Source organism: Pteronotus mesoamericanus, unplaced genomic scaffold (genome assembly GCF_021234165.1).
Source record: "Pteronotus mesoamericanus isolate MK-2021 breed Mesoamerican mustached bat unplaced genomic scaffold, CSHL_Meso_final contig_1193, whole genome shotgun sequence".
Classification (NCBI taxonomy): domain Eukaryota; kingdom Metazoa; phylum Chordata; class Mammalia; order Chiroptera; family Mormoopidae; genus Pteronotus; species Pteronotus mesoamericanus.
In genome coordinates, this window is record NW_026555039.1 from 274868 (window position 1) to 409244 (window position 134377).

A 134377-nucleotide genomic window follows, 5' to 3' on the forward strand; every position below is an offset into this window, starting at 1 on the left:
AGATATCTCTTTGAGATAATGGTTTGTTTCCTTCAGAAGTGGGACTGATGAGTCATATGAGTTATGCGGAACCTCCATACTATGTTCTGTAGCAGCTGTTGGTAGGAATATAGCATTTACATTCCTACCAACAGCACACAAGGCTTCCCTTTCTTCCACATCCTCGCCAGCGTTCCCTCTCTTCGTCTTTTTGGTAATGGTGCAAAAGGTGCATTGGACCTTTGGTGCATGCTTCCGTGCTGTCTCCTGGATCTTCTTTTCCTCAACACTGTGAACCTTCCTTGTTGTGTGTAACTGAATTCGCTCGATTTGGCCGTTGGGCCCTCCACGGATGAGTGCCCGAGAGTGGACTGGGCCGGGCTGCTGTTGGTGGGCACTGGAGTTGTTACCTCCAGCCGGGGTTGTCCTGGTGTTGCTACGGACCCCTCTGAAGCACCTCGGGATGCACTCACGCCCAGTAGACAGGACATATGCCCGGAAGTGGAATTGCTGGGTAAAGGGTATGGCTGCTTTCAACTTTAGTAACCATTTTTAGCTATTTTCCAAAGAGGTGTAATGACGGTTAGTGCTGCCATTGCTTCCTATCTGATACTCCATGGCGACATGAAGGGATACTAGGTCAGAGGTCGCGGCGCAAAATCCTACGAACGCAGAGGAGGGGCCTCGCCTTTTTGTCCTTCTCCCCAAAGCTTAACCGGCGTCAACGGTTTCTTCAGTATTTTTCCATACATATTAGAAGTTATTTAAATGATATATTTATGTTTTTAAAGTGATGATTTATGGATAATATTTCTAAGTCTAAAGAGAGTGTGCAAATATCTACTGTTGTTGAATATATTGCTATTGGTCAACCTCTACTGGTCCAATCATTTGTGAAATATTTATTGAGCACCAGTTATGTGCTAAGCACCCTTCTAGGACCTTTGGGATGCAGCAATGAACAAAATAGTAAAAAAATCATGCCCACGCGGAATACACATTCTCATTGGGAGAGATACAATAAAGAGATGAGTAAACGGCATGTTCAATGGTGTTAAGTGCTAAGGAGGAAAATAAACCAGGGAGGAGGATGAGGGGGTGCTGGGGAATCGTGGATTTTAGAGTAAAGAACCGAGGGGGTGAGGGGGTGAGACACGGGGTCCCTGGGGACCAGCAGTCCCGTGTACTCAGGGCTGCCAGGGAGGTCAGAGGGGCTGCGGCTCAGGGACCAAGGGGGACGGCAGCAGGCGAGGCCAGGCATGGGGAGCCAGGAGGGCAGATTCCCGATGCCACAGGGAGACATCATCCCATTCCAGGCTTCCATGGCACGCAGAGCCAGCGGGGTCTGCTGGTGGCTGCATGAGGGTGTGAGAGAGAGGGGCGCAAGGGTGACTGCCAGGTCAGCCTGCGCTCCCGGAAGGAAGGGGTTGTAACTTTCTGAGCAGGGAAGGCTGGGAGCAGAACACGTTCTGGGGAGCAGCAGGACTCGGGGAGCGTGCGATGCCTACACGTGCCCCAGGCGAGCTGTGGCCCCGGCGGCAGCACATGGGTCTGCAGTTTAGGGGGGCGGCCTCGGCCGCGGATACGTGGCAGTTACTGAATTGGTGGGATTTAAAGTCTTGGGACAGGGCGGGACCCCGACCCCAAGCCCTGCCACTTCTCTCAAGTCCCCAGAGGCACCAGCAGGGATGGGTGAGCAGAGTGGCCAGAAAAATAGGCGCGTGTGTGGCAGCTTGGGAGGCAAAAGATACACGTTCCCAGAAGAGAGGTCAAGGAAGATGGCTTCTGACATGCACTGTTGGAAGACTTAGCAACTTGGAAGGAATTAGTGACCTTGATAACTGAACAGCAGAGACAAACCCAGAGGGAAAAGGGTTCCCAAGGGCGTGGGAGGAGGGAAGAGGAGAGAGGGTGTCTGTACAAACAGCTCTGTTTGAGGAGTTTTTGCTGAGACGGGTAGAGAAGGCCCAGTGGTTTGAGAAAGCAGAAAAAGCTAAAACGGGAAGGTGAGTGACTGTAAGGAGAGAAATGACGGAAACCTATCAACACGTCAGTAAAAATAACTCATGATGTTTTTCCTAACAGACCGGGCCCCCCATTTCGGTCCTCCTTGGATAGAGGGCAACCTCGTAAACAGGTGACAGTCATACACAAGTGATTAATTCTGCGGCACCATGTTCTCGTTACAGAATCCAGGATGCAATAACATCCGGACCCAGCTGAGCTGGTACGGTCTGTGGCGGGTTGGCAACGGGCCGTGCAGACTGACCCCAGTCCTGCTTCTCCCCAGCGCCAATTCCGCAGCTTTGTGCAGTGGCCGCTGCTGCAGAGGCACTTGGGGGGCCTGACGGATCTGGGCTTTCCCTTTTGTGCACCCACGTGCCTCCCTGCAGAACCCACACAGCAGCTCGGCCCTGCACGCTCATTTTACAGGAAACCGCCTGCAACTTCCTCTCCTGCTGGATTTCAGACAGCGAGACCGCGACACGCACTCCCGCACGCCTTTCTGCGGCACAACAGCCACCGGGACTCGGCGTCGGCCTCGCCCTCCGAGTTGGCCCGCTGTGAGTCTGAGCTGTGCTGTGGGGGGCGGGCCAGGCCCCACCCCACCGGCGCCGCCTAACAGTTGCAGAACCTTCTGGAAGCGATGCCCGGCAGCGAGAACCGATCGCTAGAGAAGCCTGGGGCGTGGGGCGCGCGGGGCGGGACTTGCGCAGGAGAACGCCTCTGATTCGCTACCAGCACGCAAGCCCCTCTTCACGGACGCCATGGCTCCGCCTCCTCCCTCCCCCTCCATGGAGCCGCCTGGGCTCATTCATTCCTCGCCGGGTCTGCCAGACACCTGCCCTCTCCTTCAGCCGCCCGCCGCCAACGCCGCCGCTGCCGCCAGCATGTCGGACCCCGCCGTGGATACCCCTTCCGCCATCCAGATCTGCCGGTAAGAGGGATGCACGGTGCGGCGAGCGGCCGATGTGCCGAGGCACCGCCCTGGGCCTGCCCGGAGCAGCCTCTGCGCTCTCCCCGCCCGTGTCCCAGGTCCCTGACCTCCGGCTCGCCACCCGCCGCCGGACTGTGCCTACCCCACCCCGGGACCCCCACCGCTGGGTGCGACTCGGGTGTGAAGAACCGGCGGCCTCCCAGCGCGCCTCCCCGCGGGCCTCTGGCGCATTCCGGGGGCGGCGCTGCGGTCACGCAGGCCGTTTGCGCGATCGGCGCGACGCCTTTGCCGGGCGGGGGTCGGAGTGAAGCCCCCGCGCCCCGCCCCGCCCCGCCCCGGTGCCCGAACACGCTGCAGCCCCAGCTCAGGTCCCACTGAACCCCCTAGTTCATGCTCCTTCTCTGGGCGGAGGTGCAAAGCCAAGCGGATCTCCCGAGAAGTGAGGCGCAGGTAACCAGCTCGCTGGTCGGCGTCCGGAGCTCCGCGAGCCCTTCGATGGGTGCCCTATTGGGCGGGGGCTGCAGCTGTCCAGTCCCACTGCGGGCACAGACTCTGGTTTTGAGGGGAGCCAGAACTAATAGGAAGGACAGAAAATGCCCCTCCTCTCTAAGAGTTGACTACTAAGAAGGAGGAATGGTCCACTGAGCCTGGAAGCGTCTTACACAATGGGGGCAAACGGTTGTTATCAGCGGACCACCCCTGCCTTCCTCCAGGGGACCTGGGTAGAGGGGGAGGCCCGCAGAGGAAGTGCGAGATGGGGAGCTGGCTGTTCGCGCACAGGAGGATGGAGGGCAGCCTCAAGGTTACTCTCCGTTCCCTTGGGCGGAATCGAAAGCAGGCACGCGGGTATTTGGTAGTGGGCTAAGTAAGGGGATGGGCTCGGGACGGTAGCGCGTAGGCAGTGGGGCCAGGAGCCCCTCCTGCATCAGGCGCCACCGAGAGTGAGAGCGGCTTCAGGTTCCTGTTTTGCCGAGTGGGGTGGGGGGTTGGACTTTGCGTGTTATACTGCCCTTTGGGTCCAAGCCAGATTAGTTTCCTGGGGATGTCTGCAGCCCTCTGAAGAGTAAGTGCTGGAGCAGTGGGGCGACCCGTCCGCACCCCGTCTCCTGGGCTAGTCCAGGTCTTTGCTGACCTTGAGGTCAGTTTTGGCTTTTCCAGGGAGGGGGAATCTGTGGGGGAAGCCTTGCTCCACTTGCTTTGTTATGGGCTGTGGGGCTGTCTTGGCCCCACCCACTCCAACCAAGTTCCTGCGCAAAAAGAATAGCACGTAACTGATATTTGGAGACAGATAGGCCTGGAATCAGGTCCTAGGATCAGGCTCTGTCTCCTGCTGGCTGGGTGACCTTCAGTTCACCCTCCCCAAAGGGCTTGTGCGTATTTCTCACCTGACTGGGTTTGCCCACCTTCCTGCGGAAGGAGGCAGGGATCTGCCCTGCCCTGCTGCGTGTGGAAGAGGAAACGGCTGGGGAGACCCAGTGACTCGGTAAGCCACCTGGCCATGAGAGCCGGAGGGGCAGGCCCCCCAAGTCTTCTGTCCCCAGCCTCCTGTTCTTTTCCCTGCGTTCCCCCCGCCCCCAAGAGAGGATACTGATTTCAGCCTACTCGTGGAAGGCTGGGCTTTTATTTACTTCATTAGGATGATGGATAGCAGGTCTGTATGTACAGTCTTTTTTAAAACCAGCTTCTCACCTGAAGTTTACATAAAGTTATTAACCAGTGTCACCCCACTAAATTTCATTTAAAAATAATAAATATCAAACATAAAAGGAAAAAAAAACACTTGAAATTCATACGATGTTACTAACCGACGTTACTTCGGTAAGTTTAAAAAATCGTTATAAAATCCCGTCCCCCTTGTCGCAGGCGGTAGGTCTGTGGGAAGCGTTCGACCCTTGCGTGTGCACAGCAGCCTGCCTGCCCATGTGCTTTCCAGCTGCCACCGTTCACGGCTATGTGTTGTCCTGCGTGGCCGCCGGCTGTGGGGTGCTTGGGCAGGATACCTGGCTGGGGTGAGCCTCAGGTGTCCGGCACGGCTGCCAGAGTGGGGAGGGCTGTGATGAGGGCTGTGGTCACAGGGACTTGGCCCAGAGTAACCCCAGGATGTGGGGAGAGTGGGGTCATCAGGGTGGGGAGCCCTTTAAGGACACCAGAGCCGACACCCTGGGTTGAAAGAGGAGCCTCCTGGCCCAGCACAGCCAAGCCCATGAATTTATCAAGTTTCACTGGACACCTCCAGGGAGCAAAGTGCAGCATCCGAGGAGGGGACAGGGACCTGGAACGTTTGGCTCCTGCCTTAGGCCGTTACACAGTTCAGCAGGGGAGGGCGCCCAACCCCCCAGCCAGCATCCTAGGAGGTTAAGAGTGGTCACATGCTTAGGGTTTGGAGGAGGTGCAAAGGGGAAGGGGCTCTGAGGGCTGGCCAGGGCAGGGGTGAGAGCCCGCCCGGCAGGTCCCCAGCCTGTGTGTGGGTTCCCCCTCAGCCCCTCGGCTGCCTGACCCTTCTGTGCCCCCGTTTTCTCGTGGGGCGTCTTGAAGGTTGAAGAAAAGAAAGTGCATTGGTGCCTGGCAGGGTGACTGGTACTTTGTAAGTAAAAGGAAGCTCTTTTTGTCTCATAAGTAGGACACAGGCTCAGGAGGCCGATGGCCTGGGTTCGAATCCCAGCTCTGCCTCTTGGAGGTGCCTAGCTTCAGGCACGTCCTTGAGGGAGGCTCTGTCCCTGAGGGAGGCTCTGTCCCTCAGCGTCTTCGCAGCTGCCGGGATGAAGAAAGCACTTGTACCAGACACGATTTGTCTGTCAGGAAAAAGAGGTGGTGAGCCCCTCTGGTGGAGAACGCCCCGAGCCCTCCCTGAAGTGGCTTCTATTGAGAATGATAGCACAGGGGTGTACAGCAGGCAGGCAGGGCTTATCAGCCCGCATCAAAAGGCCACGGCTGTTTAGATGAGGGTCTGTCGGACGTGCCGGCGCCGGATGGGGCTCAGGGACTTTCTCCCCGCTGCGGAGTCAGACACCTGGTCTTTCCTTATCAGGGCAGTGCGGGACTGAGCAAGCCTCAGTGGTTCTGTCGCATTCTTCAGGCCAGATCTCCCCGGGGGCCCTCGGCGTCAGCATCGGGTTATGCCTGCCCCCGGCCTTCCTAGTTTTCTAGTCGAGGCTCACAGGCCCTTTTCAAGGCCTGGCCCGTGTGGGGCTGCCGTTCCTGATACCACGCAGGTGGTCCCCAACACGTCCCTCAACCTTGCTTGGCCTCAGTTTTCTCATCTGTGAATGGGAGGCGATAAGAGTGCCCTTCTCGCAGTTGCGGTGGGGGTTAACGCCGGGGCATGGTGCCCAGCAACTCTAAACGTGAGCTCACAAAGGGAACCCTTTGTCTCTGAGAGCCCGAACTTCGGAGGGCCAGGCCGCCGCATGGCGCTCTTCCCTCCTTCTGGTCCAGCCCTACAGATGCAGGTTTTGGGACAGCCTTTAACGTCTCAGAAGAGCACTTTTCCTTTGGTTTATTTGAAGTCCTATTAATTAACATTTCGTTAGTGAATTACATTTTTCCTAGTTGAACTCAGAATGTCAGACCCAGAAGGACCCGTAGAGGCCCCAGTCCAGCTCTGTCCTTCTGCAGTGGGGACAGTGGGGCTCTCAGAGGTTGAAGACTTGGCTGAGGAGACTTTGATCGAAGGCGGCGGGAGGATTGTTCCCACCAGGGGACTTGGTGTCCAGCCTTCCCGCTGTCACGCAAGCATACGCTCACACCCTGTCATGCGGCTGAGGCGCAGCCTGTGTGCGGACCGCACTAGGAGCCCCCTGAGTGTGTGTCAGGATGAAGGCGAGGGGGTGGCAGGTCGCGGGCGGCCGGCGGGCGCGCGGAGCAGCGCACTCCTCGTCCGTGCTGCCCTCGGGCAGCTGTGAGCCGCACGGAGCCTGCGAGGGCTTGAAATGGGGCCGCACTTGGAGAAGCTGAATTCTTTACCGCATTTGTTTGAATTTATCTAAGTGTAAACGTAGCTAGCTAGCCTCCTGTGCCCGGGGGCTCCCTTATGGGGCCGTGCGGCATGGAGAAGAACTTAAAAACCAGAATTTCTGGTAGGTCTCTGGGGCAAAGGTTCCCTAAGAGCCTTTGGGGACCGTGGTCAGCTCTCAGACAGCTGAGCTGGCGGAGGCAGGCCTGGCCGTGGCCCGTGGCGGGCAACCCGGGACCTTTTATTTGTAGGCAGGTGCGCAAAGTCTGCAAGTTCTCTTTGGCTTGCGGTGCTTTTAGATGCAGACCTGCTAGGACGTGGCTTGGGGTGAGGGACAGATGCACCACGAGTGGCTGGCAAAGCACCTCGTGTCCAGCAGGTGGGCCGGTGAACCTCAGCGTGACGGGGTGAATTTTAGTACGTTCCCGGGTGGGAATTTTTTCCCCTGGGGGCTCTGTCTTTGGGTTTACAGTGGAATTAATGACAACACAGAACCTGATTTACAGAAACACACTGAGAGCTAGTATTCTGGAACATTCCATAAAACGGTGCGCAGTGCCGGCTCCCTTCCTGCAGAGATATGGGGGCCCTGGGGGAGGCCCCGTCTTAGTAGCCCAGCGGGCCTGTGGTTGGGAGGCTGTGTTTATCCACCGTTTATCCACACCAGTCAGGACGGGCAGTTTTACAGTGTCTTTTATGAATTTGAAATTAAGGAGGGAATGGAAAGACGATTACATGGAGGTGGTAGACTGCAAGGCAGGGATTAGATTACAAGATAATTAACGAGGTTATGTGCTCTCTTGAGGGTTAATACCCCCTCCCAGGGGCATTACTTCTGACATTTCAAAGGTGTGTCAGCCTAGGCCTCGCTCAGTTGGTTAGTGTCCTACCAACATGCCAGGGTCTCAAGTCAATCCCTGGTCAGGGCACAAACAGTCATTAACCAATGATTGTATCTTAAGTACAACAACACACTGATGTTCTTTTCTCTCGTTCTTCCTCTCTCTCTAAAAACAATAAGTTAAAAAATTCATGGCCTGGCTGGTGCGGCTCAGCAGACTGAGCGCTGGCCTGCATGCTGAAAGGTCCAGTTCGATTCCCAGTCTGGGCACACACCTGGGCTGCGGGCCAGGTCCCCGCCTGGGGGCGTGCGCGGGGCAACAGATCGATGTGTCTCTCCCTCCCTTCCCCTCTCTCTAAAAGGAAATGAATAAGATCTTTAAAAATTTTCCAAAAATCAAATCTAGGTTTTGTTAACCTAGATGCTCGGGAACGTGGGACGGGGCGAGCCTAGAACCGTTTGCTCACGAAGCCTCAGGCCTGAGGCTGACTCCCCACCGTGACCGGCCCAGGCAGACGTCTTTATGGTCCGACCGCCCTGAGAGGCTCCCTTCCAGAGAGCCCTGTTTCTCTCGTCCACGTCCCTGCTTAGCCTTCTGAGGAGATGCCAGGCCGTTTTCTGAGGTGGCTGCGCCCCCGCCCCGCGTCGCCCCAGCGGCCCCAGGGCCTTCCGTCGTCTGCATGTTCTCACCAGCGCTTGTTGTGGTCTTCTTTTTGATTCCCCCACCGTGCTGGGTGGGGAGAGGCGCCTCCTTGCGGTTTGGGTTTGTGTTTCCCTCGTGACCAATGATGCTGAGCATCTGTTCCTGAGCTCAGGGGCCATCTGTGCACCTTTGGGAAGATGTCTCTTCAGACCTTTCGCTCGTTTTCCACATGGCGTATTTGTCCTTTCATCTTTGAGTTGGACGTTCCTTCCGTACAGTCTGCCACATGCGAGTTTCTTCTCCGGTGTATGAGTTGTAAAGGTTGTCTCCCATTCAGTGGGTTATCTTTTCACCCTTTACAAAATTGAGGCGTGCTTGACGTGTAACACCGTATCAGTGTCAGGTGTACAATGTAATGATTCACCGTCTGTGTGCCGCACAATGAGCACCGCTTCACGTCTTCATCGCACGTCGTTCCACGTTTTCCCTTTGGTGAGGACGGCTGTCTTCCTTCCAGCTTCCAGGTATGCACTGTTGTGTTACCGACTGTCGTCACCACGCTGTCGTTTACGTCCTCACGGTTTACTTATTTTAGACCCGGAAGCTTGCAAGCCTTGGCGCCTTCCTCCCTCTTCCCTCACCCCCGCCCCCCACCTCTGGCAACCTCCAGTCTCTTCTCGATGAGCTTGTTAGTTTTGTTTTTATTTGTTTAAGATGTCACGTGTGAGATCATAGATTGTCTTTTGTGACTGAACATGATGCCCTCAAGTTGCATCCGTGTGGTAGCAAATGGCAAGATGTCCTTCTTTTTAGGGCTGCACCATATTCCATTGCATGTGCACATACATGCCACGTCTTCTCTGCCCACGAACCGGTGGCCGGACACCTAGGGCGTCCTGTGTCTTTGCTGCTGAGGATAACACTGCAGTGAACGTGGGGGCCATATGCCCTTTTGAGTTAGTGCTTTTCCTTCAGACAGGTGCTCAGAAGTGGGGTTGCTGCGTCCTATTGTCACCAGAAAGGGACTGGGCCTGGAGCCGTCGGCCTCGGGCCGGCCAGTAGTGTGTGGGCTCCTGGCTTCTCGCAGGGAAGACTTCACAACAGGAGTCCAGGTACGAGCACTGGGGACAGAAGAACCAGGAGGAGAGAGCCAGGCGGGGCTCTGCTTTGGCTCCGGAAACGTTCTAGGAAGAGTGAGCCACAGTGGGCGGGGCTGCTGTCACTCACTGGGGCGTCCGAGAGGGGGGCCTGGGGGCGGGATCAGGGGGGGAGCCCGGGATGAGCCTGGCTCCCGCAGCTGCAAGTCTGCCTGCTCCCCTGGTTGCAAGTCTGTGGGGACCCTAAGAGTTTCCCAGAGAGAAGTGGACAGGCGCGCCTGAGCGGAGAAAGGTGCGCGCTCCAGAGCGAGCGGGCTGGGGCTTTGTCTCGCAGGTTTTTATCTGTTTCCTAAAGGTGGGAATTTTAGGGGAGGTCTCAGGGAAGGATCTCAATAGCATATTCATCAGCTTTATGCTGATTTCAAATGAGAGTTACCATACTTTGCCGTGTGTCATGCACACTCTTTTGCCCAAATTTTTTAGAGAAAAATAAGGATGCGCAGTCTATGTGGGTAGCACTGACTCTGTATTTATATAAATGTCTTAAATTCTTGTATTTGTGCTTATGCATTAAACGTGTAACTCCAGAAAGCAATAATGATACCTGTATGCAAAGTAATACCCTGGAATATGGTAATTGGTTTTGTTTCTATATGTAAATAAATAACTGAATTAAAAAATGAAAGATTTGATCCAAAAACATGGGTGTGTATTATATGTGAGAGTGCATTATACCTCGGATGTGGCTGGCACACTTGGCGCCAACTGGCTCCCGCTTCGCTCTGCACCTCAGTGCGTGCCCCGCCCCAGGATGGGTGGGAGGCGGCTCCAGCCAGCAGGTGCCCTGGAGGCGACCTGCCCCTCACTTGGGTTCCGGAAGGGTGGGCTAAAAGCCTAGGGTGTGACGTGCTTCCCAAACGTGGCAGGGGGCTGCGTGCTCCTCTGAGCTGCAGGTGCCCAGCTCCTGCTGCGGTGGCCCCCTCGAACTTGGAACATCCGCTGTGTGCGTGTGCTTTGCTGTCACCCTAGGAAAAGGGGCTGGAGAATGGATGGGGGTGGTTTCTGGTTCCTCCACCTCTGTCCTGGGCTGTCCTGGCACAGGCCAGCCACTGGCCAGGGACATGCTGGGGACACACCTGCTGAACAGCCCCCAGGCTTCGCGTGGCAGCCTCCTCCTGAGGCAGCCCAGTGTCCTGTTACCTTCTGGGCCCCGAGCAGGTAGACGCCATAGCCTTGTAACTGAGCGGGGTGTGCGAGGGCATGTGACCTGTCTTCAGTCAACGACACACTTTTTTCTGTGTGCGTTTCTTTGCTGTTCTGGTGCTGTGTTCACTCAGGTGTGGGCATTTTGAAGATTTTTTAATTTAGTTTTAGAAAGAGGGGAAGGGAGAGAGAAAGAAAGCGAGAGAAACATTGATGTGAGAGAGAAACAGTTGGTTGCCTCTCGCGTGCCCACAGCCGGGGACCTGGCCCGCAACCCAGGCCTGTGCCCTGGCTGGGAATTGAGCCAGCGACCTTCTGGCTCGCAGGCCGGCGCTCAGTCCACTGAGCCACACGGCTGGGGCTGGCGTGGGCATTTTGGAATTCAGAGCTGTGACAGCTTAATGGCTCTCTGGTGCCCTCGGTGCCTTGTTTCTCAGGAAACTAGAGCTGTTTGATTGACATCCTGGGCTTCCTTTCTTGGCAGGCTGGCCCCCCTTTCCTTGGGCCTCGTGCAGCCAGGCCTTCAGGGGCGGTGACAGGAGCCAGCCTGCGGTCGCCGGCTTGGCCCTGGTCTCTGAGGCGCATCCGGCTGTTCTTCTTTCAGCCACTCCCAATGATGATTGTTTTTTCTTGAGAGGGTGGGACTTTGGTTAATAATTTTTTTCACTTCTTTTTGCTTTAATTGCTTCCATGAACCTACCAAGATTTTTACATTTGTTTTGTTATGATGATGGGAATATAGAGTACGAAAAAGTAACTAAGGGGAGGTGTAGTTTTGTAGGAAGTTACCAGACCGCCTTCCAAAGTGGCCGCACCGCCGTGGCGCCCTGGCAGTGCGTGATGCTCCTGCTGCTCCGCGTCCCCGCCCCGCCCCGCGTCCCGGGCCACGCCGCCCCGCCCGGGCCCTGGGACCCGGCCTCTCTGAAGGGCCTGCTGTGGTTGGAACCCACAGTTCTCTGGCGACCATGTGACGCTGAGCATCTCATGTGCTTATTTGCCATCGGAGTGTCTTCTTTTTTGTTCTTTTAAAAAAAGATTTAAACTTCCTTTATTATCAAGACAGAATATACAGACTAATTTTCAAGGGGAATTTTTTTTTGTTCCAAAATATATTCATATTAACAAAATTTTAATTTTTTCTTTTATTTTTTAATTTTTATCAATTTGAGAGAGAGAGAGGGAAAGAGAGAAACATCGGTCTGTCACACTCACGCATTCATGGGTGATTCTCGTGTGTGCCCTGGCCGGGGATCAAGCCTGGAACCTTGGCGCGTCAGGACGACACTCTGCCCTACTGAGCTCCTCAGCCAGGGCGGCGAACTTTGATTTTTACAGATAAGTTAGCAGATGTGCCATTTCTGAAAACATTTTTAGTGTATTTTTTCCATCACAATTTACCTCCCCATGCCCTCTTCCACCTCCCCTCCTCCCCCCAGATAAGCCATTTTATATCTTTTTATTTACCAAGTATGGGCTTCTAGTGTCATTGAAGCCATTACGAGCTTCTTTACTGAGCCCTGGGCCCGGTGGCTTGTCAGAGCTCGTGATACCGCAGTGCCTTGTGGTGCCGGGCCGGCCTAGCAGCCGGGCTGTGGCAGGGAGCGTATGTTTATGCCCGCAGATAGAATGGTGACACTGTCTGATAAGCTTTTAAGAGATATTTGTCCTATCGCATGATTTTAAAAGATGGGAAGACAATGGTATTAAGAGAATAATATTTTAAAAGAACCGTACTTTCATTTCTTGTATTTTAACATTATACCTTTTAATTTTTCATCACAAAAGTAAGAAATTTTAAACTACTAGAAATAAGATATACTAATTATAAATACAGTGCCTCATTAAAGTGAGTTTGAGCCCTGACTGGTGTGGCTCAGTGGGTTGGAGTGTTGTCCTGTAACCGAAAGGTCGCTAGTTTGATTCTCAGCCAGGGCACATGCCTAGGTTGTGGGTTCGATCCCCAGTCCAGGCAGGTGCGGGAGGCAACCAACTGATGCTTGTCTCTCACATCAATGTTTTCTCTCTCTACCTTCCCCTCTCTTCAAAAAGGGGGGTGGGCGGGCAATGAAAAGTGTCCTTGGGTGAGGTTTAAAACAGAAAAAAAGGTGAGTTTGAGTCTAAGTGGGAAGAAATCCCACATTTATCTGCTTTTTAATATTTAAATCCTTGAAAAAGCTTATGCTTTATAGCAGAATGACCCCTTAAAAATACTAACAGTAATAACAAACTCAAAATGTATACAGAGAGCAGCTATGTAATTTGTACGTTGAACAAGTTAAATATATACATTTCTCAGTTTACGCTCCCGGTGAACTACCTCCAATACCAACATTAAAGGCCCCTTTAATCTTATCATATAACATGAACACTAAAGCAAGCCCTGTACCACGGACAGTGGAGAAGGCACCACAAAAATACGCATGGGTCCCCCGGTGGCGGCACCTCTTCACAAAGCGGCCGGAGCCTCTTCCTGCGGGTCAGCCTCAGCCCCCTGCGCTGACAGCCGACTGCGTCCCTGGCGCGAGAGAGTATTTATTCCAGAGCAAGGAAACAGGAGGCGAGACAGGGAGTTTCCCTCGCCTTGGGTTACAAGCCCTTAACTGTGTCTTAAGCTCCAAAACAAGAGGCTTGGAACGCAACGGTGCCCCGTACCGGAACGTCGGATCCTTGGCGTGTACCCGCAGTCCCATCTGATTTTGCTATTTTCATAACACAGCCCCCGTACCCCTTGAATGGCTCTTCAGGGCCTTTCCCAGCGGCGGCAGCTTACCAGGTTTGGGCGACTCCAGCGGATATACGACACCTAAGGGTGATGCCCCAGTCATGCCACCAGAAGCCAGGTTTGCCAAAAATCACTCCGGAACGGTCTCGAGGTGGCTTCTTCTGTAAATTCTTGGTTGTGAGACCCCCCTGTTCAGCCAGTCTTCAGGTGGGTGTTCAGGGTGATGGTTCTGTGTTCTAGTCGTAGTCGCCGTTTGGTCGCGGGAGGAGGTGAGCATAACTTTGACCCAGTCCACCGCCGCCTTGGTCCCTTCCCCAAGTGTCTTCTCCGAGCGGTGTCTGTTCAGACCTTTGGCCCATTTTCTTTCTTTTTCCGACATTCCCTGTGGGCCTCCAGCATGCCGTGAGGGGTGCCCTCGGGCACCTCCGCCAAGACGCTAAGGCTGCCTGAGGTCCGAGCTGGGCGGGGGAAGTGCCCCTGACCTTCGGAGCCAGACGAGTTCAGACTCTCATTTGCCCAGCAAAAGGTGACATTCAGACTCTAAGAAAGCAATTCCACCGGAAAAGGCAAAGTTAAAAACAAGGTACCCATTTTTTTCCTCCTCTCCTTAGTTACCGCTACTCTAGTTTCTCTTAACCCATAACCTTTAGCTTTACCCTGAGGGTTTTTTAAAAATTATATTTGATTGATTATGCTGTTACAGTTGTCCTGATTTTCCCCCTTTGCCCCCCTCCCCCCAGCACCCCCACTCCCTCAGGCGATCCCCCGCCCATTGTTCACGTCCATGGGTCATGCTATAAGTTCTTTGGCTGCTCCATTTCCTATGCGGCACTTTACATCCCCATTGCTATTCTGTAACTACCTGTTTGCACCTCTTAATGCCCTCACCTCCTCACCGCTCCCCCACTTCCCCCTCCAAGCTGGCAACCCTCAAAACTCTCTGTACCCATGGTTCTGTCTCTGTTCGTCTTGTTGCTTAGTTTGTTTTTTAGATTCAGTTGTTGATAGATATGTATTTTTTGCATTTTCTTGTTCATAGTTTTGATCTTCTAATTTTTCTTAAATAAGTCCCTTTAACATTTCATATAATAATGGTTTGATGATAAACTCCTTTAGTTTTTTCTTGTCTGGGAAGCTCTTTATTTGCCCTTCGAATCCAAGTGATAGTTTGCTGGACAGAGCGATCTTGGCTTAGGTCCCTGCTTTTCATGACTGAATTCTTTCCAATCCCCTCTACCCTGCAAAGTTTCCTTTGAGAAATCAGCTGACAGTCTTATGGGAACGCCCCTGTAAGTAACTAACTTTTCTCTTGCTGCTTTTAAGATTCTCTCTTTATCTTTAGTCTTTGGCATTTTAATGATGATGTGCCTTGGAGTGGGCCTCTCTGCATCTATCATGTTTGGGACTTTGTGCTTCCTGGACTTGCATGTCTATTTTCTTCACCAATTTAGGGAAATTTTCTTTCATTGTTTTTTTAAGTAGACTTCCAATTTCTTGCTCTTTCTCTCCTCCTTCTGGCACCCCTATGATGTGAATTTTTGACCTCTGGAAGTTGTCCCAGAGGCTGCTTATACTATCCTCATTTTTTAAAATTATTTTTTCTTTTTGTTGTTGTGTGTGTGTGTGTGTTTGTGTTTTGCTTCCTTATTTTCCATATCATTGATTTGAATCTCAGCTTCATCCGATATACTTTTGTTTCCTTGTAAATTGTTCTTTATTTCAGTTAGTGTAGACATCATTTCTGATTGGATCTGGATTTGGGCCCTGTTTCTTTGCCTCCTCATTTTGGCAGCCTCCCTGTGTTTATTTCTATGTATTAGGTAGAGCTTCTTTGATTCCATGTCTTGGTCGTGTGACTAACGTAGTAGGTGTCCTGAAAGGTCCAGTGGCACAGCTGCCCCTTTTACGCAAGCTGGGTGCTCAAGGTGCGCCCTTTGTGTGGGCTGAGTAGACCTCTTCTTGTAGTTGAGCCTTGATTGCTGTTCGCAAGTCAATGGGAGGGATTTACCCAGGCCAGTCAGCTGCAAATATTGGCCGTGACCACTGACCATTAACCTCCATCCTCCGTGGAGGATCAGCTGTGCGGGGGCGGGGTGGTGGCGTGACCACTGACCATTAACCTCCATCCTCCGTGGAGGATCAGCTGTGCGGGGGCGGGGTGGTGGCGTGACCACTGACCATTAACCTCCATCCTCCGTGGAGGATCAGCTGTGCGGGGGCGGGGTGGTGGCGCTCTGACACAGTCTGTAGCTGTCCACCGGGTGCGCTGGCCCTGGCGTTGCCTGGGTGATGCAGGCCAAGGTCAGCCCCCACCTGTGTTTTGCCTGGGGCTGCCCTGCCTGAGCTATAAAGCAGTGTGAGATGGCTGCTCCTTGTGCTGGGCTTGGAATTTGCCAGGCGATGCCCAGCTGTGAATCTAGGCTGCCTGCTGCTAGTGCTGGGCCTGGGGCTCCCTGAGGCCAGCTGTTGCTTGTTTGAGAGGATTTAGAAAGTTGTGAAGCATGAGCCAAAAACAGCCATTCATGTGGGAAAACCAGCTCGGGTGGGGCTGTAAGTTGGATGGGCTGGAGTCTCTGGTGGGCTGGAGTCTCTGGGGATCTCCAAGGCACGTCAAAAATTAGCCTGATTGATAGAGTCTCAGATATGGCCCCATCTTGCTGGCTCCTTTGGGGGGGAGTTTAGAAAAGGGACAATGGCCTCTGCTTGCCTTGATGCCAGTCACTTCTGTTTCTCACCACTGGTGCCTTTCAAGCTGCTACCCCGCCGCTGGAGCTCAGACAGAGTCTGAATAGGTGAGTCTGTGTGTGGGCTCTTTAAAGGGAACTACCTGGGGCTCCAGAAGTTTCTTCCACTGACTCAATCCCTGCTGGTTTTTGCAGCCAGAAGTTGTGGGTACTCATCATCCTGGCACTGGAACCCTGGACTGGGGGGCCTTGGGTGGGGCTGGGACTCCTTGTTCCCGAGATATCCCTCCCGAATTTTTATCCACCACATGTGGGTGAGGGACAAGCCTTATCAGGATCTGTGTCCCTCTTACCAGTCTGGATGGATGTGGTTTCTTTAATTCCATAGTTGTTAGATTTCCATTCAACTTGATTTCTGATGGTTCTGAGTGATGGTTCTGTCTTTAGTTGTAATTTTGATGTGGTTGTGCAAAGAGGTGGACCATGTCTGCCTACACCGCCATCTTGACTGGAAGTCTTTGAGGGTTTAAAAAAACGAAAACCTCAGACAAAGCTGGCCATTTACGTTAAAACAGGGAGGGCTGGATTTCCAAGGAACACTCACCCTCCTCTACCTGATACAGAGGGAGGTGCTGGTGGGGGGCCGTGGGCCCCTGCTGGTACCTCACTCAGTAACGGGTCTGGGTCTCCTGGGTGGCCTCAGGTGGGCCTCCTTGGAACCCCACCGCACAATGGCCACGGTAAGACAATCCAGGTGATGGCACCGTTGTGTTAGTGGCAGAGGAGCACCAGAATGTCAGGCCTTGGCTCAGCAACCTCGGTACTTGAGTTTGGCAAAGAAAGAATTCAGGGTCAATGCTGAAATACAAGCAAAAGTTTATTTAGAGTGTCACAGAGATAGAAGTGAGCCATGGAAGAAGTGAGCCAGCTGGGCTGCGTGGGCTCAGGAAGCGAGTCACAGAGGCAAAGGGCCCTTGGAGCTTGGGAAGCAGAACAGCAGAGAGAGCGCCCCTGGGGGCGGGAGAGCGCCCCTGAAGATCCTATAGCTGCTTATATTTAAGGTGAGTAATTTGGTCATTTTGACCTACGTATACACCTGTGCAGCCATCACCATCGTCAAAGCAACAAGTACCCCCCGCCTGTAAGAGTTCCTTCCTGTCCCCTAGTCACCCCTCCCTCCTGTCTCCTCAGTCCAGGCAGCGTGGAGCCGCTTTCTGTCCCTGTAGGTGAGGTCACATTTGTAGAATTTTATGAAAACAGAAACTCCTTGCTGTCCAGCCTCTTCTTGTCACTCAGCACGATCCTTCTTCCGAGGCCCGTTCACGCTGCTGCGTGAGCTGTTAGTCCATTCCTTTTTGTTGCCGAGTGTTGCTCTACCGTCTGGATAGACCTCCGTCTGTCCATACACTTGTGTGCAGGCACCGGCGGTGGTTCCAGTTTGGCCTGTGGCAGGGGCCGGTGCTCTGAACCTCTGCCCAGTGCTTTCAGTCTGCGGTTGGGCCGACTATACTGTACCTGGGTCGTCAACTGCAGGGCAGGCCAGCATTGTTCAACAGCCAGCCGTGCAAGTCCTTGTGGGGACGTGGGCTCGTATTGGTACGTACAGGCAGGTGCTAGGGGGACAGTGTCGGAGGCCGCGGTCAGTGCAGGTCGTTACATGTAAACGAGCGCGTCCCCCGCTGCAGCGGGGAGAGTCCCAGTGCCGCCTCTTCCCTGCCAGCCCTCGGTGCCGACCGTCTTTTCAGTCCCAGTCGTTCTCAGGTGCATAGAGGGATGTCTTGTGACTTTCCCTTGTATACCCCCAGTCTAATGATGCCGACCGTTTTGTCACATGTGCACTTGCCCTCTCTTGTTTGGTGAAGTATCCGCGCAAGCCACGTGCCCATTTAAAAAAATCGGGTCACTTGTTTTCTTACCTGAGGGGGTTCTTACGTGGTCTGCCTATGTCTCTGCCCGGTCTGGCTCCCCCCAGCATGCGAGGGGCACTGCTGTGGGAGCAAAGTGGCCCCCGGTCCTAGGGAAAGTGAGTCCCAGCCCCCTCTGTTCTGTCTCCCAGTGCCCACCAATCAGCTTGGCTGATTGATCTTTTGGGCTCTAGGTCCCTGTCTGTCTACTTCCTGCCCTTCCACTAGACCAGAGTCCTTGGCAGCCCAGCGTGGTCCCCCTGCTCCCCTGCCATGTGTGGGACACATGGAGGGAGGAAGCGTCCTGACCTCTTTTGGGTCCCTGATGCCTTTGACAGCCTGTCATTGCACGATCAGCTAAAATTGGGACAGTGTCTGCCTCTCCCGATGCTTCCTTTGCAGCTGTCCTCACCAGGGCACCTGGGAATGAGACAACTCCCATCTAGCGGCGACCTTGTTCCTATGGATGTTCTGGGCCGTGTGCTTTGGCCTGCAGCAGAACCAAAACCGCGAAGCCGTTGGTTGGGCAATGAGACTGAGGCACAGAATGCTGGTGGAGGTGTGTGGCTGTGAGCGCTGTGCGCAGTCAGCCGATAGCCAGGTCAGGAAGTGGAGTGAGACAGTCCTCAGTGGCACCCCAGCGGGTGGGGCTCAGTGGACTGAGCGCCGGCCTGCAAACCAAAGGGTCCCCGGTTCGATTCCCAGTCAGGGCTCAGGCCTGGGTTGTGGGCCAGGTCCCCAGGAGGGGGCGCGTGAGAGGCAACCACACATGGATGTCCCTCTCCCTCTCTTTCTCCCTCCCTTCCCCTCTCTAAAAATAAATAAATAAAATCTTTTTTAAAAAATTAAAAAAAAAATCTCCAGTATCTAGTTTCTGTAATGGTTGTGATTTTAAGGGATTTTAAAAGGTCACGGCAGTCCCGGCTGGGTAGCTCTGTCGGTGGGAGTGTTGTCCTGTAACACCAAAAAAACAAGTTGCGGGTTTGATCCTTTTGTGCCCTGACGGGGGCACATCCAGGAGGCAACCTGTTGATGTTGCTCTCTCTCTCTCTCCCCCCACCTCTCTTCCTCTCTACCTAAAATCAACATATCTCAGGTGAGTTTTAAAAACAACCAACCAAAGGCTGGGCAGCATCAGGAATGGAGGTGCGCCCGCACTTTTCCTGGCGTGCAGGCGTGCCCGGCGCGCCGCGGGGGAGGGAAGCCAGGGTTGCTCAGGCCCGGGGTCCACATGCTGGGAGGGGCTGGGTCCGAAAAGCGCTGCCACAGGCCCGAGACCCCTGTCCATGTGGCCGCAGCTTTGGAGGCACCAGGGAGACCTTGCTCAGGCTCCTGCGAGCCCTGACCCAGAGGACGTTCCAGACGTGAGCCCGTGAGGCCTGCCCTGGGCTGGGTCCAGCTGTGAGGAGGCTCCGGGAGGGCCAGGGTGGGGGTCGGAGCAGGGGACTGTGGGGGGGTCTGACCAGTGCCCGGGGTGGGGAGAGCCGAGGTGTCCAGGCACTTGGCTCTGGGCTGCCTGTGGCCCTGGTGGCCTTTTCTCTCCCTGAAGGTGCTGGCTGGACTTGACCAGACCTGGCGTGCGGTCTTCGTGGGGGCACCAGAGCCCAGTGAGACAGTCTGTGTCCGGCCTGGCCCGTGGAAGCGGCACTCAGGGTGGGGGGCCAGCTGACCTGAGGGGGCCCGGGGCGTGGGATGGCCTCTGCCCACGTACCCTCCAGTGTGACGCACGCAGAGGGCCGGCGTCGCGTGCACGCGGGATCAAGCGCCCTGGGGGCGGCTGAGGGAGCTCTGCCTTCCTGGCCAGGACAGGACTCCAGGCAGGCTGCAGGTGGGGGGCGGCGGGGGGAGGCTTTTGGGAAAGTTTTCAGTCCTCAGGTGCTCCATGGAGACATGTGGGGTGTGGGCAGCAGCCCCCCAGCCCCCTGTAGCGCCCGTGCCCCGGCCTGGCTTCGAGGCCCCAAGCGCCCCAGGCTGGCAGGGCCCAGGGCAGCCCTGCAGGGCAGGTCCGAGCCTGGGCCTGTGTGGGGCGGCCCCAGCCTCCCTGCTGCACTCAGTGCGGTGGTGTCGCTCGGCCTGGGGGCCCCTCGTCTTGTTGGGGGCCGGTGGGAGGGCTCGCGCCAGGGCGCCGTGCCTTCAGTAATAACTGACCCACGTTGAAGGAAGTCCTCCGACTGGTGGCCTTTGAAAGAGGCAGAACCGTGCTCGCCTGTGGTAAGGAGCCTGTTGGGCCAAGAGGGATGACATCTGTCAAGCTTAGTTAGCGCTCTGCCCTGACATTACCTCTTGACGGCTCCTGCCAGACTCACCTCTCCTACCACCTGGGCCCGAGCCAGGAGCCAAGCCATTGTGGCTGGTTTTGGAAGGACCTGCATGGCCCCCAGGCTGGTTCAGGCCTGTCTGCGGGCCCCAGCCTTCCCTGCGGGATAAGGCCGTTCAGTGACCCGTGGCACCGGCTGGGGACACTCAGTCCCTTTGCCGGTGGCAGGCCTCCCAGGCAAGGGGCCCAGTTGCGGTGGTGCTGGGGCACAGCTGAGGGCGAGGCGCCCAGCCGCCTCTCACCTGCCCCAGGGCCACCTCGTCGTTGGACTGCGTTCTCCCTGACACCTGTGGCCGTGGAGGTGGAGGCAGGAGGGAGATACACAGGTCTCCCCTGGGTGGGGGGTGCAGGGTGCCTGGGAGGGGCCCTGGGGCTCTCCTGGCAGCCCGCACACCTGAGCGTGGCTGCGGGGGCGGGGGTGCCGGCCAGAGGAGGGCTGGTGCTGGCGGAGCCGGCGAGTGGGGGCCACCGTCTGCCCACTTCCCGCCTAGAGCTCGGGGAGCTGGGCCGGGGTGGGCAGCCTCGGCTGTCAGCTCCCCTGAGCAGGAAGCAGGGGCTGAGCAGCTGAGGGGACCTCTCACTGTGAGTCTCACTTTGGCCAGTGACCCTCCAACCGCCTGCCTTTCTGGAGGCTGGGGACACTTGCAGCGCAGGTCCAGGCGCGGGGCCCAGCCTGGGCTGAGAACCGGCGGAGACTGCGAGGGCAGGGCCCTGTGTCCCCCGGGCTCGCCGGGGCTCAGAGGCGGCCGCCGGACCCTGGGACTTCCTACTCTCAGGGCAGGGGCAGCGGAAGGGCTTATACATTTACTTCCTGTAATTATTTACAAAATGAGGTTTCTGTGACAACTGCCTTCTGGTCGACCCTCAGGTGGGAAAGGCAGCCTCTCCTGGTTAGAGCAGATGGCCCCGGAGGCCAGGGTCCTCCTCCCCACTAGCTCGGGCACGGCAGGGCGTTGTGGTGGTGTTTGTGGTGGGGAGGGTGGCTGCCTGCCTCGCCGCTCTGGACCCGGGCTCTTGGGCCTCCGTGGCTCCCCAGCCTCGCGCGGACCTCCAGTCACAGGCCCCTTGTGTGGGGCCACTGCGGCAGGTCTGTGTGGGGGCATGTTGAAGGGGCCGGTAGTAGAGGGGAGGCGGTCCTGTGTCCAGCCAGGTGGCTGGCTTCACGAGGCCAGGGGCGCCCATGCCTGGCCCGGCTCTGGCTGACCCTGGTGTTTGGCGTTTAGCCGAAGCCAGGGCAGAAAGCCCAGCCTTGGGAGACCACCACAGCCCCTGGCAGGGTCAGGTCGCAGGCACTCAGAAGGGCAGGCAGTGCTCGCTTCGGCAGCACGTGTACTAAAATTGGAACGATACCGAGAAGATTAGCATGGCCCCTGTGCAAGGATGACACGCAAATTCGTGAAGTGTTCCACATTTAAAAAGAAAAAGAAAAAGAAAAAGGAAGAAAGAAGGGCAGTCAGGAGATTGGCACTCTCCCACCTCTGAGCCCTGGGACGGTGGCAGCTGCTCTTCTTCTGGTCTTGCTGTGCTGGCACCTCCCGTCGTCATGCCGGCCGGCCGTCTGTGGTTGTGCCGGGCGGGCGGGCGCTGCAGAGCTTCCTGCCTCAGCCCAGAGCCCTGCGTGCCTGGGAGCAGAGGGCGCTGCTCTGTGGTGGGCTGCCAGGTGAGCGGGGGCTTTGTCCCAGCCCAGCCACTCCTCACACCCCTGCCTGTTCTGGGATGAGCGGCAGGGTCCGGGGGTTCGAGGGACTCTCCTGGAACCTCCGTGCACAGGCTGTGGGAGGGAGAGGAAGGGCAGCACTCCTCCCCAGCGTCCCGGCTGAGACGGGCGTTGTGCTTGCCCGGCCCTGGCCTTCCGGAGCCCGGTCAAGGCTGTCTGATGGGGACCCCTCGGTCCTGCAGGTCCTTTCCGGCCAGGAATGGCAGCCCCTGCCCTCCTCCCCCCTGAACTTCAGAGCCAAGCTCAGGCCCTGCCTCCTGGGCACCGCTGCCCAGGCCCCGCTCCCTGCACGAGACCCCCTGCAGCTGCCCAGGGAGAGAGGAAGGGCCTGTGGTTGCCTCTCTGCCGTGAACCCACTCCATAGGGAGAGGACTCGCGGGCGTCCCGCGCCACCCGGGAGGCCCCGTTGGGGCTGCTGCCCGCGGGGCCCGCCTGGACCTCGGCAGTGGGCGCAGCGCTCCTGCCCGGCTTTGGGTGCAGGTGGGAGCCCGAGGAAGGCTCGCCTGTCACGGAGACCCGGCTGTGCTCACTGCTGCTGCCTTCCACCTCCGAAGGGTGCTTTACATTCCACTGTCACATAAACAAGCCCCCCACCCCACCCCAGTTACCACGGACCTCGTGCGGCAGTGTTTTCGTTTTGACGCTGACGTTCCTGTGTCAGGAGCCAGAGGTGCTGGCCCGGCTGCCACCATGCCCATCGGACCCTGCGGGGCTTGCAGGTGCTGCTCACCGCCGCCTCCTGGGGGAGGAGGGAAGCCCCCTGGGGCAGGGAGGGGCTGCGCAGGGCACCGCCCGGATGAATTTTGGGGGCACCACAACAAATGACCACACGCTGGGCGGCTTAAACAGCAGAAATGTGCGCTCCCAGCCTGCGGTGTGGCAGGGCTGCGCTGCCCCCAAAGGCCCCGGCCTCGCCTCTCCCAGCTCAGGTGGCCGCTGGCCCCCCTTGAGCTCCCTGTGCCAGGGACCTGTCACTCCCAGCTCCGCCTGTCGCCAGGGGGCCTTCTCCCTGTGTCCGCGTTTCCCTCTTCTGAGGACGCCTGTCACCTGGGAAGGGGGTCCGCCCTCACGACCTCACCGCAGATTGATCACACCTGCAAAGACCCTATTTCCGAAGAAGGTCACGTTCACAGGGGCCAGAGGTTAGGGCTGGGACATCTCGGTACAAAGGCTCAGTGTGGGGCCTCTGCCGGCTTGGCCTGAGGAGGGCCCTGAGGAACAGGGGCAGGGGACAGGGCTGGCCCTCGGGGGTCAGCCGTGAGGCCGGCCCACGGAGCCCACTGCACGGAATGGGCGGCCCCCCCCAGGCTCCCCCGTGCCGGCCCCGTCTCTCCTGCGCCCCAGAGCCGCGAGGGGCTGTGTCACGCAGGGAGGACGGGCAGGCGGCCCAGGGGCGGAGTGCCGGCCAGTCCTGGGGACGGTGGCCGTGACGAGGTCAGGCCAGGGATGCCCTTGTTGGGGGCTGGAGCTGTGCTTTGGAGAAATTGTAAAGGTCGTTGGTTTGCTTGAACAGGTGGACATGGTTTTAAGACGCCTCCGCGAGGTTCCCTGCCCCGCCCTGCGCTAGTTCCCTTCAAAGGGCCAGCAGAAGCTTCCAGTTCTCAGGTCTCCCTCCGGGGACAGCCTGCACTGGCCCTGGGTGTGGCCACCTGCCCCATGGTCTGGTGCTTTTTTTTGTTTCGTTTCGTTTCGTTTTTAATATTTTACTTATTTTTAGAGAGAGAGAAGGGAGGGAGAAAGAGAGGGACAGAAACATCGATATGAAAGAGAAACGTCAATTGGTTGCCTCTCCTTCGTGCCCCGGCTGGTTTGTATTCTGACGGAATAGAACCAGTGTGGTCTATTGCTCTGCGGGACAGGCCCGACCACCTGGGCCAAGCCAGTCAGGGCTTGGCTCTGCCGTCCTCCCGCCGGACCTCCCGCTGGCCCTCCCTCGCGCTCAAGGCTGCGTGTCGTCGCAGGTGTGCGTGTAACCGACGCTAACTCGTCCCTTCTTGGCGCACACGGATGACCAGGCCTGCTGACCAGGTAGGGTAGGGGTGCAGGACGGCCTCCCTGAAGAGGGGGTGTCTCTTTCAGACAGTGATTTCATTTCCTTAGGGTAAATGACCAGAAGGGGCATTGGTCCCTCAGTTCTTTGAGGGACCTTCACCGGGGTCCACAGCGGCTGCCCTGGTTTGTTTACCTTCCCAACGGCAGTGCCCCAGGGTTCCCTTCGCCCCACACTCGCTACCTCTTGTCTCTTCAGCGGAGGCCCTCCTGACAGGTGGGAGGGGCTACCTCCTTGTGGTTTTGATTTGCGTTTCGCTGATGAGTGACTGCAGCCCGGCCGTGTACTGGGTGGCCATTTGCATGTGGTTTTTGGAGAAACGTCTATGTAGTTTCTCTGTCCATCTTTAAATTGGACTGTTTGGGTGGGGTTTTTTGGGGTTTTTTTTTTTAGTTCTTTCTACGTTTTGGACATGAACCGTTTATCGGAGGCGTGATTTGCAGATGAGCGCGCCCACTCTGTGGGTCGCCCTCTCATATGGCTGATGTTTTCCTCTGCTCTGCTGAAGCTTCTCCGTTCCAGGTGGTTTCCACCCGTTCATTTTTGCTCCTGTTGTCTTTGTTTCTTGGTGTTAGATCCAAAATAATCATCGCCAAGGCCGCTGTCCAGGAGCTCACCACCCACGGTTTCTTTCTCGGAGCTTTACGGTTTTAGGTCTCCCGCTCGAGTCCTTATTAGTCCATGGATTCAACAGTATTTGTGAGTGAACGTCAGAGGGACTGAGCGAAGCCCCTCTTGGGTGCCCTGGGGCCCCCGCCACTGCTGCCCGAGCCGGTGCGCAGGGCGGGGGGCCGGGCGCCTGCGCAGGCTGCGGCCTTCGCAGCCAGATCTCGCCCAGGGCGCGGGGGTGGCGGGTGGGCATGGGAGCCGCCTGGATGCTGCCGCTTGTTTTCTGAGAAAGGCGCGTCTCCTGACCCCTTCGTGCAGTTGGCTGGCTATATCCTTAGGAAAGAGGGAAGGGTAGGGCTGGAGAACAGGTATCTGTTTACTGGCTGTGTGCCAGGCCTGCCCTTGAGCGCGTCAGGTGGCCGAGGTGGCTAAAGAAGGACTGGGAGCCAAGGAGGTTCAGTGAAGGGCTCTCACTCGAGGCGGGACACCGTGATCAGGTGGACTGGGTCCGGGCAGACCGGAGCCACAAGGGAAAGGGTAGGAGGGTTTTAAGGGTGCGTGGCAGACCCCCAGGACGGTGGGTCACCCTGTTGATCTGCCCCAGGTGTCTGCAAGACAGTGTCCTCTGATCAGGGATGGCCGATCTGGGCCTTATTTCTGGGAAAAGCCTGAGGGAGGGGGAGGGGCCGTGAGGCTTCAGTGGTTCCCAGCGGGAGGCCGGGCGGCTGTGCCTCAGGTGCTGCCAGTGACGGGAGCCTTGCGGTCAGGCATCCAGCCGGTGACACATACCTCCCGTGTTCCACACAGGCAGTGCCTTAGGTCCTCGTGTCCCAGTGCACGCTAACATGGGTGCCCTCATGGGGTTCTGCCCCCCACCCTCCCAAGAGCAAACAGGCCTCTCTTTTGGGCCTATTTGTGGGCAGGGAAGTGGAGGGATGAGTTTGGGCAGCCTGCCCAGTCACTCACCGTGTGAACCAGAGCCTGGGCCGGCCTCCCGGGCTGCGTGCCTCTCAGCTACCAAATGGAGCAGGGCCACACCACGCGGGTGCCAGAGGCTGCTGTCCTGGAGCCAGAGCAGGATGGGCTGCCTGAAGGTGGCTGCTCAGCGTGTGCTCACTGCCTGTGCCCTGCATGGAAGGTCCCCACAGTGGCCCGTTGGGGTTCCGGGGGTTCCATGGAGCCTCCCCACCGCTGGCCGCCCACACAAAGGCATGGTTTTTCCTCTGGGGAAATGAGGTGGCAGTTCAGTTCTCCTTGACCCAGAGAGCCCCGGCAGTCAGACCCAGGGAACTGGCCCCCTTGGGCGCCCATGAGGAGCTCGGCACGGCCACCCCTCTGGAGCTCCCGACGGGGTGCCAGTCCCGGGGTTGGCTCCCCTCGCAAAGGGCTGCACACAGCCCTTGTCCTTGTGCTCACTCGCCTCTGCCGGTTGTTGGGAGTATGGAGGGGCAGGCGTGCTGGGGACCCTGCAGCCGTGCCAGCATCTCGCTGCCTTTGCCAGAGGTCCCCGCTGCCTCCTCTTCCAAGTCAGGGACCCGGGGAAGGAGCTCCTCTCTCCCGTGGGAACAGGATCCTGCAGCCCCCGGTCAGAGCAGCACCCTGCCCTGACCAAACATGTGTAAAGTTCTTTTCCTTCTCTGGGAGCCATCAGTCCCTTTGGAGGACCTTGTCCTCCCCCCAGGTTGTTCCTGTTCACGAGCGACATCCTTTCCAGAAGCTTCATCCTGCTTCTTGTCTCTCTTCCACCCAGGATCATGCGGCCAGACGACGCCAACCTGGCCGGCAACGTGCATGGAGGGACCATCCTGAAGATGATTGAGGAGGCGGGAGCCATCATCAGCACGCGGCACTGCAACAGCCAGAACGGGGTAGGCCCGGGGGCCCCGGGAGGCCTGGGGTCCTCGGGCGCGCAGGGCGCAGAACTGTCAGTTCGGGAAGGGGGTTTGAGGGGAGGGGCGCCCTCTCCCCGACTCCTGGGCCTTGGGGGCTTCCGGAAGCTTCAGCACAGTTAGTTAGACCTGGGCAGGACCCCTTGCAGTGCTGTTCGGTTTGGGGCTCAGTGTGCGGGGCGGGGGAACCAACAGAGACTAAGCTGAGAGTCCACCAAGAGTGCCTTTAAGCACCTCTCTCTCTTTTCTGGAAGAACCTTGATTTCTAGAATCTTCCGGGAGTTGGACTTCACAGAGCCACACCTGTGTGGGTGGCAGTTTGTTGTGGACATCAGATCGCCCTGGGCCTGATGCCCCCCGCCCCCTGACTGATCCTTAGGGGCCTGTGAAGCCACCCCCCGCTGGGGACGAGGACGGGGCTCTGGGTTTAGGACTTGAGGGCGGCTCAGGGCATGCCTATCACCTGCCATGCCCCAGTCCTGCGGGACCTGACCTTTTCACCCTTGGGTGCTGGGGGAGGGGCCTGTCTTGCACCTCTGCTGCCAGCGTGGGGCCAGCAGGAAGCCTGGGGCTCTGTGGACCTGAGGCCTCGGGCAGCCACCAGCTATGCCAGGAAGAGGGAGGTCCGGCGCTGCTGGGGTGTGCGCGTGAGGTGTGCACACGCACGTGCCTGTAGGAGGAGAGTGTGTGGGTGGCTGTGGCTGGGGCATCTCAGCTCAGGCAGGGGTGGGGGTGAGCGGGGCCGGGCTGGCTCCCCTGCCTGGGTTGAGGTTTGCACTTACCTTGTGCCCTTCGAAGTCTGGGGCGGGCTGGGTCACGTGCAGAGCATGCCCCCTGGTGGCCACAGGCAGGATGGACCTGAGTCTGAGGGGTGGGGGCGGGGGTGGGGCCAGGGGGTGGCTGGCCTGGCCAGAAGGGCTGGGCATTAGGAGGGAAAAGCGCCAGGCCTGGGAGTGAGGGTGGAGGAGGCCCGTGGGAGGTGCTGGAGGGCTGTCGTGTGGTCCCCGCGACACTCCTGAGAGGCACAGGTTAGTTTTACTGTCCCCAGCACAGATGAGAAAGCTGAGGCACAGAGGGGTTGGATACTTTCTTGAAGCCACACAGGGAGGCAGGTGGTTGGTCTGGGCAGGGAACCAGGTCTCGAACCCGTGCTTTGAGCCCTGGCTTCTGCTCACTTCGTCCCTGGAATGAGCCTGGGGGTGTAAGAGGGATAGTTTTTGACGTGTTGCCTTGGTGATGCCTCTGGGCTACGGGTCCCGGGACAGTAATCCATAAGCGCCATGCGCAGGGGAGCTCTGGGTGGCTGGACGCTGGCCTCCCAGGGGCTTCGCTGGGCTTTCCCATCCATACTGCCCTGGGGCTTTAACACTGAGTTTAGGTGTGAGGTTCTGTCTCCAGGCCTGACTTCACCTGGATGCTTAATCGGCCCGTGACCTTGGTGGGCCCAGAAGACCCTCGGGGCCCTCCCCCCAGCGGCTTTGCCTGCAGCCCCCGCTCTCCTGGTGAACCGCCTGTGCGGCTGCCAGTTTCTCAGGCTTCAAACGTCAGCCTCTGTGGACCCTGCTCCTCCTCTCACTGTGGACACCGGCAGCCAACCCCGTCGGCTCTACCTGCTGGATATTTCGAGATCAGAGCACTGTGCACCAGCTGTTGCACAGCTGGCCCAAGCTACCAGCCAGCCTCCTCCCAGGCCTCCTCGCCCGTCCCTGCCCGCCTGTCTCTTCCCCAGCAGTCACGAGAGAGAGCCTGGGCTGTGAGGTCAGGGCCGTCACTCTGAGAGCGGCTTCTATGCTGCAGAGTCAAACCAGGGTCCACATGCATCCCAGTCCCCACCTGGGGCCACGCCGGCTCTCCCGCCCCGGGGCCTTTGCACCGGCTCTTTCTTCTGCTTGGGCGGCTTTTCCAGGCCCAGGCACCCTCATGCCTCCCCCTCACCCCCTTCCAGTCTCTGAACAAAGACAACGTCCCTCGGCCTTGCTGGCGCCCCACACGCGGAGCCTTTGGCTCGTTTATCTTTGGGCTGCACCCTCCGCCCCCCTGCCCCCCGCTAGAGGGCAAGCCCACGAAGGCAGCGGCCCCTGCCCGTCAGCTCCCCGCTGGGTGCCCAGCATCTGGATCCAGGCCTGCCCCCACCCCCACCCCGCCCCCTGCTCCGTAGCCATCTGCTCATTGCCGGGAGTGTGGTCTCGAACCACCACCCGATGCAGAGCTTCCAGCGACTGCCCTGAGTGCTGTCCTCCCTTTCCCGGGGGTGGTTTTCCAAAGGAGCTGCCTCCTCTGGGCTGGCCTTGGCCAGGGCGGCCTGGGTGGGAATCACAGCAGTGAGAGCTGGCCGCTCCTGGACTCGTTCAGCCACTCGCCACCCTGATCCCCACACAGCTGTGAGAGGGGAGACCCACCCTCTCCTGTCCACGCTGGGGCCCCCTATTATCTGCATTTTGCAAAGGGACCGAGGCGTAGAGCAGGGAAGTCTCTGCCCGAGGTCAGGAGCTACCAAGCAGAAGACTCAGGATCTGAGCCCAGGGCCCAGTGCTGCTCTTTCTGGTTTTGCTTCTAAAACGGCTGTCCAGGCTCAGAGGCCCGAGGTTTACGAGCCCCTCCGCTCCATGACCGTGGGGTTTGCAACGCTGGTCACCTTTGGGAGCAGGGAAGAGGTTGCTTCTTAGGGTAGAAGCCAATCAGACTGCTCGTGGCCGCTTCCCAGGGTGGGGGCCGCCCCTCCCGCTTTAGGCCCGGGAAGCAGAGTCGCAGGGCACACCGGGGGCTAGGGGACCAGAGACGCTGGCAGAGCCTCACAGCAGGTGCGCACACAGGCAATTGCTTTATTGCACTTCACAAATGTGCTTTTTGCAAATTGAAGGCAAGACCGGCAAAAGGATTAGTACTCGCTTTATCGCGGTGGCCTGGAACCGAACCCAGAGTGTCTTCCCGGTGTGCCTGTGTCTACCCGTCCACAGTGTGAATTTTTGGATGATACTGGTCTTCATGGAATGCACCGGGGGCAGGCCCTGCGCCCTGCCAGGTCCTGGGGAGCAGCAGCTCACAGTCAAGTCAGAGCTGCCCTGGGTCCCAGCCTGTGCCGTCCGCACTTCAGCCGGATGTGGGGTCGCCAGGAGCCCGGCCACCTCTGAGGCCTCCTCACCTGCAGAAGAGCGAGCACCCTGTGACAGGGTCGTGCAGTGATGACCTGGGAGTGTGGTCAGACTCCTGAGTGGCTGCCCACGGAACGGCAGGGCTCGCCGCCAGTGTCTGAAGCCGGAAGAGGACCAGACTTAACATTCACAAGTGGCCTTCCCAGCCGGGGAGGGCAGGCGCCAGGCTGTCCCAGGTGGCCCTGGGGCCGCCTGAGTGCTCTGAACAGGGCTGTGTTAGGAGTGTCGCCGGGGCAGCGCCGAGAGCCATCCGTGTCCCCCACCTCGAGCCGTTGCCTGTGTTCTGGCTTATGGGAGGGACCCTGGTGCCCTTCGTTGCGAATTCACGCTGCTCTGAAACCTGCGCGCTAAAGAGCGCGCCACCCTGCCCTGAGCCTGCCTGACGCCCCCGGCAGGCCCCCGGCCGGGCCCTCTGCCCCGAGCCCGGCCTCCAGCTCCCGCCGGCGTCTGCCGCTCTCCCCTCTGCGCGGGGTGCCCTCAGCTCCATCGCGCCCTCTCTAAAAAGACCGCCAGCCCCCATCTGAAGCCCCCCCACTCCACCCCCTCAGAGCGCCCAACAATACTGTATGGCATTGCCCTGGTATTTGTCATCCGTGCCCTCCAGCCAGGACCCAGGCCCAGGACAGCCGCGCCAACCTACTCCTTCTTGCCGGTGCCGAGCGCAGCGCCTGGCGCGAGTGAAGGGTGATGCCTTTGTCGCCATGAAAAAGCTCAGGCCCACCCAAGGCTCAGATGTGTAGAGACGCGAGAGACCAGCCGTTTCCATTAAAGATATTGCTGCCTCTGTTCCCTGTGGGGGGGCGTGTCCATTCCCCAGTGTAACCACTGGAGTAAGACACCGGGTTTAACGCTGCTCTTGGTCCTGTCCGCAGAGCTTGGAGAATGGAGAAGCAGCCTGGAGGCTGGTCCCTTCTTCCTGCCCGCTCTGCTGCCTTTCCCACTTTCTGCCAGTAGGTGGCACTGTAGCCACGCAAATTCACTTCAAATAGCGGCCCCCACCCCATCCCACACCCAGGGGGCTGTGGGTAGGCGACTTGTGTTTGCGTTGTGTGCTGGGGCAGGGGAAGGCACAGTCACCCTGACCTCCATGTCCTGAGACCTGGCTCCGGGCCATCTGTAGGAGCAGAGATCGCTGCAGAGCCCATGACCCTGTGTGCTTGAGAATCTCCTGGGAGCTCCTGTGGGGCTTGGGGTGGACCAGGGGCCTGGCCTGTTTGCCAGGTTCCGGGGGAGTTCTCGTGCAGGTGGGAGAGCTGTGTGCCGTTCGTTGGTGCCCTGGTGGCAGCAGGCAGCTGCCCGCAGAGCTTGAAGTGACAGTCACCTACTGGTCTCACACCTCCAGCCCGTGCAGAGGCGCAGGGCTTGACGGGCCGCCTCCGGCTCCCTGCTCCCCCCCGCCCCCAGGCAGACCTGTGCTGCTGGCCAGTGTCCTGAAAGAGACGTTTGCTTTCCACGAAAGCCCCGAGAGGGCCGAGCGCCCTGCCTGGCCGTGCAGACCTGGGCCTCTGCGCGAACACAGGCCGTCTCGCTCCCCCTCAGTCGGCACGGACAGAAAGGCGGCTCGGCTCTGGCCGGCCCTGCGGCCACGGCGGGCGCTGCTGGCCCGCTGGGACGTGCTCTGGGAACAGGTCGAGGTCTTTGTCTTGCCCACCCGGAAACGGGCCCCGGAACTGATCCCAACGTAAGTGGAAGGGTGGCCATCACGGAATTCCTTGTAATTGACAGCTGGGCTTGAGCCACATCTCTGACAACGGGATATTCTGTTCTGTTTGGCCATTAAAATGGTTTGGGTTTCTGGTTTTTTTTTTCAATTGTGTCATCCACTCATGAAAAAGCATGAGCAAGTCCTTCACGTTCCAACACAGGGTGGGTGGGCCCCTTCCCCGTGGCTCGTAGAGGCCCTGCAGCCGCGACCCCAGGGTCCCGTCCCCCTGGCTGTGTCCCTCGGTTACCCAGCCTGTCTTGGGTGGCTGGACCTGGGTAGCTAGGGACGAGTGACCAGAAGCCTTCTGAGTTTTTTTTAAAGATGGTATTTGTTTATTTTTAAAGAGGGGAAGGGAGAGAAACGTCCATGTGTGGTTGCCCTCGTGCGCCCCCTGCTGGGGGCCTGGCTGGCACCGCAGGCCTGTGCCCCGACTGGGAGTCCATCGGCGGCCTCGGGGTCTCGGACCAGCGCACGGCCCCCGGCGCGCCCCCGCTGGGGCTGCCCGCTTTGAGCGCCGAGTCAGGCGACGGGCTGCCTGCCCTAACGAGAAGGGGAGTTTCAGCCACAGAGCAGCAGTTGCGCAGAGCTTGTCCTCACACGGGCAGGTTACTTTCCTTCCTATCGAGTGAAAAAAGCAGACTGACAGTACAAATGTAGCTCTTACACGGCTGTTTAAGGACTAAGACTGCAAAACAGGGACCAAGGCAAAGGGACAAATGACCCAGTGAATCGCCCTCCCTCGGGGAAAAGCCTGGAAAGGAAGACCTCAAAATAGAAACCACGTTCGCCTGTGGGCCAGGTGGGGCGGTTTTCCCTCCTCTGTCTATTTTTCTGTACCTTCTGTGGTACCCAGTTCAGGAATGTGTGGAAAAAATCGAGATGGTTTTGGGGGGCGTCTGCAAGGTGGGGGCTTGGGGCCCGGCTGACCATGCCGGTCTTTGCAGGAGCGCTGCGTGGCCGCCCTGGCCCGGGTCGAGCGCACCGACTTCCTGTCGCCCATGTGCATCGGCGAGGTGGCGCACGTCAGCGCGGAGATCACCTACACCTCCAAGCACTCGGTGGAAGTCCAGGTCAACGTGATGTCCGAAAACATCCTCACAGGTACCGCACGCGCCCTCCCCAGCTGGGTCGGGAGCAACAGGGACGGCAGCCGTGCCGACACGGCAGGGGCCACCTCCCACACCGCCCGGGGGCAACTCTGCCCTGGCGGTGGCTCTGGCGCTGCCCATGGGCCTCCCTTGGCTCCCGCCTCCGCCTGTGAGCGGGGCCCTGCACACTGGGACAGGCACAGCTGGCCGAAGCAGCGAGCCCAAGACAGGTGCCCAGGACTCTGGCCGCCGGCTCTGGCCCTGAGAGCGCGAGCCCTGCCTGCCCGGCTTGCGGCAGCTCCTCGGGGCAGAGGGGTGGAGTGGCGGGTGGGGCACAGATGCCCTCCGGGCCCTCTGCTGCCTCCGCCGGTGCTGCTCCCCGTTCCCTGCTCCCCGTTCCCTGCTCCCCTGCCTGAAGGCCAGGTTTAGGCTGAAGCTCACTGGGCAAACCTTTGACTCTGGTTTGATCCGAATATTCTCTTCCTTGGCCTGGTAACCATGGAAACCCCTTATCCTCCCCGTGGGCGCCGCAGGGGAGTGTGGCTTTGGTTGCAGTTTGCACTGTCACTGGCTGCTTTTTATAACGTGGCTGCCGCTGAGGAAGGCAGGCCCCGGCCGACCCCCCCCAGTCCCCTTGCTGCCCCCCCCAACCTGGGCTGCCCACCCCGGGCTGCCCACCCCAGGCGCAAGGGCCTCTGCCAGGGCTCTGCAGGAGCTGCCTGGGCCCCGCGCCCCCTGCCCACGCCCCTCCTGGCTGAGTCGGCTGCGGGGCGCTGTGCTGAGCCCCGGGCCCCTCCCCCGTGCGCCCGGAGCCGCTGGTGGCCTCAGCAGGCGTGGCTGCAGTGAACGCAGCCGACCCCATAGCCAGCGACCCCATAGCCGAGCCAGGGCCTGGGTGGGGGAGCGGCCAGCGTGCCTGCGCCTGGGCCTGTGGCCCAAGCCCTGCGTGCGACATGTGGCTCTGGCATCAGGGGGACCTTTTGATGCGGGTCTTAGGCTGCTGCACCGAAATGAGTGCCTGGTCACTGTCACCACACGTGGCGGCTTGGGGTCCCCGTCCCACCCCCCGAGAGGGAAGGGGCTGCGTGCCCTCCCCGCGGACCTGCAGGCTCGCTCGTGCGCAGCCACCTCAGCGGTGTTGCTTCGCCACCGTGCTTCTCCTGCGTCAGGGAGTCAGTGGCTGCACAAAAGGGCAGGGCCTGCTTCACAGACTTCGCCCCCCCACCACCACTGCCCCCGCTTTCTGTCACGTAGGAGGAGCCTCCGTGAGAGGAGCAGAGCACAGGTGGGAGGAGAGTGGGGGGCCAGAGCGGCCTCGCCGCCCGTCCTCTGTCCACGTCCTATCAGGCCCTTGGGAAATGGGAAAAAGGGGATGTGCCTCACTGGGCACCTGGGGTCGGAGGGGGCCGCCCCTCAGTGGGAAGAGGAGGCAGGTGGCTTTAGCTTCAGGGAACGAGTGGGTCTGTCGTTGCCTCACCAGCTGGGAGCTGCCTCCTTGAAGAGAAGGTGCCCGATGCAGGGGACAGGTGGGGGACCATCGGGGAGGCCCCTGTGCTGAGGTCCCTGCTCCCAGGACCAGGGCTCCCCATGGCCTCACACGCCTGCTCCTTCGAGGACACGGCCGCGTTTCCGGGGGCAGCGTCTTGGCTCACGGACGCGCCCCGTCGGGGCCCCTCTGCCCGGCTCCTGTGTGCCTGGGCTGGGCTCACCCCCGCGCGCGTCCCGGGGGGCGTGCTCAGGCTGCATCCTAGGGGCGCCTGGGCCCTGGCCGACCCCCAGCACGGTGGTTCTCCAGGGGGCGTTCTCGTGGTCCCAGCTGGGGCAGGGCTCCTCGCCCCCAGCGGGCGGAGACCAGGGGCGCGCTGCGGGCCCCGCAGAGCACGGGACGCCCCGCCCCGGCGAATGGGCCGGCCCCGAGGTCCGGCCGCCCTGCCGAGGCGGGGAAGCCCCAGCCAGGGTCGTGCACTTCTGAGAGAAAGGGCCGGTCTTCCTCTCCCTGGCGGCCTGGCCTGTACCAGACGCCGACTCGGGTGACCGATGAGCGGACGAGCGACGGGAGGGGGTCGGGGGGGTGGGCCTCCTGTGCTGAGAATGGCAGGAGGCGGCAGGAGGAGTTGTGGAGAGTGAAGTACACGTTTTCTAAAGGGCCCCGCCGGCGGTGGGCCGGAGCGGACAGAGGCAGGAGGCACTTGTCCGGGGCCTGAGCTGCCGTGAGGGCGGACCCCGCGAGGCGGCGCTCTGCCCCTGCCTGCACACCCCGGCCCCCGTGCAGCATGGGGACCCTGCTCCTTCCCGGCAGTTGGGCCCCCAGGGCCTGGGGCCGCCCAGAGGAGGGAAGGCCGGGAGGGCAGGCAGTGCCCACGTCCCCGTCGCCTCGCCCCGACGCGCCCTGTCTTGCCCCCCCCCGGGCCTCCCTGTCTCGCCACCCCCTGCGCGTCTCTGTCTCTGTCATCCTCTTGCTGCCGCCGCGTGTTTCGACCCGTTTGCATCTCTTATTCTGGCACCCTGGGTTTCTCAAGCTCTGCCCCCATCCCAGTGCATCTCCTTCTGCCCACGTGTCCCCGGGATGGGAGCTCTCTGAGGGCGGGGCTTGTGGCTGCCTTGTCCACTGCGGTCCCCCCTCGCCTAGAACAGTGCCTGGCCCGGCAGCCCCCAGTGAACCCAGGCCGAGGGGCGGGCGGGGTGGGCGGGGCGGGCGGGCGCTCGGCCCGAGGAGGCCGATGCCGGACGCTGTTTGCGCGCCTTCTCCGTGTCCTCGGCCCCCGAGGCCGGGGCCTCCGACCTGCGTGTCCCCATCCACCGGGCCATGGCGCCTGCCGGGAGGTGGTTGAGCGAGCGCACGCCCAGGCAGGCACCAGCAAACCTGCGCCTCCCAGACGGCCCGTTCATTCATCTCCGGCAGCTGTCAAAATATTAGGCAAACTGGGATGTGATTGCTGTGGATTGCTCCGGAAAATAGCTGGGAGCGCCTCAGGTTTTAAAATAGATGTTTCTAATGCCGCCGTTGCCTTTTGAAGGTTTTATTAAATGATGGAGAAAGTATAATTAGTATGTTTTGCCTCATTTGCTTCGTGGCGCTCATTTAGGTCTAGAGGAGGGCCGCTCGGGGTTTCCATGGAAACCAGCCTGTCAGGCTGCTCTGGCTGAGTCAGACGGAAACCTTTATTCCCAAAAGCAGGTTGTCACATTCGCTTTCAGTCAAAGTGCAGTGAAAGTATTTCCCATATTTGCCTCTGGGTCCCGAGCTTGGGAGCGTGTTGCCCCCGCAGGGCGGGAGCGTGTTGCCCCCGCAGGGCTGTCCGAGCGGAGCTGCCCCTGTCCTTGCTGCCCCTCTTTTGGCCTCAGGCGTGGCCTGGCCGCTGGGGCTACATTTAGGGGAGGGCGCTGCAGCCGAGCCCCCCCGGGACGGCAGGTCGGAAGGAGCTGCCGGGAAGTGGGCCCCCGAGGGCCTTCTGGGGCCTCTGGGCTGCTCCCCACCTTCCCTGCTTCCTCTCCGTTCCCCCGGATGCACTGTGCTCCTCTACTTTAGGGCCCTTCCATGTCGAAGAGGGACTTTTTAAAAGACATCTCGCGGATACTTCCCTGAAATGACTGGGACCCAGGAGGCCAGGGTCTGTCCTCAGAGTGGCACCGAGTTGCTGTGTGACCCTGGATAACCCCGTTGACCTCTCTGGGCATCAGGCTCCTCCTGCACAAGTGAGGGGTACAGGTCAACTGATTTCTTTGGGCCCATGTTTCTCCGCAGACGGGGCAGGCCCCCTCTGCCCCGAAGTCAGATCGGTGCCCCAAGGAGGGCTCTGTGTCTTGCCGTTCTGCCCAGAGTGGGAGTCAGCAGCCCACAGTCTGTCTCTCCACACTCTGTCTGGAAGCTTCTGGATTGGAGACTGAGTCAGCCAGGCAGTGAATCCAGTCTCCCGGTGGCACCTCCCACCTTTAGGGGGAGAGTGCTGGGGTCGCAAAGATGACCCTTGATGGCTGACGGCCCAGCTGTGCTCGGACGGCGACCCCGCAGCACGCCCTTCCCGGGCTGCTCAGGGCTGGTTGCCCGAGCTCTGCCCCCACAACCCCCCAGCCTCACCGACGCCCCCGCCCCCAGCCGCACCGCCCTGTGCCGCTGCTTTGCCAGCCCTGTCTGGCAGGAACTCTCCCCCGCAGCATTAGACGGGTGGGCGGATCTGGCAGTGCGGTGACCTCGCGTTTCTCCGCGGGGTGTCCTCGAGGTCGGCGTCAGTGTCTGCTGCGTCTGTGGGTGGAGACCTGGGCTCAGCCTGGCATGGCCCTGGCCTTGTCCCCTCTCCTCTGGCTTGTCCCCGCCTTCCTGGGAGGCGGCCGAACACGGGTGTTCCCCAGGCTGGTCTGCCCCCTCCCCACAGAACTCAGTGTGTTCTTCTGGTGTGTGTTAGCGACCAAACTTCCCTTCTGTCCTGACACCCGTGAGGGCGGCCATGCCCGGCTCCGGGGCCTCCAGGTGCGGGGCCTCCTCGTCGGCCGGTGCTGGGACACCTGCAGCTCTGGGGCACCTGCCCCCCGGGCTCCAGCCAGGTGACGGGAAGTCTCTCCAGCAGCCTCTGGAGAGCGGCAGCGCTGTGGGAGGTCCCCTGGGGGGGGTCAGAGGCAGCGGGGTACCCCGCCGGGTGCCCGGTGCCCCGCCCTCTTTCCCTGGGCCTTCACCCCTGTGCTTTTCTTCTCCGAAGGAACCAAAAAGCTGACCAATAAGGCCACCCTGTGGTACGTGCCCTTGTCACTGAAGAACGTGGACAAGGTCCTGGAGGTGCCTCCGGTTGTGGTAAGGGGGCCCCCTTCCACTGCTCGCTGGGGGCAGGTGGTCGGCGCGGAGCCACTCCTGTGATGGGGGCGGCGTCCCAGGAGAGTAGCAGCGGGGGGCCGGGGGAGGGGTGTCCCTGTGTGGGGTCTCAGCGCAGGGGTAACTCCAGCGAGGACGTGAGGGGGTGCTGCCCCAGACGCCACGGCCACCGTGCCCGGAGGGCCCTTTGTCGCTCTGACCCGGGAAGAGGCAGGCAGCGAGCCCTGTCTGTTGGTCGTGAACAGACAGCCAGACGTTTCTCCAGCAAATGGGTTTATTAGGAACAACAAAGAATTGAAATCTGCAGGTCGGAGGGCAAACCACCCACAAGTCCCAAGAACAGACGAGAGGCAGGCTCTTTTACAGAGGGAGGGGGGCGGTGCAGAGAAGCTGTTGCAAACAGAGTCCGTGGGAGGAAACGGGGGTCCAAAGCGTCATGGCCGCTCATTCACTGGCTGAGTGGCTGCCGGGGGGAAGGTCCTCCTCCTCCCTAGAAAAGCCCTCCCGGCCGGGCGTGGAGGGCACTGCTTCCTTCCGGGGGTAACGGGGGTGAGCAGTAGGCCCGAGAGCCCTCCGACTTTGATTTAAAGGAGGTTTCTGTTCGTGACTGTTCCCTGCTGAGAGCCGGGCGGCCCGGGCAGCCGCTGCCCCGCCGGCCCCTCCGGGCCCCGGAGCGAGTGGGTGTCCAGACAGCTCTGGTCCAGCCTCTTTCCCTGGTTTCTCTCGGTCTTTTTGTTGGTTTGTTTGTCTCACTTTTCCATCACCATCTCAGTTTGTTTTGCTGTTGACAGACATACCTTTGCATGGGGAGCTTTCGGGGGGGCTGTCTTAGCTTTGGCTGCACATTCCTTGAGAACGTGCAGCCCGTTCCGCTGGCTGCGGGTTGGGGGGCCTCTGGGAACCTGCTGTCTCGGGAGACCTCTGTGCGTGCGGCCTGGACTCTGAGTTCTGGGTCCAGGAACGAGTCCTAGGAAGAGATGGGCAGCTGTGGAATGATGAGTCCCTGAAATTGCCAGAATGGTGTCGTGTGACCTGGGAAAGAACGGGGAGCAAGCTCCATGCCCCTTAGAACGGATCTGTCACCTAAAATGTGTGATGTTGGTATGGCAAGAGTGGGGAACACTGTTACCTTTCACCTTCACAAACAGCTCGATGGGACTTTTATATACACGTGGGTACACACACAATTCCAGGAGGGACATTGCCTTGGGCAGGGGTCGGGGGCTACCTGAGAGCTTCGCCCTCTCTGTGTTTCTGTTACTCACGTGCACTCTGTGTTCTCGGAAGAAGGGCAGGCCCAGGGACAGAGAGGGCCCTGGAGCCTGGCAGGCCGGCCGACCCCCTGTCTGCCCCCACAGTACGCCCGGCAGGAGCAGGAGGAGGAGGGCCGCAGGCGGTATGAGGCCCAGAAGCTGGAGCGCATGGAGACCAAGTGGCGGAACGGGGACATCGTCCAGCCTGTCCCGAACCCAGGTAGGAGCCAGGGTGCCTGCGGGGGTCGGTGGCCGGTTCGTGAGTGTCCCCCGGGGCTACTGTGCCACACAGACCGCGTCCCAGTATCACAGCCAGCTGGGGGCACAGGGGGCTCGGGGGTCCCAGTAGGAACATGCTTCAAGCCGAGCGCTGGCCAGGGGGCCTGCGTGCCGCGTGCTGGGCCTCCACTGCTGGCCAGAGGGACACCTGGTCCCGGAGGCCGGCCTCGGTTCGCTCCCCCACCCCGCCCCACAGCTCAGGAGCGTGCCTGTGGCGGGAGCTCTGCCTCACATAAAACAGACACTGTGATGGTGGCTCTTTTCTCCTTGGCAAAGAAGCCCCGCGGGCGCACAGCCTTCCTTTCTGGGCACCATCCTTCGAGTCCAGGGAGGTCCGGCTTCAGCCAAATGTCTGCCCACAATCCAAGCAGCAGGTCGAAGGATGTTTCTCCCCCAGAAAGGCCTTTCCCTCACCCCGCCCCCGCCCCCCAGTCCTGAACGGAGAAGCCCTGGTGGCCAGACACCCTCAGGGCAGGGTCTCGGGGGGCACAAGGAAGGACCAGTGCGAGCGCCGCCCCTCCGCCACACGGCGGCACGTTTTGTGTGCGCGGAAAGGATCCTGGAGAGGGAGCCCCATGCCTCTGCCTCTTGTGACAGCGGCTTCTGCCAGGGTGTCCCTGTTCCCTGCCAGGCTCCGCAAGGTGACCCCCCAGGGCCTTTCCTGCCCCCTCCACCCAAAAGTCCCCCTGCTTCTGCAGCCCCTGGTTCCTTCTAAAACCAGACCCAGATTTCCGCCAGACGTGGCTGTTGCCTAGCAACCCCGGTGGGGTTGACCTCATCCTTCCGGTGTCTCTTCTGCGAGCCGGGGAGTTCCTTAAAACGCAGTGTCCTTCCCTGTTTTCTTCATCTGACGAGTGGAAATACGGTTCCCGGGAACTCCCCAGTCCACAGCCATCGGTTGCCTAGCCTTAACTGCGTCGGGGTTATGCGTGGCTATTATTTGGCCACATGGCTGACCATCCATTTTGGGGGCCATTGCATTTGTAACAAAATCAGCCATGCCTTACCCCAGCCCTTGGGTTTGCAACAGCGTTCACCTCCCCGCCTGGTCCCCGGCCTGTGTAGTCAGGGTCGTGACAAGTTAGCCCGGCCCTGGTCCCTGAGCCGGGACTGGGCTCTGCCTCCCTGCGATCAGCCGGGGCCTGCCACCCCACCGGCCACTGGCCGCCGGCCGGTGGGCTCAGGGCTCGCCCAGGCCCCATGAGAGCCTCCTGCTGCTCTCGTCCTGGGGAGGGAGCGAGCGGTGGGGGGAGCTGGGGACAGGGAGGAAAGGAGGTTCTGGAGTCAGAATCCCCGCTCCACCTTTTGAGTGAGGATTCAGCCTCTCTGTGCCTCAGTGTCCGCAGCTGGACACATACAAAGGGGAGCTTTTTGCTTGTTACGGCCCTGCTGAACTTCCTGTGTTGCTGCCCAAGGACCTGACTCGGGTCCTCGACATCATCTTGAAGGGGCGGGTTCAAGGTCAAGCACGGGCGCTTGTCAAGGTCACGGCTCACGGCAGCTGCCGAGAATCCTCATCGCAGGCTCCGTAGGCATTTACGGTGAAGTCCAAAGTGGGCGTGTCTAGGGGGCCGGGGTCTCTTCCAGTGGTGGGGATTGGGGTCCTCTCGGTGCGTGGCCCCCCACCTGTGGTAGGTAGCTTTGAGGGTGACTTCGGGAGGAGAAGGAGCTGGAAGGCTCCCGCATCTGGGCCTCCACGGGGAGCCCCCCCGCCTGTGGCGTGCGAGGTAACAGCCGAGGCAGGCGCGTGGCTGTGGTGGTTTCCCATCAGAAGGTTGGTGTTTCGCTTCTGAGAAGCTCGTCAGTTCACGTCCCAGGAATATTAAATTATTAGCCGTGGCTTCTTTGACACCGTAAGACGTTACTACAGGACAGTGACGGTGTCTTTTTGACTAGGTCATTGCAGTTACTTCAATTTGCTTGTCATTTGAATAAGTTGCCATTTGACGTAACAAAGACCTTCATGTGCAGCTTCCCACTGTTTGAAATTTAAAAGTCTCCTGTCCTTGTCCACAAGCCCATCTCCTAGCTGTCGGAGCCGTTCCTGAGTTCGGGCCAAATTTCAGGCTCTTAGTTCCCACTCAGGCTATAAAACAGTTGCTTTCCTGTCTCTTAACAGTGGGTCACAAAGCCACGTGGTGGAGCCCTGGTCCTCGGGCCCCCGTCGCTACGCGGGCCAGGGGACAGGCTGGGGGGACAGCCTGAGATCGGGGCGTTCAGGGCCGGCAGCACTGGCGGGGGGCTCTCTGACGGTTGGGGTGTCTGTCACGGCTCCTCGAGCTGCGTCCCTCCACCCGCTCTCCCAGGCAGGGTCTGGGCGCCTGATGCCCCTGGGGCTGGCCGTAGGCATGGCCCTGCGTGCGCCCTGACCAGCCGGGACTGTCAGCCGCTCTCCCGTAGCACAAGGGTGTCGGCGTCTTTTCTGCTCCTGGTAACATCAGGAAATGGGGGGCCCCTTGTCCCGTGCAGCGAGTCAGGGCGCGTGGCGCCCAGAGTGGTTTCAGGCAGTGCAGGCTGCCCTGGACACGCCAGGTCAAGGCTGCAGGTCATCTGTGCTGACCGCAGTCCCAGTGGACAGCAGGGGACACCTGGATCACCTTTCGTGGGAGCCTTTGGTGCCCCCCTCCGACCCCTTGGCACAGAGTTGTTGGCGCACGCGGACCATTCCCCTGGCCCACATGCCGACGGGCAGGCTGGAGAGGACGCCCCAGGACGTGGCCGCTCGGGAGGGGGTTCTCCCTCTGCTCCTGCCTGCCGACCCGACTCGATGACACTGCAGGCGCCCGAGTCCCGGGGGCAGCCCGAGGGACCGCATGTGGCACCAGGGCCCGCCTCCGGCGGTCTGCACGGTGGGCCGGCAAAGGCGGGGAGCAGGCTGGCGGCCAGATCCCCCGCCCCGAGAGGGGAACTGAGTGCGGATGGAAGTGAGGCCCCCCCTCCAGAGCCTGAGCCCCCCGTGGCCCCAATGGCGCTAGAGCAGCTCAGGGCTCTCGGGTGTGGTCTGGCTTCCCCTCTCCACACAGACCCGCAGAGCAAGTGGCACTTCACACGCCAGCTCGTGACTTGAGTCCAAGTCAGTCAGCTCTGTGAGGCTGGAGAACAACCCGAAAGTGCCCGCCTTGGGAATTAAATACCTACAGCCTCGCCCACCTGTGCTCCAGCCGTCCTGCTTCCTGCCCGCGCCGGCGTCCGCACGGCGCACATCCCCCGGGGAGGAGCTGCAGCGGCTCTGAGGTGGCCGTGGATGCTTAGGGGACCCCAGGGAGCACCCTTCTGCCACCAGCCCCGGGGTGCTCAGCGGCCTCCCTTCTCGCAGACTCTCTGTCTCTGGCCAAACGTAGGGAGGACCTTGCTCCACCCGAGACATGGCCCAGTGGTGGCCCAGGGGGCTGGCTGGGTCAGCAGCGCGGCACTGCCGGCGTGGGGACAGGCCGCCCTCTCTGAGGATGCTGTCCGGGCAGGAAACAAGTGAGTGCTGTCACTCCCCAGAGGCTGTGGGAAGGCAGGGGCGTGTGCGGCGCAGGGTCGCAGCGGGGTCAGTGCGGAGTCTGCTTGGAGGCCCTGCTGGACAGGCTGCCCGCGCCTGCTGCAGGAGTTGGGCTTGAGGCGGGAGGCCGCCTGCGGGAGGCTGGGCTTTGGCTCTGCCTCTTGGTGGGTCAGCTGCAGCACCAAGCGAGGGAGGGATTCGCTGCTCGGAATGGGAAGAGGGCAGAGGCCTGGGCCCCGGGGGACAGGCCGTGCAGCGCCATTGGGTACTGTGCCTCCCTGGGGGGCCAGGGACTGAGGGTGGGCAGGAGGGGGTGGGTCCAGGGAGGCTGGATCTGCGACGGCTCCGGTTCCGCCTTTCTGCCTGCCACTGCGTGTGGGGAAGCACAAGTCGAAAGTTCTGGGAGGTTGCACAAAAAATTCCTGAAGCTCTGTTGGTGCCTGTTAACAAAGCTGGGAGTAAAAGTCGCACGGAATTCTCCTAACAGGGAGTCACTGGAAACCCTGGGAGCTCAGGGCCCCCAGGTGTTTAGTGGCTGCCCATGGTTTGGGGCAGGGTCTGCTGGGGACTGGTGTCCCCCGGGGGTAACATCATGACTAACTGAGTGGTCATCCTCAAAAGCCTTCTGCTTCGCTGCCTGCAGCCCGTTTTGCAACCGCAGTTTTCCTTCGAGATCCCAGATCTAAGCCGACGGTCAGCCCTTGGCGACCGTGGCAACGCCAGGTGTGTTGGCCTCATCACACCGTTTTGCCATGGGGCTCGGTCTGCCCCCAGGCCTTACCTGTCTCCTTTGTAATTGCAGAGCCAAACACGGTCAGCTACAGCCAGTCCAGCTTGATCCACTTGGTGGGGCCTTCGGACTGCACGCTGCACGGCTTTGTGCACGGAGGTAAGGAGCGGCTCCCCCTGCCCTCTTCCCACTCGCCGGGGTCGGGCTCCTGTGTGTAACGCGGGATACCGTTGACCCTTTCGGAGGCTGCAGAATGAATATGAAATACTGTTGACTCCTGTTTTTAAAAATGGGCACGAAAGTCAGGTGGACAACTATTTTAACAGAGGGTCACACGCCACCCTGGGGAGAAGTCCTCACTCTGAGCGCTGTCTTCTGTCCTCACGAGCTGAGGCTGTGGTGCAGGCAGGGAGAGCCGTGGGGGCCCTTGGGGGCCCTTGCGGCCGGGCCGCTCGGCCCTGCCCTTCCCTCAGGGAGCCGGAGCTGCTTTGTTCGGCACAGGCCCGTATTTTAATGTGTGTTTAAGAAGTGTGTACAATGCCAATTTTAGTAGGGATTTTTGTGCCCCCAATTTAAAAGAAAAGCCTAACAATTTTAACAAGCCCCGGGACCTCTCCCGGTGGCCGGAATTCAGCAGGAGTGAAGGGCGAAGCAGCCACCGTGCTGGAACTGACCGCGTGGCTTCCTGTGGAAGGAGTACTATCGCCAGGAATGGGATGGGAGATCGTTTGGATGAAGGTCTTCTCTAAACTAACCTGTAGATGCCAGTCGCAGGAGAACACAGCGAGCTGAGGTGTATGCTAATTTGGCTTTTATTCAGTAATTTTGTGCTGGATGTGTGGCTTCAGTGCACTGCTTCCGTGCCCCGTTTTCTGTGGTTTTCACACAGTGGATAGTCTGGATCCTGAGGTCTAGCGCCTCCTCTGCCCTGGCGCCGCCGCCCCCTCCCCCGCCTCCGCCACACGCACACACAGACCTCGGCCTGGCTCTTGGCTTCTGCTTCCCTGGGTCCTGCGGGAACTGGGCAGAGTCCTCCTTCCTGCTCCCAAAAGCACTGGGGTCCAGCCCATAGGGCGGCTTTTGCCACGTGCCCTCCTCCCCGTGGTTGGCTGCACACCTGAAGGGCAGCCCAGGCCCGTGTGCGGGGGCGCTTAGGCGCGTGCGGCCATTGAGACCTTATGAATCCCTGGGCGCCCGTCCTTGATGAGAACACGCAGCGGGAGCTGGGATGACGGGCTCCTTGAACAGGGAGTTGTGGGGGGCGTCGTGGGGGGCTTGGGGGGTCTGCCCCTTCGCTCAGAAATGAGGCGGGGTGCCCGCTCTCCCCGCCCCAATGACGTTTTTGGGGAGGTTTTAGCCACGGCAGTTAAACAAGAAGAAACATTGGGAGGCACAGGAACTGGCAGAAAAGAAGGGAGCGGCCTGTCTTCGCAGGGGGCATGGTGACGTCCCTGGAGAAGGAGACCCGGTGACAAAAATGACGCAGACAGTGAAAGGAGTCAGTGGGGGGCCCGCGTAACCATGAATAGCACTTTAAAAACCCACCTGCAATAGGGAAACGCGTTCTCGTCGTTTGCGGGTATGTTCTGTTTTCAAAGGCGGTGTTTATGGCTTGCGTTTTAACTATCTTAGGAAACGTTCCTTTTTGGTAACTTGGTAAAAAGGTGGGGTTTGTTTCTGTGTGTGTTAGTTTGACTCATTTTCTTAAAGGTCCTGTTCTTGTCCTGTGGGTTCCTGAGATTCTCGTTCTGCTGGCCCTTTGCTCTGATTCCTCTCCCCGGCGCTCTCCTCGTGCCCCCCCCCTCCCCCCCCGCCATCGGCTTGCGCCACCTGGGCTGGGTCTGGCCCTGCTCACCGCCAGCCCAACCATGGAAGGGGCCACGCTCCCCAAGCCCAGGCGGCGGCGGCCAGGTCCTGGGAGAGGGAGGCTTCGGGCCTCAGCCTGGGGTGGACGCCCAGCGTCCTCAGCAGGAATTGCTCACTTCTGAACTCCCAGCAGCCTCAGATTTTTCTTTGCCACTTCATTTTTTTGAAATTGTTTAAACCAAAGTAGTCTGTGGAGACGGTGCAGATGGTTTTAGACAGAACACAGCTGCCCTGCGTCCTCCCTCTGCTCCCACTTCGCAGCCGTAGCTGCTGCTGCTGCTGCTGCTTCGTGGCGCCCGGGTTCGGCGTTTCTGGGCACCTGCTCGTGAGCCCTGCCCGTGCTGGGCCAGGCGGCGCGCCAGGACCGCGGGCTGGGCCACGCTGCTGCTGCCGCGTTCCCGCCCTCGGGGGCCACGACTGCCTCCCCCAGCGGCTCTGCAGATGCCTCTCCTGCGGCCGCGTCTGCCGGGGAGTTGTGGGTGCCAGCGCTTCCCCGGAGAGACCCGCCTCCGCCCTCCCTCCCGGTTGCTCTGCCTGCACCTGCCCTCTCTGCACCGTTCTCCCGCGACGGCCTTGGCCTCCCCTGGGCCGCCTGCCCTTTTTCAGGTCCTCACGTGGCTTCCTGCGAAAGGCAGTGTGTTCTCCAGGACAGAGGCTCAGCTGCTGGGCTGGAGGCCCTGGTCAGCAGCAGCTTCAACAGGAGTGGCAGAGGTCCAGGGCTGATGGGGCAGCTCTGCGGTGTTGGGGACCCAGGCTCCCGCCGCCCTCTTCTGCCTTCCCTGGGGGCTGCCCCCCATGTGGCGCAGGACGACCCGTCACTGCGTTAGGGTTCCAGGCCGGGAAGCGGCCGAGACCCCCCGGCAAACCACAGCCACACCAGCGCTCTCACCCGGGTGGGCTGGCAGAGCCTCGCGGCCGCAGCTCCTGAGGGAGGGCGGCTCCAGCCGGGCAGCGTGTGTCTGTCGGGCCCTGGAGCTCCTGCGGCAGAACAGAGGGGCTAATGAGCTGTGCTCCATCAGGGCGCAGGGCGTTTCTCCGAACAAGCGTGTGTGAGATGTGTCTCGGCTGGTCTGGCATTTCCCCAGGGACGCGGGCGCTGTGGCGTCCCCTGCCGTGCCCGAGGCTCTGAGTGGTCCTGGGCCCTCCGAAACGCACAGCTAGAGCGTGCATCTGTCTCAGCAAATGCGGGGACCACGCCCTCGCACCCCGCTCCCTCGGCCTGTGGAGAGCACTGGACACCGCCGACAGCCACCCCTGAGACCCCCTGGTGTCCTGTCACCCCCCCCACCGAAACCTTGAGCAGGGAGGGTCTGGCCCAGCCAGCTTGGACCCTGTCCGCACCCTGCCCGGGGGTCACATCGGGGCAGTGGGCCACCGCACACGGCCCGCTGAGCCCGAGCACCGACAGCCGTCTCTTCCGAAAGTGGGAGCCCAGGGCGAGCGGTTTTCTGTCCTGAGCTGTCGGGAGCCTAGTATCGCTCCGTCGGTCAGGAACCCCGGCTCTGCGGGCTGGGGGAGGTGGAGGACGACGGGACAGTGACGGCCAGGCGGGCCGCGGGGCTCCATCGTCCTGGATGTCTCGGCAGACACCGCCCGAGGGGCAGCCGCGGCCTGTCCTGCCCTGGCCCCGGCACCTCCGCTCCCTTGTGGCCCAGCACCTCGGACAACTGCCTGCCCGTCGGGTGTCCCCTCTCCCACGTCCTGTTCCAAATGCTCCCTCCTTTCCCCGTCGCCTCTGAAGTGGCTGAAGCCAGTGGGTGACGGCCCCTCCTTCCCACCTCCTTCCTGAGTCCTGGGGGTCGCTCCTCCCAGCTTTTGCTGCCCTTCCATCCTGCATTGGGTGCCTGGGCCCCGTCTTGACGCCTCATGGCTCACTGGGGCTCCCCCTGCCTCAGGCCAGGGGCTCGATCCATCGTCGGTGGCTCCGGCTGCTCCCTCAGGGCCGCCCTGGGCGTGGCCGACCGCCTCCCCAGCGCGGCTCCTGGCGCGAGCGCCTCCGGTCCCCGAGCCCGCGCCGCCCAGCGATCCCCCTGCAGACCCTCCACCTCATCAGCCAAGTCTGTGGCCTCTCCCTTCAACACACCCCGGAGTCCTGGTTCTCACCTGCCCCGTCGCCCCGGGTCTGCCCGTTACAGCGATGGCCTCTCACCCGGCCCCCCGGCCTCCCTGCAGGTGACAGTGCGCAGTCCCGCGGTCCTGCCGGAGCAGGGGTCAGGCCAGGGCGGGCCGGCCCGCGGCCCTGCAGCGGCTCCTGGCTCCCAGCTCCCGTCTGTGCCGTTTCTTCCCACACTGGGCTCTCCATGACTACAGCTTCCCTGGTGCCTCCCGCCTGCACCGTGTCACCTCCACCGCCCTCTCGCTCTGTTCCCGGGACCCCGGGGGCCCTTAGACCAGCGGGCTTTGCACCTGCCGTTCCCCCTCCGCGGGCTGCGGTCCCCCAGGTCCCCTTCTGTCTGGGTTTGTAGCTGTGCTCTGTGCAGAATGAATGGCTGGGAAGAGTGACGGCGGTCCCTGTGCGGGAAGGAGGGCCTAGGGCCCTGAGGGGACGCGGCGGGTAAGCCACCGCCCGCAGCAGTGTGTGCCGGGGCCCGGGGGCGACGCGCCCTGAGCGGAGCACGACGGGCACGGCCGGTTGCCCGGGGGGCCCAGGCCAGGGGACCGGCCAGCTCTGCCAGGGCCTGTGGGCAGGGGCAGCAGGAAGAAGGAGCAGGCCCTGGAGGGGGGCAGGTGGCACAAGGACACCTGGGAGGCGCGGTGCAGGGCAAGGCCTCCCGACAGCGGCTCGTGGTTTGGTTTCATGGGTTGAGGGGGGGTGCGGGGTGGAGCAGCATTTGCACTTGCGGGAGGAATTAACTTCACCAAAAACTACAGAATGGGGCATAGACTCTCCCTGTCAGTTTGGCGACCTCATTCAGCGGCGCTCTGGCGTGTAGACAGTGTGGCCAGCCCTTGGTTGGGAGAAGGAAGAAAGGGGACACGTAGGCACTTTTCCTACTCGTGAGGGACATGGGGCCTCGTGGGGCCGGGCAGCAGCCGGCGCTGGTCTGACGCGGAGCATTGCAGGCCCCCAGCTGCGTGCTGCCCCGTTCTCGCTGTCTGAGAATCCCTGCTGTCGAAAATGTCGTTCTCTGCAGCGAATGCTCCATAGGACGGCTTCATGTCCTTCCAGAGGGGCCCCTTGGATACAGGGGGTCCAGTCACTGCCCTGAGCCCTGCCCCCCCTGCCCGCCCTCAGCGGCTGCGGGATTTCTGCTCCCCGGTCTAAGGACCCCGCTGACATCGCTCCCAGGGACGGCTGCCCTCCTGCCCGCGCTGGCCCTCTCGGCAGCCTCCTCCGCTGGGCGTGTGGCTCGGGCCCTGCCGGCCAGCGGTCCCCCCTCCTGCAGGTTCAAAGCATTTTGCTTGAGAGCCCAGTTGGCCACTCAGCATGTGCACCCTCCTCTGTACAAACGTGCTGGGGCTTCTGGTTTGGTGCTGCAGTAACTCCGTTTGCTTCCGCTTTAGCTGTGATCGTTAGGGACACGCATGGCAGGTGACCATGCCCCCGAGAGTGTCTTTCCTATCCAACACGATGAACCTGTGATTCTTAAACATCGCCCTTCGCCCTAGATTTCGGCCGAGTCTCCTTTGAGGAAACTGACACCCACTGGGGAGGTTCTTGGCCTTCAAAGATATGACCTTGACCTTGACCTTGTGTGGATGCCGGGTGAGCCCCCGCCTCCCGAAGCGGGCCTGGGGAGGGGTTCCGGCATGTCGCCGCTGCCTCGTGGCAGTTAGGGACAAGAGTTCTCCTGCCCCGCTTTCCCCGCTGCCTTGTTCGACACAGGGAAAGCGCTGACTCTCAGACAGCCGGGGGCAGGCGTCCTGGCGGCTCCTCAGGCTGCCTCCCGCAGAGCGGGCGGGAGAAAGCCCAGCCGGGTCTGCAGTGCTCCCGGCCCATGGGAGCCGCTCTCCACTGCGCGCGGGCCTCCGCCAGAGCTCCCACCTTCGACGCTGGGTGGTGGAAACATGTCGTCTTTGCCGCACTGTGCCTTAATTACCAGAAATAATCCTTATTAATTACCTTAACGTTCCCCTGCCCTTGGCCCCAGTTCCCAGAGATGCCCCAGGCACGTTTGAACCTGGGGGGCAGGAGGCAGGCAGTGATCAGAGGCTGTCGCTCCGCTGGCTCTTCGCGTGCCCCCTTGCGATTACTCAAGGGGGGGCTTGTGAAAACGAGAGCCTACTACCGTTGTCTTAATATAGGAGGCTGGCACCCACACTCCATCACTTGGAATTAAATATAGAAATGGGGGCATTTCAAATCGCCACCCACAGCGCAGTCAGCACACGGCTCGGAGCTGCTGACGGCTGCTTTGGGCCTCAGAAGCTGCTTTGAAACTCAGCCCGTCAGGCCCAGGGACATAAAATGAAGCCTCTGCTTTTAAGCCAGTCAACGTGTGTCGACACCTTAAAAAAACAAAAACGAAAGCCCGGAAGCAGTTAGGTTTAGATTCAAAAATATCTTTGCTGCCCGATGTTTACCTGTATGTGAGTGGCCAAGCAAGTCTTACCCCCTCCTTCCCGTGATTCTGAAGTGAGTGCAGCCCCCGGCAGAGCAGGTCCTACAGCTTCGCTGTTACATTTACGTGGCGAGTCTTGGGGATCCCCCGCGCGACGGACTGCCGTTCGGCAAAGCTTCCTCCTGTCGCCAGCAGCACCTGCTGCTGTACCTGAACGAGAAGACATCAACGAGGTTGTTCCGTAGGAAACTAGAAAGAGGCATTTTGGGGAAAACGCAGATATTTGATATTTTTAATTAAAATGTAAAAAAGTGAAGGGGAGCCCTGGCTAGTGTGGCTCAGTGGACTGAGCGCCGGCCTGCGAACCGAAGGGTCGTGGGTTCGATTCCCAGTCAGGGCACCTGCCTGGGTTGCGGGCCAGGTCCCCAGTAGGGGGCGCCAAGAGGCAACCGCACATGGATATTTCCCTATCTCTAAAAATAAATAAAATTTTTTTTTAAGTGAAGGGGAGCTCAGTGGTAGCCCCAGCGTCAGAGGGCTGGGGGCTTCCTCTGGGAAGACAGAGGGCCCAGGTGGGCGAAGGCAGGAGGAAACCGGGTGCAAACCAGGCAGGTGTGTTTGGGCTCTTTTCTTTCTTAACAAGACCTGCTTTTCTCAGTCGACACATTGACCGTAGGTATTGTGTCACAGTCAGAGATACTGTATTTTATGGTCATTTTTACAAACCAGTCAGGCTGGGACGAAGTTACGTGGATTACCTGATTACCTGAGCTCGGCAGAGGCCGTTGAACTGTCCCCTTTCCCTCAGCGGTGGGTCGATAGCGAGGTGCCTGGAACCAGCCCTGCGCCGCCAGGCTGTCCTCACCAAGAGGAGAGAGGAGCGGGCCCGAAACCCGCGAGCCAGCATCGCGGGGCGTGTTGAGATCGGGTGCCGTCCTTCTCAGCAGCCTCCAGGGTTCACCTGACGTGCAGGACAAGGGACCTCCGAGGCCCTCCTGTCTCCACGTCCACCGCGGCGACACTGGCGTGCCGTTTGTGACACGCACTTGGGCGGCCAAGCACAGGCAGGTTTCTGGCGAGGCCTCTTCTCAGACAGAGGTCCCTGCTGCCGCGTCTGATTCCCAGGCTGCCCTCAGACCCCACACGAGCAGGGCGCCCGCGTCCAAGGCCAGCGCTGGGGTCTTCCGTGTCGTGAGCCCTAACGCCCACCAGGCTGTCACTTCCCGTTGTCCCCGCCACGGCCCCCCGGGAGGTACCGGTGAATGGAGGTGGGCGAGCTGGTCCACGGGGGAGCCCCCAGGGCCCCCAGGCCCTGCCCTGCGGGCCAGCCCCGTGCTCTCCAGACGGCCATGCCCTGCAGGGTGAGTGCCAGCGTCCCCAGCTGCTGCCCCCTGCTGCTGCTCCCCGTGGCTGGGGCCAACCCCCGATGTTGCACAGGCGTCCCCGAGCTCAGTCCATGAGGGCCGGCCCTTCTGTGCGACTCAGGCGCTTTGGGTCAGGTTTGCAGCGAAGCGCGGCTCCTGCCTCTGTCCCCAGCTCCTGTTTGTTTGCTGGCTCCGGGGTCAGGAGGGGCTTCTCTCTAAATGTCACCCACAGACAGAGCAAGACGGTGTGGAATACCAATTTCTGACCGGTCGCCTGGGTTGCCTGGCTTTGGGCCTCGGTGGTCTGGATGGGCAGCCCTCCCCTGGCCGCGCCGGGTCACCGCGCTGGACTCGCCCGCACCTGGGCCCTGCCGTCCTGGGGTCGACCCTCCCGCCCTCCCTTCCGCGCCCGCTCCTGAGTGCTGTCTTCCCGCCTCACGGTGGGGCAGGGGCACAGGGACCGTGAGGCGTGTCCCCACCCGGTACTTGTCACGCACGCTGCAGGTGGCCCGGGTGCTGGACTGGGCTGAGTGGGCCCCTGACCTCGGGCGCTGCCCAGCTGCCCGGGCCTGCCCCGTGTCCGCCCTGGGCTCGGGGCCCGGCGGCTGGCACGCGCTCCGGCTCCTGCAGTATTATTAGTAACAGCGAAGTCCCCTGTGGACTCTCTGCCAGCACTTGGGATAAACAGGGCAAAATCCCAGTTTGGAGCTGATTCCGGCTTCTTCCATTTATTCCTCCGTTCCCAGTAGCTTTGCTTTTCAGGGATGCGGAGAAGGGGTTCGCTGTGCTTTCTGCACTCCAGACATTGAGTCCAGTTCACACTGGTCCTTCCCTTCCCACCTCCTTACCCCCTTCCTGCCCAGCGAGCCCCCGAGCCGGAGACACACCGGTGGCCTGAGCTGGCCGCCCCGGGCCCGTGACCTTCCGTGCTACACACTAATCACGCTGCCACCTTTCCCTCTCGCCGTGACCTTGAGCTCCCTTTTCCACAATCAAACCACGGTTAGGATGCCACTTGGAGCCTCGGTCTCCCCGGTCCTGGGTGGGAGGCAGCGCTATGCTCTGCGGCCTCCGGTGCCCTGGGGTTGTGGGCTGGTCCCCACTCTACCCTGAGCGAGTTCTGTCTTTGGACACGTCCCTCTGTGTCTCTGGTTCCTACTTTGAAAAATGGGGACAATGGCCCTGGCCAGCATGGCTCAGTGGGTTGGGTATCGTCCCTCAAAGCAAAAGGTCACTGGTTTGATTCCCAGTCAGGGCACAGGCCTGGGTTGTGGGTTCGGTCCCCAGTTGGGAGTGTGTCAGAGGCAACCGATTGATGTTTCCCTCCCTCTCATTCCTCCTTCTTCTCTCTCTAAAAATAAATAAGTAAAATTTTTTAAAAAAGAAAGAAAAGAAAAACGGGGACAGTGACGGGCCCCGCCCGGAGGGGCCAGCGTTGTCCACGCACCTTGTGTTCAGCGCTGGGGAGAGGCCGCCCCGAGCGGGCACGGGGGTGGGGTGCGTGAGAGTGAGGTCGGGCAGCGCCGTCAACACCGTCGATTACGGAATATTTTCATAACCCAGGGAGGAACTCTGCACCCCAGCCCCTGGCAACCAGTGATCTGCTTTCTGTCCCTGGATTTGTCCCTGGATTTGCCCTGGACATTTCACATACATGAAGTTACACAGTGTCTGGTCTTTGTGTCTGGCTTCCTTCACTCAGCGTCATGTTTTTAAGGCTCATCTGTGTTGTAGCCTGTTAGTACTTTGTTTCTTTTTTGCCAAATGACATCCCATTGCACACAGGGGCCACGCTTCCTTGTCCACTCGTCAGCGGATGGACATTGGGTTGTTTCCGCCACCTGGCTATGTGAGCGGTGCCGTCGTGAAGTGTGTGCAGGCTCTCAGTTCTCTGGGGCTTGTACCTTGGGGTGGAACTGCTGAGTCATGCGGTGACTCCGCGGTGGCCTCCTCTGAAACCCCCACTCCCGAAGCGGCTGCCCCTGCCCCCCACCCGCAGTCCCCAGTTGTGGTTCCTCCGCGTTCTTGGTGACACTTGGTATCTGGCCTTGGTGCAGCCGCTCAGTGGATGTCGTAACAAAATTCCCTGACAGGATTAGATCTCTGCAGAGGTTAGGAAAAAAGGTTGCAATTTTGTTAGTGGCCTAGAAGACCCGCCGGGTTGTTTTCCAACGCTCAGGCTGTCCCTGGCCCCGCCCCGCACTGTGGCGCCCCCGCCGGCGGGTGTCTGGGGGGCTTTGTTTTCTGTGCCTTGTTTCCAGGGGAGCAGATAGTCTTGCCCTCACCCCGGGTCTGATCCGCCCCCCGCCTCTTCCCGGCACAGGTGTCACCATGAAGCTCATGGACGAGGTGGCTGGGATCGTGGCCGCACGTCACTGCAAGACCAACATAGTCACAGCTTCCGTGGACGCCATCAACTTCCACGACAAGATCAGAAAAGGTAACAGAACTCTGCCTGACCGAGTGAAGGGACGGATCCTGGCGGGCGGCGGCAGGGCCCTGGCACCGTTTGCTGCCGGTTCGCACCCGGAGCCGCCTGGGCCCGTGCGCCTGCCCGCTGCCCGCGAGCTGCGGGAGGCCAGGGTCTCGTGCGCCCTGCTGGGGAAGTGTCCCCCAAGCCCAGGGCTCGCTGATCTGGCTTTTCAGTCTGGTAACCCCTGCCATCCCAGCGTGACCGCAGCCTTTATCCTGCCCAAGGGCAACCCACGCTCCCCCTTTTAAAATGCCCCGTGAACGGAACGAGCGGAGCGCTGCGGAGCTCCTGGGCTCACGGCAGCCGGGACCATCGCCACCAGATTGCGTGGTGCGTGTTTCCTCGGGGGCGGGGGGACTTGCCAGAGGTGCATGCCACGGTGGGGTCTGCGCGGAGGAGCCCCGCCCGCACGCAGCCCTCCACGGGCGGGCCTGCCTGTGGTTCCCCCCCGCGCCCCCGCCCCGGGCACTGCTGGCCTTTGCTCGTCTTGCGGGCACACGTGCAGTCTGGGGGCCCGGCCTGGAGACGGAGCTGGCGTCTCACGGTGCGTGCGCCTCTGTGGCAGGCGCGTGCTGCCCCTCTCTCTGGCCTCGTGTCCCCGCTGCCCTGAGGATGTAAAGCGAGTGTCCCCTCCTGAAACGAGGCCGTTTCTGCCGTGTTGTGCCTCCTGGGGCGAGGCCCTGCGCCCCGGAGAGCGGTCCTCGCGGGGTTCGGGCGATGCCAGGGCTGCGGGCCCAGGGCTGGCTGGCGGGGCCTCGCTGGGGGGCAGCCTGTTGGGAAGAGCTGTCGGGTGGTTGGTCCCTGGCCAGGGGAGGTGACGAAGGAGAAGAAAGCGCTCGGCGCTCCCTGCCGCCTGCCTGGAGAAGCGAGCGGTGCTGCGTCCAGGGCCACGAAGGCCTCTCCCGACCCTGCGGGGCCCTGGCCGGTCCACTGGGACCCGGCGGGTCCCCCGCCCCGAAATCAGAAGGGTAGAGGGTCACCGCCCCCCCCTGGCGTCATGGAGAACAAGTGCGGCTTACTGACCGAAGTGGTACTGGGGTGCTGGTAGGTTCGGGGAGGACAGTCTGTGGCCCTGGCCCCCTCTGCGTTGCAGGCCTGTCCTTACTGTGGGTGTTTGCTGGGGACAGTGACATCTACGGTGTCCTTGTAGAATCTGGCCCAAACCGGCGAGCCTTGTCCACCTTGGGCCGCCTCCACGGCCTCCGTGTTGTGTGCGGTGCTGGCGTGAACTTCGGGAAAGGACGCCCGGGCCCCTTTTCTAGAACGGGTCCTGTGACCGCCTGTTACGTACACGGCGTCCAGACCGCAGTGGGAAGCGCCTGGCCTTCCCACGAGCCTGCCCTGTTCCCTGCTGCCCCCTTGCCCTTTGAGATTTGAGAGCCGCCGCCTCAGAAAAGTCCAGTTTCCCGCCTCCATCTTGGCCGGCAGCTGGGCTTTGCCGTCGGGGAAGCTCCCAGAGATGAAAAGCTGGCCTCGGCTGCAAAGGAAGAACCATGTAGACCCCCGGCCCCGCGCCCTCCCTCCAGCCTGACCAGAGCTAACTTTCGAGGAAGAGGAGGCCAGGCAGGGCATGGCTGCCTCCGGCCCAGGGGGTGGCTGGTTGTCAGGGCGACCGTGGGCTCAGGTCGCAGTGGGTGCCTTGTTGAGGGACTGGTTTAGCCGCCTGGACAACGAGGGGCAGCTGCTGGGGGGATCTGCTTCGCACAGACAGTCGTTTTTAAAAGCTGCTCTTGTTCCAAAACACAGAGAGAGGGGCCTTCATTTTCAGGGCGTGATTCCTGGCAGACATCCCACGGTGGGTGGGTTCCCTCAGCCGCTGAGGGTGAGGGTGTCCCCGATGGGCGGGGGGCGGGGGTGTCCCAGCCTTGGCTGGCCAGGGCCCCTGCGGAGCAGCAACTGTCTCTGTTTTCTCGGGTCGCGTCTTGTTCTGTGTGTGGAGGAGCTTGGGCCTCTCGGAGCCTGGCCTGCTCCTGGGCCTGGTCCCCGGGGGACTGTCGGGCTCTGTCACGCCGCATTGTCGCTTCCCAGAGGAAGGTCCCCGTGTGCGGGCAACTGTAATGGAGAAGAAAGAAGGAATGTTCTTGATTGCTGCTTACAGTTCATAATACAGCGGTTCCTTCCAAGAGCCAGAATGCTTCGCTGGCAGCCCCCACCACAGCCTTTGCCCTCTCAGAGACAGGGACACGTGGTTCTAGCAAGTCGCAGTCGGCGCGGCTCCTGGGGAGCAGTCCCTACACGTGGGACTTGGGCAGGGGCTCCCTAGAGCCGGGCTGGAGTGAGGCCTCACCCGTGGCGGGGGAGGGTGTCCGGCCACATGTTTCAGGAGGCACAGCCGGGGGCCAGCCCTTCCCTGGGACGCCCCCAATGGTTTGTGTGGCTCCAGGGCCCAAGCAGCCCCAGCGGGGACGGCAGTGACTGTGCAGGCCGGCCCGTGGCTCATTCCATGCCGTCCCCATGATGACGCTGTGCCACAGGGGCTTGGTCTCCGGAAGAGCCGCCGACCAGGCTCCAGGTCAGGGAGCAGCTGCCAGGGTGGGAACCCCCGACCCCAGGGCAGGGAAGGTGCGAGAGGGCGGCCTGGGCCGAGGGCGTGAGGACACCTGGGACCGTGTCATGGGAACACAGGACCTCAGGCTTTGTCATAACCCCCGAGGGAGGCTGCGGGGAGCGGGGGGGGCCCCCGGGGCCTCTGACCAGGGGCAGGGCGAGATGCGTCTCAGGAAGGCTGGTGTGCACGGCTCAGAGGAGGGCCTGGCAAGGTGTGGCCTGGCCAGAGGGGCGGCCAGTGGGCCGCTCGGGCTGAAGTGTGAACTCCAGCTCGGGGCACGCGGGGCCACAGTCAGCATGGCAGCTTGGCCTGGCCAAGTCATATGAGCCCTTCGGACCAGCTGCAGGGGCCTTGCAGCCAGGGAGCCTGGCAGGGGCCTGGGAAGTGAGAAGACGCTCCCCAGCAGTGCTCAGGGCGGCATGGGGGCTGCTGCAGGGCTCTGTGGGCCCCAGCGAGGCCCCAGCGTGCCCGGCGCAGGCTGCAGGGGACGGAGCCAGCTCCCACGGGCTGCGTGCGCTGCAGGCTGGTCGGGGGCTTGCCCTGGGGGACAGGAGTGTGTGGCGGCATTTTCCCAGCAGACACTGCCCCTGCCAGGGGACAGAGGCCCACGCCCAGGCAGGGGGCCGGGTCCTGGCCCCAAGATCCTCCAGGCCTAACGTCTTCCATACGTGAGAACGCTCACGGGTACGAATGCCTGTCGTTCTCCTGTCCTAGTAGTTATTAAAGCCACGTGCGCTGCCTCACCCGGCATCTGCCACTGTCCTCAGTAGCCCCGGTTCCCGCGCCCCCCAGCCCCCGCCCCCCTGGCCCGTGCCCCCCTAACCTGCCGCCCGCGCCCTGCAGGGTACGTGATCACCATCTCGGGGCGCATGACCTTCACGAGCAACAAGTCCATGGAGATCGAGGTCCTGGTGGACGCCGACCCCGTGGTGGGCAGCACCCAGAAGCGCTACCGGGCCGCCAGCGCCTTCTTCACCTACGTGTCCCTGAGCCAGGAGGGCAAGTCGCTGCCCGTGCCCCAGCTCGTGGTGAGTGGCCCCCTTGCCGCTCGCCGGGCTCCCAGGAGAAACCGAGTCACACAAGCCCCTCCTGGGCCGCGGGGCAGGCCCTCAGAGGGCCAGGGGGGTGGGGCCGGATGGGACCAGAGAGACCCCTTCACGAGCTTGTTGTCAGCACGCCCTTCCAAGGGTGGGCTCAGTGCCTTGGGGCCTCTGCCACTGCACACAGGCTGTGCCAGGGCGAGGACCCTCCCCTGCTGGGGCCTGGGTATCCGGGCCTCGTGGCCTTTCCCGCCTCAGCTGCCAGGCTGGGCTCTGCCCTGGGGGTGCGGAGAGAGACCCTCCGGCCGGGACGGATCCTGGCGGGTCACAGCCCCCGCCGGGCTCACTGGGCCACGGCTGGAGCTACACGGTTTTGGTCTCATGTGAGCGGGCCCATGAGGCTGCTGCCTGGCGGCCCCGCCGGGGAGCTCCAGGGCGACTGTGGGGCAGGCGGCCTCGCTGGGGTTTTCTTCACCTGGCAAGTATGAGGTTGGGCTCCTGGACTCTGGCCCCCCCGCCCACACCCACTGCTGCCCGGCCTTCCTGGCACCGGGGCCACCACGGCCTCCTCCCCGCTCCCGCCCGCCCTCGCGCGGCCTCCTCGCAGCGCCAGGCGCTCTCTGGTTCACCTCCCGCCGAGAGCTCCTGGCCCGGCGCATCCACGTTCCTGCCGCCCGCCCAGCCTGCTCCCTTCCGCCCTGCTCGAGCCTCCTGCCCACCTTCGGGCCGAATCGGCACCACGGTCTGGGCCTGGTGCCACCGTCTCAGAGGAGCCCAGACCCCCACCGGGGTGCCCCGGTCGCCGTCGAGGCACTTCCCTGTCCCTGACTCGGGAGCCCATTTGCCCCCCGACCCCGGACCGAGCTTCAGGGCCTGGAGCATGTTTGCTTCTAATGTGTCACTGGGGCCTGGAACCGCCTTGGCACGTGATGGGAGCTCTTTAAGAAATGCGTGCGTCCTACTGTGTGCAAGGCTTGGCCAAGTTGGGGAGGAGACGGCCGTGCGGGTGCTCGGAGGAGTGGGTGAGGTGCCTGGGAGGTGGCCCTCCAGCTGGGAGCTGGGGTGAAGTGCTGCCCAGGAGTGGCCGGCCCCCAGGAAGATGAGGGAGGCAGGTGTGGTGCTGAGAGGCCCAGGAGCCGGAACCCCAACTGCTTGGTGCCCGGCCACGGGGGAGCCCACGGCAGCCAAGCGTTCAAGGCTCACAGTCGCTGGGTGTTGAGTGAGTGAAGGCAGGAGGATGTCCCTTAAGTCCTGACAGTTTTACAATGAGCCTCACAGACTCCTCCCTGGTGGCAGTCAGGGTGTGCGCCCTGCCTGGGGCGCCCAGCCCCCCCCCCCCCCGCCCGCTTCCCTCAGCCCCTCCCCTCTGACACGGGCGAGCACCGCGGACCCCAAGGCCCAGGCGCCTGTGGAAGGTCGCACAGCCGGTCCTGCAGAGCCTGGGTTTGGACCCTGCCATGACTCTCCGTGGCTGGGTGGAGGCGGCCTCTGCCCAGGCTGCTCAGGACCAGGCCGCGCCTGCCACCAGGGCCGCTCTCCTGGGTGAGGAGCCCGGGACTCAAAGCTGGAGGGGGAGCGGAGCGGCCTGGGGAGCGGGATCTCCAGCACCTGCCGCCTAGGTGGTGGCAGCCTTGCAGGCAACCGACCGGGGCCCCTGCTTCCAGAAGCGCCCCGGGCCCCTTCCGCCCCCGCGCGTCTGCTCCCCACGCAGATCCCATGCCTCCCGAAGAAGAGCCAGTGCCAAAAGCTTCTAGGCAGCCGACCTGTTGCCACAGGTGGAACGAGGCCCGCATGTGCTGCTTCCTGTGGCTGAGGGCGACCACCTGCCTGGCTGGCCGCGCGCCCGCCCCTGCCCCTTCCGGGGCTCCCAGGCCCTGCGGGGTGGGTGGGCGACAGGCCTCCCAAGGCCGCATGGCAGTAGGGCCCCTGCCGTGGCCGGAGGAGCCTCGGCTGCTGCTGGGCCTCTCCTGCCCCTGCCTTTCCTCCCCTCGCTCTTTGCTGGAGCCGGTCCTGCGGTCGGGGCTCCAGCGAGTCCGAGTCCGGCGGCAAACCCTGAGACCCTGAGCCGGGGCTGCAGGAAGCAGGGCTGTGAGCCAGGCGTGAAGGGGACAGGGCTTCCACCAGGCTGGGGGGAGCAAGGCAGAGCCTGGAGCCCTCGTCGGGCAGGCCGGGCCCTGCTGCGTTCCACATGTGCCTGTCACCTGGCCAGTGCCACTTGGGGTCCTTCCCGGCGACTGGCCCTGCTGAGACATCGCCCCACCTTACCTGGGGTTGGGGCGCACAGGTCCCTCTGTGGGGCTGGGCACACTCTCAGCCTCCCCCTCTCCCTCCTCTTCTGCTCTCCCTCATTCCGCCCCCCTCAGTTCCCCTCGGGGCCTGGAGTCCCACCGTGAGCCCAGGGGGACGCCCTGGGGTCTGCTTTGCCACAGGACAGGGTGCTGTCCCGCAGGCCCGCCCCCTCCTGCCCCACCTCCCAGCAGCCTTGGCGGGATGGCGCCCACCCACCCCGTCCCTTGGGCTGGGGCACACGCATTCCCGACCTCTCCGGGGGCCTTGACCTTTGAGCCACGCCTCCCTGGGTCTTGGGCCATGTCTCAGAACCTTGCCTGCCCCCTTGGCCCTCAGATGCAGGCTTGCCCGGGTTCTCTCCGCGACCCTGGTCCCATCTCCTTCCACACTGTCACAACGACCCTTGGGGGCATCTTTTAGCAAGGCTGCTGCCCCCACCCCCCACAACATCTTTGTCCCGCATACTAAATTCCCAACGCCCACGGGAATCCTTGACCTCTTTCCCCCAGCCTCCGGCCCTAGCAGGGTGGCCAGGCCCAAGGACACCCCGTCTGTATCCTGCTGGCCTCTCGCTGCCTTTGGCAGGACTTGCTGGGCCTCGGTGACGCCTGTGCTCCCTTGACCTGGGGCTCCGCCCCCTCCCCAACCTGGGCGGCTTGGCCCCCCCCCCCCCCCCCCCCGCTGGCTTTGCGGGCTCCGCCTCCCTCCACAGGGCCCTGCGGGCATCTCACACACCGCCTGTCCCAAGCCCGGCTCATTTTCTGCCTCCCCACCGTCCCCCTGAGGAAAAATTTCCCCTCCGTATGTGCCCAGTGCCCGGGTGAGTCCGGGAACTGGCGGACTGGCTCCTGGCCCCTGCTCAGCCCATGCCCGCCCCGTGGCTCTATGCCCCGGCCTCTGCTGAGCACTGGGCCACAGTGGCATCAGAGTTTGTTCCGGCAAACTCTGATCCCCTCCCGCTCCCGCCTGAGCTGCCCCTTTGCTCTGCGGCCCACACCCCTTCCTGCCTCGGGGCCTTTGCACGGGCTTCTCTTCTGCGCCGACAGCTGCCCGCACTTTGCCACAGAGCCAGCGCCTCCCCCTGTCCCTCGGGTGTTTGTTTTCTCCTTGGAGGGACTTCCTCCCCGCCCGCCCTGCTGCTCTCCTGTCCCCTCGCCTCTGCCGGCACCGCCTGGGACGGCCTAGTGTGGGCGTCAGCTTGGCATCCGGCCTGGCTCCGGGGCGTGGCCGCCAGACACGGCGCAGAGCAGGGTTCAGGGGATGTCTGGGAGCGACCCCAGGCTTGCTCACCTCCCCAGCCACGTCCTCGCTGGACGGTCGGACCTCGGAGCGGCAGCTGCAGACCCGTCCCTCCCCGAGGCCCCTCCCCATGCTGCCGGCCTGCAGGAGCTGGGCTGTGATCTCAGGCAGGTGCTCCCTGTGGGCCTCGGGTTCCGCATCTGTACACACCACAGAGGGAGGGTGCGGATTCTGTGGACTGACTTGTGTCGGGAGCTCCGCCATTGTCTCTCCTCAGACCCTCCTTGCTGGAGCTTGCACCTCGCTAGAGGGCAACTAGGTGGTGGCAAAGGGGGAAAGCAGGAGAGGGGGCGTCGGTGTTTTGCAAGGAGCATTTGAAACTTAAATAGGTTCCTTTTGAGGTGAGAACAGTGCCTTCCAGTCGTGCCTGTGGTTTTGGGGAGAGGGAGCCATTTCTGAGGACCATCTGAGTGAAAGGAGCCACAGGTGCGGGGGCCACCAGGCACCTGAGGCCACCCAGCCCACACAGGGTGAGGCCTGCAGGGCCCCCAAGTGGGCAGAAGACCAAAGGCAGCCCCGGGGCCCAACGTCTTCACTTTGGAAAGGCTCCTACTGAGCAAATGCGGTTGACTGGCCCTCTGACCAGACCTGCGGCGCCGGCCGTAGCCACGCGGGGCACCAGCCCAGGAGTCCAGCAGCCGCCATGCTGCCCCCCACAAAACCCCCGGGGCTCAGCCAGCTGGGAGGCCGGGGCCTCGGCTAGGAGGGTCTGTGGGCTCTGGGACGGGGGCCTGGCGCCCTGGGCTCCGGGCTCCCGTGGCGTGGCCTGCGGTCAAGGGGCCCTTTACGCGGGGACCCACGCCCTCCACGGAACCCAGAAGCAGTCCTGGGCCGGGGCCAGCCTGTGCGACCAGGGATGGGGCTCCGGAGCTGAAGGAAGAGCTGGGGCACGGTGGGCGGGGCTGCAGGGGGTGTAGGGACCGAGGCCTCGCAGGAAGGCTCTGGGGACCGAATCCCTGAAGGTGGCGGTGGCCGCGCACGCCCGCCCGCCGGCGGCTTCGCGTCGATCCAGGCTGTGGTTTCTCACCAGTCAAAGGTATCTTTGATTCTGCACTGAGGGGCCCTGGGGCCCCCCAGTGTTAACAGCCACAGCCCCTGGCGGGGGACGGCCGCGCCAGAGCCGGCGTGCGGCCCCGGCCTGGCCTGCGTGGCACCGACTGCCGCCCGTGCCTCGGAGCGCACGCATGCTCCGCGCGGCCACACTGGGGGCGCTGCCCCTCCCCCCGCCTCCCCCTCTGTCAGCGATTCTTCAGCCTCCTGTCTATTTTTAGCTCCCGTCCCCAGGGCCGGCTGACACGGAAGGTGGCAGCGTTGCTGTTCGGAGTGTTTCTTGATGAATCTTTTATGCCAGGAGGGGCCTTTGCGCCGCGGCCCAGAGCTGCAACCCTTCCCGGCTAATTATTAGAAGACATGAACGTGGCGCGTGAGTCCAGACTCCAGGCCTGGACTCCAGGCCCAGGCCCAGGCCACCGGCCCTGCCTCCCTCTGGAGGCCTCCCTGGGGCCGTGCCCTCTGACCTCCGGGGTGGGGAGACAAGCCCCAGACCTCCCACCAGGGCTGGAAGGTGGCCTGTGCCAAGGGACATGTGGAAACCACTGGGGCGGCTCCCTGGGGACCTGGCGCCTCTGAGGGGGGTTTTATTTGGTTCAGCCCATGTGTGGAAGCCTTTTGTGTCTCCAGAAAAAGCATGAGAACCAAACTGTGTCTGTTGAACCCAAAGCAAGCACCATCCTGGGCGCAACGCCTGTCCCCCACCCCCAGCTTCCCTGGTTCAGCTGTGGCTGCTGCAGCCTTGAAGGTCCCCGCACGTGGGAGGACGGGGGCGGGGCAGTGTCCCGGCCTGGTGCGAGGAGAAAGCGAACATACCGGGGGCTGGGGCGGGCGGCACTCCCCACTTGACAGCAGGGGAGCCCCGAGCCCTTCTTGACCACGCGGTGGAAGCAGGTGTTAAAAGCAGCAGCTTCCCTGGATCGTTTGTCCCCGTGCGTTGAGGCCTGACTGCTCAGCTGTGCCACGTGGGCGGCAGAGTCTGTAGGAAGCAGGCTGACTTTGTTGCAGAAACCCCAAGGCACGGGGTGAGCCTGGCTGGCACGCAGACCCTCGCCCGGCGCGCCGCGGACAGCGAGGCTTGGTGGCCCGGGGCCTAGACCGGAGCGCGGTCATCGGCCACCACCATGCGAGGACGCGCTTGCTGGGTTGACGTGGAGGCGGCGAGGATGTCGGGCAAGGGGCGGTCAGCCATCCTCTCGTTCTCCTCTCAGCAGGCGTGCGCGCAGTCAGCGCCGCCCCGCAGGAGAGCAGCCCCCTGTGTGCTTCCGCGCTGGGTGCTGGGTCCGTGCAGGGGCCGAGGGGGCGGCGCCCCACCCAGGGCCGGGGCGGTCATCACAGCCGTAACTGAGAGCTACTCCCCACCTCCCGGGAGGGGCCGGCAGGGAGGGAGTCCGGTGGGCGCTGCAGGGTGACAGGCTGCTCAGAGAGCTGGGCGCTTGGGCTGCCGGCGCTGCCGCCGTGCTGCTGCGTCCGCCTCCCACGGACCGGCGACCGTGACACAGAGAGAGGAAGTGCCTTGCCCAAAGCCCAGGAGCCGCCTCTGGTACAAGGAGCCTGCTGCAGGACCCTGAGGCCCTGGCTGGCCCCTTTGCATCTCTGAGCCTCAGTTTCCCCCCCGGTGCCGCCCGGGGCTGGCAGTTGCTCCCTGCAGCCTGTCTTCATGCTGTCTTAGTGACGACAGCCCTTCAGCAGGAGTCAGCCCTCTGTCCCCCAGGGCCCGAGCCCAGCCCAGGCACCTGACACGGACGGGCCTGGGGTCCCCCCGAGGTCCCCGTTCCTCAGACGAAGCCTCAGCAACCGGGGCGGCCACCCCCCACCAACTACCCAGCCAGGCGAGCTCTGCACACCCAGCAACCCCGCCCAGGATGGGGCAGCAGGTCCCTGCACGGGGCTTGTCCTGGACATGCAGTGTGGTGCAGTGATTTCCAATTGCTCCATCTCTTAAGAAGTTTCAGATGCCCTTGGGTGCGGCAGGATTGACGAGACTGTCCCCGGAAGGGCGGGAGAGCCGGATTCACGAGCGACGCCGTGCCCCCCGCCCCCTGCTGCCAGTGCACAGGGGGAGTCAGCAACGGGAAGGGCCATGTGACACTTCTTGACCCGGGTTCTCTCCCCCTGGGATTTGGATGCTAAGCCGAAAACCTGCCTTGTGGTGGGAACATGCCAGAATCCTCACGCTGCTGCTGTCACCCGAGTGGCGGGCGCCTGGGCACTCCAGGGGCCCGTGAGTCCCCCTCCGCCGGCACCCGGGTGTGGGCGACATAGAGAGCGGGACAGGCATGAGCCCCCCGGCCCGGCGCCCGCTGTGGGCCTCTGCTCCGCCAGGGGCCCAGGCTCTTCCTCCCACTGCCTCAGCTCGTCCGGGCCGCAGGTGCCCTTTGAAGGCCACCGTGTCCCCACCAGCTCCGCGCCGGCCCCTCTGCCAGGACAGCCAGAGCTTTGAGCCGCCCAATGAGCACACAGCGGCCAGCTCCCTGAAGGGACGGCTCATTAGAGGTGGCTCTGCCCATGGGACGTCGCCTCCCACTGCCTCTGGGCCTGTGTTGCATCCATGCGGCTCCTTGCTAATTTGGTTTTTCCAGAACATGAAAACCCGGCGGCCGGCTCTCGGGGGCACTGTTAGGCCTGACCCCGAGTGGTGCTGGGAGGCGGCTGCAGGAGGGGAGCATGCGCCGACCCGCCGAGGGTGCCCCAGAAAGAGGGGTGCTCCTTAGAGCCACAGAATCCACGCTCCACTGTGGCCACGTGGAAGGTGCCCTGGGGGTGGGGGGAGGACTGTGAGGGCCTTTGGGCCCAGAGAGGGGCCTCCGCAGGACCCGCTCCTGCCTGCGGCTTCCTGGGGCGGAGCGCGGGGCCGCCCGTGCTGTGGGGGCCGTCGCGGGGGGGCGGGCACAGGCGCTGCTGCACTGGGTGTCCACGGAGCAAAGCCTCAGGTTTTGGATCGTTAACACCAACGCCACAGCAGTGTGGGATTAAGGCTCTTGCTTTGATCTTCCTTTGTCTGATCATTGATTCATTTAGCAAATGCTCCCCAGCCTCCCCGCCCCCACTCCTGGGTCCCAGGCACAGGGAGGGAGGCAGGAAAGACTGACAGCTTGCTGCACGGGCCAGAGAGCCGGCCTGGCCCGGGCCCGCCCCGGGAAGCGCTCAGCAAATGGCAGTTGGGACCTTTGGCATTGTTGTCTGCGGGGAACAGCTGCGGCCACACAGTGGCACCGGGCGGGGGCGTGAGGGGGTGCTGTGACCGGGCGCACAGGCCTGGGGGAGAAGCTGCAGAGAGGCCCACGGACACGACCAAGTCCTCTTGTCTAACGGAGCCCGGCACCCTCCGCGGCCTTTCCGTGGGCAGCGCCCGAGCGCCCTGCTGCGTCTCCCTCCCCCGGCCGGGGGCCCTTATGCCAGGCCCTGTCACGGCCGCACTTGTGGGCGGCTGCTTGGGGGCTGAGCTGGTGCTGCTCGGGGTGGGGGGGAGCCCCGGCAAGTCCTGTGAGGGGAGATGTCGGCTGTCAGCTGGGGGCTGCCCTGGTGACACCCCTGTTGGCATATCAGGGCTCAGGAGCCCAGGCCTGCAGCCTCCGGGAGCCCGCAGGATGCGGAGGTCCCCGCCCCGCCCCGCGGAGCTCTGCAGCCGGGCGATCGGAAGACATCCTAATTGCTTGCTGATTGTCCCAAGATCCCTCTTGACTCTTCATAATGGAGGCGAGAGTGGGCACCGCGCGGCTGCCTGTTAGGAAGGCCTGCATCCCTCCGGCTCACAGGAAGTTGTTCCGTCGCCGCTGGAAACCCTCTTCGCACTAGACATTCATTAATTACAAAAAGGACAAGCTATTGATTTTACCGAGGGTAGAACTTAGTCACTCGCCCTCTGTGCCAAGTTCCAAATGTGTGTTCTCAAAGCACAAGAAAATGGAAAATGGAAAACATTTGGTTTGCACTATTGGGCTCTGAAAGCCACAGGCCTCCCCCCACCCCCCGGTGGAATGGAGCCCAGGAGACAGCAGTTGGCAGGAAGAGCGAGAGGGGAGGGGAGAAGAGGCAGACTGGGCCCCCGCAGCTGGCGAGGGTCCCTGAGCCGAGGGCCCCCCCCACCCCCCCGAGGGCCCCCGCACCCCCCTGCCCCCACGGCCGGGTGTGAGGCTCCACAGGCCTTGCCACCTCGAGCTGACGCCCGAGCCGCCCGCCTCCCAGGGCTGGGCTGTGGGGGGAGATGGGAGCAGCGCCGGGACGCGTGTGCAGGCCCCGGGGGACGCGCCTCGCCCCATCGCCTGCTCGAGCCTCCGTGTCTCTGGTGGGAGCAGCTGGCCCTGAGGCCACACACAGCCAGTCCCCGTGACTCGGAGCCTGGGTCCCCCGCCACGCCTCCACTGCCCCTCCCACCAGGCAGGCACCTCCTCGTGCCTGTGCCATGCGGGGGGGGGGTGCCGCCGTGCTGAGCTGCCTGCACCCCCTGGCTGTCACCTCTGTTCTCCCAGGCATGTGCACAGGGAGCCCCCACGGCAGTGGGCACGCTCGGACCGTCAGGGGGCACCTGCCGGAGGCCCCCAGTCCTCCCTGCCATCGGCTCGGGGCCCTTGATGGAGGTGCTTCCCATGGGGGAGCTCTGCCCAGGTCCCCGCCACCTCCACCCCTCCATCCGGAAAAACAGCAACAGCCAACAACTTATGTATTTATTTACTTCGCCGGATGGAGGGAGTCGGGCTGCGAGGCGCGGCAGCTGGGCCGTGGGCGGGGGCCGCGTGCGGGGAGCCATCTGCCTCGTCAGCTCCTCACCCAGCAGGAAAGTGGCGGCCCCTCTCAGTCACTTGGCTGGCAGCGCTGTTGGCAGCCACCGGCAGGGACTCCGCTGCCATGGGATGTGGCCTGGCCGCCCTGCCTGCCGGGGGTTGGCGGGAGCCTCATGGCCCTCGACTGTCTTCGTGAGCTGGCCTGGCCAGACACCGGCAGGGCGGCCAGGCGAGGGAGGCCTCCGCGCCTTGAGGGGCAGCCCTCGTAGGGTGGGCGCTCGAGGCCCTGACGTCCACCGAATGCGGCTCCGAGGCCCGGCTCGGGGAGCCCAGGATGCACAGTGTCCCCAGAGACGTGCAGGGAGGCGCACCCGCCCCTGGCGCCTTCCTCTGAGGCCTGTCGGTCCAGCTGGCCCACATCCATCACTAGACAGTGTTCGTTTTTTGTTGTTTTTTCCACCCGAGGACGTGCTTATGTCCAAGGACATGCTTATTGATTTTAGAGAGAGGGGAAGGGAGGGGGAGAGGGAGAGAAACATCAATCATTGCCTCTCGGGTGCTCCATGAGCCAGGCACGGTCCGACTGCAAACCGACCTCTCAGCCTTCCGGGTTAGGGGACGACGCCCCAACCTACCGAGCCCGCTGACCAGGCCAGGCTGCATTGGCCCCGGGTGAGGGCAGGTCCCAGCTGAGGAGCTGGCTGGGGGGCGCCAGGTGTCAGAGACTGGGAGCCGTGCGGCCCGGGCCGGGCACTGGCATCTCCTCCCGCCGAGTGGACGTGGGAATTGACCGCTTTTGGCGCTAGCAGCATAGACGGGCGTTGCCTGTGCTTTGGCCTCTGCCCCTCCCCTGGCGAGAGAAGCCTCCAGGCCTTTGGGGCACACGCCTGGGACACTGGGTGGTCTGTTGGTGCTGCGGGGGGAGGAGTGGGGTGACCGGGTGGAGAGTTGGCCTTCAGGGCGGACCCGAGGGCGAGCTCGGGATAGCTCTGCTGGGCTGTTGTCACAGCTGCCCTTCAGGAACAGGTGGGACGAGGGGACACCAGCGAGGTGCCCACCCTGCACGTGCACGACCCCGGCAGGCCCCGGGGCCCCTCACTCACCCCCAGACCCAGCGCCGCGCTCCCCTGGTTTCCAGACCCTGTGGTCCTCACACAGACACTCCCTCTCTCCACCTCTCGCTACCACAGTTTGTGTCCTTTGTGCCTGGTGGGGGAGGGGCCAGGGTCCTCGGGCTGCAGCTGCCCCCTGGCCTGGTCAGCTTTCCCTTCTTACTAACTATGGAAATTTCAAATATGTGCAAAAGTAAAGAGAAGGACAAACGCCTGTGCTGCTTTCCGCGCGGCCGGCCTTGTCCTCCCTGCCATGCTCACTGGGAGCAGATCTCGGGTCACACATCCCCTCCACGCAGTTCAGTGTGTCTCCAGGAGACGAGGGCTCTTGTCGTTGGCTCGTCCCCAGCGGCAGGCTGGGCTCTTGCCGATCGGCGCGGCGTCCTCCTGTGCTGGGTGACCACAGAAGCTAGAAGGGGCCCCAAGGTTGCCCCTGGTAACTTTTGGTACCTCGGCTGCCCGCTAATAGAGTACCACGTGCTGAAGCCTCCATTTGGGGACTTCATGGGCTACTCTACCTAGTCCTCAAAGCCGCATGGAGCGGGAGGGACAGCCTGACTGTTGTCACTTTGCAGGTGAGGAAACAGGCACAGGGTGAGAGGAACTGCCCTGGGCCACTCTGGACACGCTGCCTCCTGCTCATTCCCAAGGAGGCCATTCCTGGCGTGGATCGGTCTCTGTTGTGGGCCCTGGCTCTGCTGTTTGCTGTTGACAGAGGACCCTAGGGGCTGCCTGTGGGTCAAGACCTTCCCAGGGACCCTCCTCGCAGCTGGCCCTCTCGTCCCCACTCGGCTGCTCTTCGTCCTTGGGCCACACCGTTGTCACCTGCCCACGTAGCATCACCTGCCTGGTTTGGGCGTGCCATCAGCTAGAAGGCAGGCTGCAGGCGGGTCTGGCGCCTGTGCACAGGGGGTGCCTTGTGCTTCTGGAGACGGGGGTGGGGGTGGGGGGGGCTTGGCCGCAGGGCTGCGGACGGCCGGTGCTTGGTTTCACTGAGCGAGCATCTCCTCCACCCTGCAGCCCCTCGTGTGCCAGGGTTTGGGTGTGGGGACCGCCACCCCGGACCTTCGCTCCAAGGTCCTAGGAACTGGGAGGAGGCGCCCCTTCTCGCCCCTGCCATGGCCCCGGGCGAGAGCAGCTTCCCTGAGACGGAGCCGCGCCTCGTAAAGTCCTCCTGATTGCAGGGCGCGGTGGGTGGGCTTTGGTGCCCTCGCCGGGGCCATCGCCCTCACCGCAGTCAGCCTGAGAACATTTCACCGCTGTGAAGAAAACCACCGCACACGGAACCGTTGCCCCTCCCCGGCTCCGGCGGCCGCGGACCTGCCCTCTGGGCTTGTCTGTCCGGGTTGTGTCACAGAGAGAACGCACGCACGCGGTGGGCCTTTGTGCCCAGCCCCTTCTCTCGGTTGGATGTTGATGGCTGGTGGTGAACAGGGACCACTGGGAGGACTTTGGTCCTCCTAGCAACCCTGTGGGCTGGATGCTGGCCCACTTTACAGCAGAGGATTGGGGGTGAGGCCGTAGGGCCCCACGGTTCAAACCAGGCTGGCCTGGCCCCGGCACTGGCCTCAGAGGGGAGGCGGGCCGGTTAGGGGGCAGAATGAAGAGGCCACTCCGGGAAGGCGGGGCGGGGCGGGGCGGTGGGCTCCCTGGTGCGCCGGCCCGTACCCTGGCTGGGCTCGGCTTCCTCGGTGCCACCAAAGCCAGTTCCACAGGGGACGGGAGGGGTCCCCTGTCGTTCCAGCCTCGTGGCCCTGACCTTGCATTCGTGGCCACGTCAGCTGTTGCCCATTTGGGGCAGGATGGATGGCGGGGGGCTAGGGCCCTGCTGCTCGCAGGGGTCCACGGGCCGGCAGCGTCACGCTACCTGGGTGCTTGTTAGAACCGGGGCTGGACCAGAGTCTGTGTTCGCAGGACCCCCGGGCGGGAGCGGCCCTGCCGGAGCCCAGTCGCCCATGTGTGCACAGCAGCCCCCGCCGTGTCCAGCAGGATGAGGCTCTGTCCCCCGCGGCACCTTCAGCAGCAGGGGCTGGGCCCCGAGTCGGCCGGCCCCAGGGAGCTCAGGCCTCTTGCCCTTGGAACGGCCGGAGACGGAACCAGAGCAGAGGACGACCTTCATCACCAAAGGGTCTTGGGAAAGCCACCACTTTCCCCGCGTGCTGCAGAGACTTTCCAGGCGGGAATCAGAGGCCCTGCAAGGAGCCCGCTCCTCGTCCCTCAGCGCGCGAGGGTTCCGTCGGTTCACTCCCGCTGGCGTTTGAGGACGGCTTCTGGGAAGGCTGAGGAATACTTGGTCCGGCCTGACAGTACATCCTCTGCTGACTGCTCTCTTTTGCCGATACACCATTTGTCTGTACCACACTTGAGCCTAAAAATAGCTGCGAGGCCTGGTGTCACTGGATGAAGGGCGGCCGCCCCACTTCTTCGGCTTTCAGACACTCCCAAAGTGTCACGAGGAAATGCCATCCCGGCGGAATCTGCACGATTCTTGACATCTCAATCCCCAGCCAGGCGGGCAAGAGCGAAGTCTGTGGTGGGACAAAAGGGGCCTCGGGAAGTGGCCATCTGATGCTGCGGATACCTCAGCCCAGGGGTCACAGACTCAGCAGCCAGGCCACTTGAGTGAAAGGGGGCACCCGTTCAGACCTCCACCCCAAGTCAGCAGGCATGAGCCGCCTTTGGCCAAAGCCTGGCTGGTCAGTTGGCTCCGCCCCCCAGCATGGGGTCCCTGCTTCTCCCGTTGCTGAGAAGAAGGAAGCTGCAGAGAAGGTGGCGAAGACTAAGGTGCCACTTCCTGGGCATCTGTGCCATCCAGGGCTCCCTGCCCACAAAACAGCCACTGTTGCTCCTGGTGCAGTGACGTGGCCTTCTCAAAGGCACGTGGCCAGCACGGCATTTGTCCTCGCTGTCCTTTGGGGCAGAGGCCATGCACCCTTGCCCTTGCAGAGCAGCACAGATGTGGGGCCCCGGCAGGGTCCCCCCCGTTCCCTCTCTCTCGGCTCTGCTGTGGATCTCCGCTCCCACATTCTGTGTCCACTGTACCTGCAGCTCAAGGTCATTGCCAGAGGGGCACGAGGCGTGGGCCTCACTGCTGTGAAAGCTGACGGGGGGCTGCCCGCAAGGCCCGGCTGCTCCCTGTTAGCTACGTCCCTGCAACCCTGCAAGGCCTTGTCCTGGAGTCTCCTCTGCAGAGCTCCCGCCATGGGCGGTGCCCCCGACCCCTCAACAGGTCTTGGCTGTCAGGCCTCGCCTGGCCCCCGGGGAGTCCCAGGAGGCCAGTGGGGCAGGGCCAGGGCCCATGGTCCCGAGTCCCGCGCGTCTCTAACCTGCCTGTTTCTGTGTGTGATCCACAGCCCGAGACCGAGGACGAGAAGAAGCGCTTTGAGGAAGGCAAAGGGCGGTACATGGTCCCGAGTCCCACGCGTCTCTAACCTGCCTGTTTCTGTGTGTGATCCACAGCCCGAGACCGAGGACGAGAAGAAGCGCTTTGAGGAAGGCAAAGGGCGGTACATGGTCCTGAGTCCCGCGCGTCTCTAACCTGCCTGTTTCTGTGTGTGATCCACAGCCCGAGACCGAGGACGAGAAGAAGCGCTTTGAGGAAGGCAAAGGGCGGTACCTGCAGATGAAGGCAAAGCGGCAGGGCCAGGCGGAGCCTCAGCCCTAGATGCCGCTGCCTGCCGCTGGCCCGGAGCTGGCCCAGAGCCGCCCCGTGCCTGTCACTTAGAAGTTACCCCGTTGGCCAAAAACCAGTCCATGCGGAGAGCTGGTGTCGTGTGCAGTATGTGTCTCACAGTGTTAGCCTGTCCTCCTGAAAACCTGTACACCAAAGCTTTATTTATGTCACTCCAGTGTGCGTGCTACACAGTGTTGTCCCCGACCTGGAGGAGGTCCCGGAGCCTGGCGGCACCGTCCACGTGCACTGAGCAGTCTGCGAAGACTCCAGCGCCAATAAAGCTGCTGTTTGGCTGGACCTCAGTCCTGTGTGCTCTTCTGTCTTGGGGGTTCCCGTGGGCTCACCCCTTCCCACCCCCGCCCCTCTGGCTGCCAGTCCCTGTGTGTGCCCCAGAACCGCAGGCACAGCGGTGCCCACTCGTGTCTGCCAGAGGACTTGCTGGCTGGAGAGAGCACCCCTTCCCCCTGGGGCCCTGCCTCCAGGTCCTGGCCCCGGGGCCCGCATGGCGCTCCACTCGCCCTCTGTCCAATGCCGAATGGCAGCTCTGTGCCTGTGCGGCCCTCCCGTAGGCAGCGGGTGGGGCGGGGCGCCTGTGAGGAGCCCGGGAGGGGACACCCGGAAGAGCCGGGCCCAGCCCAGCATGGGGCCCCTTCAACCAGGAGCATCCCCGCACCTTGGCTCCCCTCTCAAGAGCAAGAGGCAAGGACTCTGGACAGGAGCCTCCTGGCTAGTGCCAGGGCCCGTGCCCGGTGGGAAATTCCCCCAGCCGCTCCAGCGGCGGGCTTGTGGGCCTGCCTCGTGGGGTGGCGGTCTGAGGGGCAGTGTGTCAGTGGTACCGGTGTGAGGCTGGGTGGGTGTGTGCACGTGCGTGTGCGTACGGCCCAGCCGCGGCCGAGAAGGCCCCCTCCAGGCACACCGGGGGACGGTGCCCGGGAGAATGAACGCTCCTGCTCAGGCTTGCCTCTAAAGCCTGGAGACGAGACCGGCTGCCAGCAGCTCCCGCAGGCTCCCGCAGGAGCGCAGCTCCAGATGTGCAGAGACACCCGCCAAGAGCTTCGGAATCTTCCTGGGGCCCCGTGGCGGCTGACAGGGTTATTTCCTGCCTGGGAGCAGGGGGAGGGAACAGCTGGCCAAGGAGGCCGCAGCAGCCCCACGGGCCCCCGCCTCAGGCCCCTGGAGGCCTCCCCCGCTCCTCCCACACCCCATGCCAGCTGCCGGAAGGCTGGCAGTGCCCTGGGCTGGGGCAGCAAGGCCTCCCCAGGCAGCCCGCGCCAGCCACGCCAAGGTCTGTGGAGCCAGGGCTGGCCACACAGGCCCCAGGGTGCCCGAGCTCAGGGACTTCCCAAGGCAGGCGGCCGCAGGGCACCTACATCCTCCCTGAGAAGGTGGCCCTGGCCTCAGCTCCCCAGTTCAGCCCTGGCTGGGCTACACCTCCGTGTGGCTTTGGGCGAGTTAGATACCTAAAGCCCACCTTTCAGGGCAGCCCTGGGAGGCCCACCTCCCACCTGCCCCCAGGGCCTGCTGAGCCCTGGGTAGGGGCGCTCTTAGACCGCAGTGGGCGAGCAGGGCTGGTAGACGGCCGCTTGAGGCCATGGGCCTGGGGCAGCAAACCTTAGAAATTCCATTTACCTTAGAAATGCCACGAGAGCTTGCCCGCCTGCCACTGCTGGTGGTCTATTTATAACCAGGGCCACTGGGACAGCGAGCTGGCCTGTCCTCCCAGGTGCCACACACACGGAGTGCATAGCGCCCCCTCCACGGGCCGCGTTTCCCTGTGTAGCCTTTCTGCACAAGCACCTTCGCTTGTCTCAGGGGGCTGCCACTAAGCCCTGCCCCGGGCCCCCGAGAAGCTGCTCCTCACTCTCCAGCTGCTGAGGGGCGTGGGGCCGGTGCTGGTGGGGCCGGAGCCAGGCTATGGAGCAGCGCAGATGGCACTGGCCGCATCTGGCTGGGTTCTGTCCTGGGCAGATGCTGCCTTCCTCCAGACACAGGGCTGCCCGCTCCTGGGTACCTCCCAACTGCATGGGCAGGGCCATGCGCAGCCGGGCAGCCCAGGGTGACTCCGGAGGCCTCGTGTGCAGGGTGTGGGAGGTCACAGGCTTCCTGGAAGAGGCAGGTGGTATCCTCTACCTGGACAGGAGGCCAAGATGCCAGGGGCCACTCTCGTGATTCAAGGGGTCTCCAGAGGCCCTATCAAGGGGACTAACGGTTTATCCCTAGATGTCCCCAGCCTATGGATGCCAGCCTGTATCCCCTTCAAGAGCTGCATGGTGGTGGTCCCAGCTTGAGGATATTCCTGAGCCGGACCCAGGAAGGGACAGCCACCCGGGAGCCCTTCGTCCATTCACCTGTTTCCTGCAGTGGATCTCCAATGCCAGAGGAGAAGCTTACCTGGCCCAGCCTCACCCCTCCCTGCCCGGGTGCCGGGCCTGAAGGGCACCTCCGTTCCTAGAAGGTGCTTGTTCTCAGGCCCCCACCTCCTCTTCTCCACATCCCCTCACTGTTCACCCTAGATGTGGCTTCCTCTGGGAAGTCCTGAGCCTCCCACCCCTGGTCCTAGGGTCCCACTGTCTGTTCCTGTCCCAGGCCCTCTTGGCTGGGCCTGGGTCGTCCCCAGGTGGGGTCGGGGCCAGCATCGGGACTGTGGCCCGACCCAAGACGGCAGCGAGGGGCCATGGCTTGACCAGGGCGCTTTTGGAAGCTCTGACCACCCTTGGCGCGGCTTTAGCGCCGCGGCGGGGGTGGAGAGGGACGGCAGACCCACGACGCTCGGACGGGCGGCCGCGGCGGCCGCGCCTGGGGAGTGGGGGCGCGGCGGCTGAGGGGCGGCGCGGAGGCGCCCGCGGAGGCAGGCGCCCTGCTCCGCCCCCCGCCTCTGTCCGCCCAGCGCATTCAGCCGGGCGGCGCGAGCGGAGCGCGGCGGTGACGGCTGCGCGCGCGGGGAGGGAGGCGAACAGGGAGGGGCGGCGGGGCCGTGCCGAGCCGAGCGGGCGCGCCGGCCACCGGCAGCGGCCGCCAGGATGCTCCGGCCCTCGGGCCGCTCCGCTGCCAGCCGCTCGCGCTGTCCCCGGCGACCGGCACTCGGGCCTGGAGCGCGGGAGCCCCAGACGGAGCCGGAAGCGGGAGCAGCGAGCAGGAGCCCCGGGCGCCCGAACGCGCGGTGAGAGCAGCCGCCCTGCTTGGGGGCGGGCGGGCGGACTTCTGGGCGGGGAGGGGCTGTCCACGGTCTGTCGGTCGCAGCGTCTGTTCGAGGGGCCTCGGGAGCCGCTTAGGGCTGCACCACCACCCCCCACTTGGGGACCTTCGCGGTAACTTCGCCGGGGCTGGCTCCCCCCTCCGTCCCCCAGCCCCAGGGTTTAGCAGCGCCGCCCCGGGGTCTCGCTTGCAAGCGGCGGGGATGACCATTCCAGGGGCCCCCACCCCTGCCCAGCGTAGCCCGCGGCGGCCTCTGGGAACCGCAGTCCCGCCTGCGTCCGGCTCCCCCGGCTGCCTCTAGGACGCGCCTTCGGGGCTGAGCAGGGCTGGGGGGCCCGCTGGGGCTGGTCCGGCGGGGTCCCAATTTGGGCAGCGAAGAGCGGGGACCGCGGGGACGGGGGGCGTGCCGGAGACGCGGAGGCTCCACGCCTCGAGCCCCGCCCTGGACGGCGGCGAGGCGGGCCCTGCGGACCGGTCGTCGGCCCTCGGCGGCGCGGGCGGACAGCAGCCCGGGGGCGGAAGACCAAGCCCGGGGAATCCTTTCAAGTTCTGGATCTCCTTTGTTGCGCAATCGGGCCCTGGGGCCGCGCGGCCTCATTGGCCGGAGGCCGTGACGTCACCTCGGGGCCCCGCCCGCGGCCCCTGCGGAGGGTGTCTCGCGGGCTCTGGGGTCCCAGGCCGGTCACACCTGCGTCCCGCCCTTTGACGTTGGGAGTGGGGGATCCCCATTCCGAAAGGCTGTAGGGATGCGTTGGGTGCGATGCAGGAGCAGCTTGGCCTCGGGGGTAGTGACGCCCTGGGTGCAGCCCCCACTGCAGGGAGCCCAGACGGGGCTCTGGACGCAGGCACCCTCTGTTCGTGAAAAGGGAACAGCAGGGTGTGATCTCTGTGTCACCATCCTGCAGGGAGGGGACTCCCTTCTCCCAGAGAGCCAGCACCCCTCACTCTGAATTTGGAGACCTTGGTATACACTCCCCACGCTCACCCCAGTGACATAGGTCTCCCGTGCCAGGACTGCCACGCGCAGGAGCCCAGGCCCCAGACCGGCCCACACACGGCCCTCCACGTTTTGTGCTAGGCTCCACCCCTGTGTTCCTCTCTGCGTGTGGGGACAGCCGGGCCCACCCTGCATGGGGAGGAGGCTGAGAAAGACCATCTTGGCTCGAAGAGCGAGACACGCCTTGTTCCTGAGCATTTTGGTGTTTGAGACCAGGACTTATTTTCTTTTCTTTTTTCTTTCTTTTTTTTCTTTTTCTTTCTTTCTTTCTTTCTTTCTTTCTTTCTTTCTTTCTTTCTTTTTTTGAGAGGCCAGGATTTTTCTGTCAGGCCAGCTAAGTTTGGGTCCTCTGCTCGGGCATGTGATGGCTTGGGCGAATGGCTTTGCCTTTCTCTGCCTCTGCTTGACCATCTTTAAAGTGGGGATGATGACATTGTGCAACGAAGTCCCTGGGGCAGTGTGCCTGATCACCGCCGCATCGCGGGGTACCTCCCGGGCCTGCAGACCTAGCGCCTTGCCCTGCAGGGAGGCACCTGATACTATGCAAGGGGATCAGCCGGCATGTGGAGGGTCAGGCCAGCGGCAGCCTGTGGCTCCTTCCCCCAGACCCTGCACCAGGGCTGTGGGTCAGACAGCCCGCTGGGCCATGTCAGGGAAGGCCTCCCCTCTGCCGGCCAAGGTGGCCCAGTGCGGGTGGAAAACATGCGCCCCCTCTCCGCCATGCATGGGAATCCAGCTTCCTGTTGGGTAGCTAGAGATCGCTGGTTTCTGCAGCCCCTGGCCCACAAGGGCCCCCACAGTGCTTGCCCTGGACCCCCAGCGGGCTGCCAGGCACCCCGCAGCGCCCCTGACCCCCAAGGTGAGCTGTCCCAAGTGCTTGCTGGGCAGGGAGCCTGCAGGTCTGAGGCTCACCCACACCTCCAAGCGGTGCCTTAGTGCTCAAGAAGCCGCGTAGCTCAGCCAGCGGGCTGGCTCAGTTCAGACGCCCATGTGGCAAGGACGCCGTGAGCACCGCTTACTGCGTGCCAGCTCCATTCTAAGCCCTGCCCCTGGCAGAACTTCCTGACGACCCACAGCGCTGTCCACAGTAGGTACATGATGTCACATCCAGCCTGCAGAGGAGAAGGCCGAGGCCCGGCTGAGCGCAGTCACTGGGGGGAGCTGGAGTCCACAGCTCTCGCCCCACGCGGTGTGTGGCCTCTATGTGCTGAGGTCAAGGACCTTTGCGGGACACCAGAAAGGCTGGGTGGAGGATCTGACGGGGCCCCCCCACCTCCCCCACTGGGCCTGGATGGGGAACGAAGGCCACCCTGCAAGTGGAAGCCTCGTGTTTGAGAAGGAAGTCGCTGGCCCCGGAAGTCCCCTGAGCCCCTTCGGAGGCCCTTAAGGGGGCACTGGTATGTTCCAGAATGGGCTCCGCCCCCGGGCCAGGCGTCCGGGCAGGCCCACAGCAGGGTGAATGAGACGCGCCCCTTGGAGGCCCTCGGTGTCCGGGCGGTCAGGCCACAGGCAGACCAAAAGAACCTCGGACGAGAGCAGCCCGGGGGCCTGGCCGTGCTGCAAGCGCTGAGTCCTCTGCCCCGAGCACCAGGGTCCGGCGGTGGCCTGTCCTTCCCCAGCCGGAAACAGTCCCTGAGGGATCCCATGGCCCCCGTTCACGTTGGGGCAGAAGCGCAGCCAGTGAGGCTCCCAGGCGAGAAGGGCCAGTGCGGGCAGAGCGCACAGCGGGCCTCCCCTCGGCGTGCGCTTCTCCCCGCGCCGACGGCTCCAGGCTGGCCGGCGGGGCCTGTCCTGGGGGCCTTGCCTCACAGGGAGTGGCCAGCATCCCCGCAGGAGGTAGCTGAGGGCTGCCGGGCTGGGGGGCGGGAGGGTGGGGCTCACCGTCCAGCCCTCCAGCAGGATGGGAGCCTCCCCGGCGTGTGCCGCCCACCCAGCATCCTCAGTCCCTGGGCCGTGCCCGCGGGCTGCCGGCAGTTCCTCCTTGGGTCGAGGTCTGGTCCCTGGGCTGTGCCCGGGAGGAGGGCCCATGAGGCCCAAGACAACTGCAGCGTAATACTGACCACCGCCCTGAGCACCCACTGTGTGGAAGAGCTGCCCACCCCCTCCCCTTCCCTCTAGAGAAAATATCATCGTCCCGTGACCGGGTAAGACAGGCATGCAGGAACTCAGCTCGAACCACACGGCTCGAGTGCTTAGTTTGAAGCCCAGCATGTGGAAGGCCAGCTGGGGGCTGCCCTTTCCAGGGGGGGCATGAAAGTGGCCACCGATCGCCCCTACCTCACAGGGGACGGTTGGGGACTCATCCTCCCCGGCACATCCTCATTTTGCCCAGTGAGGTGGGACACACCAAGGTGAGGGTCCCCAGCATGCACCAGGAAGGCCTGTCGAGGGCTGGCCCGGGATTTGGGGGCGTTTGTCGGTGAGAAGGCTTGTGGCAGGACGGGGCCAGCACGGGACGAGAGTGCCCGTCTGGGCTCAGCCTGGTCGGTTCCCTGAGACACAGACGGCGTGGAAGGCAGCCCAGGTTGCATGCCTGGTCCAGGCCTGGGTGGACTCGAGGGACGCACACTTACCAGGCACCACGGTGTATGTCCCTCAGGTGCCAGGGCTGTGGGCAGGAGGGTCACAGAGAGCGGAACAGCCCCGCCCCGCCGGGGCCAGACGGCTGGCGGCACCCTGGGGGGCCAGTCTGCCTGCCCCCCCAGGGGCACGGACACTGTCACCGGAGGGAGTCCCTGAGCCCTCTTTGGCTTCTCGCCCACTGCAGATGCTCGTGGTCCCCAGTGTCCCTGGGCCACCGGGTGTGAGGGCGGCTGCCCCGAGCCGAGCCCTGGCTCCGAGGAGGATGCCCTGGCCGCCGGCCGGCTCCCGCCTGCACCATGAGTGATGAGCGGCGGCCGCCGGGCAGCGCTGTGGGCTGGCTGGCGTGCGGAGGCCTTTCCCTGCTGGCCAACGCCTGGGGCATCCTCAGCGTCGGTGCCAAGCAGAAGAAGTGGAAGCCTCTCGAGTTCCTGCTGTGCACGCTCGCGGCCACCCACATGCTCAACGTGGCAGTGCCCATCGCCACCTACGCTGTGGTGCAGCTGCGGCGGCAGCGCCCCGGCTACGAGTGGAACGAGGGCCTCTGCAAGGTCTTCGTCTCCACCTTCTACACCCTCACCCTGGCCACCTGCTTCTCTGTCACCTCCCTGTCCTACCACCGCATGTGGATGGTTCGCTGGCCTGTCAACTACCGGTGAGCTCCCGGCACTTGATGGTCTGCCGTTCTGGGAGAGGGACACTGGTGGGCACGAACGCACGCAAAGACCACCTGCTGTGCCCGTGAGCAAGATGCCCTGGTGGTGACGACGCCCCACGGGGGGCCCCACCGGTGCCGTGCTGGGGGGTGGCAGGGGGCTGCTGCGGGCTCCAGGGGCACGCGCACGCAGGGGTGCATGGGTGCGCAGTGTCCAGCACAAAACGCTTGTTGAGGAGGACGTGCGACAATGCGCACGAGTGTCCCCTGTGCAGGGGACAAAGCCCGCCGTGCTGGTTGTGGCATGCCTGTGATGTACGGGGGACCGGGACAGTTGGGGATCCTCGACGGGGCCTGAGGAGACCCTGTGAGTAACACTGGGCCCCTCTGTCCTACCCCCACCCCGCGGCAGGCTGAGCAATGCCAAGAAGCAGGCGGTGCACACGGTCACGGGCATCTGGATGGTGTCCTTCATCCTGTCGGCCCTGCCTGCCGTCGGCTGGCACGACACGAGCGAGCGCTTCTACGCCCACGGCTGCCGCTTCATCGTGGCTGAGATCGGCCTGGGCTTCGGCGTCTGCTTCCTGCTGCTGGTGGGAGGCAGCGTGGCCATGGGCGTGGTCTGCACGGCCGTCGCCCTCTTCCAGACGCTGGCTGGGCAGGGGGGGCGCCGGGCGGACCGCCGCGCCTTCACGGTGCCCACCATCGTGGTGGAGGACGCGCAGGGCAAGCGCCGCTCCTCCATCGACGGCTCGGAGCCCGCCAAGACCTCGCTGCAGATCACGGGCCTCGTGGCCACCATCGTCTTCATCTACGACTGCCTCATGGGCTTCCCCGTGCTGGTGCGTGAGCCTGCCAGGGCTGTGGGCTCCGGGGCGGCCTGAGGCGGGCACGCGCGGGCAGCAGGTGCCCGCATCCTCACACCCCATCTGTTAAGGGCGGCCTTATCCCCCTTTTACAGGCTTGGAAACCAAGGTTCAGAGAGGTAAATGGCCGACCCAAAGTCAGGGCAGCGGTAGGGGGGCTTTAACTCACCTCAGGTGACTTCACAGCCCAGGGCCTTTCCGCCGCGTTGCAGGGGACTTTCTCCCCTCAGCGAGGCCCATGCAGTGCAGAGGGGATGGAGGTGCCCTGAGGCTTCCCCGTGGGGCGGGTCCTGGGAGGTACACGGGGAGGCGTCGGTCCTGCGTTGGGAGGCGGGGCAGGCTTTGACGCCAGGGGCGGAGGAAGGTCAAGGTGAGGGCTGGTCTGAGGAAGGCCTTGCCACCAGGGGTCCGGTGAGGCAGGGCCCCAGGCCTGGCCTGGGAATGAAGTCTGAGCCCAACAGCCAAGCCCTCCCACCCGTGGGTCTCCCGCCCAGCCCCCTGAAGGATCTGAAGCAGGACAGGGAGGGGTGCAGGGACAAGGGCCAGCCGGAGAGAGGCTGCACAGGCAGCTGGGTAGGCCTGTGTCCCTGGAGACAATGAAGGACAGGGGTTTCAACCCCCCAGGCGTGGACTGGTACCTGTCTGTGGCCTGTCAGGACCCGGGCCACACGCGGGAGGTGAGCGGCGGGCGGGCGAGCGGGGCTTCCCAGCATTACCGCCTGAGCTCCGCCTCCTGTCCCCGCTGCTCCCCATCTGTGGAAAAACTGTCTTCCAGGAAACCGGTCCCTGGTGCCAAAGAGGTCAGGGCTGGCTGCTGTGGGACAGAAGCTCAAGAAGCTGACGGGGGAGGGGGAGCTGGCAGCCTCGTAGCCAAGCATGCAGCTCCTAGCCACCTGCTGCTCTGGGGGGGGCGGGGCCCAGGGCCCCCCAGCAGGGACAGGGGCCTCTGTGCGGTGGGGCCCGGCGCCCCTGTCCCTGTGCCGAGGGAGAGGGGGAGCGCGTGTGAAGTTGCCCCAGCCTCTGTTCAGGGCAGGAATGGGAGGCATTCACGGAGCCCGCTCCGCACCACAGGCCCGGTACAGCATCTGGGATCTTGGCCAAACCGTGTGGCGTGTCCTTGGTTCACGTCACAGGTGAAGAAACTGAGCCCCAGAGACTCGGCGCCTTCCTGAGGGACACGCAGCCTGTGTGGCAGAACCAGCGTGGTGTCTGCACTGAGCTCTCTTCCTCTCTGATGTCACTCTGTGTGGGGGGATGGGGGAGGACGGAGGCACCCTGGGCGGTGACCCGGAAGCCACCTGGCTGCATGCTCTGATCCTCGGAGACTGCTGCTCTATTCTTCTCCCCTGGGGTCCCGGGCAGAGACCGGTGGGGCGGGGCCCGGAGGGCGACTGGCCGTGCAGAGTGAGGAAGGCAGAAGGGCCCCTGAGCTGGGAAGCCTGCGACCTGGTCCTCCAAGCTGGATTCCCCTCTCCCCTGAAAGGGGGCCGTGGTCTGTGCCCCGCCTCTGCCCCGGGGGTGACATGCTGCGGGGACACTGCCACCGTCCTGCGTGCTCGCGGCTGTGGCTGTCTCGGCAGCCAGCAGCTCTCGGGGCAGGGGCGGCGGCCCTCACGCTCTGGCTCTGCCCTGCCCCGGGCCCGGGCTCTGCCGCCGCAGCCAGCCCCTCCTCTGGCAGGGGGCTGTGGGACCTGCCATCCGGGCGGGGGGACTGAGTCTGGGAGGGACGCTGTGCGACGGGGCCCCGCCAGGTGCCAGGCGAGTGCTGTGCCCGCAGGTGGTGAGCTTCAGCAGCCTGCGGGCAGATGCCTCGGCACCCTGGATGGCGCTGTGTGTGCTGTGGTGCTCGGTGACCCAGGCCCTCCTGCTGCCCGTGTTCCTCTGGGCCTGCGACCGCTACCGGGCCGACCTCAGGGCTGTCTGGGAGAAGTGCGTGGCCCTGATGGCCAACGATGAGGACTCGGATGACGGTGAGGATGTCCTGAGACGGGCCCCGGGGGACAGGGGCCCCGGGCGCGGCCGCTCGAGTCACTGGCGTAACAGCTGTAAGGTGACCCCTCCCATGGCACGGAGGCAGTTCCTGTTGTCAATGGCCAGGCGCCCCCTGTATTCACCACAAATGTGCAGGAACCCCTAAGGGACCGAAGTGTCCCAGGGAGCAGCCTCCTATCCTGCCTGCTGCCCCAGGCGGCAGCTCTGGGCACCAACCCGAGGGGTTCCCACGGCTCCTGCAGACCTGGGCCCTGCCTTGCCCAGCAGTGCCAGTGTTGCCCTAAGCTGAGACCTTGCTACATACCAGGCGCTGTCAGCCCCTCGTGTGTGTTCAGTCTCCTCAAAGCTCAGGAGGTGTCTGCAGGCCACACCCCCACCGACAGGAATTGGCTCAGTGCGTGGCCTCCTCAGTCCCACAGCTAAAAGGGGGCAGAGTCCGGGTTTGAACCCAGGCCCCTGCCCCTCCTCGCTTCCACTACCCAGCCCTCTGCCCTGTACATGTCGTGGGGCAGGGGGATGGGGGGGCGGGGGGGCGGAGTCACTCCGGGGTGCCCCCAGGTTTCGGTTGCCCTAAGACTCTGCCCCACCCTGCAGATACCAGCCTGGAGGGGGGTGGCGTGCCCCCAGACCTGATGCTGGAGCGCCCCCTGGACTACAGCTACGGAGGCGACTTTGTGGCCCTGGACAGGATGGCCGGCTATGAGCTGTCCCTGGAGGGGGGCCTGCCCCAGATCTACCCGCTGGGGCCCTTGCAGGAGGACAAGATGCAGTACCTGCAGGTAAGGGCGGGGCAGGGCTCCAAGTGCGCTGGCGAGGGGCGTCATGACCTCCTCGGCGCCGCCCCGCTCTGAGCCCATCTCACGCCCGCTGCAGCCCCGGGGGCGACTTTCACGCTCCAGGTGCGGGGGCCGTGCGGGTGGGACACCCCAGTCCCTGTCCCCGTGTTCCCTTGTGTGTTCCCTGGGAGAGTGGTTCCTCTCGTGCCTGTGTTATTTCTTTGGGGTTCAGCACCCCACTCAAGGGGTCTCCTCCCCAACCACACATGACAACATTGAGTCTCGGAAAGATTGATACTCGCCCTTAATAGAACCAGGGTGCGCAGCCCCAGGCGTCATTCCTGATCCACCAGCCTTCCCGCCCCGTGTGGGGAGGCGTGGGTCCCTATTTTCCAGGAGGGCAGCCCAGGTTAACCCCGCCGGTCCTGACAGGTCCCGCCCACGCGACGCTTCTCGCACGAGGACGCGGACCTGTGGGCCGCAGTCCCATTGCCCGCCGTCCTGCCGCGCTGGGGCTCCGGAGAGGACCTGGCAGCCCTGGTGCCAGCCGCCGGGCCCGACCGGCGCCGCGACAGCCCGCTGCCCTTCGCGGGGGACGCGCCCCCGTTCCGCCCGCGCCGCCGCTCGGCCGAGAGCCTGCTGCCGCTGCGCCCCTCGGCCCGCAACTCGCCGCCCAGCAGCCCGCGCCGCCGTCCCGGGCCTGGAGCCCGCTCCGCCTCCGCCTCGCTGCTGCCGGACGCCTTCGCGCTTACCGCCTTCGAGCACGAGCCGCAGGCCCTGCGCCGCGCGCCCGCCCCGCCCGCGCTCTTCCCGGCGCGCGCCCCCGCCGCCCCCGACCTCGCCCAGCCCGGCGAGGACGAGGCGCCCCCTGGCGGTGCCGGCGCTCAGCGGAGCCCCGGGCCGCGCCCGGCCGCTCAGGCGCACGCGCGGCCCCTGCGGACAGCCCTGAGCGCGTCGTGGGGCGAGCCGGACGACCTGCGTGTGGCCGGAGGCGGCGGGGGTGGCGGCAGCACCAGCAGCTTCCTGAGCTCGCCGTCCGAGTCCTCGGGCTACGTCACACTGCACTCAGACTCGCTGGGTTCCGCGACCTAGTTGCCGCCCGCGGGACCAAAGCACCAAAGATGCCACCTGCCCCAGCCGGGCTCGGGGCAGGGCCGCGCTGAGCCCGCCAGGGGCGCTCGGACGTGTGCCAGCACCCCCGGGGCGGGGGGGGGGCGCGGCTTGTCGCCCGAGAAGCAGGCATTGCCTGGAGGGGCGACGGCCGCCCTGGACGACTGCGCTGGGCACCTCCTCTCTGGGGCAGAATGAGGCTGAGCGTGTCTACAGGCGGGCTCTGCGCGTGCACAGCCCGGAAGAGCTATGGGGCGGGGGGCTGGGGGGGCTGGGACAGGGCGGCGGCCAGACGGAACAAGGGCCTGCTCTGCCGGAAGGGACGCCACCGGACTGCGCCTGGCTTTGCGCTCAGCATTAGAACTGTCTGGCCTCGGGGTGGGGTACAAAGAGTCTTTAAGCACAGGGGTCTTCAGAGCCCAAACAAGTCCTCAGAGCAGGTCTCCCTGCTGGCCCATCCTTCCTCTGTTTCCCCATCTGTTCCGAGCAGGTGACCATGTTTAACTCTCAGGACTGAAGCAGTCTGCCGGTCCCAGTGCCCTGGCCACTGAGTGGACACTATGCCCGCCTTGACCACTATTCCCACCCTCACTGTCATTACTTCTCATTGCCTGTCCCCACCATGTTGGCCACCTCTGGACTCCAGCCATGGAGGTCGCGAGTACATGGTGGGAAGGACTGAAGCAGAGAAGTGAGCTTCCCTACGCTGGCGTTCATCTCCAGCCTCGTCCCCGACCCTACAGGCCTGGCCAGAAGGCCCTACAGGCCTGCAGCCTCCCGGGTTCTGGGTTTAGACCTGGTTTCTGGCCCGCGTGCACTCTGACCCTGTGGGCAGGGCTTTTCTTTGCTCTTCCTCCTGGCAGGCCCCTGGCAGGTCTGGGCTTTGCCATGGGCCCTGGGGAGGAGCCTGCTGGGCCCTCCGTGGGGGAAGCCCCAGGCACGGGCGAAGGAGAGGCCCAGGAACAGCTGTGAGTAGGAGGGACGGCCAGACGCAGGGGCTGTCTCCTCCATGCCAGGGCCCTGGGGCCAGCGGGGAGCCTGCCTGCACACTGCTCCCTCCTGCTCTGCCTCCTCTTCTGGGGTCCAAGCCCTTCTCCTCGCCCCCCAGTCAGGGTCCCAGCCCCCACAGAGGCCCCTGGGAGGGGAGAGGGTGCACTGCCTGGCTCCAGCTGCTTTGGAGGCTTCTGTAGTCCCAGGCCGTGGGGTAACCTTGGGGATGAGCTGGCCACGGGTGAACGAGGCACAGGACTGCAGTCCAGCCCGACCAGTATTCCTGTGCCTTCAAGGGCCGATGCGTCATGAGGTCACCAGCTAGTCACCGTTCCCCCTCAGGCTGACCCATCTGTCACCTTGGGTTTTCACTGTATTTCATATCCAATACTTGTAGGGGGACATGGTACCTTGAAGTCCCTCTATTTGTGGTTTTTACAAAATAAAGAGGAGGGAAGACCCCCAAGCAGAGAACCCTGGGGCTTGGGGCCCCCTCTCACACTCTGTGCAGCTTCCAGACCCGTTGGCTGCGTTGGTAAGCAGCTTGACCCTGGGCTTAGTGGGGAGGGAGTTCCGTCTTCATACCACCACCCAGCCCAAAGCCAGGGATCCGTTTGTAGTTTTTTTTTGACAACTAAGCAGTTCTCTTCTGTACAGAATCCAATAAAATCTTCCTATGATTTGCACCTAGCATTTCTAGTCTGGTTTCACAGTAATGCCTTTCCAGAATCTAACAGCACCCCTGGCCAGCCGCCCCCAAATGTCTCTTCCTATCGGCCCTGAATTCCTCTGCTACTGCCCCGCTCCTTTGGGTTGGGCTTGGCTTCTTCTCCCGGCAGGTGCTGCAGTCCCGCGCAGAGAGTTTCACAGGCCTGGAGCAGTGGGATGGACACCGGGACCCTAATAGCAGGTGGAGAAGCCCCTGTCCCTGTGATAGCTTCAGAGACCCCCGGCCCCTCTGAGGCTGAATCAGGAGGGCGCGAAGGGCAAGGCAGTGGGAGTCAGGGGCCACCCCGTGTTGCGCCCGGTGACCAGTCCGCTGGCCCGGGTTGGAATTTGGAGGCGGCCACCCTGGGTCTGCGGGGTGAGATCGCCACCTGGTGTCCGGAAGACGTATCTGAGCCACCACCGCCACCTGGGGCTGTGGGAAGCCGAAATCCGCAGGCTGCCCAGAAACCGCCGCAGCCGGGCCCGGCCCTGCCTGCGCTGGGAGAGCCTGCAGGATGGGGTGGGGGAGCCGGCTCTCCCTGAGGTATGACCAGTAGTATGGGCTTTGCGCGCGAGCGAGACGGGGGCAGCCCAAAACGATAAGTGTAAATTTTTTTTATTGATTTTAGAGAGAGAGTAAAACATCATTTGTTGTTCCACTGGTGCATTTTTTGATGGATTCTTGTATGTGCCCTGACCCGGACTCAGCCCCACAACCTCGGCGTATTGGGACCACACTATCTCAGCAAAAGGAGGAATGTTTCATTCAAAGCTGACATTTGTAGTTCAAAAAGATGCACCGAAGTAGGCCTCGTGGGATAACTTAGAATCTTCTTAATCTCCTTATACCCATCTCACAGGTTCGCACTGTCTTTACTCTGAATTTCAAGCTGGAGCGGGGAGGTGCCAAAATCTCTTCCTGGACCAGCGCAAGAATCCCGCCCCGTCCCCCACCCCCAGCCTCCCCCCTCCCAGGTGCCGGGCGGGCCCCCCGAAACGGGTGCCCAGCGCTCCGAGGCCTGTCGAGCGAGCGTCGTGGGCTCCCAGGCGGCCCCAGAAATCCGCGTGCGGGGGCTCTGCAGAGCCAGGCCGGGGTCTTTGGCGAGAAGGGGTAAACTCTCACGCGAGAGGGGCTCGGCTTCACTCCAGCAGCCCTCAGTCTGACGTGGCGGTGCGCGGGCCCCCCTACCCCTCGCCCCGAGAGTCGCGGGGCTCGGCGTCGGGCCGCCCGGTGCGCTCGGAGCCGGCTGCGGGGGCGGGGCAGCTCGGGGCGGGGCCTCTTAGAGCGGCGAGCCTCAGGGCGCGCGCCGGAGCGAGGACGCCGCGCCGCGTCGCGTGAGGAGGGGGTGGGGACCCGTGGAACCCAAGCGGGTCCAGGGTGGGGGTGGGCTGGGGGCCCTTCGCCCTCGGGGCGGGCCGGCGTGCTTTGTGCCGGTGGGAACGGGGCGTCCCAGGCCGGTTGAATGGGCCGGGGCGGGGCAGCGATTCTCCTCGCTGCGAGGGGTCTGCTCTGCGCCGCTGCGGCTGCGACCTTCCCACCGCGGCGCGGGGCGGGGGCGGGGGCGGGCCGCCCGCCCGGGGCCCTGGGAAAGAGGCGCAGCCCAGGACACCCCCTCCCAGCCCCTTCAGAGGTGAGAGAAGAGAGCGGGTGCAGCCTGAGTAGGTGGGGCCGGGGCGGCGGTGGATTAGGCCTGGGCGAGCAGACCCGGGGCCACTGTGTCTCCGTGTATTTCCCTGCGTGTGCGGGCACGCGGCTCCCTCTGGCCACCTTCACCCCGAGACCAGCGCGGACGTTCGAGTTCCCGGCCGTCATCACGGGTGCGCTCAAAACTGTCTCTGCGCCCGCCCAACAGATGGGGGCCCCCTTCATTCTGAGGCCACCCCTGGGCCTCACCAGGGCCGCCACAGGCGCAACCCCGACCCCGGGCTCTCGGCGCCGTGGCGGGACACCGACTGCGAGGCCGAGACGCTGGCGGACGGGCCGGGAAGGGCGGCGGGGAGGAGCCGTGGGGGTGGGGACCGCGAGCCGCGGGCGGCCGAATCGTGCGCCCAGACGGCGGGGGCGCAGGGGCCGCGCCTCGCGGGCGCCTCGGGGTCGAGGCTGGCGCTGTCCGTGGTGCTGCCGCCTGCGTCCTCGTGCGCCAGGGGGCAGCACAGGCCGCCCCGGTCCTCCTCTCCGCGCCGCTGAAGCGGGCCAACTCCCGGCAGACAGCCGCGGAAGCCTGACCGGTGCTCGGCTCCGCTGGGGACCGGCCAGAGCCCTGGGGGGAGGGGAGAGGAGAGAGGAGAGAGGGGGAGAGAAATGGAGAGTTGTAGAGGAGAGAAAGGGAGGGGAGGTGTGTGGAAGGGAAAGAGAAGGGATGGAAGGGGAGGCACCTTTAATGCTCCCCGAGGTCCAGACCTTCCACTGGGATTGCAACTTCCGCCGGGCCTTGGTCGCCTGTCCCCTCCATCCACCTGGGGCCCCCTCCTCCCCAGCTGCCCACTGCCCAGCGCTGTCTTCTCCATCCATCCCTCCTTTATCTGGCCTTACACAGGGCCCGGAACCCACACACACCCCGCCTTGGTTGGACTTGGTTCCTCCCCCCAGTCCCTTCAGGGCCCACCTCTACCTTGCAGCGAGCTCTGCAGGCTTTTCATGTACTTGACGCTCAGCTCCAGTATGTCTGCCTTCTCTAACTTGCGTTTCCGGATCTGTGGGTTTGTGGAGCGGGTTCTTAGCTGGGGAGCCCGGGTTGGAGAAGCCGAGGCTGGGGATCGTATCACCGCCCCCCGCCGCTGCCACATCCCTGTGTCTCACCTGGTGCGAATAGTGTTTCTCCAGCAACGACTTGAGTTGCTCCAGCGACACATTGATGCGTGCCCGTCGCTTCTTCTCCATGAGCGGCTTGGAGATCTGTGGACAAGAAGCTGTTAGAGGGCAGGGCCACAGCCCGCTGGCCCTCCGCCCCCGCCGGCCTGGCAGGGCCCCCACCCTGAGCCCTTTAGAACCCCAGACCTTTCGGAATCTGCCCGCAGGGCCGCTGGAGCTGCCCCGGGTCTCAGGCTCGGTGCCCATGTTTCGAGTCTGCACCCTCAGGAGGCAGCACGGCCTTTATAGGGGCCCCTCGTTTACATGTCAATGAGGTGATCCTGGGCTCCAGGAATTCTGAAGAGGAGGGGACCAGAGGGGACACACCGGTAAATTCCCCTCCTCCCTCTGCCCGATGCCCTCCCAGAGCCCAGGACCTCTCCTCCCTCCTTCCCTCCTGAGCGTGTGACCCCTTTTACCGTTTCTCAACTTTTCCTTTATCCCTCTCACCCCCATGGCTTCCCAAGTCTGGGGGCCCCTCCTAGGCCTATGCCTTCCGTGCCTGTCCCATCCCAGTGTCCCTAGCTTCTGGGCCTCACCACCAGGCCCACGTGCCTAGCCCTTGCTGCTCTCATCTCTAGAGGTTCTCCGGGGTGCCCGCTGGGGATTCCAGCTCCGAGCCCTGCTAATGACCATGACGGAGCGCCGGGCCTCGGCCGGCCTGATGAAGACGCAGAGGCCGCGAGCACCCGCCGGCAAAGCCTTTCTGCGGGCTTCACGCTCCGGCCGTGCTGGCGACACCGCATTAGGAGCCCTAATGTCGGGACAATGCAGCAATTTTCTGCCTGTGGTTCCTCAAAGCCAGGCGCAGGCCGGGCCCACGGGGCCACACAGCGACACGTGTCCCATTAAAGCGTGCAGCCCGCCCGCAGGGCCCCGGCCAGCCTCCTCCTTGCTGGTGCCCGGGGACTTGGGGCGCTCCTGCCAGGATGCAGCCTGGGCTCAGGTGACCTCTGACCCTGTTAGGAGCCAAACTCTTCCGTGGGGGCAGGGGGGCCAGCTGCCAGCAGCCTTGGCCCAGGAGAGCCGAGTCGGCCCTCGCCACCTCCAGTCCTGGGTTTCCAGACAGGCCAGGCTGGGCCGCTCAGGCTCTGAGAACGCCTTCCCTTCCAGGGAAGCCTGGGGGGGTTATTCCCTAAGGCCTTCTCTGGGTCCTGGCACAGGGGAGCAGGGGGCAGGGAAGATCACCCATCATCTGGGAGAGCGTCATTCAGAGCTTTTGGAGGCCTGAGACCACAATCTCTTTTCGTTATTCTGGTTGTAGCTGGAGACACAGGGAGCTCAGGGGTGGAGGCACCTGCTGCGCCCGTGGCTAGGCCCCACGGAGGGCTCCCGTGTGGTCCCTGGTTTGGCCCGAGAAGCGGGACTCCGGTAGCTGGGATTGACAGGAAGGCTGACGTGCAGGGGAGACCCTGGGATCAGACCTTCACATCTCCCTTTACTGTGACTCTCAGTTTCCACGTTTGTAAAGTGGGGTCCCGAACAATGCGGGTCCCTGCAGCTGCTTTCAAGGACTATGGGGAAGTTGTTCCGACGCAAAAGTCCCGCAGTTGAGCCCTGCGGCAGAGAAAGGAACCAATTGGCCTTCGCAGGGCCTCAGCGTGAGGGGGAGGGGAAGTTGCTAGGTTCTGGGTGGGCCTTCCCGCTCCTTCCAGCTGGGGCGTCTCATCCCTCGCCGCCCTCGCCCGCGATATTGAAATGTTCTGCCCGGGCAGCGCCGTTCCCCAGCTCCAAGCAGCGTGGAGAATGGCGCCCCGCCTTCCTTTCTGGCTAAGGTTGCGGCGACTGCGGCTCCAGGGTGCTCTTAGGCCGCGGGCCCTGTGCCCGCGGGCCGGGCCCGGGACGCGCGGGGGCCGAGGCCCGATCGAGGGCGCTGGCACGCGCCAAGCAGCTTTGAAGCTCCGGGGCTGGCAGGGCCCGAGCGGCCTCGGCGCACTCTCTCTGGCTCGGGGCGGTGGCGGCGCGGTACAAAGGCGCCAAAGGCGCCGCGGGGCGGGCTCGCAGCGCAGCCCGGCACAAAGGGGGCAGCCGAGTGTTAAGGGCATTGTGCCGGCCCCACAAAGCCGCGCCCGCACCCGCCCCCTGGGGCCAAACTCGGGGCGCCCCGCCGCGCGCTGGCTTCCAGCTGCAGCACATCTGCACCGAAGTTGGGCGCGCGCCTGGCTCAGGCGGTGCCCCGCCCCCCGCCTCCGCTCTCGAGCCGCGCGGGCAGCGGGGCAATTTGTCCACTAATTACGATCCCGCCCCATAAACCGCCGCCCGCGCCTTTCAGCTCCGGCGCATTAGCAAGCGAATGGCCCTCGGCGCGGCGTCCGCCCCCTCGGCAGAGTTAGGGCCACCATAAAGGGGCCCGCGGGTCGCTCCCGCCCGCACCCCGGCGCCCTCAGGTCCGCGGGCCACCACTCCTTTCAAGCCAGTGCCCAGGGAACCCGGCGCGCAGGGTGTGGCAGCTCACGTGGGTGGCGTAGTGTTTCTTAAGCAGTGGAAAATTGACCGCAAAGTGCTCTAATTTGCAATGTTCTGCTTTGGCTGTGGGAGGCGAGGCCGGCGGGGCGGCTTTCTCCGCCGTCGAGCTCCGCCTCCGCCCTCTTCTGGAGCCTCCGCCGCCCCCACCCCCACCCGCCGACCGCCCGCTGCGACTCTCCAGCCGTCGGCGCGCCCTCTCGCCGCGGCCTCCCCGTCGAGGCTGATTCCCTCGCCGCATTTTCCGAGCTTCTCCTCTCCTAGAGCGCCCCGCGCCCCCCGTCACCAATCTCTCTTTAAGCCGGCTGAGGGTCGCGCCGAGCTTGCGGCTGAAAGGGGTCCCACCCTCTCTTTTCCCGAGCTCGAAGACAGTTCCCCCCACCCCATCCCTACATGACCTCAATTCAGGCTCCTCCTGGGCAGCCGCTTCCCCCACTAAATTAAAGGCGAAGTCATTGGAGAATATAATAGAGAAGTCTCCACCGAGATCCTTCGAGGAGCCCCAGGCTGGGGACCCAGTTTTGCCCCCCTCTCCCACGCTGTTGGCCAGTCCTGCGTCTGGGCATCGTACGCCCACTCCTGCAGGCCAGGCCCCCAGGGCGCGCAGGGGCGGGGGAGGCGCTGTCCGAAGTGGGAGTACGGCCGCGGGTTCGCCGCGCGTCCTCTCTGGCATCACTCAGGACGAAGGGCTCCGCAGCTGCTGGGAAGGCCGTGGACCAACTCAGAGGCCGCGCTTACGCAAGCTGAGATGTAGGCCGCCGACTCCCGTTCCATCTTTAGGAGCTGGGGTCCCCAGGGCGCTTGGAAAGGAGCACAAACCAAGGCAGAGCGCTGGGGAGACGAGGCCGCCCTTCCTTGCTCATTCGGGGACAAACTCCTTCTGTAACTCCGGAGGGCTCTGGGGGCTTTGCGGGGCTGCTCGGAGCCCTCCGCTTCCTCACGCTCAGGAATTTAAAGCGGAGAGGAGCCCGTGTCTTTGCCCTCCCTTCTCCACTTTGGCTTTCTTGACTTTGGCAAAAACAAACAAACAAACAAACAGTAGGAATCGAATCAGGTCCGGAAGGAAGGTGGGGAGGGCGTGTGCAGCCCGCACGACATTCCACCCCCCCATCCCAGGGAAGCACCTTCCTCCCCGCAGCCCCAGGCCTTCGCCGCGATGCTCCCTGGTGAGCGCTGCGAAGGCCACTGCGGGCGCGCTGACGGGTGGGAGAGACTCACCGTCCCCCTCCGCAGATGCATTTCAAAGTGGAATGGAGTGATTGCTCCATGTAATTAACTATTGGGACATAGCAAAAGCCCTGGAATGACTCAGCCAATTGTCTCCAGATGGGGTTGGAGAGGCTGCGATTGTTTAACTCTCTTTAGCCGTGTGGGGACTCCGAATAGCTCAACAGCCAAGGGTCCTCCAGGGGACAAAGGCTGGGACTGCGGTGAGTGCATCAACACTGAACCGGGCTGGCCCAGCTCCGGGAGAGTGAATTCAGAGAAACCCCCATTGTCCCGGCCCTTTGTGTTTCCCCCCAGCTGGCTCTAATCTTTAAATATTTACCCGGCCGCTTTGTGCGCATGTGACTTATGCACTTTGGGCTGCTGTGCTCATAAATTACGCGTCATTTACCCATTTCCAGACTAGAGAGGGGGCTTCAATGGCTGGAGCCCAGAATGGCCAGGGGAGGGCAAAGGAAACTTTGGAAGGACCAGGGTTCCCTCCCGGGAAGAGCTGCGGCCACACTGGACGGCCTCACCCCCACCACCACGTGGGAACTGGACCAGGCCTGTGAGTGACAAAGGCCCAGTAGGCCGCTCTTCACAGCAACTTTCTGGGGACCCACCAGCAGGGAGGAGGGAGAGGCCCAGTTTCTAGACTTTTTCCTCCTTGGTGCCAAGCTTGGGGAGGAGCAAGCTTTTCATCCTGGGAAGCCCAGGTGGGTGAAGGTGCTTGGCAAACGCCCGTCCTTGCACCTGCCTCCCGCTTGCTGTGCCTTCCCTCCCCCACTTCCATTCTTTCTTGTTCAATAAGACAATCCATTGAAGGAAAGGAAGCCTACTTTCATCTCAGCCTGCAGTTTAACTTGGAAAAGTCAAGGTGGCTTTTAGGACTCTTCAAACGGGAGGGATCCTGACTTGCCCAAGGGTAGAGAGCCAGCCACCTCCGTTTGTGGGCAGATGGCAGGATGAGGGGGCGGGGGTGCGGGGGAGAGCGCTGCAGAGGGACCTTCCTGCATGAGAAAGGGCTCCCTTTGTGCTGGCCCCACAGCTCCTAGAACAAAACACATTCAAATGCTTATTTACAAAAAAAGGCAAGTGAGGCATCCCAGGGCTGAGCAGTTTTCCTTTATTTTCTTATATTTTGTAGACTTGTTTTTCCCTTAGCCTGGTGGCAGGGGGTGGGGAGTGGGAGTATCAAACTGGAATAACGCTGGAGAGCTGGGTGAGTGGGTTGGTTTGATCCCACTGCTTTCCTCTGGTGGGAAAGAAGGTCTCTGTGTGTGTTCCTGCCTCACCTCTGTGCTGCTGTTTCTCCAAGCCCCTCGCGTTAGTTACTTTGTTTCTCTGGGTCTGTGCCAGTGTGTGAATCTTGCCTATCGCCTCCATCACTGGCCTGTGAGCCCTGAGCCTTGATAGATCCAGCAACTCCAGTGACTTCTAAAAATTCCCCTTCCCTCTGGTCTGGCCATGTCTGGAGTGGACAGCTTCCCCTTCCTGCCTTCTTTAAGATGGGGTTGGTAGGGTCGAACAGGGGTGTCCAACCTTTTGGCATCTCTGGGCCACACTGGAGAAAAAGTTGTCTTGGGCCACACATTAAATACACAAACGCTAATGAAAACTGATGTGCAAAAACAAACAAACAAAAAAAAGTTTTAAGTAAATTTACGATTTTGTGTTGGGCCACATTCATAGCCATCCTGGGCCACAGGTGGGACACCCCTGGAAGGCAAAGTGATGGGCAGCGTAGAGAGGAGGCTCTCCAGTCTGGATTACATTTCTCTGTGTCCCCAGAGTGAAGGTGGAGGTTCCTGGGAGCAACTGCCTACCCCAGGGCCAGGCTTGCTCCAGGAGTGTAGGAGCAACGGGCGCCCTCTAGTGGCCCCGAGGCTTCCTGACGAGGAGGGAGAGATCCTGCGTCTGTGGGGATGACCAGGAGAAAGAGGGACAGAGGCCGGAATTCAGCACAATGCCCAGGCCTCCTTCCCCCGTGGCGCTGCAACTGGCCCACTATGGATATAAAACGTTAAATCAGTTCCGACCACCCGAGGTCAGCACATGCCTTGGGAGCACCATTTAAACGTGGTACTGGGCTTTACAGAACGTTGTCCACACCGGATGGTGAAATCAAGATCCCCATTTTACAGAAACTGGGGCGCATAGGGTGGATCTGCCCGCGGTCACAAAGCTGGATGCAGCAGCGCAGGGGCGGGGACTCCAGCCCAGGCTCCACAGCCTTCCCACAGCCCAGCTGCCCAAGGGCCAGGCGTCCTGCCAGGTCCTGCGGGGACAGCGGGGAGTGGGGCGGCCCAGGGCTCAGAGGCGGCCCGCCTGGCCTCCGTGCGGCCTGGCCCACTACTCTGGGCTCCAGCCTCCCGTGGGGCCTGTCCCCAATCCTGCTCGCCCGTGCTTCCTGCCGCCTCCATGGCTGCCAGCGCATGCCGCCCTCCCTCCCCTCCTCCCCTGGGGCGCCCTTGCTCTCATTTCCAGCGGCAGGCGGCAGAGGCCGGAGGCCTAGCTGCAGCGTCTCCTCCGAGCAGAACTTGAACCCTGCGGCCCTCAAATCCAAGGCCCGTTCCTGTGGTTCCTCCTCCATCCTTGATCGGCTCCTGCCCCTCTCCCACCCCGCCACAGCTGTTGCTGGCTATTTGTTGACTTGCCTTTCTCCCCCACCGTTGCTCTGTAAACTCCCTATGTGGGGCATTATTAATTAGCCCTTTAAAAAAGTAAAGGACAATTTCTGATTATAAAGGTAGTAGAATTTGATCGTGGGCAATATGGAAAACACAAACACATACAAAGAAGAAAATAAAAGTCGCCTAGAGAGATACCACCTGGTTTCTATTTCAGGCATTTCCCCAGGCTCACACCAGCGATCTTGTTTTTCCCAAGTGAAGTCAGATCACACCGTCAAGTTCTGAGTTCTGCCTTTTAAAAACGTGACACGTCCTGAGTTGTTCCACCATCCGCCAAGTGGGCAGTCACCCTGCTGCGTGGGTGCCCAGCGCTTGTGTCCCAAGAGCAGGGTCCCTGTGCCCGAGGCGTGCAGCGTGGGCTCCAGCGAGTGCTCGTGGACCCTGCCGGGGGCGGGCGGGGCATCTCCGTGCTTGGTCCCTGCTTTCAGACCCCTAAAGGTGGATGATGGGATCGGCCCGGCTCGCGGCTGCGCGCCGAAGGGTGCGCATTTTGGAGAGGAATGCGCGGGGCCAGCCGAGTGTTGGGTCGCTTCCTATTTCACGCGATTTCTTTGGTCAAGGGACGTTCTGGAGGTTTGGACTTCCCCCGGGACCCAGGAGACCTGTGGCCCCACCCCTCCGGCCGCGGCTGCACCGTGTCAGGACGTCCCCGGGGGGCGGGGCAGGGAGGTGGGGCGGGGCGACCCGGGGAGGGGCGGGACCACGGCGCGGAGCGCTCTTTCCAGATTCCAGCCCCAGCCCTGCGGCGCGGCAGTATCGCGAGAGCTCTGGGGCGGCGCGCGGGTCCAGCAGCTCCTTCCCTGCCGGCGTCGGCAGTGCAGTGCGCAGGCGCGGCGGACGGGCGGGTTTCCCTGGGCTACAGGCGGCGCCGTCGCCGCTGGTCCGCCGCCCTGCGCCATGGCGGGCTGCGCGGCGCGGGCTCCGCCGGGCTCCGAGGCGCGTCTCAGCCTCGCCACCTTCCTGCTGGGCGCCTCCGTGCTCGCGCTGCCGCTGCTCACGCGCGCCGGCCTGCAGGGCCGCACCGGGCTGGCGCTCTACGTGGCCGGGCTCAACGCGCTGCTGCTGCTGCTCTACCGACCGCCGCGCTACCAGGTACGGGCCGGGGTCAGGCGAGGGCCGGGCGCGGCGCGCGGACACCCTTCCCGGGACCCGGGTCGGGGTCGGCCGGGGTGGGGGCTCCTTCCCCCGGCGTGTTCTGTGGCCGCGATTCAGGTGGCAGGAGAGACCGCGCCTCGCCCGGCTCGGGGGCGTGGGGCCCTCCACCCGGCGGAGCGGGTGCAGAATTGCAGTTGGTGCGGTTCATCAGCGGCGGAAGATGCGCGTGGGGCGAGGAGTGAGCGAGCCCACGAGTTCTTTTATGTAATTGAAGGTGTGGAGACCGACTTGCTGTCAAGTCTGAGGTCAAAGGTCCCGCAGTTACGCGGAAGGGGCCGGGCGCAAGAGTCCCGGGTGCCCAGACCAGGTTCGCTGCGGGGACTCGGGAGAATCTTGCCAATGCGTTAGGTTCACACAGCTCACCCGCAGCCCTGGGTAATAACGGTAGCTAAAAACTTCTGTAGCATTTGCTCTTACATGCTTTACATGGATAACTCTCAAGGCCACGCTAAAAGGTAGGTACCATCCGCATTGTGTAGATGGGGAAAGCGAGGTGCAGAGGGTTTTAAGTAACTTGCCCAAGGCCACGCAGGCAAAGTGGTGGGCATGGGATGTCCATCCAGGCTCTAGGTGCTTGCCAGTGGCCTGCTTCTCCCAAGAAGTAGGTATCTGTGCTCAAGAGCAGCAGGTGACAACTTCTTTTGGGCCTCTTTCAGATAGCCATTCGGGCTTGCTTTCTTGGCTTCGTGTTCGGCTGCGGCATGCTGCTTAGTTTTAGCCAGTCTTCTTGGAATCACTTTGGCTGGTAAGAAGGGCTTGGGGAACCCCCCGGGTGGGGTGAGGGTAGGGTGGGCAGATCAGAGGGTGAGCGGTGGCATTTCCTCGTTTCTGTGTCTCACCTCTGGCTGGCTGAAGGCTGCTTTGGGTTCGGGGGATGTGCGTCACCTGCCTCCCACCTAGATTCCCATGGCCTGGGCCCTGAGAACTCGTGCCCATTGGTCGCTTCTGTTGCTGGCAGAGGCAAGTCGCAGGCGCCCTCCCCACAGGTGCCCGCAGCTGCTGCCTCCGTGACAGCCTCGGTGACCGGAGGGGGCAAGGCGCTGGCTCGTTGTCACAGGCCTCTCAGTCTCTACCTTCCACTAGGGCACGTATAGTGCATCCCCCACGGCCGGCATAGGGTTTTTCCCGACACTCAGATTTCAGGCCCTTGAGCCATCTAGTCCCAGACCTGGGTGGGAATGAGTGGCTTCAAGGGTAAAGCTTTAGCTCCTGTAGAGAACAGGAGATAACTGAGCTGTCTAATTCTTTGTTGCCGGAACTATTTCAGTTTTTTAAATTTTTGTGTTCGACTGACGTTACTACTTTATTTTCAAGTTTCCCACTTTCATGTTGGACTGTGTGTAGTGTCATTTTAGAGAGGCTGGAGGGCCCATAATGCTTTCGTAACCTACGTTTGCTTGTTTTTTGCCTGTGGTGTTCAAAAGTGTAGTCCTTTTAAAACCTCACTTCCTGCAAGCCTGAGGGAGTAACGCAGGTGCCTGAGGTCCGTCCTCGCGGTGAAAGGACCTCGTGGAACTCAGGGACAGTTTCACACCCAAATCTGTTCTTTTACTATGGCCGGTCCTTTACCCTAACTTACCCCTCTCTCTAATTTCTTACCCCAAAAGTTCAAATTTAACCTCTTTTTCCTTTTGTTTCAAATAGGTATATGTGCTCACTGTCATTGTTCCACTATTCTGAATACTTAGTCACAGCCGTCAATAATCCCAAAAGCCTGTCCTTGGATTCCTTTCTCCTCAATCACAGTCTGGAGTACACCGTAGCTGCTCTTTCTTCTTGGATCGAGTTCACACTTGAAAATATCTTCTGGCCAGGTCAGTGTGCCCTGCTCTCCCCTCCAGGGGAGAAGGGGGTGGCTTCCACAAAGGCTTGGTGACAGTGACGTGGGCTTGCCCATCAGGCTTAATCTCCTGGAGGGATTTCCCCAGATCTCTGTCCTCCCTAAGCTCTTGACGGAGGATGGGATTGTGAATTCTGCTGCTGGAGTTCGAACCAAGGACATGTTGACCTTTTTGCTTTATGCCTTGCATAACATAGTGCATCCAGGGATAGGAAGGCCCTACCTTTGGTAACTGTAATCCTGACTTTATGGTCTGAGATTTGAATCTAGCCCTTTCAAGGGACTTGAGAAATTTCATATGGCGTTTTACTAGCAGAAGCCTCTGCACCGGGCACCTCCTCTCAGACCGCACTGCCCGCGGCAAATCAAGTCAAACGGATGTAGTTCCCAGCATTCAGGGAGTGGCCAAGGCGGAAACACTGGGTCCTCCTCTGTTTCACTCAGCTGTCCTCGTCCCCCAGGGAAGGACAGAGCCTGTGGCAGCCCAGCATGGACAGAGAGCCCGTCAGGCTCTGCCACGGTGCTCTGATGGGGTTGTTGACACTTGAAACAAATGAACGGCACAACTGAGGAGGATGTGTTTTGTTTATGCTTAAACTTTAATGTGATGACAAATGCTGGTTGCCCACTAGCGTGTTTTCCACCGTTCCTGTCTTTGGAAAATAGAGTCGTTGTAAGCATCCAGAGGGGGGAGCTCAGCAGTCCGGTGCCTCCACTTCCCCCTGCCCCCTGTCCCCTGCAGAACTGAAGCAGATCACCTGGCTGAGTGCCACGGGCCTGCTGATGGTCATCTTTGGAGAATGTCTGCGGAAGGCGGCGATGTTCACAGCGGGCTCCAACTTCAACCACGTGGTGCAGAACGAAAAATCAGAAACCCATACTCTGGTGACAAGCGGCGTGTACGCCTGGTTCCGGCACCCTTCTTACGTGGGGTGGTTTTACTGGAGCATCGGGACCCAGGTATGGTATCGGACATGACACCGGCCGCCTTTACGTTTCCCTAAAGTATTTCTTCAGTTGACACGTACTTCACACACCATAAAATTCATCATCTCAAAGTGTGCCACTCAGCAGGTTTCAGTGTGTTCACAGGGTCCTAGGGCCTCTTTAAAGAGGCACATCTGCCCCCTGTCACAGCTCACGTGGTGACCAAAACAAAGTCAAAAGAACCGACTTAGTCCTTAACATTTTTTACCTTGTGCTTGAAATATGGGCATCCTCAATTTGTGAGCTTTTGGCGCGTCTAGGTGCTGCTGCCCCATCTGCGGTGCCCCTTTCTCTGCCTCTTTCACTTGGCTCCACAGCGCTCCAGTGGGCTGAGGGCAGGGAAGGGCCTGCACTCATCTTCATTAGAAGCTGCTGGCCCTGGCTGGGGTGGCTCAGTGGACTGAGTGCCGACCTGCAAACCAAAGGGTCGCCGGTTCGATCCCCAGTCAGGCCACCTGCCTGGGCTGCGGACCAGGTCCCCAGGAGGGGGTGTGTGAGAGGCAGCCACACATGGATGTTTCTCTCCCTTTCTCCTTCCCTTCCTCTCTCTCTAAAAATAAGTAAATCTTTAAAAAAAGAAACAAGAAACTGCATTGATGAGGCTGAGGTCACGTATCAGGTTTAACACGACCTGCGGACGTTTGTCCTGTCTCAGGCTGCAGAGTGAGCTTTGTCTCTTGACAGTTGTCTCCTGAATCCGTTCTCTTGGTCCGGGGGGGACTTGGCCAGAGAACTTGGACGGCGCTTAGGGAACTGACTGCCTCGGCGGCGGGGAAGACCTGGCGCGGGCCCTGGCCATCCGACGCGGCTCGCGGTCCCGGGGACTCGGGGGGGCCCCCAGCAGTTACCGCAGAGCCTTACTTACTTATTTACTTATTCCTTTATTAATTTAAATCCTTACCTGAGGACGTGCCTTCATTGATCTTGGAGAGAGAGAGGAAGGGGGGAGAGAGAGAAACAGTGGTGTGAGAGAGAAGCATCAGTCAGCTGCCTCCTGGACGCGCCCCGATCAGGGATCAAAACTGCAACCCAGGCACGCGCCCTGACGGGGGGATTGAACCCGCAGCCTTCTAGTGCACGGGACGACGCTCCGACCCATGGAGCTGTCCAGCCAGGGCGGAGCATTTGTTTCAAAACCTGCATTTCTGACACTTAGGACTCTCGCATTACCAGTCATATTCCCTGGGAAGAAATAGTTACAGGTGAAACATGGCATTGCCATAAATGCTAGCGATACATCTAAGGAGTAAAGAGTTTTAATACTAACGGATTGTACGTCTTCTGACACCATGACCCAGCACAGACGTACGTGTAAAAACGGAGCACATCTTTCCCAGGGCGGTGTTCGCCCTTCCTGCGTGCAGAGCATTCTGTTTTGTGCCTCATTGTTATCTGATGCTGTTTATGATGCACGGACTGATTTCATAGCTCAGTAACAGCACGTGGCCTGCGATGTGGAGACCCCACGCTCGGCCACGCCGAGAGGCTCCGCGTGTCTGCGGCCCTGAGGCACAGGCCCTGGGGCGCTTGCCAGGCCAGTCCTGCCTTTGATGCTGACTGGTTGGCCTCCTGTCCTCACGAGTCACGTGGGACTGCAGCAGCAGCGCCTCGGGCTTGCTCTGGGGTCGGATGGCTCGCGGGTTGTGAAGGGCTGTGCGTGTGCTGGGAACGGAAGGCAGCGCTTGGTGGGTGAACAGTGATGAGAATAAGAAGCTGAAGCTGACTGCCCGGTTCTCTTGGTGGAAGTCGCCCGCTCGGGGAGGACACGCCCAGTGGTGGGTCAGTCCAAGTGGCCGCGGGAGGGTGACCTGGTTTCCCAGCAGCGCGGGAAACTCCCGAGGGCTGGATGTGCTGTTGGCCTGGAAGGACTCTTTGGCGGTGGATCAGTGGGCAAGACATTCTCAAAAGTGGAAAAACCGCCATCCAGGTGGGAGGCAGTCCAGGTGGGTTGGCCGGGGGAGCTCCCGCCAGGCCGAGGAGGTGGGTTAGGCCTCAGCTTTCGGAGCAGGGGAGTGATTGGATGGGAGAAGTGATTTCCGAAGCCCAGCGAGGTGGCAGTGTTTCGGGGACCCAGGCAGGCTGTGGGGCTGGGGCTGGGACGGGAGGCGAGGGGCTGGGAGCCAGGCTGGAAGGAGGGAGGCAGGGCCCGGCGGCTGAATGGGTGCTCGCTTGTGGGGCTGGACGGGGGCTGCCCTCACCCCGACCTGGGGCCTGAATCCGAGAGGCTGGCCTTTGCGCGTCCGAGGTGCCCGTGGGTAAGAGGGACAACAGACAGCGTGTGAAGAAGAGCCGTGGTGGGAGCTCGGTTCTACCGGGAAAGAAACGGTGCGATTGCACTTGATGGCTTGCCGGCTGCGGCCCTCGGTGACCCAAATTGAGTTTCGTGTTTTGAGAGCCTCTCGGGCCCTTGGCAGGAAGGAAGTCCCCTGTGAGTGGTGGCAGAAGCGGGCGCCGCTGAAGGGCACAGTGTCGGCGCCTCTAAGCCTGCTCAACCTCGTGTTCCCTGTCAGGTGATGCTGTGCAACCCAATCTGTGGCGTCGGCTACGCTCTGACTGTGTGGCGCTTCTTCCGCGATCGCACAGAGGAGGAGGAAATCTCACTCATCCACTTTTTCGGCGAGGAGTACCTGGAGTACAAGAAGCGGGTGCCCACAGGCCTGCCTTTTATAAAAGGGGTCAAGGTGGAACTATGACACGCTGGGGGCTGCGGGGCCCCCCGCCCCGTGCAGCCCGGGACAAGGTGGCCTCTGGTCGGCCTCGCTGCAGAATGAATTTTCCTAATCATTTTCTATGTCGCCACTTACTCTTCTGGAATATCACTCGAGACCCAATGGTCAGGAGGCCTTAGGACCAAAGGACCGCCCCTCCCCCGCAGCTTCCTGGAGCGATCTGTTCTCGGGGTGCATCAAGACAGGGTGCGGATGAAAGATGGACAAGGAGCAAGTAACAGCAATATTCAGCAGCGCCGCCCGGAGTGCGCCGGGGCGAGCGCAGGCCACCTGCTGTCCCTCGAGGCCACCTTGCGTTTATGCCGTAGTCAAGACCCCTCGGGAGAGGCGGACTCGTTCCTCCGAACGAGGCTGAGGCTCCTCCAGCAGGAAGGGGTACGTGGGCACCAGTGCTTTTTAGAGTTAGAAATACCCTGAAAACGTTTCCTTAACCGAAAAACAGCACAGCTTCGACCTCCTTATTTCTGTCCTTAGTGCACGAGCATCTATACAGTTTCAGAGACACTTCCTTACCTTCCTTCTAAGGCACTTTGCTCTTCATATATTTAATCATATTTACAGATCTATGTTTTATAGGTAGCAGTATAAGTTCAAAGGGGACTCTGTTGATAGCCCCACGTTGTATTTGGCAGAAAGGAAGCGTCGATGTGCAGCCAGTGTGGCTGAGCGGCGTTGTGGTGCCAGGGAGCCCAGGCCCTGTGGTTTCTGGGCTCCTGGCTCCCGCCCTTCTCCCAGGCGGGGGCTGTTACCAGTGATGGGCGTGTCCAAGACGTATCCTTTGTCCTTTATCCAAGAAATGCTTGCTGGACACCTGCTCTGTGCAAGGCGTTGTTAAATGCTGAGAAGTACTGCTCTTCATGTATTTGGGATTTTATTCTTATTTTACCGTAGCGTATAGTTTTGTGTTTTGATTTAAATCTATTAACTATTGATTTCTATGTTCTGTTCTCAAAATTTCATCGTCCATTTCAAACTGTCTTCCAGAGAGGTCTGAGAGCACACACAGCTACAAAATTCAAGTCGACTCATGAAAGTCTTAAATAGAGCAACTAATCCCAACTGAGATTTAGTCATATTTTTGTTTTTCGAGTTCAGGGAGAGTGCTTGGCTTTCTGAGTCAAACATATAAACTTTGAAGACCCTGGTTTAATTCCGGACTGGACAGGAACTTGGTCTCAGTGTGAGATCCTTCCGTGCAGTTCTCTGGTGGCGCCAGGACGCGGGGACGTGAAGGCGCGGAGCCCCGGCTGGAGCACAGCCCTACCGCCACGCCACGCCACGCCACGCCACATGGCTTCCAAGGAGCCACCTGCCTTTCTGTGCCTAGACCTCCCCGTCCATAAAAGGGGGTCAATACCACCTACCTCACAGGGGTGTTGTGAAGACTTAGAAGAACAACGTCAAACATTTTTGATACTTAGGTGCGAGATAACATGAATGGAATCCGTACTGTGTATGAGCTACACAGAAATGGACATTTGGTTAACTGTGCCAGACGCCGGACATGTGTGTTCAAAAGAGCATTTTACCAATTGAAAATGGTATTAATTTCTAGAATTCATGGCCTAATTAACTTTTTTGTTATTATGTATACCAAAGAGTGTGCGGGTCCGTTGCTTGCTGGTGGGACACTTGCTGGTGTGAGGACCAGAGAGGGCTGATCCATGGCCCCCGGAGGGTCATGTAGTCAGACTGGCCAGGCCACCGCTGGAGCCCTGGGCTGCAGGTTCCCCCCGCAGGAACCCCCCCCCCACCCCGCCGCACCCCCCACTCCACCCCGCGGGACGTCGGCATGCCCTGCCCGACTCTGCGAGCTCAAGTTGGATTAGCTCTCAACTTGTTCCCTGGACCACACTTAGCAAAGCAAACACCACTTAGTAGGACTACAGAAAGGAGGGGGGTTGGCAGCCACCACTGCCCTCTGAGGGGAATGTCTCCTGGCACCGGCGGGTGTGGACCCAGCTTTCATGACTTCGGGGGCCATCAGTTTGTGCTTTTAGTAGCTGGAGAGCAGCTGATGACGGCCTGTGGCCTTGCAGGGGGGAGCGTGAGGTGTCGGGTTTGCGCACCTATTCTTCCTCCGCCCGCAGGAGTTCAGAAAGCCCACCTCCCTGCCCCCAGGAGCTCGGCAGGCAGGCCCTGCTGTGTGGGTGCTGCCCCCACTGCCTGGGGCTCGCCACGCCCTTCAGCTTTCGGGAGCAGGCGTGCAGGTGGGGTTCCCGGGCGCGTTCCCGCCCTCCCCGCGGTCCTGGGGCAGGAGTCAGCAGTTCCTGGGGGATGAAAGATGAACTACTTAGGGACAGGGCTTGGCAGGTGATTGGCTTTCATCTGGTCCTGAGACTTCAGATTATTTTTAACCGCATAAATTTAGCAGTGATGGTGTGCAGGGCAGAGAATCAGGTTAATGAGGTACCGGCTTTCTGGGTGTTCCCCAGAGCACTTTGGGCAAAGGCCGCATCTCCAGTCCCTGCAAATTAAAAAACTGTCAGGAGATTTCTTTTTCCATTGCAGGTTTTAAAGCGCAGATTCTTAAGGGGAACTAGGCACCGCACAGAACAAAGTTACTTTGAAGCTGCGTAGAGGACACGTTTTTCAGGGATTTGCAAGCTGGGCTGAGAACGGCAGTTACAGCAAAGGGTGGGGGGCGAGCCCACAGCCCCTTGGTGTGCGCTGCCTCTGGAGCCAAAAAGTAAACTTGATCGATCCCTCCGCCCATCTAACACCCTGGGCACCGGCGCGATGGGGGAAATGCCCCTGACCTGACGCGCCAGTCAGCAGGCGAGGCTCCACACAGTCTCAGCCGCAGCTCGCTCTGGTGGCAGCCCCTTCGTGACAGGCACAGTAGCCCAGTGTCCCCTCTCTGCACTTTCCTACTGCCTTAGACAGCTGCCACTCCCACCGTTTTTGCTTCTGTAGGCGACCTCGGCACGGCCCGCGTGGTGGGGGCTTGCTCTCTGCCCTGCTGTGCGAGCCTGCCGCCCGCCTGCCCGGCAGACTGGCCATCAGACCAGCCATCGGGGGCCCTTGCTCTCGGGAAGCCGTGCGTAGCGAGGAGAGGAACCTAATGGAGTAATTCTACTCTTCTTTTTACATGCAGAAATGTTTATTCAAATATTTTAGATTGGGTTTTCTTTCACAGATACTGATATTCTTTCCAAACCTGAAATAAAACTATACTTGATTTCACTACGGGCAGTCGTGGTGTGATTGTGTGGGGCGCGGGAGCACTCGGGTCCCGCCCCTTCCGGCTGAGGAGCCTCCGGAACCTACAGCGCAAACCACGTGCATTTGGCCTCCCCGTCAGTCCTGAAGGGCTGCCCCGAAGCAGTTTGTGATGCCAGCAGCCCCCGCCCCGTAGGCCCCGTGGACGTCTGTGACGATTTGGCGGGCGGACGTCGGTGGCCTGGAGTGGCAGGCCCCGGATGTCGGGCGTTCACACGTGGTATCTGTGTGGTGACGTGCGAGCCCACCTGGTGTGGTGGAGCCATTCGCTGTTTGAACCACTGAATCGAGATGGACGTTTGCTTAAAATCTCTCTGGGCATCATTTTGTCTCCAAAACTTTGAGTTTTAGGTCAAGTAGGTAATTTTCCTCTTTGAAAAGTATCAAGTTGCATTTGTAACAAGGGCACTCTGTAGGAATGGGAACCGCCCAAGGACAGGGTGCTGCTGACTGCGCTTCAATCAGACGCGCTTGCCCCATCAGCGCCGGGGAGGGGAGCGGAGCCGCTGTGCCGGACGTCCCCTGCCGAGCACGCACTGCTCCGGAGCCCGGCCCTGGCCGGGAAGGGAGGAGGCTGGGGCACGGGATTTCCTCCTGCGTCAGTGTTTAGGGTACAGGGTGGAACCTTCCAGTGGCTCCCAGCTAACAGTGGGGCTGTGCTTCAGGAGAAACTGGATTACTCTGAGGATGGAGTCTTTCACCCAAGTCCAGAGCGGCACTTCCTCATGGGCATGCGGGTGACCTCAGGACAGGGCCACACACAGGCTCCGGGAGGCTGGACAATGAACGGCCTGAGGTTGGGTGTCCCCTCGTATACCATCCATGTGGGCTGGGACTCCTCCCTGGTCACCGTGGTGAGGACGAAGACTTTGTGCCGCATGAACGTAGGGAAAGTGAGCCAAAGACTCTGAAGGGAGGACTTTATAGGGAGTTTCTGGGTTTGACCACTGGTAGACAATTGCCCTTTACCCCTAAGAAAATCACCCCAGGGGAACAACTTTTCCTTAGCGTGCGGGACTCCGTGTGCAAGCTGTAGCTGGCCCGGGCCCAGGGCCAGCCCCGTCTGCTAAGTGGGGTGCTCCCTCCGTGGGGGGCCGTCACCCCCGTGTTTAGGTTTGGGTCTGTGAGGATCTTTGTTTTTCAGTGGAGGATCTTCTGGGGGGCCGCTCAGGGTGCGGCTGTTTCCTCTCGGCTCCAAGGTCCCCTCTCTCTCGTCCGTGCTGCGCACTGGGTCACCCCTAAAGGAACACCTGACCGTGAGCTCCGGCCCGCGGCCCCCCCGGTTCACTGCGCCTAGCACTGGATCCACTCGGGCCGAGACTGGTGGAACGGGGGCCTTTCTGGAAGGCACCGGGAGCCACGTCATCAAAAGCAGAACTGGGAGGTGTCCCAAAGGACTCTGACTTCATTCCTGAGGGCTGGTAGTTGCCCAGAGAGCATCAGTTCAGGCTGCGAGCTCCCGCTGCCCTGGAGCATCTGAGCTAAGCCTGGGGCCTGGGGGGCGGGGCAGCGGGGGTGGCAGGGTGCACGCCCTGTCACCAACCACCAACCACAGCGGCAGACCTGCCCGCCGCCCCTTGGCCCCGGCCCCTGGCCCCTGGGCTCCAGCAGTGCCGACTACAGCCTGCTCTCTGCCCCCCGCAGCGCGTGCCACTGAAAGCCTGTCGTGATAGCGACCTGCCTGGCGCTGTGCGTTCTTTTCTCTCTCCGTCAGGGATTTTAGCAAACACCGTGGCAGCAGAGACAGCAATGCTCTGCCAGAGACCATCCCCAGTCCCTTTTCCCACGGAAGGGGATTCGAGCCGTGGGGCCTAAGTGCCCAGGAGCCGGGCTGCATGCTGGAGCTCTCGGTGGTGGTAGGCACAGGCAGCCACTGGGCATCGACTGCTAGGAAACATGGGTCGCGTCCCTCTGAGCCACCTCCGTCATCTACGAGTCACTGTTCGGAGCCTCCGTCCCCGTTACAAACCTCCCTGACGCCGTATTTTACAAACCGAGGCCCTGCCGAGGCTGCAGAGGGGACCGCGGGGAGAGGAGGCCCGCGGCTGACTTTGTTGGCTGCACGGCGCTCTGAGATGGAGCCCTCTGCCCGCCCAGCGTGGAAGGACCTGCCTCACCTGTCCTGGGTCTCCTCGCTCAAGCTGTCATCGTACACGTTCTGCAGATGCTCTGACTCTGCGTCCGCAGGCACCTGGAACCTGCATGGGAGGAAGCAGACCCCGGGAATCTGGGAGGCCGCAGAGCCACATGCCGTGTGTGTGAAGCTCACGCTTCGCACAAGAACCAAACAAGCACACCCTCAAGAGCCCGCCTTGGGCTTCGGTCTGCAGACATTCTTCACAGAGGGCAGGGCGGCGCTGGTGGGCAGGAAGCCACACCGAGGCTGACAGTGGGTGGGGACGAGGTGGTTGGGAAGGCCTCTCGGTTGACATCCAAGCAGAGACCTGAGTGACAGGGATCCAGGGGACAGCCTGAAACAGGAACATTCCAGGCAGAGGCTGGGAAGTGGGAACCAGTCCACCTTCTTTGGGGATGGAAAGGCCATCAGGGACTGGCATGCGGTGAGGGGCTGGCAGTGTCAGAAGCGGGCAGGGAGGGTCCTGCAAGGGCTGCCAGGCCTGGTGACAGGCCGTGCTGGCTGTGGGACACACTGGAGGGCAGGGGCGTGTGTGACAATGGTGGCTTGGGTTGGGCGCAGCAGTGGGGACAGAGCTAGTGGATTGGGACAGTCGCGTGAACAGGACTTGGGGGTGGGTGGACCGGAAGAAAGGAATCCAGGACTTTCCCAGGCTTTCCCGGGAGCTCCCGGGAGAGGTGAACCGGGAGGAGCATGACGCAGGAGGAAGTCAAGTTCTGCTGGCCTTTGTGGGCGTGACACGCCCGTGAGACATCCAAGCAGAGCACCACCCCGGGAGGGGCAGGTGGGGGTGAGGGCCAGAGGCGGGCAACCGTGGGCCTGTAAGCGGCGACCCAGAGCAGCCCGCCTGTTCCGTGTTTTTGCCGATGTCCAGCCCCTGGTCACGCACGTGCCCTGGTTAAACCCTCGCGACTGGGCCCGCTGACTTCCGGAAGGGGTTGCTCCTCCCAGGGAGCGGCTGGGGCAACCCTCCCTCGCGCACTCGCTCCCAAGTGCCTGGGCCCCCCCCCCCCCCCCCCGGCCCGCAGTCTCACCTGGGCTCCAGCCTCTCCTTCACCTTGGCGATGGAGCGCACGTAGGGGGTGATGTGCTTGGTGATGGCGGTCAGGCAGGCGTTCTCCTGCCTCAGCTGGACCAGGTCACGGAGCTGGGCTGTGGGGCCAAGGCCAGAGAGCTGGGTCTCGTGGGCTTTAGAGCCTTACTCTCCAGCCTCACACCATCGAAACAGGCCGACTCTCGCCATCACTCCCTCTTCAGTTAAAGAGCGAGGGAAGACGTGTGAGGGCCCTCTACTCACAGGACCCTGACCTCAGACGCATGGCTTTCGGGCCAGCGAGTGGCTGGGAGGCTGAGGTGGGGCTAAGGGGAAGGGCGTGGGGGTTTCCGGATCTGGTTAGTGGGTCACTGCCTTCCTGTCCCTACTGGCATGTGGGTTAGATCCAAGACGGGGCGCGCCCAGCAGCACCCCTGGGACCTTCATAAATCTCCTGCTCGTTGGCCACCCGCTGGTAGGATTCCTCCCACATCTGAAAGAGAAAGTACGGGGCAAGAGTTGGCCTTTCCCTTCGTAGGATCTCTGTCCTCCCGCTACTCAGGGCTGTGAGGCACCCCCAGCCCGTCCCTGCAAACGCCCAGGTCCCAGAGCCGCCACACCAGGCCTCCCGCGACACTGGCCAGCGCCCTCTTCCTCCCGCTGCCTGTCCTAGGGCAGCCCACGTGCCTGCTGGTGGGGGGTGGGGGCTGCAGGGAGGCGGGTCCCCCGTGGGTAGGGGTGGCTACCTCCTGGAAGACGCCTCTCATGGCCTCCACGGACGTGAGCTGCGAGGCAATCTGTGCGTCCACCTGCAGGGCCTTGTGCAGGATGTCGCCCATGATCTCGGCCTTGATGAGCGAGTGGTGCTTGGTGAGGTCCCGGTGCAGCTCCTGCACCTGGTCCTTCAGGCTCTGCAGCTCGGCCTGCAGGTGCTGCGGGAGCGGCCTGTGAGGGCCCTGGTCCCCAGTGGTCCCCACAGGGGCCTCAAGGGAGGGGCCGGGACTAGACTCGGCCACTGCGCCCTGGTGGAGGGGGGCCCTCACCCCGTAGGAGTCCTCGTAGTGGCGACAGTGCTCCAGGAAGGGCGTGTCCTCCCCCTCTGCCAGCAGCACCTTGGTGCTGATGGGCCGGTGCAGCGTGGGCTTCTGGACCGGCGACCCCAACATCTTCCCCACCGGGGAAGGGCAGCTCGGTGCCCCCAGCCCCTTGGGGCCTGAGCCCCCTGCCACCCTGGGGAGAGAGCCAGCGTGGATGCAGCGGAGGGGTGGGGGTGGCAGGGCCTCTCCCGCCCCCAGCCTCCCAGGGCCTGCGGCAAGCCAGCCCCCAACGCCAGCGGCATCCAAGCGGGGTTTTCTAAAACCCGCAGGTGATGTCGACGTGTGGAAAGAGAGTCCCCAGAGAGGCTGTCAAGGCCGGTGCAGAGCAGACTCTAGGATCCCTCCCAGCATGGGGCCCGGACACTTGCACTTCTCCTGACTCCTTGCAGGTCTGGGGCTTTCTAGGTGCCGGTGGGGAAGCCAGGCCCCACCCTGAGCTGCCCCTTCCATTCAGTGCTTCCTCAGCACCCCAGCCTGGGAGCCCGGCTGCAGCGCGGTGGAGAGGGTCCGCGTCCTCCCGCTCCTCCCAGTCCGCCCTCGCCTGGCCGGGCTCCCCTGCGGATCTGGGTGCCCCAGGCGGCTGCTGCCCCGGCAGCACACCCCTCTCCCGCTTGGCATTGTAGACGCGGGGTTCATAGAGCTGGGGAGGGCAGAGCCCCTCCTGTCCCGGCCTCTCTGGCACCCCGCCCTGAGGGGAACCTCGGTGCTCACGAGTTGGTGCCGCCCCCGGCACCCGCTGGCCACCGAGGCCCGGGGGGCAGCAGCAGCGGTTCCAGGCAGCGTGAGAACTCCGCACGGTGGTCGCTGACGATCTGGGCAGAGAGGGCAGGTCTGAGCCTCAGGACCAGGCTGGTCCCTGCTCACCCTGCGCCACCCTCCCTCCTCACCTTGCTGCTCTGTTCTGGCCGCAGGGGGTGCGGCTGCGTGGCGATGCCCTGCAGCCTCTCGATCAGCTCCTGCGGGGCCCGGGGCAAGGCTGGGGTGATGGGGAGGCGGAGGCCCCGAGCACAGCTGTGTCGGGCACTTCACCTGGTGTCTGTTGGGGGCCTTAACGCTTCCCTGGGACTGGCTGGGAACCCTGACACCACTCCGCCCCAAAATCCACAGGGAAGTTTGGACTCCAGTAGGCACGGGGAGGAGAGGCTAATATTCCTCCCAGCCTTTGCTGTTCTTTTAAAAGAGACACAGCTGGGCCCTGAAGGGTTTGTCGATGACGGTGTGGAGGAGGGGAAGGTGAGCCCAGAGGCCCCTGGTCCAGCCCCGGGTGACAGGCTGCCAGGCCCAGAGGTGGCAGTCTCAGGCGAGGGGGGGTGCCTGCTGGGGAGGGGGAGGCCGCACAGGAGCTGGGGGACTCACGTAGCCCAGGTCCAGGAACTGGGCCTTGTTGGCCAGGCTGAGGAAGGAGGAGCAGATGACCAGGTGAACCTGCGGGAGGGACGCGGCTCGGTGCCTGGCCTGCGGGGGCCTCCGGGCAGCAGAGCCTGCCCCATGCACCCCGGCTCCCCTTACCTGCAGGGTGGGCAGCAGGGTGGCCAAGTGGGAGAGCTGCTCCTTGAAGGCCTTGTCCTTCTCCTCATACTGGCTGGGGGAGGGGCAGGCAGCCTCATCTCCGAGGGAGGGCTGCCCACCTCCCCAGTGGCCCCGGGGATGGGGGTGTCCACCCTCTGTGCACCCTCCCTGTGCCCCGCCCCACCCTGCCCTCCTCCCCGGGTGGACACCCGGATGCATTGCTTCCCATTGTAGGGGGGCCTGCCCAGTCCCCACCTGCGGGCCAGGCACAGGGAGGCTGAGGGGCAGGGGCACAGAGACCCCCACACACTCACCTCTGCACAGCCTGCAGCAGCAGCGCCTTCCTCTCGGCCAGCCTGTCCTGGGAGGCACAGGCTGCTGCTGGGGCCCAACTCCCAGCACCCCCGCTCCCCGGGGCCTAGCGCCGCCTGGCGCCCATGCTCTCCAGCCTGCGGTAAGGCTGCCTGAGCCAGAGGACTCCCTCCTGCACCCCACTCCTGAGAGCCCAGCGCCCTCACCTTAAATGCCACCTCCTGGGGGAGGTCTTCCCTGGCCACCCCCCTCCCAGCACCGGCTGGGGCAGCCCCGCTTCCTTGTGGGAACTCTCCGGACACCAGCGATGAACTCCTGGAACGCAGTGCGGTCAGTGCCCGCCGCCTTGCCCCACTGGGAGCTCCCCGAGGGCCGGGAGTGCTGGGGGGCGGGGGGCGTGCCCTACGCCGTGGGCGCGGTCCTGGCTGATGGGGACGCTCAGCCTGTGGCTGTCCGGTCCGGCCCACCCCTCACCTGCATGCTGCCGAACAGGGCGTGGATGGCGGCCTCCTCCTCCGCGGCGCTGCGCCGCACCTCCTCCACCATGGCCCGCAGCAGCGCGATGGCTTCCCGCGTGGCGGTCTGCAGGGCCTTCACGGCCTGGGGACCAGGCGGCTTCAGCCTCGCGGGCGGCCGCGCGCCTCCCCAGCCCGCCGGGCGGCGCAGGGCGCCCCGCACTCACCAGCACTGCCTGCTCCAGCCGCTCGCAGCCCTGCACGTAGGCCGACTCGAGGTCCACGCAGTGGGCTCGGCTCTCCCTGCGGGGACCCCGCGGGTGAGCCCGGCTCAGCGCTGCGCCCCACCCCACCCCGGGTCCCCTGGCCTCCAGCCCCCTCGACCCACCCCTGCATGTCCCGGAAGCAGCGGATGCACAGCAGCGACTTCTTGTCGGCGGAGAACATGATGTAGGGCTCGCTGTGCAGCGCTGCGGGGGGGACGGCAGTGAGCGCCGGGGCAGCGACCGCCCCGCCCCGTCCGCCCAGGACACGCCGCGCTCACTGCACTTCTGGAGCACGTCGCGGCTGCGCTGGCCCAGGGCCACGATGTCGTGGCGCGCGAACATGCGTGCCCGGTGCGTCTCTTCGCGGCAGCGCGCGCACAGCGGCTGCCCGCACGTGTTGCAGAAGTACGTGGTCTCCGAGTCCTGCGGGCCCAGCGCAGGCTCAGCCGGCCCGGCGGCCGGGCGCCTGAGCCCGCCCCCGCCCCCGCGGGGCCGGACGCCGGCCATCGGCCATCTCCACGCGCCACCGAGCATGCCAGTGCCGGGCAGGGCAGGAGTGCGGCTCAGTGCTGCCCTTGCGTGTGATGCCGACTCGCTAACGGGCCCGGTTTACCGATGAGAACTCCGGGGCTCGGGGAGCAGGTAAGAGGGTCTGTCTGGAGCGGGTGCCCTGAATGGGTTGGAGAGGCCCTACAGGGGGCTGGGGGAGGGCAGGAACTGCATTTGCAAAACATTTAATCTTCAACAAAAATGTGTGTGTGTGTGTGTGTGTGTGTGTGTGTGTGTGTGTGTGTGTAGACCTCTCAAGCCCCCCCATGTTATCCCCAACAGCAGCCAAATGGCAGTGCGCACCCTGGCCAAGCAGAGGCCAAATTGGGTGGGAGGGGGAGGGAGTAAAGGCAACGGGTTCCCTTGCACCTGCCAGACCAGGGCTGTGTCAGGACACAGGCCTCGGCTGTGGCACTGCGGGAACCGTGGCTGTAGAAGCACAAGCTCTTCCTTTGACCTCAAGGCCATTTCCTCCCCTGCTCTCCTTCCCGCCAGCTCGTGGCCTCACACTTACCCTGCACCCTGAGCTCCTGCAGGGCCATCCTCCCGGAACTGGGGATACCTGTCCAGCCTGCAAGGACCTGAGTCCACGTGCCCCTCACAGCCTGCCCGAAGGCTGCCCTCAGCTCTTGGTTTTGTGTTGTTTTGTTTTTTCCTGGGCTCAGGAGCAGGCTCACCCCTCACTGTCCCTGCTTCCCTCAGGGCTGCAGGTGGCTGCCCACAGCCACCCAGGTGGCAGCCGGCCTTCGGGGCTGGTCCAGCCCTGTGCCTGGCCCTCGCTTCCTGTGCCACTTCTTAGCCTGACTCTGCATTGGGGACCAGTAAGAGCTCCCCAGACTGAATGGCCTTAACCTCTGCCAGTGTTTGGCCATTAGCGCAGGCCACTTGTCCTGGACTTTAGTCCTCCCACCTGCAAAAGGGGTCCCCCTCTGGGATCCAGGGTGACTTAAGGAGGTGCTGCAGGAACCCCCTGTGGATCGTCCTCTGAGGACACGCTGGGTACACTCTGCCAGCGCCAAGACCCTGGGACCTGGCGCTCCGGCCCCCTACCGCCAGGCGCCCCTGCCTGCTTGCTGCACTCCAGGTCACAGTTGGCACAGCGCACCACCTCCAGGCCGTCCCCCGAGCTGTCCACGAGGAACTGGAGCAGCCGGTCCACCGGAGGGAGCCCGCCGGGGCCCTTCACCGCCGTCTGGTGTCTGCGGAGAAGTTGCCGCCAGGATCCAGATGCCCCTTCCCTGTGGCTCCCCACCCTCCCCAACCCCACCTTCTAGTCTGGGACTAAAAATAGGGCGGGAGGTGGGGTACCCAGCAGGTTGGCATCTGCTATAAATAGCTCAGCCACTGCTCACTCTGACCCAGCGCAGGGCAAGTCCTGGGACGGCAGGGGGGGCCCACCTGGGGCGACAAGGCAGGAGCCGGTCCTCAGGCCCCTTCGGTCTCTTTGGGGAAGTTTGCTACAGCCACACCTGGGTAACTCAGCCAGCATTGCCTGCTTAGGTTGACCGAAGAGTTCCGGGACCCCTGAGTGAGTTACTGGGAGTGTCCTGACCCAGTGTTGAGATCTGGGTTCTCCGGTGGCAGCAGTGAAAGCTCCCACGTGAAAGGTGCTTTAGCCCTGCTCTTGACCCCTGACCTTCTGTGGGAGGCCCAGGCCTCATTTAGTCTGACCCACAAAGCTGGCTGGAGTCGGTGCGCCCACCCGCAAGGGGCAGTGCGGGCCTGGCTTGGCCCAGCCGGGCCGGGCTGGGCCGGGGAGGCTTCCCCCCGCCCGCCCCGCCCCTGCCCCCGTTTTCGATGGGAGTCAGTGCCTCGCGCTCCCCGCACCTCGGCCTTCCCGGGCAGGCCCAGCCCACCTCCCTGGGGAGGGCCCGCCGGCCCGCTGGAGGCACTCACTGGCACAGCGGGCAGGCGAGGCGGCCGTCGATGGCGCGGCCGCGCAGGCAGCCGGCGCAGAAGTGATGGAAGCAGTCGAGAAGGCACGGGCGCTCGTACTGCGCCTGGCACAGTGGGCACACGAGCGGGTGGCTGCCCGCGGCGTCCAGGGCGCCTGGGCCCTCCAGGGGCGCGAAGATAGCTCCCGACATCGGTGGGGTCCTGGAGCACCGGGCGCGGGGCAAACGGGCAGAGGGGCAGGTGGAGGGCCGGTCCGGCGCCCGCGCCCCAGCCTCTCCCGCACTCCTGCGGGGGCCCTGGAAGGTCAGGCCGCTGCAGCCGCGATGCCTCCTACCCAGCGGCCTCCCCGCCTGCCACCGCTCCTACCACCCTCACTCCCACCCCAGGAATTTCCCCTCCCGGTGTCCTCTGAGTGGCCGGCAGGCGACACCCCTTCCGCGCTGGGCCGCACTGTTGCTTGGCCGTGGTGCCCCTGTCCATCTGGCTCAGGCTCTGCCCGCGGGGTCTGGCCTCAGCCACTCCATCCGCAGCCCGGGAGGAGGGGAGGTGGGGATGCTGCCGCTGCAAAGGATGGCGCGGTGCGAGGGTCTGAGGCTCCGAGGGGGCGGACCCCGCTTGGCTTGCTCAGGAAGACCGAGTAGCCAAAGGAACTCAGCGGCCTTGAGCGGAGACCCAAGTGGCCCCATTTCCTTCATGGCCAACTGGGGGCGGCAGAGTGGCAGCCGCCCCTTGACAGACGTACCAGTACTGGCGAGAGGGCCAGAGAGGGCTTAGGATCCCTGGCTTCACTCTGGCCGGTTGTGGGTTGTTGACATCCCAGAGCCACGGAGGTTGGGCAAAACTCGCCGGTCTCCTAGGGATGGAGGAGACTTCCGTGAAGTGCCACGTGCGCACTAGTCTCCCAGATAACTAGGCCCCATGCCCGGCATTGGTGAGCTCCCAAGACGGGCTGCCCCTCTGCCTTTCCTGGCCTGGCACGCGCTTGTTCTTCCCAGGATGAATCTCCCCAGGGCGCCCCCCATCCCTAGGCGGTTGTCTGCCTTCTTGCACGCTGAACTCTGGGAAAACAGCCCCCACCTTTCCATCCTTGCCCTTTGGGAAATCAAAGAGCCAAGCCCAGAGCCTGACCCACAGAAGGTGCTCAGTAAAGTCTTACTAATCAGAAAAAACTGGGAGGTAAAAATTCGATCTGGGTTTTGAAGGATGTGTAGGAGTTTGCTGGGGGGAGAAGGAAGAGAATTCTAGGCAGAAACCGCTTGTGTCCTTTTAGGGGTCCTCCCCAGCCCTGGTTCCATTTGTGCTCCACGTCGTGATAACAGTGACAATGGCTGATGTTTATGGGCCAAAGTACTAGTCAAAGCTCTTTTACTCCTTAACCCTGACACCCACCTTGGGAGGTAGCAAATGTTACCCTAGTAAGTGGCAGAGCTGCCATACAAAACGGGGGGGGGGCGCTTTATGAATGGATGATGCCTTAGCTTCCCTCTGGAGGGGCGGTAGAAGGCGGGTGTTTGTTCCTGATACTCAGGCCTGTGTAATCCATCCATTCCTGTCCTCATTTATTTGGACATTATTTATTGAGCATCTGTCATGGGCCACACACGTAGAAGGGAACACACCAGCCAAGGTTAACCAAGTACAAAATAAACAAGTACAGTAATGGCAGACGGTGTTCTACGGTCCAAAGAAAATCACTGGGAGGCTGTGATGGCCAGTGGCTGGGGGGTGGGCTGAGGGCCCCCTAGACACCCGCGGGCAGAGAGGGGCCCGAGACCCCGCAGGGGAGAAGTCAGACACAAGACAGCCCACGAAGAGGTCAAAGCAGAGGGAGCAGCAAGCACAACGTCCCAGGAGCAGGAATAAATTTACAGGAAAGAAAAGTGGACCCACGTGGGTGGAGGTGAAGGGACTTGGGGTCGGAGTGGGGCCGAGGCTGAGGGTGGGAGGTGCGGGGAGGGTGGTCTTGGGCCAGTGGGGGCGAGGGCAGACCCCTGACACTCCAGACAAGCGATGTCAGGCAGGCTGGTGACCGTGTGAGTCAGGGGTCCTGGGAGGGGTCAAGGCTGCAGACACAGACCTGGCGAGTCTTGCTTGGAGGCACAGGCCTGGGTCCTGCCAAAGGTCAAGTGTAGACTGAAATGAGAGGAGCTCCGTGCCCGGCGCGTCCCCCGCCCCGGGTCGGGAAGGAGGGGGCAGCAGCAAGGAGGAGGGAGGGGCCTGTGGTGCCAGATTCTAAGAGGATCAGGAAGAGGGGCACTGAGCCCTGAGCCGCCGGGCAGCCGGCAGATGTCACCAGGGACCTTGACCGAGCTGTCCAGGTGGCTGTGGGCCAAAAGCCCGACCAGAGTGGGAGCCCTGGAAAATGAGGAGAGGCTGCAGAGAGCACCCCGAGGAAGAAAGTAGTGAAGACGCTGTCTTTGCTTGGGCCGCCACAGCAAAATTGCCAGACAGGGCGACTTCAACCAGACACTTACGTGTCACAGTCTGGAGTCTGGGCGGTCCGAGATCAATGAGGCACCAGCCGGCAGGCCTGGCTCGCAGTGTGGAGCCTCTTCCTGGTGTGCAGCTGGCGGGCAGGCTTCTAGCTCCATCCTCATGTGGGAGACAATCCAGCGTCGCTTTATTTTAGAAGGGCACTAATCCCACCAGGGGACCCACCCTTATAACCTCATTGAAGCCTAATCTCACCCCAAAGGCCCACCTAAAACCCTTACACCAGGAAGTAGGGCTTCAGCCTAGGAACCGCGCAGTCTGCAGCCGAGAGGCCAAGGGAAGAGGTGTTATCCTTGAAAGGAAGTGGTGAGTGTTGAGGGATTGCTTTTCCTTTTTGCAGGAGGGAGATGGTAAAGAATGGTCCAGAAGAAAAGATACACTGATGGTTTCACGGGAGCGGGGAGGGCTGTGGGAGTGACGGTGTCCAGGGGGCCACAATGGTGCCGATAAACGTCTCAGATGGGACAAGGACCCTTCTTCCGCAGTAACAGGCGTGAGTCGCTGGGCGGTTAGACAGGAGGCAGGACTGTCTGAATGCTCTTTGGATTGCTCCAGTGTTTTGCAAGAGTGAGCCATGGAAGTGGTCAGCTGAGAGGCGGGTGTGGGGAGGGGTGCTTGGCACTGTGACCAGAGTATAAAATAGTCGCTTGGGAGAGGATTTTAGGATCGGTAGGCACTCCCCCTCCCCCCCAAGGGCTTGCTCAGGGTTAGGAGTGGTATCTGGAGAAAGCACACTCAGTTGTAAAGGGTTGTTAGTTAGGAACGAAGTAAACTAGGTCACCAAAGGGGGAAAGTGAGAACAGCAACACTGTGGGAAGCAGTTGCCCCTCCTAGGGGGTTATTATTAAAATGCCGAAGCTCCAAGGAGGGGCTGCTCTGCTGGGGTCTCGGAGGAACAGTGTTGGAGTGACTGCAACCTGGAGTCAATGAGTGATTCTGGAATGTTCCAACTGCCACTGCTCAGATGGAGCAAGAGTGGGCGACTGCGGGCAAAACAGGACAAGCAGGAAGCGAACAGGGAGTCTCTTCTTTCTCCTCCAGCCTGGTCCCCCTCTTGCCCGCTGTTGAAAGAACTTGGCCAGGAGCAGCTGGCGAAGGAGAAATGTGGTTTGCAGTTGGGAAGAGGAGGGTGGGCTTGGAGCGTGGTCAACTGGCACAGCAGGCCTGAGTTTTGGCTTAGGCCAGTCAGTGCCGTGTTTCCCCCACCACTGTAAGTCAGGGCTGGGCTTTGGCTAGGCGAGTACCTTGCAGCCAGGTAAAGGAGGTTGGGGGGTGTTTGCAACTGAGTAGTTACAATGCAGGGCCCATGAATGTAATTGGTAAGGACAGGAGGGTGAGGGTGATGGAAAGCATTTCAGTTTTTAAACAAAAATTTTAACTTCCACAGCAGAACGGTCTTTTTTATATTTATTTTATTTATTTAATTTTAAGGGGAAGGGAGAGAGAGAGAGAAACATCAGTGTGTGATTGCTTCTTGCGCGCTCCCTACTGGGGACCTGGCCTGCAACCCCAGGCATGTGCCCTGACTGGGAATCAAACCATTGACCCTTTGGTTTGCAGGCTCACATGCAATCCACAGAGCCATACCAGAAAGGGCAAAAAGGTCTTTTTAAAAGAAAAGGGCTATTATGCCATTGCTAGCAAAAACAAAAAACAAAAAACTGGTCTTGGGGCATGGAGTTCAAACCACCAGCAGTGGAGGTTTGCAGGCATTTTTATACATCAAGCAGGGGGGAGGAGGACGTAATTTGTTTTGAAAGGAATTACATTCGCTATAGACAAAGGGGAAGGGGAAAGGAGACCAGTCCTGGAGTCTGCAATGAAGTGTCCGCTGCTGTGGATTAGCTGTGGGCAACAGGTGGGAAAGTTCATGTATACATAAGTGGAGGTTCCTAAGTAAATTTTGATCTTCACAAAAGCCGCCACCGGGAAGTGAGTCCTAAATTCTAACAGATAAAAGGGAATGTGAGCAGTCGGTCGTCAGAGTTGGTCCACAGCTGTTAACAGGGCAACTGTTCCCTTTCTCTCCCTCTCCAGCTGCTGCGATTTTAACTTAGAACGTCTCCATTTTTTTAGGCCTGGGGAAGACCCTTGCTACTCAGCTTGCGGTCCATGAACCACCACTAGCGGCAGCATCTCCCGGGAGCTTGCGAGAAACGCACGACCAAGCAGAGACCCACTGACTAGGACTCTTCCTTTTAACCGGTCCCGGGAGATTCCTGTCCACACGCCAGTTTGAGAAGCGCTGGCAGAGTGAGAACAGGGGGTGGTACGCGGGTGGGCGGCTTGCTTTTGAGATTGTGAAGGGCTCAACCTGGAGCGTACCTGACTGCGGCAGGAAGGAGGGGCCAGCGCTCGGAGACGCAGCCCCGGGGCACTAGCTTCCAAGTTGGGAGTCAGGTCGCGGGAAGCCAAGTGCCCTCGGGCACTGGGACCCCAAGGGCCGGAAGGGCCTGGTCTCTCTTCCCTCAGTTAATGGGTTCGACTCCCATCCTATTAGCTAGTAATTTATGGTCTAATGAATTTCTTTTTCTTCCCAAGACTTTCAAACGTAGAGCGAACCCCTGTACTTTTCTTTGGGCTCGTCCGCCTGGCTCCCCCACTCCGATCCTTCGCTACGAGACCGGCCTCCTGGACCCCGTCTTCGCTCTATTACCTCCAGGCCAGAGACCGGAAGGGTTTTGCGAGCAGGGAAAAGCAATCGCTCCCCGACCGTACAGAACAGGCGGCAGTGAAGGCGACCAGGGGCGTGGCAGAGCGATTGGTACGGCCTGGCCCCTACGTGCGCTACACGCTGCGGGCTCTTTGCGTCTGCGCAGTGCGCGCAACCCCCTTTCTGTCTCTGCGGCCGCCATGGCTCCCATGGTTAGTATGGCTCCGCGTGAGGCCTCAGCGCCGGGACTGGCACGTGGGCCTCGCGGGCCCGGCTTCTACGCGGCTCGCGCGGGACGGCGTTCTGCAGCGCCCGCCCGGGGCTGGACTGGCAGACCGGCGGGATTGGGGCGGGGCTGCCGCCAGGCTCAGCACGCTGTGGGCGCAGGAGGCCGCGGCCTGGGACCCGAGAGGGAAACCGGCAGCTCTCAGAGGCCGCGGCTCGGCCTCGGGCCTCAGCCTGCGGCCGGCAGGGAGCTGGAGTACAGAGGCTGCGGCCTGGGCCGGTCAGCGGCCCTGGGGGACCGGCCGGCGGGAGGCAGCCAGGATCTGGGCCTGGTTACCTGGGCGGAGGGCGGCAGGGAGTAGGGGACCTGCTACCCCTGGGAGCTGCGCATCCGGGAACCCTATGGCCAGGACTCGGGGACGCGTGGAAATGTGCATGCAAGGTGGTCTGATGGCAGAGAGAGGCCCGAGTTTGAGGACCCCTGTAGCGTCCCCAGAGGAAGTTAGTACAGGGCGCAGCTGTACAGACCCTTTTTCGTTAGGGCTTCGTCCTCTCTCAGCCGGGCTGCGACGGGCGGTGCGGCGTCCTCGTGTCGTTGCTGCCGGTCGCGCTCTTCCCACGCTCCTGGGGAAAGTTGGATTCCTGCTGCCCCCTTTCCTCGGGGCACGCCTGTTGACACGCTCGGTTCATCAGCTCCTCTTGGGTGGGCTCTTCCAAGTGCTTCTCTGCGTTTGTATGCTTTTGCTTTAAAAGCATGATGGCAGGTGGTGGTTTTTACGTGCTGACATTAGATTTCCGGGTCTAGATCCGAAAGCAGCCCTTTCGATTGTAACTAGGAAGAGATGTCTTAAAAACAAATACCAAGAAAAAAAAATCAGTGATTTTCACAGTGGCCAAATGTTTGAAAAGCTGATGCAATTAACTGCAGTTTTAACTGAAGTTCTTTGAAGCATAAAGCTGGGTTGGTGGGGTGGTATTCAGATGTGTTCTTGTAAAGGTCTTTAGGTTCTGCAAAAGATTTTTAGGGTTCAAGTACAGGTAAGTAGGTTGTGCAAAGGCTTTTTTTAAATGCTGTTGGCATTTGTAGCGGGAGAAGATGGATGTAAGCTTCCCTGTGAGAATGAAGGAACTAGAACCTTGTAGGGTATGTACCAACTGATGGTTTGAAAGCGGTAATTCATAAGTTAGTCAAGGCCAGAAACTGGTGACAGCGTTGTAATTAAAACCTGAGTTGGCCTTGCCCTCGTCCCAGCTGGTACCTGGGCTGCGAGGGTGCAGTCACTGCTGCTGCTCCCAGGAGGGGGGTAAGGCAGGATTGAGGGAGAAGTGGCCACGCGGGGACAGGAGCTGGGTCTGGAGAGTCAGGACAGTGTTGATTTTAGATTAAAATTGTTTTAGGTATTCCTGCAAGGCATTCGCATGCCTGTGCCCAAATCCTGGGATGAAAGAAACATTTATGGAAATTTTCATGGCATGTAAAAGGAAAAGTTCATTTTACCGTGCTTCGTAAACTAGCAGACCTTCACGCCCACAGAGGCTGGGGAGGCTGGGAGGTGGAAGTGGGTCAAGAGTGCCCCGCGATTTCCCCTTCCCGGGGGCCGAAGCTCAGGTGCCCCCTCCTCCGGCGGAGTGTGGCCCTTGGTGCCTTGCAGAGGGACACAGCGCCACGGGTTGTGCGCTTGTATGGGCTTTTCCACCTCTGGTGGTTTCGGTCTGTGTGTGTGTGCGCGTGTGTGTGCGCGCGCGTGCGTGTGTGCGCGCGTGCGCTCGTTGTCCCTTCATCTCTGTCTTTTTTCTTAGAAAAAGCTTGTGGCGAAGGGGGGCAAAAAAAAGAAGCAGGTTTTGAAGTTCACCCTCGACTGCACCCACCCTGTAGAAGATGGGATCATGGATGCTGCCAATTTTGTAAGTTGTGCGCTGTGTGCCTCTCGGACCGTCCTTTTGGGGTAGTGCCGAGGAAGCCCGCCGGAGCGTGGCCCAGCCTCGCCGTTCCCTGTCTCGCTGTCCCGTGTGTGTGACAGGGTTGCGGGGAACACTCCAGCTGGGCTGTGCCTGCCTCCTGGTGGTGTTTTCCTCCTTCGGTGTCCAAAAGTCTTCCTTAAAAGTCACCGGGAAGCAGGTCCACTTTCTTGAATCCACGTCCCCTTGGCACCCCGAGGCGTCTGGGTGGGAGGAGGAGCCCCCTGGTGCCGGGCCGTGGGGCCGCGCGGTATCTCCCCAAGCTTCCCGCTCCGGGGGCGGGGGCGGGCGGGCAGAGCTTCCGCGTGGCGCAACGGCCGCAGGCTGACCTGTGTTTGGAGCTTGGTTTGTTTTTTCCCCCAGTCCTTGATCCGTACTGATTTTTGGCCCTGTATTTGGTCCATTCCTCAATATTCCTCTTGCACTTAAATATAGAAAAATCGACATTGCCACATTTTGACTGTGGATCTTGGTGTTGGCGTTTCCCCCTCTAGTAACCGCGCTTGAGGAATTCTGGCTGCTGCTTGCACAGAAGCCTTCTAAATTTACGTTTATTCTGTCTCCAGACCATCAGCTATTGCCAGGATAATATCACTGTAATGTGAATAATTTTCAAATGAAAAAAATGAAAAGTTTGGCCTATGGCCACTGATTACACAGAGAAGAATCTGATAATCCCTTATGTACGTGCCTTTTGAGTCCCTGTCTTTTAACAAGTCCCCTATTTGGCTGTTTAGTTCTTTCCCCATCCAGTGATTTCTTGCTTTTTTTCTGTGGCGGCTTTTCCCTCCTGACCTTTGTGGCCCCTTCCGGTTTGTGTCTGGGGCCCCGCCCATCGCTCCCTCCTCCCTTCCCCTGCACTCATCTCTCTGTGATTGTCTGTTTCTCTTCTAGAAGTTCCCAGAGCATAGAAAACAGTCTAAGGTGCAGAAGTCAAGATTTGTGACCTAATCACTTTACCACATCATTAGTTAGCGTATTGTATATTGGGGCTTTTAAATAGAGGATAACAGGAGTTTGCAGCTGAAAGGGACTTCATATTGTGATAGAAAACCAAAGAGAAAAAAAGTAATAATAATCTAAAGAAAGGAAACCAGGAAGAGTTCTCTTTTCCGGACAAAGACTCCTGAAGCCCCTGGCAGTGCAGCGCTGGCCCTGCCGCCACAGGGCTGTGCTGGGAGTCAGGTCTAGGCTCCGTGGCTGCCGCCCCTCCCGTGCCCCGCGCGTGTGCCCGCGGCAGATCTGTGACCGTTTTGGTCACGGGACGTTTTGCTCCTTTGCCGAGGTTGAAGAGAGAAGAACTCTGATCGTGCTGAAGACAGTGCTTTATACCTGTTAGGTTCGGGAAGTTGCAACTTTGGTTGTCGGGACCAAGCTGGTAGCATTTTAGCCCTTGGATTTCCTGTCTGCGCTTCACCTTCGACCCAAGAGTCAAAGCCTTCTCCGCAGAGACGCATTTGACCTTGTGTGGAACGGTGAAGTGTGTTCCTGCTGGGCTTTTGTTTTCATATGAGCTACGTCAGTAAAGTTGAACAGTGCTGCTTTCTAATTGCTATTCCTAGATTTTAGACCATACATTAATAGCTAAAGATTTGCTGTCATTTTTTTTAAAAAGATTGAGCAGTTAAAAAAATGTTCAGTGTAAGGACTATAAAGAGTAAAATACTGTGCTGGCAAGGCGGGTGGACTAGCCAGTCACTTGACCAACGGGCCAATTTCATGACTTTTCCAGGAGCAATTCCTGCAGGAGAGAATCAAAGTGAACGGAAAAGCCGGGAACCTCGGCGGAGGTGTTGTAACCATTGAAAGAAGCAAGAGTAAGATCACTGTAACTTCTGAGGTGCCTTTTTCCAAAAGGTATGGGGAGAGAGGAGAGCCGCTCACCTGCATCCCCGCAGGGAGACCCCTGCCCTTGCCCAGGACAGGGAGGCTGCGGCTGGCGGTGTGGGTGCCTCTGGGAACTTCGGGGGCGGGGCCCAGGGTAAGGAGGCGGTGAGTGAACGGATGCCGTTTCCGTAGTTAAAAGGGATCAACTTTTAGTAGTTTAAAAAAGTTACTTTTCACAGGTTAAAGTATCTCAGACAGCAAAGATGGGCAGACTCGCTTAGAGTGCATTCTTTTTTTAAATTTTATTTGAAGGTGTTATTTAATTTTTGGAGAGACAGAAAGGGAGGGGAAAAAGGAGAGAAACCTCGATCCGTTGCTGCCTGCTGGCCCCCTGCTGGCCCCCGGCTGGGGACCCGGCGCGCACCCCAGGCACAGGCCCTGGCTTGGCTGGGAGTTGGCCGGAGACCTTTGGGTGTGCAGGGCCACGCCTGGCCACAGCCGCGCCGGCCAGGGCAGGTCGTATTCTTGAAAATGGAGACCCTGCTCCTCTGGCTCCAAGCCACGGTGAAGAACTTCTATTTATTTATTTTTAAAGATTTTGTTTACTTATTTTTAGAGGGGAAGGGAGGGAGAAAGATAGGGAGAGAAGTATTGATCGGCTGCCTCTCGTACACACCCCCAACTGGGAACTGAACCGCAACCCAAGCCTCTGCCCTGGTTGGTAACTGGACTGGCGACCTTTTGCTTTGCAGGGTGACACCCAGCCCACTGAGCCGCACTATTCAGAGCAAGAGCTCTCATTTTTAATTTTATATATGTTTAACCCTCACCCAAGGATATGTTTTTACTGATTTTAGAGAGAGGAAGGGAGAGAGAGAGAGAGAGAGAGAGCGCGAGCGAGCGATCAGGTGCCTCCCATACACACCCTGACTGGGGATTGAACCTGCACACTCGCTGTACGGGAGGGTGCTCCAGCCAGCTGAGCCACAGCCAGGACTAATTCTGTTTTCCACCTGTGCTGCTGTAATTGTGCGAGGAATCTGAAATTTCCGTTTAGACTGAAGCAACGCTGTCTGATTTCTGTAGTCTGGTTTCTGAATCGGCGACATCAGTTCTCTTGCCCTGCTACGTTAGACGGCTTTTCTTTGGAGGGTGGAGAACCGGACGCGTTGTCCTGGCTGAGCGGCTCAGCTGGAGCGCCGCACACCAGAGGGCTGCGGGTCTGATCCCGGGTCGGGGCGGTGCAGGACGCAGCCCGCCGGTGTTGCGCTCACGCTGATGTTCCTCTGTCCCTTCTTCTCTCTCTAAAATCAGTGAACATACTCCTGGGTGAGGACCACAAATAGAGAGAGGGGGGAGAGAGAAAAAGGAAAAGAAAGAATTGGACCTGTTTATACGTAGCTCCTCGCCCAGAGCCTGGCATATACTTAGGAGCGTTGAATCAAACTGCATCAAGTAGTGGGAAATTCAAAAGCGTGTTAGGACAAAGTGGTTTTAGTTAAGGCTTTGTTTTTATTTTTAATGAGATCAGTCAAGAGATGACTTCAAAGCATAAGTGAAGGACTCATTTTCTGCTTGGCTGAGTTATTTTGTTTGTCCAGAAGGTGACTTGATAAAGAGGCTGTTGCTGCTGTAGGGAGAGTCTCCAGGGCACACAGAACATAAGACTTGCTGGGCTTGCGCAGAGCTAACGGGCAGCGTTCTGTGGTCTTCCTCTGGCTGTTGTCCGTGTTTACCAACCTGTGCGAGACTGTCTCCTAACAGTGCCCTTGATTTTTCACACAGTTTCTGTTCTTCACCTAGTGGCGAAAGAAAGGAGTCTTAATCTTCTTTTTTATTTTAATTTTAATTTTTAGAGAGGGGAAGGGAAGGAGGAAGAGAAGGAAAGAGCGATGTGTGTGAGAAACATCGGTTGCCTGCCTCTCACACGTCCCCAGCTGGGGACGTGGCTCCCACCCCAGGCATGTGCCCTGACTGGGAATCGAACTAGTGACCTTGTTGGTCTCAGGCAGGCACTCAATCCACTGAGCCACACCAGCCAGGGCAGGAGCTTTAATCTTCTGTTATAGCTTTCCTATCTTGGTCAATGTTTTCCTTTCATTAAATGTTCAAGGTGTTCCTAATCTAGAACTTTTCTTGCGCTTCTCTGAGCTTCTGCAGCTTTTCCCTTAGCTCCCCCTCAGCATTTTAGTGTGAAAAGTTTCAGACCACCTGAACTTCTGAATTAACTGCCCCGCCTGAATACAGTGCAGTAGAAATAATAAAGGGAAAAGAATACTTTCCAGATGGAACGCCCAAATCGATCTATTTTTGTGTAGGAGAAGTAGGTAGACTTGAACCAAGACCTTCATCTTCGTGAAGGCCACTATTGGCAGAAGGACCATGTTTTGCTGTGCGTAACATGTCCTGTGTATAAGGCACACCCATGCTTTTGTGCGCATTATACATGGATTAGTATGCCCCTGGCGTGGAATCGTTATGCCCAGGTATAGTGCACATCCTTATTTTCCCCTCAGAAACTTGGGCCCAAAAGTGCACATTATACTTGGTAACGGATGGTAGTGCTGCTGAACAGCATTCACTTCTTGGAGCTGCCACTCTGCCTCTGTGTCTCACTCAGTCCCCCTAACAGTCTGGAGAGGTGGCCAGTATCACGGGCCCTGCTTCACGGAGGGAGAGACAGAGGTTGGAACGGTGACTTTGCCCAGCAGTGGGTGCGCTCGGCCTTCTAGCCCCTCTTCCGCATGTGGCTTTGGGAGGGCACTGGAGCGGGTGAGCCCCAGGGCCCCGCAAGCAGGCAGGCGAGGGGAGAGGAGGGCGCTCCCTGCAGCGCTGGGGCCGTGTGGCGGGCAGTGAGCGTCACGGAGCTGAAGTGAGAGAGTGAGGCCGCCCGCAGGAGCGGTCCCCGTGATGTGAGCGCCCTCCGGAGGGGGCCGACTCAGTGAGGGACCGTGGAGGCAGGACTTGGGCCCGAGCTTCCTCTGCAAGCGGCGCTAGGGTTGTGTGCCTCGCTGTCCCTCCAACTGTGAACCCTTTCTCCATAGTTACTAGAAACCACGTGGTAGGTGTTGGCCGTGGCCTCCTGGACAACTCTTCCCCATCTGTGTTGTTGTTTTTATTGCCCATTTAGATGAAATGCGGCTATTCTGTTAGACCATGGCCCGGTGTATTTGCCTTATCTTTGCATTTCTGAAAGGCGGGGAAACACCTGGGTTTGTAAGGACTCTGAATACGGGGTTCCGTAAAGGCGACGGCGTGTCAGGGTGCACGAAGGTCGAGCTCGTGGCGGAGTTCTCAAGTGTTCTCTCTCTGCAGGTATTTGAAATATCTCACCAAAAAATATTTGAAGAAGAATAATCTACGTGACTGGTTGCGTGTAGTTGCTAACAGCAAAGAGAGTTACGAGTTGCGTTACTTCCAGATAAACCAAGATGAAGAGGAGGAGGAAGATGAGGATTAAAACTCATTTATCTAACACATTTTGTATATCATCTTGAATAAAACCTAGAAACCAAATCGGAGGTTTTCCTTGTATCTCTGCAGCGGGCACTGAGTGGAAGGCTGGGAATCGCAGGCAGAGGGCTTCCCTCGCCCTTGGGCAGCCCCTCGCTCCCGCGCAGTTAGACTCCCGCGTCAAGGTTCCTGTCCCCGTGGTGGGCGGGCCGCAGCGGGAGTGTGAGTCTCCGGAGGGAGTTTGACGTGCAGCCCGTGGATAAAGGTGTGGCGGTGGGAGGTCCGTCCGGCACTGTTTTACTTTAAAAAGTGACAGTGTTACCTGGCACTTTTCTCAGGTCCAGGAGTATGACAGACGGGAGTCCTGATTCAGGGAAAGCAAGCCAGGGGCTGCTGAGGGTCCCTCGAGGGAAGCTGGGCGAGTGGATGAAAATCAGGGTTCCGCGGCATTTGTCTTTTTAGATGACAAATTACTCAGGATGCCCATAATTATTATGTATGTTAATCTGTTTTCTTTCTCTAGAAATAAAACTCTGGTCCTTTGATGTTGCAGCACACCCTACTGGACCCCAGGAAAGGGTTTGGAGAGCGACTCTAAAAGTCCCACGTTTTACATATAAGTAAAGCGCACAAAAATGAATTTGTAAAATAAATGTTGATTCTCCCGGTGTTTGCACCGCGCTGTCACTTTGGCCTCCAGCAGGGGGCGCTGGAGGTGAGGACGAGAGGTTCCTGATGGCAGCATGGGGGGTGGTTCGAGGTGGGAATGCTTTGCTCCCCTAGGTGGAGCTGAGTCTTCGTGGGTGGGAGGGGACGAAGGACAAGTGACTGGGAGGCAGTTCAGACCAGAGAATGTTGAGATGCCCAGTGGGTGTCTGCTTGCAAGCCATCTAGGCCCTGGCTAGATTTCACGTCAGAAGCGATCCTACAAACCGACACTGAGCAGGCCAGGCCGAGTCTCCTGCATGACACGGGTGGAAACGAACACGAGGTCTCCTCTCGGCTCCCGCTGCCAGGTGTGCAGAGGCTAGAGACCCACGGAAGGTTCTCTGAGGCTGCCGAGAGGGAACCGCTGCTGACACCACGGGAGGTTCTTTCGAGGGACTTTGAGAAGAGACCCCGATGCCTCGCAGTGCCCTCCGAAACCCTGGCCGGTCCTGCAGGAGTGCCTGCGTCGTCTTAAAATTGCGGTGTATAAAACCCCTGTGTTAAAAGAGCTCGCTGTGCAGCTGACTGCCACGCCTGACACCGTGTGCTCCGCGTGGCTGGGAATCGGGTGCCAGGCAGGCCTGGGCTCCAGGTTACCATTTGGTGCTCCTGGGAGTGAATTGAACATGTGGAGGCTTTGTGATTTCATTTGTGGTAAAGGCTCCCGCATTTTCTATTTCTATGCAAATTCCTGAAGCAGAATTGTTTGCATGTTTCTCTTCACCAGAGGCAAGGTTGCTCTCCCACTTGACGCATTTGACGCAGGCGTCGCTTGCTCCTTGACTCTGCCCCCCATGATTGGTGACTATGTTAGTTTATGACTTAGGTTTGCAAATTTTGCTTCTGTTGTACTGGCATTCCCTGTAGTAGTTACTCATTTGGTTGTAAAATGTTAACCCTGAGTTGAAATTACCATATGAGTTATTTAAAACAAAAACCCTCCCAGGTTTTAAAACTTGTAATAAAATTGAAACGCTGGTTTTCCTATGCCTCTTCAAGCGCTTGTCATTGAGCTTCGATCACGTCTTACATTAAAGTGGCTGACACGTGGCTGCAGTCGCTGTGCAGGGCTGCTCTGGTATTTTGTTTTGATTGGCATGTTAATCTGTTCAGGAGCAAAATCTCTGCCCTCTCTGATTAATGGTTGTATTGACAATGATCTTGGTCGTCGTGAGCTTGAGAAGAACACGCCCTTTATTCCCGCCCCTCAGCTGTGTCCAGGGCCTTCCGGATGCTCTGCAGTTGACTGAGCGGGACTCCGGAGGATTTCTTCAGATCTTTGCTGACCGGTGACTCGAGGGGGCAACGCAGGGCGAACCTGAGCGTCATCACGCCCGTTACAGCAGCTCTACCTGGACCCCGTTTTGGGCCAGTTTCCTGTGCCTCTCTGGCCTCATGACTCCCCTGCTGGATCTGAAATAGTTGAGGCGCGGGGACAGGGCCACGGGAGGCCAAGCTGAGGGTTAAGACCATTAAAGCAGCGTCGGGGAGGTGGGAGCTCCCTGCCCTGCGCTCACGGCACCAGCACACCTGCCTGCGGCTTGGCCGACGCCATCCCCACGTAGAGGGGCGACGCTGTTTTCCTTCCAGAAACCCCAGCGGCCCCGTCTCCCTGGTTGGTCCAGTCGCGACCGAGCTTGTCCAGCCTCTGTGGTGCCCTCGGAGCCCTCCAGCGGGACCGGGGGCTGAAAGACGGGTCCTGTGCTCAGCGGCGGTGCCCAGCTCGGAGGGGCCAGACGCAACGTGGTGGGGAGCAGAGGGTTTGATCCTGTGTAATACGGCCTGTGACGGTTGGTCAAAACCACAGAACGTGCCGGGGTATTCAGATCCCAGCCTTTTCAGGGGGCCGCTTGATTTCTTGGAAGGTGAGCAGGACCCCAGGAAGGCCATTGTTCCCTGGTCAAGTCTCTGATCACCTCAGGGGAGCCCAGACATTGGCTTTGGGGACCCACTTCCACTCTCCATTCCCTTCCTCTTGCTGTTCTGGTCCTTCCTGTAATCCTGCGGGCCCCCAACCCCTACCCCATTCCGCCTGCCCTAAGCTTATCAACTGTCGGAGGCACAGCCCTGTGCTGGGAGGGGACACGCCTACAGATTCGGCAGTACCAAAGGACTGCTTGTGGTGACCTGGACAGAACACAGGGCAGGCTGGGGGCGGAAGCCCCCTCGGGGAGAGCCGGGGTCCCGCCGGAGGCGCCGGCTGAACCAGCGGCTGGACTGGGAGCGATCGCCGCTGCAGCGCCCCCTGGGAGGTGAAGGGGAGGCCTGGTCTGGGGGCTGGCCACCCAGCAGGGAGGCCTTGTTGGAGGAAGCAGCTGGAGGGCTGGCTTCTAAATGCCGCCATCCCGGTGCTTGAGGGACAGCCTAAGAATTTGTGATCCAGACCCTTGCCTGCCATCGGGAGGATCTGAGAAGCCATGTTCTCTTTCTAGGTTGTTTCAGGCTAAGCTGACGGGGGGGTTGTGGCTGTGCTGACCGGCTGCTTTGAGGCCTGCACAAGCGCTTCCCCAGGTTCAGGGCCGAGGCCCAAGTCCGCCTTTCGGAGAGGTCTGGCTCCGCCCCCCCGCGATCCCGGGTGAGTTGGGTTCCGATGGGACACGGCATCCCCCCGTGAAGAAACAGGCGTCAAGGGCGAGCGGAGCCTCGGCACACGGGGGCGCCACCCTGCACCTCAGTGAGGCCGTCATCCCGCCCGTGCCCGGGGCTCCCCTGTGCCTGAGCCAGGTGGGAGCTGTGAGCTGCGGGACTGGCCTGTGTCGCGTCGGGGCCATCAGGTGGCTGTGATGGGAGAAGGTGCTCAAGGAGCTGTCCTCGTGGGACTTGACGAGAAGAGCCCTCCTTTAAATTTTGCTGGAGATTCCTAGTCAAAAATCCATCTGTTCCTGCCGTTCCACGTTTCGTTGTTTTGCTTTATGTCATTAAGGGACATGAGTCACGTGGCCGTATCCCTGGGCGAGAGCAGGGTGGGGAGAGGGATCCGGAGTGATGAGTGTCGACGCTCACTTTTGCCAAATGAAGCGGTTGGAACTGTTCTTTCTTGAAAGAAGTCTGCACTCAGCCCGGCCTTGGGAATCAGAGCCAAGGTTAACGGGGTGTGTGGTGGTGGGGGGTGGGCTTTCCGCTGGTGGGAAATCCCGTTGGACTCCCTAAGGTGGGACCAGGAATCCCCAGACGTGTCCTGGGCTCATCCTGCAAACTGTGGCCGGGGTGGGGGTGGGGTGGGGGCGGTGGCGCTGGTGGCTGAGGGGCGGGCGTGGTAGGTGGCACGTTGGGTTTTTTCCTGGATGGTTAACAGGTCCGCCAAGAGCAAGGAGCTTCCTCAGGGAGAGCGCAGGCCCGTGAACGCATCAGCGCTTTGGGGCCCCTCGGCTCGATGCCCAGTGATGTGAAACACGGCCTCGGACCGCCGGGAGCCCTCCGCTTTCTTAGGCCGCCTGCTCTGGGCCCCAGCATCTCTCTCCAGCGTGACGTCAAAGCCACCTGGGAGAAGCGGAGATTTGCAGCGGCCAGCTCTGTGGCCCAGGAGGCGGCTGGGGCCTGCCCTTGCCCGGGGACGAATGGAGGGAGGCTTTTGCCTGGGGCTTGCCGGCAATTAATTGGGATGGGAAGGGGGAGGGAAGATTAGCTACACATCTTTCCAGACCACCCATCATCGCCTTCTGGTCACAGCGTGGACGCGGCCTAGACTCACCACGGCTTGGGCTGTGGCCACCGCCCCCAGAGGTCTGGCGCTAGGCGGCACAACTCCCCAGAGGCCCCAGGAGGGGAGCACCCTCCTGGTGAGTCAGTGCCCAAGGGTGGGGTGCAGGGGCTCCAGAGGGGGCTCCTCCTGCTCTGCTTCTGACTTCCCAAGTCAGGCAGGCCCTGCAGGTTCCTGGCAGCAGCATGGGGCTCCAGTGGGTCCCCCCTCAATGTTTCTGGCCCCAGGCTGGGAGGTGAGGGTGACCCCAGAAACTTATGCTTTCTTGGAGGGACCTCCAGACCTGCTGCAGCTGTGCCCGGCTTGGCGGTGCTCGTTCACATTGCGGTCTTGCTGCCGAGGGCTCCTGTCTCCATCTTCACCTTTAACAAGCCAGGGCTGGCGGCTTCCTTCCCACTCCGCACACGTGTCCCTGCTCAGAGGGAGTTTGGGGCCCAGAGAACGCCGAGCCGCCCCGCCCCCGAGCGCCTGGGGCCAGCCTGCTGGGACGTTTTTGGAGGGGGGCACAGGGCTGTGGGCGCCGGGTGGGACCGGGTGAGGGAGGGGCCGGCCTGCGAGGCTGCTTCTGGAGGAATCAGAACCCCGGACAACGGAGTGGCACTCCCTCAAGTGCGGGACAGTTTTCTTCTAAGCCGCTCCCGAAGGGGATGGTTAGAAGTGTGTCGCGGCCCGATTCGCGCGCAGGGAGGCGAAGGGCCCGGGGCGAGCGAACGAGATGCACGGGTTCGCTGCGCGCCGCCGCGCGGGCCCTGCCCGGCCACCTCGGGAACCCGGGGCTGGGCGCCTCCCGGGCGGGGTGGGCGGCGGCGGCGTTGGGCCCGGCCCGGTGCGCGCGGGCGGCGTTTCCCAGCCTCCCGCTGGGCCTGCTCGCCGAAGACCCCGTCGCCCGCTCGCCCGTCGGGTCCCCGGGCGCGCGGGCACCCCGACGGCTCCCCCTGCCGGAGTGCTCTGTCCCCACCCCGCCCCCGGCGGCTCAGGACTAGTCCCCCAACTTGTTCTCTGCTGTTAACTAGTCGCGCTGCCGGAACGATGGGATGGGGTTGCCACAGCAACCAGACTGGACGTCACAATCCGGGCATGTGTGCCGCCCCCCCACCGTGCAGCCGTGCGGCGGGCGCTGCCACCGCCACCTCGGCCGGCTGCGGACTCGGGCTGCGGGGCGCGGGGGGCGGAGCGGCCCGGGATTTTCAGGAGCCGAGCTAAGGAGGCCTAGAGGAAGGGGGTCGAGACGGGGGGGTGGAGGTTTGGGGGGGTGGGGGGGCCGGCGGCCGCCATCTTCTTGCTGAGGCCGCCTCGCCCGCCGCACGCACCAGTCCGGCAGCGCACGGGTTAAGGCTGGCACCGCGCCCGGCGGGAGGGGGGGCGCCCACCTCCCCTCCCCCCCGCGCCGGGCATGCGGGGCCCGCTGGGCACCGAGGAGGAGCTGCCGCGGCTGTTCGCGGACGAGATGGAGAACGAGGACGAGATGTCAGGTGAGCGGGGCGCCGGCTGCGACCGGGGCCGGGGAGGCCAGGGGCGCGGGACCGGCGGGGCCCCGGAGCTGGTCTGCGCGGGCGGGGCCGGCAGCGCGCTGGTGGGGGTGCCCGGGCTCCGGGCTGCGCTCCCGCCCTGCTGGCGCCGCGCCGCCAAGGGCGCGGGGCTGGGCGAGCGCCGGGGCGCGGCGTGCGGGCAGCCAAGGGCGGGTGCGATCCGGGCCACCGGGTCGGGCACAGGCCGGGGCTTGGCGGAATGGGGGGGCCAGAGGGGGTCTGTGCCTAGCTCCGGGCAGCAGGTAGAGGGCGCGGCACCGCCAGGGTCAGCCCGCGTGCCCTTGAAGGGGGCGGGAATCGCGCCTGGTTCCTGGAGCCGCTCACTCCTCGCTCTCGCTTAGCGTGCCCCTGGCCTCCCAGGGGCCGGCCCGTCTCGGCCCCAGGGCGGGCTGGGTGGGGCCGGGAGTGGGGCTCGGACTGGCTGTGCCTGAGGACCCTGCGAATGCCCTGGCTGGGGCGGCTTCCTTCAGGGCCCTCGAGGGCCCCTGGCCGGGACGTGTGGGCTCGAACTCCTACTCCCCTTCCGCAGCCGCTGGGTGACCGCCGCTCCCGAGCACTTCCCCGGAGCCTGCGGCGTGGTCCCGGCGCGTCTTGCCTCCGTCGCTGTCTGGGCTACGCTCGCTGGGCAGTGGCGGTCCCAGCCCACCCTGCCCTGGCCATGGGCCTGCCGCCCGGGCCATCCCTTCCAGAATCCAGCATAAACATGGCTGGTGCGTCAGGGGTAACCTTGCGTGACTGTTCTTTAGTTAACTGCTCACCATTGGTTTGGGACGGGTCCCCTCCTGGCACAGCCAGGCAGGCCTCACCCCGCCAACCAGCCCCCTGTCCCCCTGCTGGGGCACTCGCACACTTCGGGGCATCCAGCCCCAAGTCTCTGGCCTCCCCTGTGCTCTGGAGGGACCTGTGGGAGGCGGGCCCAGGGGCTCTCCCCGGCCCAGCCGTGTGCTGGCCAGCCGCAGGAGTGCCTTTCCCAGGGGATAGAATGTCCCACAAATGGGTATCCCAACTCCTGTGTGCGGGAGAGGAGAAGAGGGGGCCCAGCAGGCACTGCTGCCCTGTGTCCTCCCCCTGAGGGATTCCCCTTGGTGGCCACGCCCCCTGGGGGGGCCTCCTGGCTCCCCACCTGTTCGCTTGCTTCCATCCAGCGGCTGGCCCCTGCCAGGGGAGCCCGGCCTCACGCGGCCAGGTGGACAGCCTGGACAACTTTGCAACGCCCATGCTGGGCTGAGAGCGGTGGGGTGAAGGGGCCGACCTGGGCGGGGTCGCTGGGACCAGCCCTGCCGCCTGCCGGCCCGGGAAGCAGGCCCATTTCCTGGGAGGAACATGGAGGCCTAGCGCAGGCTCGGGATCCTTGGCTGCTTCCCGCCCGGGAGGCTGGCTCCTTGGGAAGCCCTCCTTCGTGGTTCTCGGCGGCGCTCGGGTGTGGCCCCTTTGTGGCGCTGATGTGGACAGTGGACAGCTGAACCTGCATCAACAGGCTTATTCCTGGGACCTCCCTGGCCCCTGGTGGGGCTTCCCGCCCCCTTTTCCTGAAGACTCTGCCTCTCCCTGGTTGGGTCCGGGTGCCCAGCGTGGGGAGCGGGGGAGCCCCGGAAGTGCCCTTGGCCGGTGGACACCCAGCTCGCTCTGTCTGGGCCAGAGCCCACGGTGCTCAGTCTGGGTCACCTGCGCACCCACCAGTCTCCCTCCCCTTCCTGCGGGTGCCCATTGCTCCCGGGGTGGGGGGCGTGGTCCCCACAGGCCCTGGGAACAGCCCCAAAGCCTTGCAGAGGAGAGGCCCCGCTTCAGCCCCTGTGGCCTGGGGACCGCAGCCCCCTCAGCAGCAGCACCGCACGTGCCACATCCCAAGCGTGTCCTGGGCCTTCCCAGGCTCCCACCCCTCTCCATGTCCCCGGTTCGAGCCACTGCCGCCTCCTGCCGGCCCACTCCAGAGCCCCCTAACAAGCCCACACCGACCGCCCTCCAGTCAGCAGCCAGGGTCCTGCCGCGACCCACATCGGACCCCAGAGCCCACAGCGTGGGTGGCTGTGCGGCCCTGGCTGTCCCACCCCCTTCCCGCCCCTTGACCCCGGCTCGCGTTCTGCAGCCGCACTGGTGTCCTTGCAGCTTCTGGGCCCCTGGCTGCGCCCCCGCCTGGCCTGCTCACCGCTTCGGTCTGGCCCAGTGTCCCCGCCAGGAGGCTCCCCTGGACCTTCCTGCACCTGCAGGGCCCCGCCCTGCCCCTCAGGCCCGGGTTCCTGCTGTTCCCAGTCCCCGGAAGTTTGTCATCAGCTGCCTTTGGCGTGGATGGGCTGCCCCTCAAGTGGGACTCCCCTGGTCACCAGCTGTGCCCAGAGCCTGGCACCGTGGATGCTCAAGAGATTGTGGTCCCAGAGGCTGAGGGCTGGGAGTCCTAGGTCATCCCGGCCCACGGACGCCAGACCGCCTCGGCCCAGGCCTCGGTCTCTCCTGAGGTGACCCCAGCTGATGCCCCTGCCCTCGGTAACAGCTGCTCGGCAGCCTGGGCTGGGGCCGCGATGACCCGCGTGACCTGGAGCGCCCGGGCTCCAGCGCCCCTCTGTTTGCGGCAGGAGGC

At 61.9% G+C, this 134377-nt stretch overlaps 7 protein-coding genes, 1 long non-coding RNA gene and 1 other non-coding gene across 11 annotated transcripts in view; 7 read left to right on the top strand and 2 right to left on the bottom strand.

Annotated features, from left to right (window-relative positions):
* The first annotated feature begins 2744 nt into the window (after positions 1-2744).
* On the top strand, positions 2745-71242 carry ACOT7 (acyl-CoA thioesterase 7). 2 transcript variants are annotated; one of them, XM_054583305.1, is made up of 9 exons: positions 2745-2917; positions 26407-26524; positions 32347-32503; positions 37185-37276; positions 38653-38767; positions 43116-43202; positions 53099-53215; positions 56640-56824; positions 70876-71242. In XM_054583305.1, the coding sequence occupies exons 1-9, from the start codon at positions 2748-2750 to the stop codon at positions 70972-70974; spliced, it is 1140 nt and encodes a 379-aa protein (XP_054439280.1). In that variant the 5' UTR covers positions 2745-2747; the 3' UTR covers positions 70975-71242. The 2 variants fall into 2 exon arrangements, with proteins under 2 accessions (XP_054439280.1, XP_054439285.1); XM_054583310.1 differs by lacking the exon at positions 70876-71242 and adding an exon at positions 70664-70839.
* Positions 21589-21695, top strand: LOC129079383 (U6 spliceosomal RNA). Its single transcript, XR_008530065.1, has one exon. It is a non-coding gene; the product is annotated as a U6 spliceosomal RNA (small nuclear RNA).
* A 2787-nt stretch (positions 71243-74029) lies between the features above and the next one.
* On the top strand, positions 74030-83136 carry GPR153 (G protein-coupled receptor 153). Its single transcript, XM_054583313.1, has 6 exons — positions 74030-74143; positions 77943-78410; positions 78823-79252; positions 81054-81246; positions 81863-82047; positions 82477-83136. The coding sequence occupies exons 2-6, from the start codon at positions 78055-78057 to the stop codon at positions 83134-83136; spliced, it is 1824 nt and encodes a 607-aa protein (XP_054439288.1). The 5' UTR covers positions 74030-74143; positions 77943-78054.
* A 3606-nt stretch (positions 83137-86742) lies between these two features.
* Positions 86743-87910, bottom strand: HES3 (hes family bHLH transcription factor 3). The gene is made up of 4 exons (XM_054583315.1): positions 87851-87910; positions 87653-87748; positions 87465-87546; positions 86743-87113 (listed from the first exon to the last, which is right to left on the bottom strand). Exons 1-4 carry the CDS (start codon positions 87908-87910, stop codon positions 86743-86745), a joined length of 609 nt encoding a protein of 202 aa, XP_054439290.1.
* Positions 87911-94909: 6999 nt separating this feature from the next.
* ICMT (isoprenylcysteine carboxyl methyltransferase) lies at positions 94910-102377 on the top strand. Its single transcript, XM_054583840.1, has 5 exons — positions 94910-95160; positions 95880-95968; positions 96868-97037; positions 97806-98023; positions 100561-102377. The coding sequence occupies exons 1-5, from the start codon at positions 94966-94968 to the stop codon at positions 100741-100743; spliced, it is 855 nt and encodes a 284-aa protein (XP_054439815.1). The 5' UTR covers positions 94910-94965; the 3' UTR covers positions 100744-102377.
* A 2539-nt stretch (positions 102378-104916) lies between these two features.
* On the bottom strand, positions 104917-113613 carry RNF207 (ring finger protein 207). Its single transcript, XM_054583849.1, has 17 exons — positions 113256-113613; positions 112426-112558; positions 111089-111233; positions 110933-111014; positions 110772-110847; positions 110564-110689; positions 110092-110138; positions 109778-109850; positions 109625-109693; positions 109156-109224; positions 108980-109080; positions 108215-108401; positions 107918-108103; positions 107613-107664; positions 107173-107290; positions 106119-106199; positions 104917-105239 (listed from the first exon to the last, which is right to left on the bottom strand). Exons 1-17 carry the CDS (start codon positions 113444-113446, stop codon positions 105068-105070), a joined length of 1908 nt encoding a protein of 635 aa, XP_054439824.1. The 5' UTR covers positions 113447-113613; the 3' UTR covers positions 104917-105067.
* Positions 112686-118411, top strand: LOC129078894 (uncharacterized). 2 transcript variants are annotated; one of them, XR_008530003.1, is made up of 3 exons: positions 112686-112966; positions 117825-118001; positions 118290-118411. It is a non-coding gene; the product is annotated as an uncharacterized LOC129078894 (long non-coding RNA). The 2 variants fall into 2 exon arrangements; XR_008530002.1 differs by having other exon boundaries at positions 112686-112887.
* Positions 118412-118550: 139 nt separating this feature from the next.
* On the top strand, positions 118551-125928 carry RPL22 (ribosomal protein L22). Its single transcript, XM_054583854.1, has 4 exons — positions 118551-118613; positions 120427-120531; positions 122318-122442; positions 125728-125928. Exons 1-4 carry the CDS (start codon positions 118602-118604, stop codon positions 125870-125872), a joined length of 387 nt encoding a protein of 128 aa, XP_054439829.1. The 5' UTR covers positions 118551-118601; the 3' UTR covers positions 125873-125928.
* Positions 125929-131644: 5716 nt separating this feature from the next.
* The window catches only part of CHD5 (chromodomain helicase DNA binding protein 5), a 53268-nt gene continuing 50535 nt past the window's right edge, over positions 131645-134377 (top strand). Inside the window, exon 1 of the mRNA XM_054583322.1 lies at positions 131645-131745. Coding sequence (XP_054439297.1) covers positions 131667-131745 — 79 coding nt within the window. The 5' untranslated portion in view covers positions 131645-131666. The remainder of the gene's footprint in view (positions 131746-134377) is intronic.

Bases quoted from the DNA above. Each gene is read 5' to 3' on its own strand.
- GPR153 (XM_054583313.1), top strand. From the start codon at position 78,055: ATGAGTGATGAGCGGCGGCCGCCGGGCAGCGCTGTGGGCTGGCTGGCG. The intron at 79,253-81,053 runs GTGCGTGAGCCT...CTGTGCCCGCAG, and splicing joins TCATGGGCTTCCCCGTGCTG to GTGGTGAGCTTCAGCAGCCT. The intron at 82,048-82,476 runs GTAAGGGCGGGG...CGGTCCTGACAG, and splicing joins ACAAGATGCAGTACCTGCAG to GTCCCGCCCACGCGACGCTT.
- RNF207 (XM_054583849.1), bottom strand. From the start codon at position 113,446: ATGTCGGGAGCTATCTTCGCGCCCCTGGAGGGCCCAGGCGCCCTGGAC. The intron at 111,234-112,425 runs GCAGGGGCGCCT...CTGGGCCCGCAG, and splicing joins ACCTGGAGTGCAGCAAGCAG to GACTCGGAGACCACGTACTT. The intron at 108,104-108,214 runs GTGAGGGCCCCC...CCGCTCCCGCAG, and splicing joins ACTACGAGGACTCCTACGGG to CACCTGCAGGCCGAGCTGCA.
- RPL22 (XM_054583854.1), top strand. The intron at 120,532-122,317 runs GTAAGTTGTGCG...TGACTTTTCCAG, and splicing joins TCATGGATGCTGCCAATTTT to GAGCAATTCCTGCAGGAGAG. The intron at 122,443-125,727 runs GTATGGGGAGAG...CTCTCTCTGCAG, and splicing joins GAGGTGCCTTTTTCCAAAAG to GTATTTGAAATATCTCACCA.
- ACOT7 (XM_054583305.1), top strand. From the start codon at position 2,748: ATGGCTCCGCCTCCTCCCTCCCCCTCCATGGAGCCGCCTGGGCTCATT. The intron at 38,768-43,115 runs GTAGGAGCCAGG...TTGTAATTGCAG, and splicing joins CCAGCCTGTCCCGAACCCAG to AGCCAAACACGGTCAGCTAC. The intron at 56,825-70,875 runs GTGAGTGGCCCC...TGTGATCCACAG, and splicing joins TGCCCGTGCCCCAGCTCGTG to CCCGAGACCGAGGACGAGAA.
- ICMT (XM_054583840.1), top strand. From the start codon at position 94,966: ATGGCGGGCTGCGCGGCGCGGGCTCCGCCGGGCTCCGAGGCGCGTCTC. The intron at 95,161-95,879 runs GTACGGGCCGGG...GGCCTCTTTCAG, and splicing joins ACCGACCGCCGCGCTACCAG to ATAGCCATTCGGGCTTGCTT. The intron at 95,969-96,867 runs GTAAGAAGGGCT...TGTTTCAAATAG, and splicing joins TCTTGGAATCACTTTGGCTG to GTATATGTGCTCACTGTCAT.
- HES3 (XM_054583315.1), bottom strand. From the start codon at position 87,910: ATGGGCACCGAGCCTGAGACCCGGGGCAGCTCCAGCGGCCCTGCGGGC. The intron at 87,749-87,850 runs GTCTGGGGTTCT...TCTTGTCCACAG, and splicing joins CTGCGGGCAGATTCCGAAAG to ATCTCCAAGCCGCTCATGGA. The intron at 87,547-87,652 runs GTGAGACACAGG...ACAAACCCACAG, and splicing joins AGAAACACTATTCGCACCAG to ATCCGGAAACGCAAGTTAGA.